General features: G+C 43.9%; 1 protein-coding gene across 2 annotated transcripts; it reads left to right on the forward strand.

Annotated features, from left to right (window-relative positions):
* Positions 1-13,520: 13,520 nt before the first annotated feature.
* On the forward strand, positions 13,521-73,047 carry PRKCQ (protein kinase C theta). Of its 2 annotated transcripts, XM_027639827.1 has the most exons (20): positions 13,521-13,765; positions 15,825-15,948; positions 30,542-30,934; positions 32,083-32,208; positions 38,025-38,224; positions 40,124-40,184; positions 42,376-42,538; positions 43,119-43,150; positions 43,246-43,331; positions 44,419-44,548; positions 45,197-45,306; positions 45,459-45,582; positions 47,156-47,331; positions 50,450-50,623; positions 60,087-60,178; positions 63,203-63,265; positions 66,803-66,941; positions 70,132-70,320; positions 70,871-70,999; positions 71,642-73,047. In XM_027639827.1, the coding sequence occupies exons 4-20, from the start codon at positions 32,091-32,093 to the stop codon at positions 71,795-71,797; spliced, it is 2,142 nt and encodes a 713-aa protein (XP_027495628.1). In that variant the 5' UTR covers positions 13,521-13,765; positions 15,825-15,948; positions 30,542-30,934; positions 32,083-32,090; the 3' UTR covers positions 71,798-73,047. The 2 variants fall into 2 exon arrangements, with proteins under 2 accessions (XP_027495628.1, XP_027495629.1); XM_027639828.1 differs by lacking the exon at positions 15,825-15,948.
* The last annotated feature ends 71,132 nt before the right edge of the window (positions 73,048-144,179 follow it).

Consider the following 144,179-nt stretch of genomic DNA (forward strand, 5'->3'; position numbering starts at 1 on the left):
GAAAATCAATAGCTTTTTTCAGTTATTTTTTTTTCCCATCTGAGTGAATAAAAATAAACTGCCCACAAACTCCAATAACAAATTGACATTGGAAATGTTGGCTTTTCCATGGGCAGAGAAGAGACAGCTCTCATTTGCTTGAAGTTTTCAGGGAGTGGGAGTCTGAAGAGTTTACAGCAAGGGTTTGATCAAGAATGTTCCAATGAATTTTCCATCAGTGATGAAATCTGAATACCTGAGCTTCACCTATGTACCTTTTGGGATGTCACTCCATACTGGATGAAGATGTGTCTTCATCTGTAGCAGGAATTTCCTGCTGCACTGTTCATATGCTACTATATCCAGCAGAAAGAGTTCGGGGGTGATTTCTTTTGAATATCAGGTTAACCTGCCCCTGGGGGTGACCAAGCCCAGGTTACTAGTGCTGTGACCTCAGGAATATTTCTAGATCCAATCTACTTCCAGGAAACTTGTGGGTTTGCAGATCTGGCTTCAGCACCTGCCAGTTTCTCAGTTAGTGATGCACACTGTGAAAAAACTCCTTTAGGATGTCCAAGATTCCTCTTTGGAGCTGTTCCTGGGACTGTTCACATGCCCCTGTGACCCTGATGACTATGTTGATACTCAAATCCATGACAGCAAAGACCAAACCCAAATCACTGTTCTTCTACCCTAGGAAGCAGTAAACCAACAACCTGTCAGTGAAAAAATATTAGAGAAAAACATGATTAGGTGGTAAGGTATTTTTGTGTACTGAGATGTGTCTGAGGATGTGCAGAGGGTTCAGATTTGTGTTAAGATAAAGTGATCACAGTGAAACTGAAACTCCCTGCATGATAACTAGTTCTTACTAATGTCAAGGATGTTGCCTGAATTATTATAAACTCTGAGGTACCTACCAGAAAGAAGCAAGAGTGTCTCAGATTATGGTTGGGTGGATGGGGCCCTGAGCAAACTGGTCTAGCAGAAGATGACCTTGACTTTTCACTTCATCTGCCTCCTGGGTTGAGCAGTGGCTTCTCTGTTCTCTCTGTGTCCCATTGAGGCAGAAGGATTCAAAGCGAAAGTCACACACATACACACACGCATATGAAAATGATCCCTTTGGTTTTCCTGTGGTCTGCAGTTTGATCACTGTACTGCTTTGGAAAGCTGATTGATGAATGCATCTCTGGCAGGTTGGATGGAGATCCCTTGGTTATCCATCCCTGTCTGCTGTGGCCCTCAGTGTGCTCACTAGGATGCCACTGCATGAACCCAGGCCAACACGGTCAGAGGTCACATGAATTAGAATCAAACCTACTCATCTCCAAATGAGCACTTCCTGCCTCCCTTTCAGCCTCACATGTACCATCATCTTCTGCTTATTATAGTGCCCAGTGTTCGGTCACAAGTGATCACTTCCCCTTTCTCCCTTTACCCTGCAGAGCATTGCACAAACACAAAACCAGGCCCTACCCAAAGAGTCACAGGGAGGTTGTAAGTTGTTTAAACGAGGGGTACAAACTCTTGTTAATGGGCTCAGTTTGTCTGCTCTGGTGACAAGCAGACAAACAGACCTGTGCAATAATAATAGTGATGCCTCGAAGTTTATGCTGCAGGAGGAAGGTCACAACCCAGCTTTGGCTGCTGAATGGCCTGGCAGCAAAAGTGTGATTCCTGAAACATATGGGTTGGTGACAGCCCTCTACTTGGACAGCTGGAGAGATAGTTCTGTCTCTATTACAAAAAATCTGTAGAATAAGGTGTGGAAAAGAGCTGGAGAGGGACTTTTTGCAAGGGCTTACAGTAATAGAAAAAAAAAAAGGACAATGGCTTTAAACTGAAAGAGGGTAGATACAGATTAGATATTATAAGAAATTCTTTACTATGAGTGTGGTGATACACTGGCACAGATTGCCCTGAGAAACTGTGTATGCTCCATCCCATTGGATGGGATTTGGAGCAATCTGGTCTAGTGGAAATTGTCCTTGCCCATGGCAGGGGGTTGGAACTAGATGGAGTTTAAGGTCCCTTCCCTCCCAAACCATTCTATGATTCTGTGTCTGGGGATACTTGGGCAGGTCAGACAGGAGCAGCCACCTCCTCCACTGCCCCTTAGTCCTCACCAGAAACAGCAAAAGCAAAATTACATCAACTGTTTAAGTGGCAAGAAAACAGCTGTGCCACTACGGATTGGGACAGGGTTCTTACTGTCACTTCTCTCAGCCTTCTGCTCCACATCTTCTAGATTATCTCCCCATGATGCTGATCTTCTGAAATGTCTCCTACACCATCTCTAGCAGCACATGTGTGTGCCCACCTCTGCAATTTTTCTCATTTTCCCTCGTATGCATCAGCTGAGGGACTGGTGGAGACTCAGACATGGCGCTGAGGCACTGGAGTAAGGATTAAAGGTCCAAGCATGGAGAGTCTGTCCGTCCACTTCCTCACTTCTTTCACATGGCTTCACAGGAATAACAGCCTGGAACAGCTTCCCTGGCTCAGTTATGTCCTTGGTGTTACACAGCATTGTTCCCTCGCTTCCAATAGCTGGACAAAAGCAATAAGAACATTTGCAGAACTGATAGTGAGACTGGTGGAGAATACAAATATTCACATGCATAAATACTCACATGGGCAGATGGAACACAAGACTGTTCTGTTACTGCAGCTCTCCTTTGTCATCTGGGCCTCTCTTTTTATATCTTTAAGCTGCTGTCACCTCCTGCTTGCCCTGCTGCTGCAGGTGACAAGGCCCATGCCTTGATTTTAGATGCAGAAAACTGTGGTGGTACCTTGGGGTGTCTGGAGGTGTACAGATAAAGGATCTTTTGATATCCTATGTAGATTATGCCTTTGCTACAGCCCTGCATCTAAACATTTCTGCAGAGTACACGTGGATAGGACTTGGCAGTGTTAGGTTAACAGTTGGACTTGATGATCTAAAAGTATTTTTCCAAACTAAATGATTCTGCACATGAATATGGATTTGTATGCATAAATATCTTGGGTTTGGTTATTTGTATGCCTCTAGATTAATGCACAATGGTTTCAATGCTTAGTTTTCCGGCTCTTAAAAACATGTTTTTTGCTCCCAAATTTAGCTCTTAGCCTGCATCTTATGTTACTCTCTCAGTAAATATCAAACACAGGCCAGTCCATGTAACTTTTGGTTCCAACGCATTCCTTCTGTCTCCAAACTAAAAAGAAATAACCCCTTTCACTGACACTGAAGCTAAGCTTGTGCAAGTATTCTTATTGATCCAAACTTCTGAAATGATTGGAGATGTGCCTGCTGTGGTTTAAATAATCACAGCAAGTCAATGAACTTTTCCTGACTTGACAAGTTGGATCTGAGTTAGACTGGCAGTTCATCATGGAAGTGAAATTCTACATGAATTTCAGAAGCCAAAGACATAACTCCTGAAGGGAATATATACTGCCTTAGCACCACAGTTGTTATTTAGCATTCATATCTCACTAGAACCTTGATACAGACCATGGTGAAAAGCTGTCATGCTACAACACGTCCACACCTGTAGAAGTGACAATTGCTGTCCCAAAGAGCTTAAAGATTCAAATAAAAAAGAACTAGGGGAAGAGAGGGACATTACTAGAATGGAATTATAAACCCAGAAGCACAGTCTCCATACTCAATGCTAAGTGTACTGACATTACAAAAAGTCAGGGCCCCGTGTACCTCATGACCTTCCAATTGCAATATGGAGCTGATTCCCTGTTACTGAACATGCAATGGCCTAAGAAATAACATGAATTAAGAGTTTGTGCAGTGACATTTTTAAACGTTCGCTGACTTTTAGGGAAAGCCCACAATGAATATTAAACAAGCCCCTGTGATTCCCAGGGCTGGTTGGTAGGACCTGACTTTCTTGGTTATGTGCGGTGACCTTTCAAATTCATTTTTGTCACTGCACGATTCCTCTGGTTCTTCAGCACTCTGGGACTTCAAGAGATTTAAGTCCCTTCTGCTCCTACTAAACGGAGCCCTGAATTCCCTCACCTGGAAAAGGACTTTTGACTAATGCCACTGTGCATGGAAGAGTGCTCAGAAATTGCAAGAGCATTTGAGTGCAAACCAGAGGCACCAATGAAAAGAATTGCTGGTTTCAATTGTTACTACTGAGCATTGAGTGTTACAGCAGCTTGATGACTTAAACAACACCCAGATTAAATCCAAATCTGCAAGGCTGTACAGAAAGATAAAACACAAAGCCTTCTTATCACTGAAGTCCCACTTAAGCCCTCAAGTACAACTCGCCTCCTATGTGTGGGACCCTCTATAATGAAGGTATTTAATTTCAGGGCATGTTTGAGGTTTTTCTTACATATTCTGAAGGAAATCATAGGATCAACCACTTGGGATCAGAAGGTAGAAAATAAATTTTAGTTTTGTTTTTCCTCTGCATCTTTTGTTTCTCCTCTCATTAGCAGCAGTGCTGAGCAGGCTTCCAGTCACCTAATCTTCTCTGAGAGCTCTCTCTAAGAATCAGACAAAGCTGGAGGTAAAAAATGATTCATATACAATTGTGTTTGTCATTGTCTGGAAAGCAAATCGTTCAAATCCACCAGAGACAAAATAGCCTGAGCTGACACCGTGATGACCTGCTTTTAATGATAAATGAATGCTTCAGGACTGGGCATTTGGGGTAAATGTGTGAGGTCCCCGCAGCACAGCTAGGAGATATCCTTTGGGAAAGGATACTCTGGAGTCTTTTCACCCTTCAGGGCCTGACCTTCTCCAAACAGATGTGACTAGATCATGAAATAGTACCATGGCTTTCATTTGTTACCAACACACAACAAGAGCACTGAAGAACAGAGAACCATTAAGACTAGAAAAGACCTCTAAGATCATCAAGTCCAACTTTCAATGAAGCAGCCCAGGATTTGTTTCATGCCAGGCATCCAGAAGACTTGAAACCAGTTGTTAGGTTATCCCAAGGTTGCATTTTTGTTGCTGTAGTGACAAGTACAATATACAAAGACTGTGATCTAATGCACAGTTACTGACTTCAGCCTTTCCTCCCCCACATCTCTGCTGTCACAGAGCAGCTCCCTGAAATAGCTACAAAGAGCTTGTTTCAGCTGAGCTCAGGTATTTCCGTACTGTATGGAAATACTGTGAGGGAACAGCACTGGCATCCCCAAAACCAAGCCCTGTGAGGCAACATCCTCTGTGTTCACACCTCCCCACGGCAAGTGTCCCCTCTGTGTGCTGCCCCAAATCATCACCGTGCTGTGCATGAGCTCTTCCTGTCCCTCCCTCAAAGCCCTCTCCTCTTCCCACACTTCATGGCTTAGACAGGTCACTGAAGGTCACCTACAGCACCAACCTGTCCTTAATTTCTTTCCCTTTTTTCTCCTCTGGTCTCCTAACATGAGTGTGGAGTTTTTGATTCTTCTGACAACCCTGCCATACCCCTTGACCACAGAGAACATGAGTGTCACACCAAGTTAGAGTTATGCTTCTAAGGGGTTGATGGAGTGGCCTTCAGCCATTCATAGGAAAATAGTAATGAACAGTGAGCACACAGCCAAGCCACAGCCATGAAATACTGGGGTTCTCCCTTTTATTTCTTGTTTTGCTGAAATCCCATTTCTAATCCTGCTACCGATGCTTCCCACACTTGGCTACCTAAGTGAGTTTTAACCAGTTGACTGTTGCCAGTGTCAGTAAGAGAGGGTTGTTGCTTATCTTACCTTCAGATATCTTCCTGAAGTTCTATTTGCTCAGGACATTGCTCCAAGTACCTCCTCCTGATCCTAGCTGAGACCTCTGGATCATCTAGCTCTGAGGACCGGCTCTCCTGGTTGCCAGAGGTGGCTTGAGGGCACTTGGTTTTCACAGGGAAGCTGACCATTTGACACCATTTTATTTTGTTCTTTTCCATGTTGCTGAAAATTGAGTCCATCATGTTTCCTGCTGGGTGTCCTAGAGCAGAAGTTATTGATGTGAAAAGTATCCTGGACACCCAGAGTCTTGCAGGGAATGGAGGTTACTGTGGAAAGTCATAATTTTGAGAATGTTATGGCCACAATAGAAGGGATCACAGAACGACAGAATCCCAGAATCAATTAGGTTGGAAAAGACCTCTGAGATCATTGAGTCCAACCTACGACTGAACACCACCTTGTCAACACAGAATCAATGAATGCAGAACCACAGAATCAATTAACATAGAATCACAAAATCAATTAAGGTAGAATCACAGAATCAATTAACACAGAATCAGAGAATCAGTTAAAATGTGTGGCATTGTGATGTGACAATGGTTCCCTTACCCAGACCCTGGTGTGTTTCCATCAGCCAGCCCTGATGGTAAATGCGCTCACATCAGACTTTCACAGCGCAGACAAGAAAGTACTTTGACCTTTCCCCTTAACCACTAAAAGAAAGCAAGGCAGCAAACCCACTCCTCACCCAAAATATTTACCACACGGAGGTCAGGTTTGAAATGTTACCATCACCAGCCTCTGCTCACCCTCATTTACGTTAATTCTGCAGCAGAGAACGATTTCTGGGAAATTTAGGAGCTCACACGTCTCAGCACCCAACTGAACAACTAATTACTAGCAAAATTTCACTGGGAAACAACACTGTCTGCTGGCGTCCTTGTTTCTTGTGAATTGGCCAGTTCACAAGAATTAGCAGGCGAGCTCAGCTGAGAAACAGAGAGAGAAATCAGAGAAAAAAATAATGACCTTCGCAGGACATCTTTGGCTCACACCTGCTCATGAGGAGGTTGCAGAGGAGAGGTAAAACATACAGAAGCAGCTGGGGTTTGGATGGGTGGTCCCAGATAGGGAGTGGCTCTGGCAAACAAAGCGCAGGAGTAGATCAGTGCTCATTTTGCAGCATCGAGGAGGTGCCTCAGCACACAGTGGAGTAGAAGGATGGAAGTGGAGCAAGGGGCTGCTCAGCATCCCCGTGTTGGGTTGGGAGGGAGGCAGAGTGGGCTGAGTCCCGGTCAGCAGGCTCAGCCCAGCACACTTTCCAAACTGTTTCAGTTTCACAGCCCCATTTCCTAAACCACTGAAGACTTCTTTCAAAGCCTTTCTTGGAAAAAGCAGTACTGTGGTCGTGAAGACCCCTAATGAGTATCTGATATCAATTTGGTGAAGGAGTCTGCGTGGTGCTTACCTCTTCACCAGTGTCTGTGTGTGCATCTACCAGCTACTACTGCAGTTCCTGCAGTTTTTCCCACGATAAATCAGATCTTCCTTTGCCTAAATCTTCACCACCTGGAGCAGCTTCCATCATTCTTTATGCAGAGGGTGATGAGGCACTGGAACAGGTTGTCCAGAGAAGCTGTGGCTGCCCCATCCCTGGAAGTGTTCAAGGTCAGGTTGGAAGGGGCTCTGAGCAACCTGGTCTAGTGGAAGGTGTCCCTGCCCATGGCAGGGGGTTGGAACTAGATGATATTTAAGGTCCCTCCCAGACCAAACTATTCCATGATTCTAGGATTCCATGATTCTGTGATTAACTCATGCCATACCTCAGGAAACATAACGGGACAAGTCTCCATCTTCTCCTCTGCCAGGTCTGACCTGTCAGTTTTCACTACATGCCTTCTAGACATATCCAAGTGCAAAAGACCCCTTGAAACAAGGTGTCTGGGGACTCATAATGTGGGATATGCAACTGGTTACCCAAGAGCCAGACATTGCCCTTCTGTGTCTCTAGGCTCCAGCCCCTTGCCTATAAAAGAGGGAAGGCTGTTCCTTTTTAGTGCATAGTAAGGATAAATACATTAAAAACTGGAAGATATTAATAGTAGATGTGAAAACCTTTGGTCTTGCCTCAAACAACCTGTTCTGTTGGGCTTTCCCCATCCAGGTTATCCATTTGCTCTTAGGAGCTGGCCCCTTTCAGGACCCAGCACAAGAAGTTTCTGTACTGGACACTCAGCACTTTTGCAGTGTGATAAACTGCTTTGACTTACTGCAGTGTATAACTCAGAACCAAAGTTATCAAGCAAAACCTCTCAGCTCCTCACCATTACAGAGATGGTAGTCATTTGAGATCCAAATTTTTGTTAGCATTATGGTGTCTTGTTGCTCTTTCTGGTAAACTATTTTAACTGCACGTCTGTTGAAATGGCACAGATAATAATAAAAATGAAAAACATTATTGGATTCCTGAGAGAAAGTTTTAAACCTGTTGTGAGCACACGATCACCAGATCAAATGTAAGAGCCCTTGCCACCTATCAGTTTGAAGGAGGTGACTGTGTCTCCAAGGAGAACATCTGTCCCACCTCAACAAGCTTCATCAGCATCTTCCAGCCATGGTGCTTATTTCAGGTTTCAGTTTAAATATTGGCACAGACCTCAGTCGTGGGAGGACACCATGGTGTGAATTCTCAGCAGCAAGGCTCAAAACTCAGACATCCAGATCCAAAACTGAAAAAAAAAAAAAAAATCAACCTTCCAGTCATCTTGCCTTTAGAGTACCCTCTAAAGGGGTACAAATTTCTGTGCTAAATACCAATGAGGGTTAAAAGAGAAATGTTAGCATACTTGAAATCTTACTGATCTCTTGATGTCTGTGACCTCAATGACTTCTGCTAATCCCAAATGAGTTTAAAATAAAATGTCTTTTAACTGGCAAAACAGTAAATACAGGGGATATATAAATACATAATGGAAAGAGCCCAATGTCATTTGCTTGCTCAAAGAGGTCGTGGGCTCTCCATCCTTGAAGGCATTCAAAAGGTTTTGGACATGGTCCTGGGCAACCAGGTCTGTGTGGGCCTGCTTGAGTAAAGAGGTTGGACAAGACTTCCAGAGGCCCCTTCCAACATCAACTATTGTGTGATTTTTAAGCTGACTTTTGACTGTTGACTTTGCTTCAGATTTCCCTGTGCAATTTTTAATGTTATCAGAGGGGCTTGGAATGGCAGATTGTGTGTGCCAGTGGTCCTGCAACCTCCAAACCAGGCAGTTTGTCTCCAAGGGTGGTCCACAACTGATATCCAGGAAGGGGAACACTACAAGCTTGGAGCTGGCTTTCCATGATCCCCATTTCAGGGAGAATTACTAAAGATGGTGTCTCTGTGCAGAAGCCAGTGAAGAGGTATTGCTTTCACACAAGCAATGGGGGACTGATGTCCAGGACAGGAGAAGAGCTTTTAATCACAAGCAACTTTGTATTTTCCTATCAGGTTCAAAGCAGCACACACCTTTCCTGCAGGGTCAGCTAGAGTGTGTGGTCACACATCATGAATCTTTTGCCTATAGGGAAGTTTTCACCCACTCCTATCCCCCCACCATCTACCTGACCTCTTCCCCACCACCACTCTGATTACTCAGCCCTTCATGGGTCCATTTACTGTGAAAATGATGCCTGTTACAGGCAAAGGGTAACCCCTTTTTTCGTTTGGGTTTTGTTGGTTGGTTTGTTGGGTTTTTTTCCTTTTTCAGTTTTGCTTTGCTGGTTTTTCTTAAATCCAACCTGTTTTGTTGCTCTGGCTGAGAGCACGATGAGGTGATCAGTTGAGTCAGCAAAGTGAGAAAGCATAACCTGGAATAGGGAGGCAGGAGACAAGCAGGAGACAGGCAGAGTGTGGGAACCAGCAGGTGAGGGCAGGCAGTGGCTTTGCCTCCCTCAAACTATGCACTAATATGTGCTTTATACATCTGCTTAAATTGATTATTTTGAATGCTGCCGACAAACCTTAGCATTGAGCCCAAAATGACTGAACACAGACTGAGGAAAAGCTTTGAAACGTTATAAAATCACAGCTGGGCAAACTCTGTGGACTGGGAACACATTTAGCAGTATCTGTTTGGTTGATCCTTAGTATGAGACTAACAACTTTTTAAATTACTGCAACACCACCAGCGACAGGACCAACATCACAGTTGATTTATTTCTCTTTATAGCTTGAAAGAGGCAACAAGAGTCTCCAGTCAAGTTGTTCCAAGGAAGTAAAATCAGGTGTGACCCTGCAGAAAGATTCTCCCACAATTACTCAAGGTTTCCTGGTGAAGCCTGGGGGATGTGCACCGTCACACAGCGTTTTGCAAGCGGTTTGATTTGCTCACTGCATTTCCTGTCCTCTTCTGGGGGAGCCCAGGGAACTCCCGGGCTGGAAATGTGTAACAACCAGCTGGACAGACATCTCATGGGAATGGGTGGTTCAGGGTGGGGGGAGGACTCACTGTATGGTAGACAGGATAAAGTGACCTCTCTGCTCCTTTCTAAACCCTTTTTTTCATGACTAGTATAGGAGATTGAAATGTAAACCTTGTGGTAACGTGCAGTGCACACTTTGGGCAGAAATGGAAACATGGGGGGGGGGGGGAACAAAAATACCGAAAAACTGAAAATAACGTCCCCTGCTATATTTTCTTCTTTATTTTTAAAATGCATTGACTCATTAACTGAGTTTCAGTGAATTCAAAGCAAAGACAAAGAAGAATATTATATTTTCCTTTGCAGCAGTTATTAAATATGTTCCCTTTTAGTTCCCCCCCACATCTCCTTTGATAATAAATTGCAAACAACTATCCTTAAAAAAACAAACAACAGAGATCAAATATTTTGAGAATTAAACTCTTCAGAAAGGCCCATTGCCCAGGCAAAACACTCAATCAGTTTGTCTTTTTTTTTTTTTTTTTTTTTTTTACTGAAAATGTGGGTGGTTTTCAAATACAGGAAAGAAAACACAATGGGCTTGTGGTGATATTTTCCACCAGAAAGATGCAGCTTTAAGGGCTTTTGGTTTCCAGATACCTACACCCACTGGAGTGGCCTCATCTGTTGTAGAAGGCGATGCCTGATTAGTTGTACAAGTCAAGTTAAATGACAATAACAATACAGAGCAGCCGGTGTGTGTTTCAGTGGAAGCTCTGTGTCAGCTGGGTAATTATCCTGTGTCTGGCTAATTAATATGGCAGCTGCCTCCCAGACCACAGTGCTGTTGCTTTCATATATGAAAAAAAAAAAGCAACTGTGGAAAAAAGAAGTGGAAAGAAGTGGAAAAACTGTTCTCCATATCCCTGGTGGACAGGATATGGTAGAAGACGTCCCTGCTCGTTGCAGGGGGTTTAGACTAGATGGTCTTTAAAGATCCTTTCTTATCTAAGCCATTCTGAAATTCTGTGATCACACAACAAGAAGTAAGCTTAAATTCCAGCAAGGAAGGTTTAGGTTACACGTGAAGGGCAGTGAAGGAAAATTTTGGGACAGGATGTGGCAAGCAGGTGTGGAGCTGTTACCAGAGTGACAAGATGGGTTAATGCTCCTTTAGAAAGGTCTTGTGTTGATTTTCCCTTGCAGCACAGGCTGGAATCCTTGCCTTGTCTTGTCAAGGATTTTTCCTGATCTGAGACCTTGTTGTTGCACAGTCAAATGTTTTTCTGGAGGGGGAAACAGACCAAAACCTTTTTCTGCCAAACTGGGGCTAAGTGGCTGGATGCACTGTTTGGTGCATGATACACAGAAACTGATCCTGAGCCTAAATATTTACACATCTGCAAAATTTCCCTGTAGGCAAAGTGATCCTCATGTAACAGGCTCTGTCCTCCAGATTGTAGAATGCTAGGATGGTTTGGGTTGGAAGGGACCTTAAGACCACCTAGTTCCATCCACCTTGCTGCCTTGGGCAGGGGCACCTTCCACTAGAACAGGTTACTCAGAGCCTCATCCAACTTGGCCTTGAACACCTCCAGGGATGGAATCTGATCTGTGGCGGGGAAAGCAATATCCAAAGGGGCAGGGAATGGGGGAGAGACCATGGGACTGCAACCCAGCTGTGGATATGCCACTACAATGCCCAAAGCTTGCACTCAGCCTAACTGCAGATGGATACGATGGTCCTCCAAGCATCACATTCCTGTGCAAACTTTAGCAACAGCATCAGCAACCAGTGGAGTTGAAAACTGAAGCCTGGGATGGGAATACATAGGGTTTTTATTATCTACAGCTCACCTTCTCTTGGGGTGGAAGAGTCTCTTCTGTATGCTTGCAGTATCAACCCAGTATAATGGACTCTGATGTAGACAGGAAGGGTGGATGTGTAAGCTAACAGTGTGTGAGCAATTAAATGCAAAATCATCTGCCTCATGAAATGTCTTTTTCTCTCCTGCTGGTAACAGGAGTAGGTATTATAGTCAGTTCCAATTGTTCCAGAAAATAGGAAAGAACCACTCTTTGAAACAGCATTTCCCCTGATTTCCAAAATCCCAGCAGCCTTTCCCTTTGCCTTGCCTTGCCTCCCTTTTCCTTATTTTAATGCATACTTTACATTTTAGAGATCAGCATCTAGGGTAAAATGATCACAATGGTATTCAAAGAACCATCCCAGCCTGTTCAAAGTTAACTCTTACAGGTCCTAAAATTTCTGAACACCTCATTTGGGTCATCTCAAAGAAAACATCTTTTACTGGTGTAAAAAGGTCTGGCTGGTGTCATGTTCTGCACCTGTAATTGCGCATTGACCTTAAGGGAAACACTATTTGAGGTTCTTCACCAGAGCTTTTGGGGACACAGAAAATACCTGAATGTGGCCTTGTGTCTTCTGCATGTCAGGGGAGTGAAGGACATCTTAGGTCTCCTTGCTATAGATGTGGTCATATTTATTTGCCTGCTGGCAGCAATGAAGTCCATACAGAGCTGGTGTGGTCCAGAAGGATGGGGGGATTTACCAGTGTCTTCTCCAAAACCCCTTGGCACCCACATTTCTGGGCTTCTCTTTCCTTATTCTGTCTCCTCTCTCAGGTTCCCAGGCCAGTTTCCTGCTCCATATCCACCTGTCCACAAGCCCCAGCATCACACTGCTGTGCTGTAATCCTACTGCACAGGACGAAGCCACAGGAGCTGAGAAGGTCTCCCAGGGAATGTCCTGGGCAAACCCCATCTCTGACACTCTTAAGCCCCGAGCAGGATGCACCAAACAGGCACCACTTCCACCTGGCCTTTCATACAACAACCTGGTCCAAGGCTGGACTTGCCTGGAACAGAGTCGTTTCAATCACCCAAGGCCAACAGCGTAACAGGATGAGACAGATGAATGTGGAAAAACTTCCCTGTTGACATACCCTGTGCACCCATCAGCAAACCTCCCCGTCTAGCCACGACGACAGGGCTCTGCAGCCTGCAAAAAAATTCAGGTGGTCCTACTTATTTCATTATTTTGGATGCGCATTTCTCTGCAGCCACGGTTTCCCGGAGCCACGGGAGCACCCCGTGCGTCCCATCCTAAGGCAGGGTCCTGTGCAGGACTGGACACGATGCTCAACTCCAACCCTCAGGATCGGTACGTTTCGGGAGCAAACAGGAGAGGAGACCGGGGGACACGGGGGCGGGGAGGGGGCTGCGGCCGGGCGCGGAGCGGGGTGGTGCCGAGGAGGAGGAGGAGGAAGGGGAGGAAGAGGCGGCGAGGGCAGCCCCGGCAGTGGCGACGGGCGGCCCGGGGTGCGCTGGTTCCCTGCGGGGGCGGCGGGCAGCGCCGAGCCGGGCTGAGCCGAGAGGAGCTGAGCTGAGCCGAGAGGAGCTGAGCCGAGTCGAGAGGAGCTTAGCCGAGTAATGCCGAGCTGAGCCGAGTCGGCTGTGCCGGGCGTAGCTCAGCAAAGCTGGGCTGAACCGAGCCGAGCTCTCAGAGCCGGACGGGACGAGGCTCAAGCCAAGCCGCGCTCAACTGAACGAGGCTGCGCCGAGCCGAGCTGAACTGAGCCGAACCGGACTGAGCTGAGCCGAGCTGAGCCGAAACGGGCTGATCCGAGCTGATCCGAGCCGCCCTGCGCTGCGTGGGCAGCAGGTACCGCCGGCGGAGCGGAGCGGGATGCGCGGGGGATGCGCGGGCGGGACCGGGCAGGGCGTCGTGCTGCGGGAAGATGTGCCGGGGGCGAGTGCGGAGCTGGTGGGACCCTCGGAGTGGGATGCAGCAGCACCGAGAAAGTTTGGGGCAATGCTTGCTGCTGTCGGCATTACATTGTACCCGGACACTGCTCCAGTCATCAGTTCTTCTTCTATTGTGGGATATTTTAAACCTGACAACTTGACATTTATCCAGAGAGTTCTTTTTCATTATTTTACTTTTTTTTTTTTCCTAAATAAGAGTCTAAATTACTTTCAGGTTCTACACCTGATGCATTTAGGGATTGTCTGTGGTTTCACCATCACATTTTCCTGCCTTTAAAAAAACATTGTTGATTTCTCCCGGGTACCTTCATGGAACAGAGGGGAAAGTGAGAAACACAATTAAAACCGACCGTAAACAAAGTGTTATTCAATGAACAAACTGGGGAAAATAGAGAGGGAAAATACTTTCCCCTTCTGGGTTCAGTGGTGCTTCGTAGGTGTTTCTTGGTTACAACAGTATGTGATGAGACAGCAGATAGAAGTCTAGCTTTAGAGGCGATGTTGTATCTCAGCAGCTGGATATATAATTTTTGGATCGAGTTTGTAAAGTTTTACAAACAAGAGCTGTGATAAGTTGGAAAGCAGATTTGAGCGGTAAAGAGAAAGGAGCTGCCCTCCGTCCCTCCTCCGCTCCGTAGTGTTTGAGCTGCATTTCCTTCTGAAGGAGGGGACTCGGAGACCCAGCCCGGCTGCTTGAAACCTGGGCTGTGTTCCCTGCATGCGCATTGAATGCTAATGAAGTTACACTCTTGGGTGTAATCGGACCCTTTTTAATAGCAACTCCAAGGCAAGTAACTGACTTCTCTGCTGTACTTCAGTCTCCAGTAGTGTGATACTTTTCGCAGCGGGAGGGGAAAGCTTTCTACGGGCTGAGTTTTTAATTTCCACCGATGAAAGAACAGTAGCAAAAAAAACCGACTTCAGCAGCTGAGAGCCACTCAATTGAGTCATGCTAACAGCAGATTATTTAGTAGGGTTACTAGGGCAGGAAGAGATAAAGTTTCACTGAACTTGCTATTAAAAAAAAAAAAAAGGCGGGGGGAGAAGCAGAACTATTTGCAGTGAATAGGGCAATGTTCAGACTTTTGTATCTTTAAACAGCCAAGTCCTTGAGGCCCTGGACATGTGGGTTTTTATGTTTCTTTTCTTTTTGATTGAAGAAAGGACTCCACATTTCCATTGAGGCCACCAGGCATTCCGAGTTTCTGGGGAATGTGCTTTGGGAGCTGAGTTGAGGGACCAGCAAAGAGCACCTCCAAGGAGGTTCTGTCCCACCTGGTTGTGGTGGAGTGGGGCTGCATTCAGCTGGAAGTATCAGATGGCCTCCTGGAGTTCACGGGTCTGCTGTTCCCTAAACACTTGGCATCAGAGTTGAATCGAAATCCCAGTGTGGGCTCCATGTTGTTGCCTCTGTCTCTTTTTTGGTGTGTAGGCTGGACATGAGACTTTGATGTCTACCAGCCTTCACTTGCCAAGGCTCCCTGAGCCATGCTGACCTCCTCATTTCCCTCACATGACTTTTTAGCCAGTCCCTGTGAGGACACATGATGAATGAAGCAAGTTATGCTCAGCCTGTGCAGAGGTTTTGGTCTGGAAAGACTCCCTGATTTAAGATGATGCCACAGTTGCAGTGGTATGGGCAACACAGAGTTTAGTTAGACTTTCTCTCCACTTCTACAAGTCTTTTTGGATTTTTCTCAAAACCCTATTAAAGATTCAGATGTCCCTCCTGAATCTCCATCCTGCAGCTCAGCAGCCACCTGTGCCCTGGCTGGTTTTGTAGTCATTGCTACGCTGGGGAAACCTTTTCATGTTTTTTCACATCTAGGAGAGCTGTGAGCAGAGGGTTATGACATTGCCAGAGTGGAGCTCTTTTTTTTTTTTTTTTTTTAACTGCCTCAGGTGTGTTGTCTTTCAAAGAAAATCAATTGATTGACTCTCAGAGCTTCTCACAGGTCCAGCCTCACTATCCCATCAGAGGTGGAGAGGCTCAAAGGAAAGGCTTAGAGGGAGAGATGAGGAAGGAGGGATGGAGAGAACAAGAGCAGCAGCTTAGATTCCCCTTGGGATCTTTTCCAGGTTAGTCTTTGTATATCCTCCCACTTTTGTTCTGCAGGAAGTGATATGGTGAATATAACTTCTGATGGCAACTTTTTGGTTTCTTCTCTTATTGTCTGGGTTTAATTGCAAAGAGCTCTGCAGCAGCCTGGGAGGGAGGTGAAATATAGACCACCTTCCAGGGCTTTGTTAGGAGAGCTGCTCTGCTCTTGGCTTTTTATGTTTATGGATCAAATTAAAACACTTGGCTGCAAATTCTGCTGTTGCTTCCCATTTTGCTGGAGCCAGGATTTGTGTAAGCAGAGTGTTGTTCTTTGCCTAAGCATTGAGAAAGTGATGTTTAAAATAGGAAGGGAAGAGAAAGTCAATACAGGAGTACAAACATCCAACACCTTTGTGTGTGAAATCAACTATAGCAGTAACTAGAGCCTGGGTTCTGCAGTCACAGGTACCTGCAGCTCAGCATGCACAGCTCCCTGACAGGGCTGCTCACGTGCTCTGTGCCTGTTCTCACACAGAGACGTTTGGATCGTGTTTGTGATTGACATCAGAAGGCAGCCTGTGGGCACCAGTGACAGTTTGTTTCCATTCCGCGGTGTCGTTCTCTGTTTGCCTCCACTTGTGCCTGGCTCCTGGTTGTTGGCCTGGCTGGAAGGAGAACACTGGCAAAGGCAGCATTAACTGCAAACCCTTCTCTGTAGCAGTGATGCCCTTTGCATCATTGCTTGTTTGTGTCAATTTTGTGATTTATCTGCATCTTTGTTTGTTTGTGTCAACATTATTATTTATCAGGCCTGTTGGAGTTTTTTGATCTCTCACCACCAACCAGACCACATCCAGCAGCAGAGATAACATTTAACTTTGATGATGTGAGTGGAAGGAACCCAGATTGCTTTTCAAATTATGCCCAGCTGTCTTAGCAGTGGATAATTCCTCTGATTTGTATTTTAGTAACATCATTGCTTCAGAGCAGCTTACTGGGGCAGAATGGTGCCATTCCATTTGGGGATATTCTTGTTTTCACCTGTGTGTAAGAATATATGCTGTATTTGCTCCTTCAGGGCAGAAATGCTGAGTGGAATAAGTGTATAGTTGTAAAGGAGGTACCAGGGGGAGATGAAAAGAAAATGGTGCAGCTTTCACACAACTGTAACTCTTCGCTCTCACCACTGGGTTGTGTGTGGTGAGGATACCAGTTATCTCTCAAGTGAATTTCGTTATATTTATCTGAGGTGTAAAGAGACCCGAGATGTACAAATGATAACCTGTATGTAACATTTTTCTGGGGTTTTTGTTAGTAGCCATTTCCACATCACATTCTACCTATCTGGGGCTGGATTGTTTCTCAGTAAACAAGTGCCCCAATTATTGTATCATTTAATTTGCTTGGCATTCATTCAAAAGAAGTGTGTCCCTTTTTCCTTATCGTTGTCAAGGACAAATGTCTCACTTATCTCCTGGGGATACAGTGTAGTCAGATCATGTACATAGGAAATACCAACCCTAAAAGACACAATAATTTCCAGTTGATAAATGAGTGAGAACAGGGACATCATGAATCTCATGGCCACCCATGTTTCATAATCAACCTGACTCTGTTGCTCCTGTGACTTCAATTACATCTACTGAACTTGCCATTTCATTGGGAAAGTGAAGGGAGTCCTAATATTGAGACCATTTTAGGGCATCCTAACCCTGCCAGGTCAGTGAAGAGGGAGGGACTGGTGGGTGGAATTCATTATATGAGCACTTGATGCTGTGTCCCCTGCAGTGCTTTTCCTGTGTGGCCAAGTGTTTTAACCTACAAGTGTTTGACACTCCACTGACTATTAACTAGAAAAACAGGAAAAGCAATTATAGGAAGTGTCTTTTTTGTTTTAATGAGAAATATGTATTTATTTGCCAGAGTATTGCTGCATTGAAATCATCTCCTGGCATAGACAAGGCATCTACAACAATGAAAATTTCAGTTTCCATTCACAGTTGACAGACCATGGACAGTTAAAGGAAAGTATTTGATATGACATCTGTAGGAGACTGTTGGAACATCTTCCATTGTATGTAAAGGACTCCAAAGATGACATTAAAAATCTTCTGTTCTTAGCACATCGTAATTATGAGCAAACATGACAGTAGGAGGACCATCTCCATAAATATGACTACCCTGACCAGGATCTGAGGATGAGAAAGCACATGAATATATAAAAACAAGTTGATCCTAAGGTGCTTAAAATGCATATAAAAATAAGTGAAAGCAAAAGTAGCAAAACCATGGTACCCATAGAAGTAGAAAAGGTGAAAGAAGGAGATGGAAAGAAGAAGGAAGTCTTGCAACCTTGTGTGCAGCAAGATCATAGCCCTTCATGGGCATAGTGACATGTTCCCAGGTAGGGTGTTAGAAGAGCAGGGTTTAAGCTGGAAGCATCAGGGTTACAGATTCAATTGGCTTTAGAGGACAAGAAAAATAAAGGTGTTTTGTCTTTCCAAAACACAGATGATGTTCAGAGCTTTTTAAGTTTTTTCGTGGAAATATTTTGGTCCACAACAAAGATGTTTCCATTCTGTGTGCTGTTATTGTGTGTCGTAGGAATTTAGTTAAAGATGATAAGTGCATTTGCACTCAGTTGTTTCCTGGTGCTTCCAAGATGCAACGTGACTCCTTCATGTGGTGCAAAAAGGTGTTGGATCTATCCTCAGTGTCTAAATGTGGATAAATCTGGTTGACAGAAAAAATGAGGGTATGAGGGAACCTTATCTATAGTTTCCATGAGCCGTTATGATAGGTCAGCTGTATCAAAACCTTTCGGACCCTCTAGCAAAACCCATCCCTTTTCTTCAGAAAATGTGCATATTTTTTAGTTGAAAAAGTGATTCTTTATCAGATATGTTGAACAGAGTTTTCTATGGCAACAAAAAGCACCAGCTCAACACCTGCTGCACATGCAAGGTTTTATCATTTAGATAGGAAGGAAAATGACGTTAGAAACTGGTTTGAAAAGGTTATTCCAGATGCTAGTAGTAACACGGGACAAGATGTGAGTGTGCTTGTAGAAGTGGTTCACTGAGCTGAGAAGGTGGGTTAGACCTCATCAGGATGGCAATCTGGGGCAGGAAAAAGACTGAGGACACAGAAAAGCCTGAGAAGGCACTGGTTGCAATGAGGTGGGTAGAAGATAGACAGGTATATGGTGACAGGGTGTGTGTGGGACTGGGGACAGCCAGTACAGGCCTCCCTACTGCAGAAAGGTGAATGGTTAAGGTATAGATTCAGCTGTGATTAGGTCTATCACTTTGTGCTGAAGGGCTCTGGTGGTGAAGTTACACTTGATGAAGCAACAAGGGGCTCAGTGCGGTGTCCATGAGCAACCTGGTCTAGTGGAAGGTGTCCCTGCCCATGGCAGGGAGTTGGAACTAGACTTTAAGGTCCCTTCCAACCCAGACAATTCTATGATTCTGTGAAGTGTGAGGCATTAGAAAGATCCAGGAACAGTACAGCAGACAATTTAAACCCCAAACAACAGCTCTAAGTCAAAGACAGATTCCTCTTCTCTTGTGACACTGAGATATTTCAATGCAGAGCAGCCACCCACCCAGGCCAGGAAATGCAGTTCCTGCCTCATATGTCATTGCACCACATGTTTTCTGGAAAAGCAAATAAACCCAGTCCATCCCACTAAGCAGAAGGGCTGTCACACCACTGTAAATGCACACATTTGCTGAGAGTGTGGATTTGGAGTAGCTCATCTCAGGGATGCAGGGATTGAGGGTGAAAGAGGGTGTGTTCTCACAGTAGAATGGCTGTAGGGCTTTGGCTGACTCGTTGTTTTGTGAAGTTATGCTGGTTTTTGTGGGAAAAGAACCCTTCTGACAGATGCACTCCTAACTTTGGACTGAGAGTGAGTTTTGCTTGGTTTAGTAGTGAATACTTTGTCCCTGTCTGTCCTCATTGATGCAGTAACTCAGTTCAGAGGCAGTTCTTTCTTTGGGCTCAAATACACATCAGCTTCACCTGGGCTAAACGACTGTCTGAGGAGCCAAATTTAACCTGTAACCTAAATAAACTGCCCAGGTAAGAGAAAAAGAGAGAGAGAATTGCTAGTGGCAGCAGAATTGTCATAGAATCATTGAATGCCAGAATGGTTTGGCTTGGAAGGGATCTTAAAATTATCTGGTTCCAGTCCTCTGCCATGGGCAGGGACACCCTCTAGACCAGGTTGCTCAGAGCCCCATCCAGCCTGGCCTTGAACACTTCCAGGGATGAGGAAAGAGGTCAAACACACTCACAGAAGGCTGGAGTAACTTCCCTGAACTGTGCAGGCTTGTTGCAGCTTTGCCTTGGTACAAGTGAAGTCCTAACTCAAGCTGGTCTTTTAATGACCCTGTGATTTTATAAAGAGCAAATAAAAATCCAAAGGGCTGCTCAGGGACATCCCAGCCACCACACTGACAAAGAGGCCGAGCTTTGGGATCACCTAGTGCCATAAATCCCCATAAGCCTGGCTCCTGGCTTCTGCAAGTGTAGAGGGAGCAGAAGTTTAACCTCTGTTTTGTTTGAAAACTAAGTTACATATGATTAATTTTTCACTTGGGTCCAAGTTTACTGTTCTGAGGAGGTTTTCGACGTGGTCATTTGATTTTGCTGCGGAGTTTCTAAGTGCTGGTGAGGCCGCTTCTCTTTCTCATGTAAATCAGCAGCACAAGTGATAGTTGTGGTGGGAGGAGAATCTGAGTGAAAAGGGAGGTATTTTGGGGTTGATATCTCGAGAACAGAAAGAGCAGCTGAGGCTTATAGAGATCTGTTCTGACTTGTGAATGGAAATTAGACAAGGTCGTACCCTATGTATCTACAGAAACCAGAGAGACAAATGCTGTTGTGGAAGTCACTGTTGTTTGTCTTGAAGGACTGTGCACGTGTTGAGAGCTGAATTTACTCAGGTTTTCCCCTTCCACTCTTACAGTAACACTTGCTATTTATGTTTTGATTTGTAACTTTGGTGTAATAGTAAAGAATGTGCATCCTCCACCTTCCGTTTTCATCTCCCCTGTCCCTCCTCCCCCTCATACAAGGGGAGGATGTCAGGGCAGCTACAGATATTGTTATTAAAATGTTTGAGCAAATAAAATAGACAAGGACTCCTCCAAACAGCTCAGTTTCTCCCTTTCCCTCCCATCAAAGTAAGGTGATTCTTTGCCAGGTATTTTCCAGTGACATTGGAAAGGATGGTGCTTTTACCAAATCTCATCATTAGAAAATTCAATTATGTCAGTTTTTCCAGTTCCTAGCTGTTAGCATTGTCCTTCTGCCTTATTTATAGACCAGTTTCAAGCCCCACAGAAAGTAAATAAAGGTTTCAGTGCATTTTGATTCAGAGTCTGTTGTCCTTTGCCAAACCTGCAGACAAGAGTCCTCAGCTTATGTGTCTCTATCTGCAATACATGTGTTAGTTCATGGGGGTCTCAATGCAGAAAAAAGACCCATAAGTAGATCTGAATTTACCCAGCTTCTGGCAGGTGAGACACCCCATCTGGTAGCCATCCCCTCTTGTCTCAGAAGCTGAAATGCCAGACAGACATCTCCACCTGAACCAGCAGTGGGGAGAAAGAGGCATTTGAGGTCACCAAGCATTTGACCCATTTTAGTCAGCTCCACAGAGATAATGGAAATTGAAAACCCAGCAGGTCTCTTTCTTTCTGCTGTTCATGAAGAGAGCCTGGGGTGAACAGTCCATATGCAAATGTATACAGAGTAGGTAGGAGAGTGAATTTCTAAAGTTAGATGTCAGGAATTGGTTTGTTTGGGTAAAGAGGGGAGGGAAGAAGCCTCCAGTGTGTCAGGATCAGTAGATGGGTCTATCTCTGTGGGAGAAGTTGCCATAGGGTGGTTCCTGGGGAATGTGGTCCTTTTTAGGCAGGGGACCCCATTAATAGAAGCATCACCAGCTACTGTCCCGTATGAGTGTGGACCTCTCTTGATAATCACTTGGAGGGAGGATGTGGAGGTGGATGAGGCAGAGGGGCAGTGGAATGTTAGATGAGGATGTGGTGTTAACTGAATGATCTCTGGATACAGGAGTGATGTAAGCCTCTGAGTTCAATCCTTCAGGGAATGCCATCTCTGCTTCCTGAAGTCCTGGTAGCCACCATTACTCCTCTTCATGGCACAGCTCCCACGTGCACAAACTCTCTAGTTCTGCAGTTCTAGGTTAGACACCAGCTATGCTGTCATATTAGAGGAAGGGTCTTTCTTCTTTTTGTGTGTGGTGAGGAAAGGATGGTAACTGATTATAACCTTTGTCATCTCTAGAGCCAAGCACTGCCTTTATTTCTTTAGTCAATCCTTGCTTTTCTGATCATAATAAAGAGACTTCATTTGTCTAAAATAGAATCATAGTATGGTTTGGGTTGGGAGGGACCTCAAAGACAACCCAGTTGCAGCCCCCTTGCCATGGGCAGGGACACCTTCCACTATCCCAGGTTGCTCCAAGCCCCATGCAACCTGGGCTTGGACCCTTCCAGGGCTGGGGCAGCCACAATTTCTCTGGGCAACTTGTGCCAGGGCCTCACCACCCTCACAGTAAAGATTTTCTTCCTAATATCCAATCTAAACCTACTCTTTCAGTTTAAAGGCATTCCTCCTTGTCCTATCACTACATAAAGTCATCTGTCTACAAAATAAACAGTCATCTGTTGTATCTTTGCAAATGCTGCTATGGCTGTAACTCAAACCATCATCCAGAGGTGACCAGCTTTTGAGATGGTCCCCGTTTGGGATTTTGTGAGTGTACCTGGACATCTGAGTGTGTAACTGAGCTTTTCTCTGGCAGGTGGTGTGTGCAGAGTGACAGCACATCTTCCTCGTGCTCTACACTGCTTAGCTGAGCTGCAAGAGTGATGCTGAAGTTGTTCCTGGGGACTGTGAGCTACACTAATGCTGAGATGGGCAGTGTAGGATGGACTGAACATTTGTTTGCTTCATGCAAGGCTCTGTGCTACCTCCTGAGCTCAGGGAACAGCATGAGCCAGGGCTAATTAGTAGAGAAACACTGTGAATTTTGGGAAGAAGAGAAGTAGATATTGTCTGCATGCTCGTGACATAACATTTCACACAGTGTGAAGATAAACTCATGAAGGTTTGCTTAAGCAGCCATATGGTTATATGAAAAAAAGAGAGAAACTAAATTTAAAACTAAAACAAAGAAACATTCCAAAAACCTGATTCTCAGCACTTTGAGCTAAAATGAATTTTATCTGTGTTTTGTATTTTGTTCTTCTGCCCACTGTGTGTCCTTTGTCCCTCCCAGTCAGGGAGATAACTAAGGGCAGAAGCACAGAAAGAAACTGGTGGATAAATGATAAAGTTCATGTGAGCTAAATGGTGAGTGGAGTGGAAAGTTTTATGAAGAGATGGAGACTGAAAGGCTCTCAGGAACCGATCCGAAGCTCCAACACCGAGAATAGGACACCAGGCTAAAAATGGGAAGAGGGCTTTCAGCCTAACTGGAGCCAGAGCTTCTTTACTTAAATAGAAGTGTAGTTTCAAACTGAGTATGACTGAAGAAGAGGAAATTATATATGAGAGTTTATTTAAGTAGATGGCATTAGGAGAAGGAAAGACATAGAAACTGGAATTGTGATGGTGTTGACAAGAGAGGGAACCTGGAGCAGGGAGCCCTGAGACTGATGGAAACAAACAAATATAATAACTGGGGGGGGATTTTGGTGAAGCCATGGCAGCAAAGATGGATGGAGCAGAGAATAAAGGCAGAAGCTGTAGGTCTGCCAGCTGCTGCTGTGCAAAACAAATATTTCTGCTTTTAAGGTATTTAGCAGAACAAACGTTAAGCTGCAAGGGTGTGGAGAAGGCTGAATTATCTGAGATATCTGTGGTACTGTTCACTGTAAAATGTGAGCTGGGCCAGGTGCTCAAGGGGATAGAGATTCTTGCAGACTTCCTGTGGGGATTTCAGGGCAAGGAGGAGGCAGCTGAGGGCTGCGGACAGAAGAAAATGTCCAGCGCTCCTTGAATAATAGTGCAAACTCTGGAAAAACACAGGACAATCCTATATCAAAATTAGTTTCCTAAAATACATAGAATTAGAGAGTCACAGAATGGATTGGGTTGGGATGGAACTTAAAGATCAAGTTGTTCCAACCCCCCACCATGGACAGGGCCACCTTCCACTAGACCAGGCCCTCTTCAGGGACCACATCTCCCAAGGTTTTTGTGTCACACAGAATTAAGGTGTGGATGTCCAGTGTGGACTCCAGTTAAGATATGAGGTTTCTCTGTGACAAATCTGCCCAGTTTTTTGAGGAGTATGTGGTTAACACCAGGCTCACAAGAAGCTTCTCTCCTGACAGATGGCCAGACAGGTAGGTCAAGGATGATGCAGACAGTCTGCTGGGTGGCAGAGGGGTGAGTGAAATGCTCTTTTCCAGCCCAACATTTCAGTAATTAAGGGTCCAAATACCTTTAGCAGATTTCTGGATTAAGCAAAGACATTAAATATCTCTACTGCTGAATGAGGTTAATCATAGCATAAAACTGTGCCTTAAGAAGGAAGGATGTTCATATCCCCCATTCTAGTCCTGTCCCCCTCCTTGGGACTTCTTTTTTTTTTTCTTTTTAAGGGAAAGAAAATAAAAAATGGATGCAAGTGCTGGCACTTGCAGGAAATTCAGTGCATTAACAACCATCCTGATACAACATGGTGAAGTATTTGAGGAACACACCACCTGTGCCATTAAAAAAAAAGCACCAAGAACCCCAAAAGACAAGAAATCTGTGAACTAGTGCCAAAATGTTACAGAAATACAAAAATTGCTGTGCTAATGAAGAAGAGGCCAAAGGAAAAGACATATTGTAGCTACATCTCAGTTCAAGATATTTTTATTTCCCTCATTACTTTGAAAAGCTCTTGAAAGATTCTTTTGTTCATTGTTTGATAAAAAAGGCACTGTCACTTCTAGTTTGGCCTGTGTTTGTTAGAAAACAAATAAAACCTGAAAAGATAATTTTAAATACTAACTTATAAAAAGTACAGTGGGGATAATTACTTTGACAGCATTTCTTTCCAGTTTGTGTGGCCCAAGTGTTGCAGAAATGAGGTGATACAGTAAAATAAATTCACCAGAAGCTTTCCAGGAAAATAAGGAAGCAAAATTGACAATTAATAATCTGGACTCCCAAAACATTAACAAAAAAAAAAAAAAAAAAAAAGGGAAAATTTTACAAATACGAGTAACTGGATAATTGGCCACTTTTCCAGTGGGACCAGTGAGCAAGTTTGCTTTGTTTCAGGACCACACATGACAAAAATTCACTAAATGTGAAGAAAAAAAAGAGGGTTGACCTAGATGCAGGGACAGGACCTAAAAGGGTTTATTCCAAATAGAGATTTGGTGAGTCTGCTCTGCTTCTCTTCCCAGTTTGCACAGATAACAAGGGTTTTGGCTTTAAAAGCCTTGCCTCTCCGGAGGGAGATAAATTCACATTGTCTACTGGAAAACAAAAGGCGTAGCTGGAAGAGACTATACATTTAATATAAGAATTTGTCTCCTTCTCTGTGAGCAAATTAAGAAGTGCTGAGGGGTGTTCCTGGGGTGTCTTTCCTGACTGTCTTTCCGTTTCTAGAGCAAATTTCACAGTGAATGTTTTTGGGGTGGGATCCTCCCCTAGCTGTATTTCCCTACCTTTCCAAGCTGTCATAACTGTTGGACACGAATGCATCTGCTCCTGGCTCAAACCCTAAAATCTGGGTCCTTTTCAGTGGATATCAGAACATCAGTGGTCAGACTGATGTTGGCCATCTTTGTGGTTGATGTAATTATAGTGAGGAGACAGCGGTCGCAGGATGAGTTTGGCTTTAACTATTTAAAACATCTTCTTTAGGATGGCATGATGCACCCCTACAAGTGCTTATATCTCTTTGCTTGGATATTCTGGGAGTTGGGGTGGTGGCCCATATGTGCACTGCAGTTGTTTGTGTATATTCATGTGAATCCACCCTTAATCTCTTCACCAGCAGCGAGGGTACAGTTTCCCAGTCTCATTATCCCAAGCCAAATGCAGTTCCTGCATACCATCCCCCACATCATTCCTGCTTTAGGACAGGGCCCTGCATCCATCGGGGTCAGTCAGATCAGGGAATGGACACAGCTGCAAACTCACTTGTCAAGCAGAGTTAAAAAAAGAAGGGTTGGTTTTAAGAGAAATCTGTACCCTGATCCCAAATCCTGCACAACCACTGGGCTGTGCTGGAAGACATTGGGAACCTGCAGTGTGACATGGGGTGAAAAGCTGAACCATATCCTTGGACATAGCCTGCATTTAGGTTTAAGGATTAAAGCAATTGTTATGAGGAGTCCTAAGGATAGCAAAACACAAATTCCTTGTTTTTAAGACCCAGCTATACATGTATCTGCTAGAATGGTTGTAGATTCCATGCTAGAGTCCATGGATGTATGCAATGACCACTTGCATTCCCAGCAGCTGCTTTCTGCAATTCCCCAAGTGGGATGAACACCATCCCTTTCACAGCTTTAAATCTTTTTAAGATCTGAAAATAGGCCTGAGGCTCTAATCTTGCCTTGTGCACAACAAATGCAACAGAAAGAAACCCATGACCTCAGCAGAGTCCAGCCAGACATGTCTGTAGGCCCGTATGTAGGAGATCAGGTCCTGTTACTAACGCACACAACTTGCTCTAAACAAGCATCACAAGATTCAGAGACTTTTAAAGAGAAATCCCCATTTCCCATGCCTATCGTTGGCCCCAGAAATGTCTGCAAGCCTCATTTCCACATGTTGAAGAAATGCTTTGCCTGGGTCCTCTATGACTGCAGTTGATGAGGAAGGGTTTTGGTGGAGAGCATCACCTCTGTTTTGAAATGAAGCTGTTCCAGGAAGTTTTGGGAGGTTCTTGGTTGCACTGAGTCTGGTATTGTACCAATCCAATCAAAGACTTGATCCTACCCTTCCTCACCCACTCTCTCCACTGCCTTTGTGAGATGTTGCAGATGGGGTGGCTGACTATGTAGACAGGGAAAATTATATGGCTGTGCAAATTCCCCTCCTTTTCCTCTCCCTCTTCTGATCCAAATCCTCATAAAAGGAGAGTGTGAGAAATGTTGGGTGGCACCCAGAGAGGTTCTGAACTTCCTCCTTCCTGAACAGGCTGGTTTGATCTTCTTGGAAATAACAGCTTATATGGGCACCCAAAATGAGTCACACAGGGGAGTTCTCTACTGTATGGTCTGTGGGATATGAGGAGTCAGGGGAAAGAGAGAGAGGGACTCCAACCATCACTGCTGGTGTTCAGGATTGCTCTTGAAATCTGCAGGAAGGCCTTGAGGTGTGTTATACTCATGTGCAGATCTCCACCAACTATACAAACAGATCTCTGCAGGGTCAAGACCTGCCTTTTTGGCTGGGAGATGCCTTGCAGGGGGTGAAGAAAAGTTCATACCCTTCAGCTATAACTCCTCGTTCCTTTCCCTCTTGGTGATGCTGATCCTGAGATTATGAATTCATTTTGCAAGCACAGTTTTGCCTCAGAAAGGAGAGAGAGCTGGAAATACTCCCCCTGACCTCGAGAAAATGAGTGATTGAGTTTTGAAAACAGCGTCTCAAATCCTGAAATATTTCCCCTCTCGGCCCTCATTCAGTCAATTGCCATCTTTACTGTGTCATACAAGCATCCATTTTCATTGAATTAAAGGCAAAAGCATAAATCCCACCAAAGGCAACTGTTCTCCACTTGGATCTCCTGCTGAGTGGGAGCAGGAGCTTGCTTCTTTCTTTGTCCTTAACCATAATTGATTCGGATATTAAGGGTCTTATTACTTCCTAATATAGTTTGGGAATTATTTCCATATGTTGCATTATTCTCCAGAGTGGGCAAAGCTCCCCTGTGCCAGCAGAGTTGGGTGCAGTATTGCTGAACCCCAATTACACTGTGTTTAAAGTTTTATTGGAGGAGAGGTTGCAGGTGGCCTCTTATAGAAAGCTGCATTTCATCTCAGTTTTCAGATACCTTATACTATCCTTTCCACTGGGAAATTAAGCAGAACTCTCCATATCCACTGCAGCTGTTTCTGGTGTTAAATTAAACTGCTGCTATTACAGTGAGCCGTGCTGGAGCTGAGCTGTGTTGTTCCTTAATTGTTTGTGGCTGTGGATACCAGCCAAGCAGCAGTCCTGTAGTGGCAAACGCTGGAGATAGGACCTGGAAAACAGATGTTTGGACCAAAGCCAAGGTGGTTTCAGGAAAGACAGTGAGAGAGAAGCAGGAAACCGGTTATCTGTCTGATTTATCAGACAGGGGGAAAAAATTCACCCTAGGGCAGAGTGCTCACAAGAGGCTGGTGCAGCAGTAAACTCTGATCTTAGCAAGCTTTAGCCTGCATTTTAAGGCTAATATGGGCAGCTGTTGGTTTGCCAGTGCTAACACTGGCTGTGTCAAACCTACATGCTTTGCAGCTGGGTGGAAAATTCTCACCTATTTGCTGGGGGCTGCAGAGCATCTCGTGCAATAAACTGGTTTATGTGAAGTCCCAGCATAAATCTTTTAGATCTGATACAATGAAGGGATTTTTTTGAAATTTAATTGAGGTTTGAGGAATCTGATCACAACTAGATCTTACAGTGGAGGTGCTTTATGTGAGCAGATCATTCCCAGGCATTCCACTTTGCTCTCAAAGGAAGGAAATCACATGTTAATGGATCTTAGGGTGCCAATTATTCTTTTTTCCTCTCTCAGGAGCCCAGGTAACTAACTGCCTGACATGGAAATAGAGATGCTGTAGGCATCTAGGTCTTGGTGAGATCTGTCCCACTCATGTTTTCACAGAACCACAGCCTGGTTGAGATTGGAAGTGACCTGTGGAAGTCACCTTGTCCAGCTCTTCTGTCCAAACAGGGACACCTGATGCTAGTTGCCTAGGACTATGTCCAGATGGCTTTTGAGTATCTTCAAGGATTAAAACATCTCTGGGAAAGCTATTAATTAAGTGCTTGATTGCACAGAGCCGGAATGAAATATTGCACTGGAGGGGAGGGAGGGGTAGTCCAGCATTTAAGATTAAGGGAAGTTTTAAATGTCACTGCTTAGAGGGCTGATCCACAGATCTGAACAGGTGCCTTGAAGCACATCCAGCCTTGATTTTTGGAGCAGGGATATGAGTATTTAGCAGGACAAGATGTTTTCACAGTTTTAACTATGCTGTAACTATGTTGATTTCGTTGAAACATGATGAATGTCAGCTCAAACCTTCAGCCCTAATTTTATTTCTTTAGTAGTTGAGCCAATAGTTTGACCACAGTTTAGGGCTGAGGAATCATCAAAAAACCTTTGGATTCCTTTAGCAACACTCATGCTTTTAGGTGCAAAAGATGTGGATCAGTAATTCTGAGTAGCACTGAGTTTTGAAAGGTGGATTTTGAAAGTCCTGGTAAGGGAATGCTTACAGCTCCCCCTGCACTTCCTCCTGCTCCTATCTGTGGAACAACGGGTTCCTAGAGCCAAAGATATAGAAATTAGGGATTTGGAAGACAATTATAATCTTCTCTTGCCCAGCAGTGACTAGAGGCACAATGCAGATGTTTTGACTGTTGGCCTTAGTCTTTGGCTATCTTTAGCTTTCCACACTGATGGAACATGCAACTCCTTGAATTTCTCTTCTGCTGCCAGAGACCCTTTGATTTGTTTGTCCTTTTGTCTTTAGACTAAGTAGGCTTCTTATTTTTTGCAACAAAGGAAATGTCTAAATAATTGCATCACACAGAGAGGAGAAATATATATACATATATGTCTTTCTGTTGAAGAGATTTTTCCCTACTTAAATTGATCAAATTTCTCTGTTTCTGACAGTTGAGGTACAAAATTTATCCTTTTTGTGCCATAGACCACTCATAAATCACTCAGTGCCACAAATGCTTCTCCTTATAGGCCTGCCTGTGCTTGAAAATCTAAATGCAAGTGGCCCTCATCCAGAGGAGAACAGGATCATCCTAATCTTCTGTATCCAGCTCCAGCTGGTGCTTTGCCTTCCCCTGAGCTTCTGGTAAACTGCAGAAGTGCTGGTGTTTTCCTGATTGAGGGTGATGCCACATGCAGAGGTCCATGACCCATCATTCCTGGGGATACACAGTAGACATAAATCACAAGATTATTTTCTCTTCTTCTGTTGCTCTCGGGAAAAGGAAGTGCTATTTAACTGCACAAACCCACTACACCCATCCTGTCTCCCCCAGAAACCTGATGGTTTTCCTCTTTTTTAAGAGCAGTATCCAAGAGGGTTTATGACTTATTTTCTGTTTTCCTGAAAACTCAGCCTGGTTGGTAGCTGACATACCCAGGAGCTCAAATGGGAAGGAGAGTCTTCTTCTGTGGTTTATTGTATAGATTGGCTTTATGTAGGGTAGAAAAGGTAGGGAAACCTCCTGGGAAGCCAGAATCTCTCTCAGAGAACACCTACAGTTGGCTGCATGGGCCACGTGTGTCAGAAAGTGTTGGAGTGTGAGTGCTCAGTGCTTGTGAATATTTGGGCCAGGAGAGTTGGTGTTTCAGACCCAGCACTAACTGTAGCTGTTTGTCTTCATTTTATAAAACAGGAAGAAGATCTCACCCTATCCAGGGCACAAGTGAAACAACAACCTGCTGCTACCTGACCGTGCACTGACACAAAGTTGTTCTGAGTTTTACAGTTGCCCCAGATTTTTGTGTAAGGGGCTGATGGAAACTCATCGCTCCACACTGCTGGCTAAGAGAGCAGACACTCAAGCAAAGGGCTGCATCTTGGTTTCTCCAGTTTTCCTCTCTCCTGGATGGTCTTGCCTTCTGTCTCCTTGAACAGAGAGTCAAATTTTAAAGTCAGTCCAGCCAGAGGAGCAGTTTTCCTCATTCCTTCAGCTGAGAAAATCCTTTTCATGTTGTCCACAACTGTGATGAAAAGAGAAGCCCCTCTCAGACACTGAACTTGTCTGTCAGGAAAATACCATTTACAGGTAAGAAACTACTATTCCCAGCAAAAAATATGGAACTTCTTCCATGTGAGACTAGAGAAGCTACCCTAGGGATAGAGCATTTTTTATGTGTAAAAAAGAGAAGAGACTTGGGCTGCATCCCACACCACAAGTTATTCAACTTTTTGCTGTTGAACAATATGTCATTGCAATATATTTGACAGATAACAGCTGGTGATAGGACTGATGTCTTTTAACTCTGGTGGTCCAAGACTCAGACATCTGCAGCTGAGTTTCTAGTGCCTCTTGCTCCCCATTGAGTAGAAGAGAAGCCAGGAATGACAAGCTCAGAAGTTGAGACAAAAGTTGGGTGGTAAATCACGGTTCTTGGGCCCAGATGGCACCACAGTGGGCATTAATTACAGCAGTAGTTAATAATTTCTGGTTTCACTGAACCTTCTCTCTGAAAGCTTTGAAAGAGCCTACAAAGAATACCAACCCAAAGGTTTTGTAGTGTTTCCTGGCATCTTGATTTTATATGTTTCTGTTCTCAGCTGCTTAAAATTATCCCAAAGTACTGTTTCATTGGTGGGGGGTTTTGTTTTACTCTCTATAGAGTGTGGTTCATATGAGCTGAATTCTCTCTTTGTAGCTTCACTTATGAATAGGGGTCAGCACCCAGGCAGTTGAACGCTCGAGATCCTTTCCATGCTGTATATAAATAGCACACAGCTATTTCACAGTTTCATATTCATCTTGCAGGCTTCCAGCACCCTTGTATTCCCAAAACTCTTTCTATCCCACAGCATTCGGGTTCTCAAACGTGTGACTCAACCTAAATTACAGCAGGGCTTATCCCGGCCAGGAAAGCTCTGATTTGGCTCCTGTGTGTTCTTGTTCTAATTCCTGACGGTTGGTGTCAAGCCATGAGTGCTCAGAGCTGCTCCTGTGGGTTTTCCAGCCCTGGGATGAGCTCAGCTCCGTGGTTAAGCCGACGGCTGAGTTACGTTACCTTGCGCACGTTAAGTCAGTCCCTCGCCTTGCTGGTCAGTGGAGGAAGCCAGAGAGTCTCCAGCTCATGGATAACTAACGGCCAACATCCCCCTGTCTGGCGGAGATAAGAGCCTGGTTGAAACCAAGGGAAATTTCAGACTGTCTCCCAAGTGTCGCCTGTCTTTTGTTTGACACAGGACTTGTCATGTCTCCCTTCCTGCGTATTGGTTTGTCCAACTATGACAGTGGCCCTTACCTGCCATCCCAGGGGGAGGTGATTAACCCTTACTGTGCTGTGATGGTGAAAGAAGCCGTGGAGTCAGGTAAGTGGGGAAGTGTTAAATATGCATGTAAGCTTTTATAAGTCATGTGGGTGCCTTTATGTGTCATTTCTGGTGCGTAGGAAGCATGTTGTTAAAACACAGAGTGAACTATAAAATAGTTTGGCTTGGAAGAGACTTTAAAGATTATCTAGTTCCCCCCCCTTTAATGGGTTTGTGAAGCCCACCCTCCTTTAAAAGGGTTGTGGGTGAAGGTGAAGTTCTTTTTGTGCTTCAGCACAGTACTGGTTTGGGTTTGTCATGATCTGCAAGACAATCCAGTTTTAAGCTAATGCCCAACAAATCTATGTCTGCAGTTTGGGATTGTTATCAACTACATTACAAGTCCCAGCATGTGACAGAGCAGATGAGCTGAGCTGTATTTGGTTTCACTTTTCTGTGAGCAGTTGGTGGTTTGTCAGTGGGACTCCAGACAGATTAAATCTGAGTGTCCTAAAATATCCTGGCAGGGCTGTCCATGCTTATCATATTTTTCTGGAAAACTCATGGGTCCAGACATTTCCATGATTTAAAAAAAAAAAAAAAAAAAAAAAGGCACTTGAACAGGCTGGTCTTTGCAGAGGGTTAATTTCTCTGTGTAATTACTGTGCTGTGTAAAAGGTTTGAAAGTGAAACCTCATGCAAAGCATTTTTCTCTGTCTGGATGCAGGGATTGTTGCACGCTTTTCCTGATGGACCAACACTGATGAGTCCTCATAGGGAAAACAATTCTTATATGTCTTATGCATGAAAATAGTCCCAGTGAGAGGATGAAAAGTTCTTCAGTTGTGCTTTTGAAGAATCATGAGGAGCAAGACTTTCAGTGTTAGGGAATTCCCTAACACTGGTTGTTATTTATCTTAAATCTTTTGATAAATTCATAATTTGACTGCTGTGATTCTTTATAAAAATGAAATCCACTCAGAAATCCCTTTTTATTGAGAATGCCCATGACTCTAATCCCCAGAGGACGTTAAAGTAGTTTAAAAAAAAAAATTAGAATTTTAAAGTAATTCAGTATTTCACTGGAATTGTTTGTTTGTTTTAAGAGTCAGCATTTATCACATTGAACTTTTTCTTGGCTTAAATGTTATTTTAAATTATTATGTAAGATACAATTACTGGTAAATTCCAAAGGAAAGAAAATACTACATGACAAAATATCGGTAAGATCTCAGTTTTAACTGAAAATACGTCCTATTTCAGCTCTATGCAGCTCTTGGCTGTTTGCTTTAGTGAGGCCTTTGAAATCCATAACTCAAACTGAAGTCTGTGTCAGTTTGAAAGTGGATAAAATCAATTTGGTCAGAACAGACCTATGTTTATTAGTCTAGCACAGAGCTGAAAGTGTTTTCTGTTGTGTAAAACACACAAAAATACTTACTAAGGGATATAATTTTTGTGCTACTCAGAGTCAATAATCATAATTATTATAATAATTATAGATATTATGATGATTATTATAATAATTCCTCTACCAGCAAGAAATAAAAAAAGTATGTTTGGAGGGAACTTTTCTCCATTAATGAGGACTGAATATAGGAAAAATGACATTCTAGTATTAGAAGATTCTGTTTGCTGGGGTGTTATTTCATCTAATGATTGCTCAGAGCATGGTGGGGCAGCCAGAGGGACTCTTATCACATCAGTGTCAGCAGGAACCTCCTGGGACTGACTCACCTCAGACTCCCCTCTTAGGGTGGGTTGAACCCCCCTTGGGAGGTCTTAATCTGCTGCTGAGGGAGGGTGTTTAAATGTGTAGATGGTGAACTTTGCCTTCAGGTGACTAAGAAAAGATGAGGCCACCATGGGATCCATCTGCCCTATAATTCCAATCTTCTGCAAGGATATTGATGTCTGAGCAATTCAACCACCAGAGAATTATAGCTCAGGGGAATAAACAGGGATTTCCATGATGGGATTCATCTCAGCTTGAGGAACACATCCATAGTGAGTGTGATGAATCACACCCTAGAAAAGCCCAGTGCTCTGTGCTGACTGGACAGTCCACTCAGAGGTACACATCTGACTTTCAGAGAGCTAAACCTGACTCTAAATCCCAGAAATGCTCTCAGCATGAGCATCCTGAGGAGCTGTCATGCTCAAACAGGCTTAGAAAAGACAAAAGGTCTCCAGACAAACACTAGCTGAATATATTTGTAGTAGAATTACAGAGGTCTTTCCCAACCTTAATAATTCTAAGATCATCAAGTCTAACACTGCCAGTTCCACCACTAAACCATGTCTTATCCTTGCTTCATGATTTTTTTTTTTAATTTTTTTTTTGGTCACAGTTTGCTCTCTGGTCCCTGGTTTCACAAAGCACTTGCTACTCAATAATAATGGGATTAAAAACAAAGTGGTTCCCTGATATGCAAATTTTGGCTAAAATTTTGCCATGACCAAGGAGTAGGAGTGGATCAACTGCACAACTGGTAAGAGATGCAAACCATCCTGACCACCAGCCTTGTACTCTGACACTTGGACTTCAAGATTTCTTCAGGGAAAATGATTGTTGAGCAGGGCAGGACATGCCTAAACCCAGAGCTGAATTCAGGATGGATCCAAGTCTCAAACCTTTCAAACTCTGTACTGGAACCAGTTTGGAAGATGACTCTGCTCTGACATTTCAATGTCCTGTTATGAATGAGATATATACATATATGCACATACATGTTATATATACCATGTATTAGGAGGAAATTCTTTGCTGTAAAAGGGGCTCTACAGAGGCTACCCAGAGAAGCTGTGGCTGCCCCATCCCTGGAAGTGTTCAAGGCCAGGTTGGATGGGACCCTGAATAACCTGGGATAGTGGAAGGTGTCCCTGCCCCTGGCAGGGAGGTGGAACAAGATGATCTTTAAGGTCCCTTCCAACCCAAACCACTCTGTGACTGGGGTTTTTTTGTTTACTTGTCTGTTTGCAGACAGAACTGTGGTAGATGATAAATGTGTTTGGTTTCCAAAAACAGGGAGTTTGACTTTGGGTTCACGCCAAAGGCTGTGCCTTGTCGTCCAGCCATGGTGAAAAAGACACTGGGACAGAGGTCCCCAGGGTTTTGAGAGTAATGCACATTGTCTGTGGGCACAGGAATGTCACAACAAGGCCACCCGAAAGAGTTTCAGAAGCTCAGGAAAAATCTTGGACATCCTTTTTATTTTGTTTTGGTTTTCCACTTGCTTATTTTATAAAAGGGTCCCTGTGTTTTTATGATATAATCTTTTAAAAAAACTGTAAACACCACAACCCCCTACACCTAGAAGTGTTATAGCAATTTATTACTGATGACAAAACTTTTCAGAGATCGTATGTGCCTCTGAGATATAAAAAAATCTGCCCTTTAAAAGTGGCTTCTGCCTTCACAAACCACCTGGCCTGGTGCCATTTCACCACCTGCCTTGGTGACATTTGCTTCATGAGAGATCCTGCTCCGTGTTTGAACTCAACAAGCCTCCAGGAAAAGGGCTCCCAGCTGTAGTGGAAGCTGCTCCCCGGGAAAGAACAGTTGCTATTTTATTTTTCAGGAACCCAGGGTTGGATTAATCCCTGGCAGAATTCCACAGCCGTCAGCGGGGATGCACCAGGGGTGACTGTCTGATCCCATATATCGGGCAGTTCATCCACATTCCAGGGTTTGTTTGTTTAAGCCTGGTGTTCTGGAGTGCAGCACAAACGAAAGCACTTGTTTTGCAAGTGCTGTGTTTCACATCTGTGGTTTTTCACTGATGTAGCAAAGAAATAATGGTCCTTACTGAGATTTCTGTTCTCTGGGGTGCTAGGAAGTTTATGTCTTGTTTTTATCTCTGATTTTTTTGTGCTTTTGTTGAAAGAGTGTGGCAAATATATATATTTGCAAGCTTGATGTGAGTGAATTAAGCCTGAAGACAATGAGCTCAGTAAATGATTGCCTCAATCTGCTTATGTGAAAGGTCAACCCCACTTAACTGACAGAGGTGGATTCACCTTAGATTGAGGTGCTCTAAGATTTGGGGAAATTGAATTCCTGCCTAAAATTTAGCTGCACAGCTGTTCATCACACCAGGCAGGACAAGGTTGAGAAGTGGTTTTATGCTGCAGGAATGATGTGGGGATCAGATCAATTCTCCCAGGGAAGTAGTGGAGTCACTATCCTTGAAAGTGTTCAAAAAATGAATAGACGTGACAGTTGGTGATATGTTTTAGTGGGCAAGGTGGTATTTGGTTGAAGTTTGGACTTGGTGATCTTGGAAGTCTTTTCCAGCCTCGGTGATTCTTTGATCTCAGCTCATTTGCGATGCAGTGCTGATGGTCAGAGCCTAAAGCAGCTTAGATCAAGCTTATGTGATGGAACTGAGTGTAAAACTACAGGTGTTGGGTCGTGGGGTGAAATTTCAGCAAGTCAGTGCTGATTGCAGGATCCTGCAGGCCTTTCCTCAGGAAGCTACATCTCAACCTAAATCTGTTTACTAAGTGTAGTTTATGTAGAAACTCTGGCAGCCCTTTCTCCAGTGTACAGGGTGCCCAAGGGAGATTTTGGTATAATCTCACAGGCCTGATATTTGTTCTTTCCCCGGTAAACGTTCTTTCATTTCCTGAGGTGAATATTACACAATTGTGAATTTATTCTCCTTCTCTCCTGCTTTCAGTAACTTTGGAGCTTGTTTACCAGTTTTAATCTCTCCTAAAGATGTGGTAAAAGCCTCAGAAATCCTGGAATTCCTGCCTGTGTAAATCAAAGCTGAACAGAGGGAAGAAAACTGAATTAGTCCTCTCATCTAGGGAAAAATTTTCTCCAGCACGTCACCTTCCAGGCTATCAGCTGCATGTTCTTTTCCAGCTGAGTGGGATGAGGGAAAGGCTGGGATTATTGGAAATAGGAACACAGTCTTTGGCAGACAGGAGTCGCAGGCCTGCTGCTCACACAACTGCTTTTTATTCTCTTGTTTCTCCAGCTTCAGCATTTGATGGGTTGACAATTTTCAGAGGGTAGCTGTGATATAGGATTTACCTTGAGTAAGTTTCCAAGACTTTTACAGGACTGTAAGAAATAAAACTGGTTCTATAAGACAAATAAATCTGGCTGAGACTTTTCAGAGAGGAATAACTAGAGAGAACTTTTTGCGAGCCTCAGAGACAACATTTTTATGTATCACCATTTTAAGATGCTGTGAAGGACGAGGAGTTAAAGCATGAGGAAATGTGTGCTTGGTTGAAAACTCTGCATCCCTTTGGAATGGATGCAGGTCAGCAAGACAGTTCATGTATTCATATCCCTTAGTTAGCTACTGACTGGACATGTGCTCCAGCTGAACCTTAATCCTGAAGTGCACCCAGCTTTCGGGGGATTGAAGCAAACCTGTCTCATTTTACACTGGGACAGATGATCCACATAGCTGGTTATCTGTGATGAGTTTCATGTGATTAGAAGTGGGTATTTATGGTGTTGGAGTCTGCATAATTGGTCTACTCAATAGATGGAGTCAAGGGTGGAAATTACCTTTTCTAAGGTAAGTGACTGTATGTGGTCAAATGAACCACCCTCAGTCCATTGATTTATATTGATTATATTCAGTGGCTCTGAATGAAGTCAGTATTCAGACAGCCCAGATATGGACATACACATGGTAGACATCTAAATTTAAGTGAGATTAATCTCATCCTAAGCTTCACTTCACATAGAAACCTCCTAGGACAGTCTAATGTGGTCCATTACACACCCTGTTGCGAGAGAGACTTTAAAATGGGTAAATAACACAGATCTGTTTCACAGGCTGCTGAGTGGTGGCCTTGTAGCAGAAGAGAAGCAGGTCCAGTCAATCCAAACCACTTCTTCTTGACAGAGAATGGCCAGGTGTACGTGCAGAAGAAGCCCACCATGTACCCACCCTGGAACAGCACCTTTGATGCCCACATCAACAACGGCAGGGTCATGCACATCGTCGTCAAGGACAAAAGCGCCGAAATGGTTTCGGAGACCACGGTGGAACTCAAGGTGCTGGCAGAGAGGTGCAAGAAGAGCAATGGGAAGACAGAGATATGGGTGAGCATCGTTATCTTCCCTTGCAGGATGCAGTGGGGAGCTGCTGCAGGGTAGGGGAATGCCTTGTGTCCGTGCCAGGCTGTGACTGCCACCAGCAGGGCAGCAGGAACTGGCTGCCGTCCAAGGAATGATGTTTTGAGTCTGCTTGGGTGTGACTTGAGGGAAAGACCTGTCAGAAAAGAAGAGCGTGGCACATTTATATCACCTGCTGCTGCTGTGTTGAAACATGCCCTGTGCTAGTGAGGATTCTGGTTCAGGTGAGCTGTGGCCACATATTAATCTTTGCTGAGGAGACCCACTGGGAACAAATGGTGATATGAGTGGCTAAACATGAGTTATTTTATGTTCTCTGGGGAAGCAGCTTTAAAAATTTAATCTGATGTCAGGAGACTGATTCACAGGTGCCTGACTTCAGAGTTATGTCAGAGGAACTCCTTTAAAATCACTACAGTCAGAGTGGAGTAAACTTGAAGTAACAGACTTTGTAAGGATGCTGAATGTAAGGGTGTGTTCCCTGCTAGTCCAAGCAATAAAGTTCTTGATAATAGTATTTAAAATGTAATACCCAGTATTTATGAGTAACAATGAACTGGAAAGACATTTGAGAGGAACTGATAGAATGGAATTTTTTCGTTTGCATTATTTCTCATGACAGTTCTTAGGCTAAGCTGATTGGGTTAAGGAGAGAGTGGAAAAGTCAAAAAGGCCTTGGTCACTTACAAGCCCTAAAAACAAGATTTGGTTGAGATTTTCACATTTGGATTTGGTTTGATGCCCCAACCCTGGCAGTGTTCAAGGCCAGGTTGGATAAGGCCTTGAGCAACCTGGTCTAGTGGGAGGTGTCCCTGCTCATGGCAGGGGGGGTTGGGACTAGATGGTCTTTGTGGTCCAGTCTGTTTTAAAACATAACTTTGAAGGAATTTTGATATTTAGGGATGGAATTGAAAACTAAAAGGCTCTGCTCAGCATGACTCCAACTCCTGTAGCCTCGTGGGGGAGAGAGGGGACACATAGTCTGGAGTGCTGAGCTGAAGTGGATTTGAGAGACCCTGGTTCTGTTGTGTCCCAGCCTGGTGACATCTCCTCAGATCTCTCCACTTACTCCCTGATACAAGTTACACCCTGGGGAGGGTGGTCCCAGGTATCTCATCCTCCAAGGGATGAGATATAATTTTTTTTCACTTTTCTGTGCAAGGGCACTCTTTGTTCTGGAGGTTAGAGAGGTGACCCTGCTTGGGCTGTGCTGGAGATTGAGTGAGGAAGGCACTGCTGTGGTTCTCAGGCTGAAGAAATCCACGAATTTAGGTCCTTTTATACCTAGGCAAGTGGATTCAGATTTCCAAAGGCACCTATGGATGTTGACTCAGGTAGGTGCGAATTTCCAGGTCCAGTGGAAAGGTCAAAAAATGTGTCTGAGGTAGCTGCTAGCATCCTTCACAACATCCCTCACAGTGAAGTTAGACTTGTAGAACTCAGTGTCTAAAAGACTTCAGTATCACCCCTCTGAAGGCTGGGTTTTTTGAACTTTCTCCCATTTTCCCCTTGCAGGATCCATAGGGAACAAGTTTTCTCTATAGATAGAGCTGGTCCTGATCTGGTGTCTAAAAATCTACCTTCATCTTCTGTGGTTAAGTCACATCTCTTCTATCATGATGTTTTGAGTGTTTGGTTAGAGGTGATCTACCCTACTCTCTCCTACCCTCGGTAGGAGCAACCCTAAAATTAGCATTCATTGATATTCATCAATTCCCACTGGGAAAAGGAGATAGCTTGAAGTCATCTGAAAGGATGAAGTCATCTTGAAATTATTGCTGTCTTGAAGTCATCTGAAACGATTTTTCCTTCTTTGAATGACTGTTTAATGGCCTTCTTTTCTTGTTTTTCACTTATCTCAACCAGCTAGAACTGAAACCTCAAGGGCGAATGCTGATGAATGCAAGATACTTCCTGGAAATAAGTGGCAAGTGATTTTGTTTGTTAATTGACAGCTCTGTTTCCTGGTCTGTGGGTGAGACGTGATGTCTTCACTAAAAGCAGTGTCTATGTTACTAGTGATTGATTCATAAGAACTACCATAACTATTTGAAATGAAAACTCCAGAAAAGCAATTTTTACTGTGTGATGGGGATGAACACTGACTGTTCTGTGTTTTGCAAGGCAGATTTTTGGCTGTTTTACCACTAAAATGGTAGATTTTCCCATAGCTTTTCCTATTATGCTAAACAAGACAGAATAGAAACATAATGAACCAGTTCCCTCTCAAATAATTCTACTTTATGTACTACAAGAAAGACATTGAGGGGCTGGAGTGTGTCCAAAGAAGGGAACGGAGTTGGGGAAGGGTTTGGAGCACAAATCTGGTGAGAAGAGGCTGAGGAAGCTGGGGGGGCTCAGCCTGGAGAAGAGGAAGCTCGGGGAGACCCTCTTGCTCTCTGAAACTCCCTGACAGGAGGCTGTAGCCAGGTGGGGATCAGTCTCTTCTCCCAGATAACAAGCAATAAGACGAGATGGACTCAAGTTGGCCCAGGGAAGGTTTAGATTGGATATCAGGGAAAATTTCTTCACTGAAAGGGTTGTCAAGCCCTGTCTGCCCAGAGCAGTGGCAGAGTCGCCATCCCTGGAGGCATTTAAAAGACATGTAGCTGTGACCTTTGGGGACAAGGTTTAGTGGTGGCCTTGGCAGTGCTGGGTTAATGGTATAACTTGATGATCTTAAAAGTCTTTTCCAACCTGAATAATCCTATGATTCTATACATGTGAGATGTGCCATGATGTGCATTATAGTGCAAATGTGAAGGCTGGCATAGAATTCCAGCTGACAACACCTGAGTGCACTTGTTAGTGGAGCTTTTAAGTTCAAGAGCAATCCAGGCAAAAGAGGAAAAGAACCTAGAGAGTGATTCATTTGATCAAATGCAGGTTTCTGCTGCAAGGTGAGCTGAACCTTTCACTGGGCTCTTTGCCTGCTCCAACTAGACCTCCAGGGATGTGTCAGCAGCTTGGTCACCCTGGATAGGGGACACACAGTCATGTACAGGTCTTCACCAGGAACCAAGTCCCACCCACAGAGTTTGATGTCCAAGTGAAATGCATTTTGCTTTCTTGAAGAAAATGGGTTGAATATAAATGCTTATTCTTCTGGTTTTTTGTTGCCGAAATTCTCATACCCTCAGGGTGAAGCTGTAAGATGTAGATATCTAGAAGGATTAAAAAAACACTGAAATCAGACAACAGAATATCCATGCTGATGTTTTCTTAACCATTCCTACCTTTAATAGAGACTAGGCTCTTGTTACCTCCTTGTGTGTTTTAAGACGTCAGAGAGGCCAAAGCATAGGAAATCTAAGTTGTGTTTGTGTTATAAATGGCAAGATCAGCATCAGATCACAGAGGGGACCGTTTTCCACATATATTACCTGGGTAACTTTCTGGGTAATGTGTGAATGAAACAAAACAGAGATTAAGAAAGAGATCCTGTGTGCATTTGTAGACACAAGCACACACATGAGCACATATGTGCATGTGAAGTCAGAACTGGTTTGTTTGCTGTTCTGAAAAGTTTGAAGGTGAACTGTGAATAATGGCATGGACACAGCAAACAGCAAAGCAAATGTTGGCATTGAAAAATAACAAAACAAAATATCCTAGGAACATACATATGTTCATATGCACACACACGTACATGATCATATAAGGGATTCAGTCAAATATCCACATATATGGATATATATTGGTATGTATATATATATACACACACACGTGAGTTTGTGTGCATATATAAATAATTAATTATTTTAATGTGATTTCATCTTTTTTATGGCATGGTTCTTTCATTCAAAGTTAGAATTTTATGTTTGAATTGTCTCTTAGGAAGTTTCTGGTCTACATTTCAAAACAACATTGTGAATATTCAAGGGAGCTCAGAATCCCAAGTTTAAAGTAATTTTAGTGCAGGAATGGTAGATAAAAAGCATCCAAAGAAACACCCAAACAAGCCTTGTGTGGGTTTCATAAAATTATATTTCTTTAAGTGTTCATTCCCATGAGTGAATCATCAACTTCAGTCACTTAGTATGTTGGCAGCTGCATGTTCTTAAGGCACCTGATCAGGACAAGGTACCCTAATAAATCTTCTGCTTCCTTTCCCCCAGATGCAAAGGACCTGGCTGACTGTGAGACTGAAGGTTTCTTCTCCTTGCACCAGCGCAGGGGAGCCATCAAACAGGCCAAAATCCATAATGTCAAGTGTCATGAATTCACGGCCACCTTCTTTCCACAACCCACCTTCTGCTCTGTCTGTCATGAGTTTGTGTGGTAAGTGAAGATAGAGCTATGCTTTTTCTCTTTTATCCCCGGAGAACTGTTCTTGTGTCGTTGTAGCACTTATGAACATGGCTTAGTGTTGGACTTGGCAGATCCAGGTTAGTGGTTGGACTCGATGATCTTAAAGGTCTTTTCCAACCTAAAAGATTCTGTGATTCTCTGATGAATACCTGCTCCTGCTGTCAGACCCTTGACAGCTTACATGTAGTTATTGCATCACTTCAAGGATGTGTTTCACAGCTGTAATCCCAACTGTGAAAATTCCCTTCTTTTTTTTATTATTTACAAATATTTTAGGGTTTGGCCAAATGTGCAGACATTTCTCATCAGTCCAGTTTGCTCTTTGAATATTGTGAAATTTGGGTTGTGAATATGTGCTGAAAAGGCTGTGAAAACCACAGAGAATCACTCCACCATTAGACTGAATGAAGGCAGTGAAATTAAATAAGCTCTACAAAGACTGATAAAAAGCAAAGTAATTTCATTGTCTTGCTTTCATTAATGTTACTCTCCTTTCTTCTGCTGAGGCTTTCAGACAACTCAGAATTAACTACTTCTCTGTTTATTTCAGGGGTCTGAATAAACAAGGCTATCAATGCAGACGTAAGAAACTTTTTTTATTTTCTTATTGTCATTGTTTCTTTAATCTTTTCTTAAGGAATTCCTTTATTAACACCATGACACACTTGCTGTTGCAGAGTGTAATGCTGCCATTCATAAGAAGTGCATTGATAAAGTAATAGCCAAGTGTACAGGATCAGCAATCAATAGCAGAGAAACAATGGTATGTATTATTATTAATATCATTAATATTATTGTTGTTGTCATTTATTATCTATTATTAGGCTGCTTTTAAAAACTTGAGTGTAATTCAGATGTCTCTATAAAACAACTTCTGATAAAGCGAAAGGTCCTACTGAAACTAAAAACTGTGTGATCTGATCTGAGTCCTTTGCTTTTTATATTCCCAGTGGTTTCATTACTTCCTACTTAGGATTTACTCAAATGCAGCTGCTGAAGAAGGCAGTTGCTGAATCAGAGCTGACATTTTTCTAATGCATAAAGTACAGCTCAGAGGGAAGTCATGGACATGAAGTGGGGATTCACTGGAGAAAAATCTTCACTATCAGATGTTAGGCAGGACATCACACTGAATTTTCAGATTTGTACTCAAATATCCCATTCTGTGTTATCTGAGATTTCCAAGCAGTCAGTGGAAGATCTGTTTCCACTATTAATTGCTTTATTTTTCTCATGTCAGTTTATTCTCAACTTTACTTTTTGGTAGGCAAAATCAGAACTTAAACTCTTGACAGGACAATGCCCTTTTCCTTGTGTCCTACAACTTCTCTTTGCTCTCAGTCCCACCCTGACTCCTCTTTTCTCCTGCAGTTCTTAGAGATGAGATTCATCTCACTTGTCTTCTGACATCTCCAGGGTAGATGTATCCAACTTTGTCATCACCTTTCACTCCCTATGTACTAAAAGAAGAAAAAGAGGCTCTTCCAAGGAGTGATTCATGACAACAAATGTAGAGATTCATTTCAGGATGAGATGAATCATTTTTAGAAGTATCAATGTTTTTCCACTAAGCATTAGGGGAGTCTGGGTGTGTAGGTGAGGGTCAAGCAGTTCTTTGGTCAGATAAAATCAAGCCCAGGGCTGAAACTACTCAATTCCCTAATTAATAACTGAATTGCCTATGTTATGATGTATCAAAATTTGGCTTTGTGTGCCTGAATCATAGTTATAGATAGTTTATTCTTAATAAAGGATTAAAAGGCTGTAGGCATCCTGTGGCACAAGTTTGGTTTTCCACGCGGAGCTGAGGTGGAGAGGAGTGAATTGCCAACGTGGTTTTTCTCTTGCAGTTCCACAAAGAGAGGTTCAAGATTGACATGCCTCACCGCTTCAAAGTCTACAACTACAAGAGCCCAACTTTCTGTGAGCACTGTGGGACGCTCCTCTGGGGCCTTGCACGGCAAGGACTGAAGTGTGATGGTGAGTGCCTGGTGTGTATGGCACGAGCTGAGCATGGCAAGGGGGTCATTGTCTTTAGAGGGTTGCAATCTGAAAAGCCAGATCTCATTTATGACCCTTCTCTGCAAAATCTCCATGAGGTGGCATCCAGGGTGGTGAAGGAGTGGCCTACAGGACTGTCCTTCAAGAAGGATCATTCTTCAAGGAGGATGAGAACTGTCCATATATATAAAGGTCTGTGGTCCTCAAGGCTGAGGGGTTGCTTCCTGAAGAGGCAAAGAAAATCAAAGAACACTGTTGATCTTTCAAAATCACCCCTAGTATGAACTATGCTCTATCTCCAATACTAGACAGACCTAAGATACTTCACTGTCTTCATAATCGTACGCCAGTGGGGAGATCCTGTTCTGTGATTACAGTTTATCTCTGAGCTGTAGAGTTTTGGTAGCTTGTACCTGCAAAGGCTGATGGATGTGGAAACACAACCTTTGGCCAGAAGAAGATATAAAAAAGTCTCTGTAGAGAACTAAAAAATGACCTGAGTGCTATTTCATGAGACATTTGAGCTGTTTAAGTGGCTGTTCTCTGCCCTCAGCCAACAGCAGCACATATTCCTGGCCAACCCTTTATAGCCTTTGTTTTCCTGACTCCTCTTGTTCTTTCTTTCAGCATGTGGCATGAATGTCCATCACAAGTGCCAGACAAAAGTAGCAAATCTTTGTGGAGTTAACCAGAAGCTAATGGCTGAAGCTCTGGCAATGATAGAGAGCACTCAGCAGGTAAAGTATTTGAGCCTTGAGATGCTCTTCTCGTAAGCAAAGACCTTTTATAGATCTTGGCTTTTGTGGGTCACACTCAAGAAGCTACCATGTTTTTAAGCTCAGAACATGACATTTGGCTCAGAAGCCGTTTGCTGTTTCCTGTACTCCAGGCTCGCTGTCAGCGTGACACTGAGCAGATCTCCAGGGATGGACCTTTGGAAATTGGCTTCCCAGTTCCAGCGAAGGATGTAACACCACTGCAGGCATTGCCAGCATCTACAACGGGTAAAAAAGGTAACTCCATCTAGTAATACGGGGCAGCAGCTCTGTTAATGTTTTGGGTGGTCCATGGTTAGTTGGAGGTGACAAGGATGGGGAATTTATTAGCCAGTGAATCTTTCATGCATCTCTCCAGCCTAGAGCAAGACCACAGAGTCACAGAATATGCTGAGTTGAACGGGATCCTCAAGGATCATTGAGTCTAACTCCTGGCCCTGCACAGAACCATCCCCATGAGGCATCCAAATGCTCCTTGAGGTCTGTCAGGCTTGATGCTGTGACCCCTGCCCTGGGGAGCCTGTTCAGTGCCCAACCACCCTCTGGAGAAAGAACCTTTTTCTAATATCTAACCTCTACCCTTTCTGATCTCAGGATATCGACAACTTCCCAGCCACATCACCTGGGCATGGCAGATACCCTGGATCCCAATCTGGTTCTTTCTCTGCAAACATGCACTTCCCCCATGTCATCCCAACCTCTGGTGACTCGAGACCCCAGTCACCACTCCTTCAGCCAGCACCTAAACACTCTTTCTGACCAGGTGCTTGAGCACATCTCATACCTCCACTGGCAATAATGTGCTTATTCCCTGCTTGGGACTCACAGACTTGTAAAACCAGAGAACTTTACAGAGAAACCGAGCTATAAGCAGGAGGTTTGGAGTTCTTCTGATCACTGCGGCCGATTTTCTTTCCAATTTCTTATTTTTGGGTGAAGGTTGACTTCCAGTAGCTTTGAGAACCAATGACAGATCCTCACTTCACTCACCCAGGAGCTGATGTAGGTGTCACAGCCCTCTATGTACAAGAACAGATGTTAAGGAGAATAAATGAGATAGTGTATCCTTTAGCCCCCAAGGGGAAATACATTATGTCCACATCTGTGCTTAGTTTCTTTCTTTTCTGCAAGTAGAATGGTTATGCTGATGTGAATCAGTAAAGCCCCAGATGGTTTCACATCTGTTTTACATGTGGACCTGTTTGTCTACTGAGTAGTGTTCTTGCTGATCAGCATTTTAGAACAGTGCAGCAATGGGATAAATCCAGTGAGGGACAGATTCTCTGTTACAAATTCATGTTGTTATTGTTTACATCCAAGTGAATGGATGATTGAATAAACTCTGAGCAATTCCACTCCAGGACAGCTGGAATGCTTGAGCTGGAATGTTTCATATCCAGAGCAGGGACCCAGCACCCAGTATGAAAATGCTGTCCCATCTTGTTGTCTGGACCACATTTCATGGGACCACATCAAAATGGCAACCAGCAAGAAGGACCAAAGAAGACAGGTGGCCAGAAATTAAGGGTTTGGTCATGTTTTGCTGCCATAAAACAAAAAAACATATGAAGGAGTTTGTAAAGTGGTTTGTAAAGTAATGTAGCTGAAGAAGATGAAATTCCACTGGACTAAAAATTCCTCTAGAGAGAAAGCAGTGTGGGAGCAGAGTCAATGTACTTAGATTTGGCCACCACATTTCTGTTTGTTTGAAATACCCTTTTAAACCTCTTAAGAACAATACCTATAAGTGTTCTGGGGATTTTCTGCTCATTTCCAGGAGTTTATTTGTATGCTTTGATGTGTGTTGCAGAGCCACAAGGCATCTCCTGGGAGACTCCAGTGGAGGGCACAATGAAGGGGGAGGCTCTGATAGAGACAGACTTGGGAGAACAGTCCCAGGAACAGCAAGAGCACCAAGTGCAGCTAAAACTGACCATTGAAGATTTTGTCCTGCACAAGATGCTGGGGAAGGGCAGTTTTGGCAAGGTAAGCCAAAGGGGACTGAGACACCACTGCATATGTTTGAATGTTGCTTTTTATGGCATGAAATAGCTCATGGTTTGAAGGCTACTTGGGAAAAAACATAGAGTCATAGATGTCATCATTTAGGTCAAAAAAGACCTTGAAGATCATCAAGTCCAACCAAGCCCACTGCTAAACTAAGTCCCCAAATGCCACATCTGCATGTCTTTTGAACACTTCCAGGGATAATGACTCCATCACTGCCCTGGGCAGTCTGTTCCAATACCTGGCCAACCTTTTAGTGAAGCAATTTTTCCTAATAATTAACATAAACCTCCCCTCGCACAACTTGAGGCCATTTCTTCTTGTCCTGTCCCTTGTTCCCTGGGAGCAGAACCCAACCTCTGCCTGGCTGTACACTCCTGTCAGGGAGTTGTAGAGAGCCAGAAGGTCCCCCCTGAGCCTCCTTTTCTCCAGGCTGAGCCACCCCAGCTTCCTCAGCCACTCCTGGTGCTCCAGCCCCTTCCCCAGCTCCGTTCCCTTCTCTCTCACTCCAGGACCTCAATGTCTTTCTTGTGAGGAGTCCAAAACTGCACCCAGGATTAGAGGTGGGACCTCACCAGTGGCCAGTACAGGTCACTGCCCTGGTCCTGCTGGCCACACTGTCGCTGATAAATCTTCAAGCCTTCAAAGAATCCTTGCCCTGGCATGGCTGAATCTTGGACTCTGTCTTCTCCTTGTTTAAAACAAAGATCTTCTCTCTGTCGCATTAGTTACTGTCCCATGATTGCCCATGACAGGAGAGGAAATCCCCAAGTAAATCTGAAACTTCCCCTTCTCTGTGGGTTAATGGGTCCTGTGCATCCACAGAAAGCTGGTGGGAAAGATCTCTGTGCTGTCCCCCTTCCTGCAGCTACTTCTGTCAGCTTAGTGAGCAAACTCAGAGGGAGATGGAAGCATTAGCTGACAAGTTGAGTGTGGATCCTCTCTTGTCTCCAGAGCAGCAGGTCTCCAGCTGGGAACAATAACTGCTCTTTCCCAGCTCCGATCTGTGCTGGAGCGTGAAGCAATTTTTACAACAGCCAAGAATTTGTGCTTTAGAAACAAGAACCACCTGTTTTCAGCAGATACATTAATCTTGATGAATTATGGACTGCTCCTCCTTCTTGCAGATATTCCCTGGAAGGGGACTCACGTTATTCAGCAGCAGCACAGAGCTGCAAAAAGCAATTTCAGGAGAACTCATTATTGTATTTTCACAGCCAGTAAGGAGAAGGAGTATCATTATGTATCACATTGCTCACATCCCACATCTTTCCAAGGTGGAAACTGTGCTTTAAACAAAGAGCTGCTTTTTGCCTGCTGAGTGATCTGGAGCAATTCCTGCAGCCAGTTCTTAAAAAATATCTCCTGTGTTGGCTTTTCACACTTGAAAATCATAGACACATAGAATGGTTTGGGTTGGAGGGGATATTAAAGACCATCTAGCTCCAACCCCCTGCCATGGGCAGGGACACTTTCCACTAGAAGGTGTCATGTCTACAGTTTGCATGGGAACCAGAGCTGAGGCATCTCAGAGCTAAGCCTGAATACTCCAAACCCCACAACCCAGACTAATTTGGACTCAAGAGAAGAGAAGTCATAGAAACATTTTTATTGGAAGGAAGGGACCTCTGGATGTCCTATAATCCAAACCACTGCTCCAGACAGGTCTAATGAGGTGAGTTGAGGTTGCTCAGGTGTTTGTCTAGTCCAGTTTGAATACCTCCACTGAAGTAGATTCTGTACCTTGTTTTAGCCCTCATGCTAACATGGATTCTCCAAGCCTGCAAGCATCTATGTCTCCCTGCAGTGCAGTATGTGGGTGTGCAGAGGATGGGCTATTTCATGCCTTTCTGCAACAAAACTCACCCACGAGTTTCCTGTGTAGGTGTCGCTCCTGGTGCCCTCATTTGCTTGGAGCGAGATTCACTTCCCCATAGAGGGGACAGGGCGTGCAGATCTCGGTGCCTGGGTGGTCTCTCCAGCTCTGCGTGGACCAGGGAGGTTGAGGACCAGATCCACAGCCTCTGCATGAGGTCTAGCATTGCCTACCTGCCCCTTGGAAGTTACAGCACATGTCACAACTGTGGCGTGTTCCCCAGTTTCCCCATGGGAGCAGTGCCCTGCACAAAAAGGAGGGTAAAAAGGGTGCCTGCAGCATCAGCACTGTTAGCATTTCTGGTCATTCACTGCACAGACAGAGGGGAGGCTCTAGGCTCTACTCTCTGTCTGGTGCTACAAAGTGAAATGCAGCAGTAGCCAAAAGAGTAAATAAAACTTTTGTCAGGGCTAAAACATGTCTGAGCTTACTCAGTAAATAGTGTCTGGTAGAGAACTTCAAAGACCTCTTTGATGAATCTTACGTATTTATTTAGTCTGTGGAAACAGTGTTGACAGGCTGTTAGTGTGAAGATCAGGACTGGCACTGCCTTCCAAGGTAGACTTCTTTGCTCTCTGGTCTCTAGAAAACACTTTGCTGCTGCTCCATGTCTCATTTTCACTGCCTACAAAAATAGATAGAGATTGTAACTCCTCTGGGATATATTTTCCCATTCTTAGAGAACTCCTGCAGCAGCATAGGGCACCCAACCTGTTTGCTCAGACCTGATAACTGAGAGGAAGGGGAGAAAGCCACACCTGATATAGATCAGTCTAACCACTAGTGGACATTAATTTCCACCTGCTGAGGATCTGGTGCAGGACATTTGCATTTCAAATGGTGACAAAGCAATACTCTGTTTTGTTATTTGAAGTCAGAAAACAGGAAATGTGTCTCTGGAGCATTTGCATGAGGATGGTTTCTGTTATCAGAAGTGGCTCTCTGGTGTGTCCTGTCCATACAGGCATGTAGGACCCTGCTTTTGTAATCACGAAGAACTTCTCATCCCTCCCCAGGGCTCAACTTCGCAAAACTATTCTGGTTGTGAGGAACAAACTCAAAGTCTACAAAATCTTAATGGCAGAACTGGGCCTTAAACATCAGATTTTTTAAGGTCTACCCTGGTGAATTCCCCAGAGCTCAGCTCCCACCCTCAGATGGTTGTGTTGCCTGCTCTGAGAGGAGACAATCACTCCTGCTGAGCAGCTGTTTTCACTCTAGGTATTCCTTGCTGAGCTGAAGAGCACAGACCAGTATTTTGCTGTGAAAGCCCTGAAGAAGGACGTGGTGCTGATGGATGATGACGTTGAATGTACGATGGTGGAGAAGAGAGTCCTCTCCTTAGCTTGGGAACACCCATTCCTGACTCACGTCTTCTGTACGTTCCAGACCAAGGTAAGACAAGGATCTGTCACCTTCCTCCATGAGCTGAGGGTGCTTTACTGTAGCACAGATACTTGGCGAAGGGCTTAAATCTGCCGGATGTTAGGGAATAGTTTGAACATGAAGTTGTACTCAGGGAAGGGATCTTCAGGTTAAGCACTTGGGAAGTGGCTCCAGAAATTTAATCTGCCTCTCCATATGAACCTGGGAATGGGATAGAGCATCCAAAGCTGATTGAGGTATGCAGAGACCTGCTATTAAAATCTGCATCCCGGTACCCTGGACTGAGGATGTTCAAAGGCCACATCCACAGCCAGAGTAAAGATGTGCTCACCCGGGTGTTACCTGGGCCTCTTGGACCATGAAACATTATGCTGCATCAACAAGCCTGGATCAAAGCAAACTCAAGAAACTCTGGTTGTGGAGAATAAACACTTTACCCCCAGTAACAGGTAAATTGCACCAGACACTGGTGATGGTGGTTGCAGTTCAGAGGGGCAGCACAAAGCATCGCCTAAAAACCTGCTTAGGACTCCAAAACTGAAGTGACATTTAAGTAATGTGTATATATCTTCATGGCTCTACTTGCCAACAAACCACCAACTGATTAGCTTTCCAGAGCTTTTCCTGCAGCCACAACCAATCACCTTAACACCAAAGCATACACAAGGCAAAGAAAGAAATGGTGGAATTTTGAGAGGTTGTCCTGTCTGTTCAACTTACTCAAACCACTCCTGAAAGATGACTGATGTCTCTTAGCTCAAATTCAGAGCAGTGTCACATGGCTGCCTGTCCAGGGTTTTGTTAGGATGTTCCCAGTCCCTGCTCAGCCCCAGGACTTAGTGGCACAAATCAGTGTTCAGAGTGAGGTTAGGGCCTGCTCAGCAAGAGGCTTGCTGCTTCTGCAGGGTGAGGAGAAACAAATATAACCTCTGTGGTACGTTCCAGTCATCTGTGGGATGTGGCACCTGTTTGAAGACAGATTAAATTTATAACAGGGAATGTCTGGGAACTGCTGTAGGGGATGCGACACTGAGCCCAGGCATTAATGTTTAACCCCTTTGGGGCTGACAGGATGGTATGCCCTGGGAATGGATCCTTGCCTGGAATTAATTCCCTATTTAGAGGAGCTAGATTTCAGAGGAAAATATAAATGACACAGTTCCAAAAGCAGAGAAAATCAAGATTTAATGAAAGAGATAAAATATTCACAGCAGTCACAGCTCTGTGAGGGAGCATTTATTCCAGGGAATGCTGCTTGTACTGCCTGTATCTCCAGAGGGATGCTGGCTGGTGCCAGCATCTGACTGGCACACAGTAGCTGAACCATGTTGTCTGTGCTCCAGCCTGGTCTATCCCTGGTCTGGAAGCTGGAGGTCAGGTTCAGGATGGATAAAGCAGTGATAATCTGCAGCTCTGATTTCAGGCAGTGCATGCATAGAAAGGTCCACTTCCCTCATTAGTCCACAACAGAAAGGTGAGAAACCCAGTGATGTTGTGCCAGGAGCCAAGTGGGATTTTCTGACCCTTTAAGAGGAGTGCTTCCAGCCGTGGCTGAGGAAAGGGAATCCTGCAGGATGGGAAAGCAATGAATGCCTGAAAAAACTGTGGGTTCCAGGCTCAAAAACCAAATGATCTCTTCCTACACTGTCTTGTGGGCAGCACCATGTTATTGCCCTCCTGTCCTATAGAAAGAATCTTCATCCATCTTATTCCAAGCCCTTATTCCATTCCAAGGTTATGTAATCTCTCCATCTTGCCCTCAAGTTCACAGACAGAGAAGCTGGAATGTGGCTGCCCAGGCCAAAGCTGCTCTGGGCTGTGATTGATTTTTAGCTCATGTTTTTTCTCCTCTGACCTTTGCAAGCCAAGCAGCAATTACACAATGTGGGAGAGTCACCCAGAGCAGGAGATTTGAGACAAGCCATGGACGGGCTTTCACGGCCCAAAGGACAGCATGGCTCAGTCTAAATACCTTTTATAGCAATCATTTTAGAATCATAGAATGCTTTGGGTTGGAAGGGACCTTAAAAATCATGCAGTTCCAACCCTCCTGCCATGGGCAGAAGCCAGGGCACTGCTGTGTAGAGTCCCTGTCTGGATTTTAATATTAAAAACGTGAATTTTTAATTTAAAAAATTATATTTTTTGGTTTTAAGGTTTCACTGGATAGAAGAGTAGTTTCAAACAGAAATACATGTGTTGATGCATTTATGAGTCCTTAATGCTTTGGCTTACCTGAGTTGCTTCAGGTATTGAGTGCCCTGGCAAAGGACAGTAAAAACAGAATATTCCTACACTGAAACAAGGACCTTGGGAGTCCACATGTCTCCAGAGGGGAAGAAAGAAGTTCTATAATCTGTGGACAGTTCTTGGAGCTCTGGGATAAGTTTCAGTGAGATAGTCAGTGAACACTCAAATATATAAAGCTTGACAGCCCTTCAGACAGGTTTTAGTAGGCATCTAATGCTCCTCTTTATTCCTGCTGAGGCTGAATGATCAGTGCTTCAAAACTCAGAATACTTGTCTTGTTTTGCTGCATGAGAACAAATGCAAGCCCAGGGTGGTTGGTTTTTTTTTTCCCTCCAATCTTTTTTGAATCTGACTGTTTTATTTTACTGCAGTCATCTTTGTATCCAGATATTCAACTGACATAATTATATGGTGTGAATTTCAACAATAAGCTAAGGGAGCTACTCTGTTGTATTAGATTTAAAGGGATGCTGTTATGTTAAAGAGGAGGAAAAACATGTTTATGATTCTATGAAATACCAATATTAGTAATGCCAAAACAGTGATTGGCATCCCAGTGCTTATGTTTTATTCTTCTTTTTTGCATCTCACTGATCTTCTGCAATAAAAATGGGCTTTCCCTTTTTGAAAGTCACTTTTATTTCTGTTTCTTTACTTCATTGACCAAGTTTTATTAACACTCTTTACCTAAATGCAAATTAAATCTTGAGGCATTTTGACTTGTAGCACAAAATAGCAACAAAGACTATTTCAACCCAAAAGAGAAGTAATCTTTATTGCAATTTAACAGCAAATATTACAGAAACATTTATTTTCTGCTTTACTGGTGTATTATATCTTTTCAAAGTCCTGGTGATGAGCCATTTTCACATGCTCTGTTGCTTCTACGTGCTTAGCACTGACTTTAAAATCTTTTACATTGGCAGGAAGGAGAAATGGATTATAAACAGGGAGTGTGGTCCTAATTAAAAATTCTTAGGCTCTAAAGTGTTTTCTATGAGTATCATCAGGAGATTTCTCATTCAAATGTCTCCTCAGGGGATACTGCAATTCCTGCAAAATTTTTCCAAGTGCAATTTGAGCTTTCTTCTCTCTCTGACCTGCTACTGAGGGACAGGGCTGAATTATCTGACCTGCATCAGAGTGTGTGGTTTGGCACATCTGTTTTTCACACCCGTTGGATGTTCAGCTCCACTGCCTGGTTGTGCCATAGACCACCTGAACAGCCCTGGGTCAGGCCCCCATGCCCTTCCCAGGGGATGCATGGTCCTCTCTGACCACAGCACAAACTAAATAAGATGTGCTGGTCACGAAACAAGGTGTCCTGGGAGGTCAGACCAGATGTCCTTCTGGCCAGCATCCTAATTTGTTACTGATGAGGGAGGAAGGCTGGAAAATAGAGTACAGGGCATCACAGTCATTTTTTTCCTTGTATAAACCATCCTTTTCCCATGTGCAAACCATCCCAAACCTTGGTGTGCAGTCATTTGGGAGACACAATCCTGAAGCTACAAGGTCCATAGATCTCTGAGTTTTTTTGGGGGGATACATCAGCTTGGAAACATCTGTCCATCCTCCTAGTATTTGGAGTATTTTGAGCTTGGAAAAATCTGATTCAAGGCTAGTTGGCCATATTTGAACCAGCTAATGGGAAAGTTGGGAATGAATTGGGGTGTTTAGGAGAGCTTTGAGGATTTTGCCTCTTGCAAGCAGCAGGCAGGAAAACTGGCAAGGTCTCCTTCAATCCTGGCCAAAATTTCAACATGGTTTTAGCGGAAATAGCAGCATGTCAGCAGAGCTTTGGGACTCCAACAAGGTTGTGCCAGAGAAGGTGTGAGCAGCTGTAATTATAACATCAAATATATGAAGTTTTAGCAAGACACTTCTGGGTGGTGTCAGCCCATGTGCTGTGAACAGGGGGAGTGTATTGGCCAGGAAAAGAGGATGACATCTCATAAGTGTGGGGTTTTTTAAGTGATACATAATTGACATATTCAATACACATATTCTCTTTGCCTTCCCATTGTACAGCCTGAGGAAAATCAGCCCAAAATGCATAAAGCTTTGCGTTAGATTTCTAAAAATCTGCAGTGTAGCTGCTCTTTATCCTGAAAAAAAATTACTTCTTAAAATAAAAACATTAAATTTTTCCACCTATTTTCAACTGATAAAATATTTACGTTTCACAAGTTTGACTATTTTTTGTTAAGTTTTTGTTCTGGTGGTTTTTTTATCTGTAAATCTTCACAGAATCTTTTCCTAGCCTTGAAAAAATTAGTCTTTTTCCAATATACCACCCAATACTGATAGGAAAGCCACTTTCTCTTGCAAGACAGGGCTGATAGTAACTCAGTTTACCAGTGAGGGACATCTGCTCTGAGCTGTGATGGTCCTGGGATCTCAGAACTCAGGTGAAAGGAGCTATTGCCAGCCACGTCTGCACCTTTATCTATACATATGTATTCTATATATATGTATAAAAATATGTTCATATGCTTTGTACCAGGCACATGGGCACAAAACATTAAGCATCCCAAATGAGCAGTTTAACAGGCAGTTAAAAATGCTGACAGTGCAAAGATTAGAACAAGAAATAAACAGTGAGATCAGGGACTGGACTGAATTATTTGATAGCTCTAAGAAATGCTGCCATCTCCAGAAGATGGACTGATATCACACAAGAGGGGGAAAAAAGTCTTTGAACTAGTGAACAAAAATAAACCTGGGGGTGTTTTGGTGCAAATAGCAAAATTAGAAATGTAGGTGAACTTCTATGGTCACCCACTAGCAAGGAGTAACCCTGTGTTTACTGTTCCTCATGGGGGTAGAAAACATTGCCTGCTTTTCCACCAGATGGGATGCTGTGATGGGATTGCAAAACACTCTGAGTGGTGTGGTGGAAAAGGATGAGAGGCCTTTGACTCCCATCTATGGATGAAGTAAAATAGATCCAAAGCTTGGGTAAGAACCCAGACTGGGCTGAGCTGAGCTGCCTGAAAAGCTGAGACAAGAGGCAGCTGCAGGAATTGAATCATAGAATCATAGAATGGTCTGGGTTGGAAGGGACCTTAAAGAACACTGTATCATGTCAAACCTTTCTCTTGGCCATGGCTGACCTAATTCAATGGGATGCAGCAGGATTAAGTCACTTAATTTGGAACCTTCTCCACATGAAACCATACCCTAAATTAGGGTAAAGCCACACTGTCATACAGCATTAATTATTCTGATATTCAACCTCCTGGAAGCCCTGGGAAGAAGAATTTTCTCTCCTCAGTAAATTGTGTTAAATTGTGTGTTTGTGTGGATGCAAGTGCTTTCAAATGCGAAGAAAACAAAATCTGAAAATCTCCGCAGAAAAGTGCTCTGGAGGGCTCCCAGCTGGTTTGAGGATTTTAAGAGCCTGTTAAAGGATGTACCTTCAAAAGATCAATTTAAATGCTACCTGCTTTCTACTCATTGTTTATAAAGCTGAAAGCATCTCTGATAGTGACTATTCATTCTCACAGCAGTTGAATGCAGAACAGAAGCAGGTTGGATTAACTCCATCCCTGCCATGTCCTGGAGAGTGAGGGAGCAGGTGGCTCTGTGGAGAGGAGCTCAGCTCAGCACAGGTGCTGAGGGGCTGATGGGGCAGGGAATTGAGTTCTTGCAGTAATCAAAGCTTTCAGCACCTGGCAGGATTGACTAGACGAGGGAACTGTGTTATTTTTTGCATGTCTGTGTCTGTGTGTTGTACAATGTCATGTTGTGTGGTTCTGCTGCTGTAGGAGCAACACTTCATCCTCTCACAAAAAGGTTTGTCATGTTCCCTGTGCTGTAATGGAGAAGGCCCCTGGAAGATGGTCTGGAAGTAGAGAATGGCTGATACATGGATGTTTTTAACCACATGGTTGTGCTAATTAGTTTAAGAAGCGTTGGGTCAACACACACAGGCACACGATGGGATTCCTGAGGTTATCCTATGCAGGGGCAGGAGCTGGACATCAGTGACCTTATGGGTCCCCTCCAACTCAGGATTTCTATGATTCTATGTTTCTATAACTACCCTGGGACAATATCAATCCCTGAATGCAGGAAGTGCCTTTATAGTCCTCCTCGAGCTCTGTGGTTGTAAAAGATGGTCCCAAGCTCTGCTGAGAGACCAGACTTTTTCCATTCTGCTGTGTGAGTCTGGAACCATGGCCAGAAGTTTGGCTTGAGGATTTGCTACCTGGGGATGCTCCCACAGGTGGTCAGGATGTCACCTATCACATGTCTGCAAGGGAGAGAGGCAAGGATGTCTTTCCAAGCCTCCTTCAGAGCTTTGTAGGTCTCACCACCGAGGAGCAACATTCCTGTTTGTTTGGCATTCCAGTCATGCCATCCCAGCTGCCATGTCTGAGAATCATGGAATCATAGAATGGTTTGGCTTAGAAGGGACCTTTAAAGGTCATCTAATCCAACCCCCCTAGAATGAGCAGGGGCATTTTCAACTACATAATACCCACTTAACCCCCTCTCACCTGCTCCAGGTGCTGACTTTAGAGCCTGGCAGTAGCAGGCAGGAGCCATCAGACAGCTTTCCAGGGCCAAGAGGAAGTTTAGCTTGGAGCCTGTCTGCAAACACGTCCCCTGTGCCACTCTAACCCTTTAACCTCTGTTGACTAAGACTGTTGAGTTTTCAGTGGTTTCAAGTATGGGTCTTGCCACTTCCCATTTTTAGTGTGTTCTGTGGCTCTGTAGATCTCTGGCTTAGGAAGCTGAGTCCAATAACTTGTTGCAGTTTGCCCTGCTTGATTACACCTTTCTACTCATAATGACGCACTTAGGGCTGATCTCAAGCAGTTTTTCTCCATGACCCATTCCAGACAACTGCCCTTTGCAAGAAGCAAGGGGAATATCCAAGCCCCAGAGCAAAAAAGTCAGAGTGATGCCATCTCTCTTTCCAACAGTGTTTATATACCACTCTATAGCACCTGGTAGGCCACAGACTTCAGTACTAATCATACCTGAGTTTGTGGTCTGCAGCTTTATAGCTTAAGGCAGTTGAGCAACAGAGTTCATATATTTGGATGTAAATTAATCTGAGAGGTGGGCAACCTCTTTCATTGGATGGCAGAAGGGTGCTGACAAAGTCCCCAGTTTCAAGTTAGAGTCCCTGGTTCAATTAAATAGGCACATCAGATGGTTGCTCAAATCCATGAGCAAACAGAGCACGATTGCTTGTTCTGCTAAATAAACTTGGGCTTCAACTTGTACTTAAAGATGTCTGCTGCGGTGTAGCCAAAATTAGTGGACTTTCCAGGGAAACCCAAGGTTTTTCTTCTTCCCAGTCCACTGAAGCTGAATCTGGCCCATCTGAGGACCCATCAGGTTTGTTCTGTCCCAGTGTGACACATGTGGCTGCTGGTGTGTTGGTGGCTGAACCTCATCACCTCCCTGAGTGCCTTCACAAAGAGCATCTGTTCCAGTATTTTCCTTAAGGGGCTCCTGAGCTCACATTGTTTCCAAGATTTATGCATTTCTCCACTAAATTACCCATCTCCATTTGGCCCTTTTACTTGCTTAAACTGATTTATGTGCATAGCCCTCTACAGACGCAAGACCTTCAAACTGAAAACCTGCACCCATTTGGTTTAGTGATAAAATTTGTATTCTTTCCCCGGGAGGCCAAATCTGGCCTTGTGCTTGTTGGATGACAGGTGGGGTTTCCAATGAGATATCCATTTAAATAAGAGTGGTGTAATTAAAAGGATCTGGCTAAAGAAATTTCACAAGTTAGAGCAGACAGCTGTTGTTTGAAAGGAACAAGCACTGTTGTGGTTTTTTAAAATAGCCAGCTCTTGGCTGGCTGCCAGAGATACTTATATTAGATCTTATGGATAAAAATCTTCAACTGTTAAAAGTGTAAGTGAAAAGAACTCTATTCCCCCCCCCCCCAGAAAAAATGTGATGGGCAATAGGCAACACAGGGAAGGTATTAATAAACTTTATAGCACAGCCTAGAGATGACTGACTTCAGGTGTGTAGGGAACAGAGGGAGGCTTTTGAGAAATAAAAATACTGCATCCATTTTATTTTATTTATGCACAGAAGGTGAGATTACAAAAACAGAAGTTTGGACTGAGGGCGTAACTCAGTGCACAGATACTCTGCTTCCAGGAGAAGGTGCCCTTCCTGCTTTGTAGGTACAATTCAGTGTGGAAGGGATCAGTCTCAACCAGCTTCCACCTTCTGCAGGGGTCTGGTGGTAAAGTTTTGGCTGGTGAAGCTGTGAGAGGATCAGTGTTGTGTACATGAGCAGCCTGGTCTAGTGAAAGGTGTCCCTGCTCATGGCAGGGGGGTTGGAACTGGGTGGTCTTTGAGGTCTCTTTTGACCCAAACCATTCTGTGGCTCTATGATTCTACATCAAGGATTGAAAAAGAAACCTGGGTGATCAGTTCTGCTCATTATCCAATATTCAATTCCATTAATTTTATGTAGCAGGAGGAGGGCTTTCCACTGCCCCCGTCAAACAGCTGATGATTGCATTCAATGGGGGACAAAGACTGGACGTTCTTCCAGGCTTCTCTGACATGCAGGCACTCAGTGGGTATCCAGAAATATGACTAATTCATGAATCTTCCCACCAGCAAGTTGCATCTTGCCCTGTTTAATAGAGCAGCTTTCAGGTTTAGAATCAGGCATGTGCTTAAAACAGATTGCTGCATCTGGCCAGTTTCTCTGAGAACTTGAAAGAGTCAGACCCATGTGCCTCCACAGAAGATGTGCAGGAATTCGGGTGGCAACAGCTTGAGATCACTCCACTGGATGGATAATGGTCTGGGATGGGGACCAGAGGAGACCTAGTATTGACTTTTGCCTCTTCTACTAGTCCCTCTAGGAAGCTTATCCATCTGTCCTTCTGTTATACAGGCACTGTAGAGTTACTCATCCCCTTCTAGTGAGCCTGGAGGTCTGCTGGTAAAAATTAACAGCATCAGCTGGTTGTTAAGTGGATTTGCAATGTTTGCTAATGGTGTTTATACAAATCAGAGCAGAGAGGGTGAGTATGGGCTTGGGAAACAAAGAGGAGAAATGAGGAATCTAAAAAAGAAACAGCTTTCTTTCCAAAACCCTCACAGTAATCTTTTCCTTCCTCTTTTTGAGTGCTTTCTAAGGGGTTTGTTGTTCAGGGGGTTTTTTATACTTTGCCCTTTCCCCCACCCTTATTTATTCTCATCTTGTCTCATTCTCTAGGAAAACCTCTTTTTTGTGATGGAATACCTCAATGGAGGAGACCTTATGTTCCATATCCAGAGTTGCCATAAGTTTGACCTTCCAAGAGCAACGTAAGATGTTGTTGTTGTTATTATTGTTATTGTTATTATTATTATTATTATTGCCTCTGGGCTTGCAGGTTGCCCACATGAGAGAAGCAAAGGCAGCAGACACCTGGGAACTTGATTTTATTCCCAGCTCTGCTTCTGTCCTGTAGAGGAAACCTTGGGCAAATCATTTGACCTCTCTTCACCTTACCCCGCTGCAAAATGAGGATAACACTTGTGCTGGAAACCAGATCACTCTCTATCCCAACTCTCTCCAAACTGAACAAAACAGACATGCAGGTTGTCACCCCTCCTCAGTGAAGGACTTGGAGCAAATCACTTGGTCTCCCTGTCCTCTTTCCCCCTCCCACAGGAGGCTTTTGGAGCCCATCCACACAGTCAATTTTAGTCAGATGTGAACTTACTTTACACTCTTGGTCAACCAGGAAGGTTTTTCTGTCTGGAAGTGTTACAGATGCTGCTACACCCTCATCAGCTTTGTGTCTGCCTGCAGAATTAATCTTTAGCCTGCAAACCAGGGATCTCCTTCCAGCCTGTTACCTGGCTCCTGTATTTTGCACTGTCCTCAGCACAGTCCCACACAGGTTTGTTCAGAGCCGAGAGCTGAGCTGGAGGGAAGCTGTCCCTTAGGCTGCCCTTCTTGATGGATTAGTCCCCTTCCCAAGCTTCAGTCCCTCACTCAGATCAGGGCTTCAGAGGCACCAGCCAGTCCAGCTGTGACTTCACCTCTGGAGGTGTCTCCACTGTATATGAACAGCCCCAAACCTGCCTCAGATCTTCAGAATCAGAATCACAGAATATCCTGAGTTGGAAGGACCCACAATGATCATCGAGTCCAGTTCTTAAGTGAATGGCCTGTATGGGAATCAAACCCACAATCTTGGTGTTATTAGCATCATACTCTAACCAACTGAGCTAATCTCAGGGTTTTACTTACATTTCCCATGGATGAGAGTCGTGTTAAAACAACCTACAACTGTCTGCTGTGAATTACAGCAGCCCTGTACAGCAGTCTCTTTGTTGCACTCCTTGAGTTCTTGCTCAGCCCGTAATCAGAGGTCCCAATAATGACATTGTGGACCCAACCTCTGCTCCAGATTTACCACCATCAAAGAAATCCAAGAAATGCATTTTCAGCTGTCTATGGAACCAAATATCTTGTTCTTTACAGCACTGGGTGGCCTGTAGCCAAGCTGCAGGACCTGCTTAAGCCGGGGTTCCCAGTCCAGTGATCAGAGGTGAAGCTGTTATTTGTTAGGAGTAATGGAATTTTCCCTTTTTCCCTTTAAAGTTAAAGGGGGTAGGGGGAAAGAGATAAAACCTATCAGAAGCACAAAAGGTAAATTTAAACAAAAAATTAGTATACCACCAGAGAATTAAAAATTTATTTAACTTTGATTAAAGCAAATAGAAGAATTAGAAAAAGTAAAATGTGCTTTTAATCCTTCTGCAAACAGTAGGTATTCTGAAAGTCAATATTGAAACCACTGTAGGGATAAATTTTTATGTAATAATTTAATTAAAAAAAAACCCAGAGTGTCATTTAAATAAATATTTGATGATTTTTTTTTTCAAAAGCATTTGAATATTCAGAATTAAGGACCAATGCATTGAAGACTGAGCAAGCAGAGCTGTGGCACACTGGAGGGAAATATGATTCTCTGGTTGCATTGCCTTCTGGGAGGGCACTTTCATTCTTCACACTGATGCTACCTCTTTGCAGCAGGATGTGGTGATGTCCTTTGGGTAAAATATGTGGAGAACAAAGACCTCAAATTAGAAAAAACTCCAGGGAAAGGTCATCAAGCTGCTAGTTCATATAATGGACAAGCTTTCAAAATTAGGAAAAAAAAATTCACTGAATGGGTGGTCAGTCACTGGAGCATGTTGCCCAGGGAAGTGGTGGAATCACCACCCCTGGAAGTGTTCAAAAAAGGCAAGGACGTGGCACTTGGGGCATGGTTTAGTGGTGGCCTTGGCAGTGCTGGGGGAATGGTTGGACTCAATGATCTTACAGGTCTTTTCCAACCTAAATCATTCTGTGAGTCAATGAAACGCAAGTCATAAATCTGAGCAGGGAAGAGGTTAAACTAACAAACAAAGGATTCTGTCAGTGCTCCCCATCCCAGATGCCCACCTGCCTGTCCCATTGCTGGGAACAATCCAATGCTTTTGCAGCAGCTGCTCACTGTGGCAAATCAAAGCCGCTCTTCTGAGGTCTGAGGCATTCACAGTAGTTTGCAGTTTGCAGTCCGGTACAGCATGTAGGGACAAAAAAAGGAGGAGTGCCTTTAAGCTGAAAGAGGGCAGGTTTAGGTCAGATATTAGGAAAAACATTCTTTACTGTGAGAGTGGTGAAGCCCTGGCACAGGTTGCCCAGAGAAGCTGTGGCTGCCCCATCCCTGGAAGTGTCCAAGGCCATGTTGGGTGGGGCTTGGAGCAACGTGGTCTCGTGGAAAGTGTCCCTGCCCATGGCAGGGGGTGGAACTAGATGGTCTTTAAGGTCTCTTCCAAACCATTTTATTATTCTGTGATCACTGTAACTCATTGATTAAATATGTAAATAAGGGAGAGGTACAGACATGTCTGCCTTTCTTATAGGGATCATATTTTGAGGCAAGGCAGAGTGGGCAGTAGGAGCTCGTGGTTTTTTTGCTCCACAGCTGATCTGGAGACATTCTTTGGCCCTCAAGAAACCATTCTCAGAATCAGTTTCTTAGAGAAAAATGCATCTAGCTATGCAGTGTGGCTTCCAAATCCCTGAAGAATAAGTAGGGTCCACATCCCTACCATTTCCCAAAGTGGTTTCAGTGGGAATTAGGCTGCTAGCTCTGTGGCACGCTTTGGGGAATATCACATCATCCATCAGTAAAACACAGTCACCCCAAACCTTCTAGAGACACTCTAAACCTTCTGGGAAGCTAATGAAATTTTGGCTCTTCTGGAGACAAAATTTCCCTCTTTTTGGGTCTAACTGAAAACACTTTTGGGAAGAATCCATTCTAACTTATACCTTCTCTCACTCAGGTTTTATGCTGCTGAAATAATTTGTGGGCTCCAGTTCCTCCATTCCAAGGGCATAATATACAGGTAATTTTACTCTGTAATGTAAATAATATGCTAATATGCTAAACCTTTTCTGCTTTCCTTGCAAGCACTAATGGCAACAGAGAGCCTGTTTCTTGGATGTACTTACTGGCATTGCTTTTCTATGCAGATTTCCCTTTTACAGAATCTGGACACTTTATTTTGAAGAGATAGAGTTAAAAAGCATTTTTGAGGCATTTTTTCAGAATCCAGTCCTGTTTCAGTTAACATTAAAACAAGGCCTTGGATGCATTTACAACACATCACCCAGTATAGGCACCCTGTTTAAGCTTTCAACATATCAAGGTATATAAGGTCAAGTCAGACATGAGAACTTTGAAATAGCTGTTGTGCTGGTTACCCTGGGACAGTGGTGACAAGCTCAGCTCAAGTAACAACAGCAGGAAAACAGTGACATATCTTAATTTTGGATTATTAGCAGGTGTACTGTGCAGAATTCCACGGGGACATGGGATTCCTCTCACCTACCTTCATGAGTCTGAGTTGGCTGTCAAGCTCTTTTTTTAGAAAGCAGAGAGGAGTGGGTATTTTTAGGTTTGTCAGACCTGTGTTACAGTGTGTACAAGAAGTGCCCATTTCTACCAGAAGTCAGGCCACAGTCTTATTTCCCATGGCCAAAAGGAGGAACTGAATTTCTGGGGAGCTGTAGTCAAGCTCATCTTCATGACAAAATTCAGTTACTGCATTGCAGCCTTCTGTAAAAGCAGGAAACAAATAGCTTGTCACAAACAAATAAGAAAGCTCACCACAACAATGATGTCTGCTGAACCCAAAATGAGCATATTGCAATGTTTGTCATGTAGTGTGAACATCAGAACAAACACTGAAAGTGAATGGCTTGTTTACAATCCATTCCCCCTTTAAAACACTCTCTTTGATTCTTGTTAGTACTCACGTGGGAGCCATTTATAGTCTTTATTGACCGGTGATGGTGGTTGCATAAACATGAGATCAATACCAGTGGCATTAATCTAAGATGATCTCTGGGGTCTCAGCAGGTTTCTGGCTTTAATTATTATTCTGGATGACTGAAGGGAAAAATTTTCTGAAGTGCCCAAACCACTTTGCTATTCCTGTCATTTTTGCTCAGTCTTCTCAGAAAAGCTGATTACAAAAATATCTGCAGGACATGATGAGTTTATGGCAGGATTGTTAATGCCCAAATTTTATTTATAATTCACATTTTTACTTAGAATCACTACACCGGTGCTGTGTCAGGGTTTAGGACCTGTTTCCTCCTGAAAGGAGAGGGGTGTTCAGAGTTTGGAACCTTGGGAAATGTGAGAAAATTGGGATATCTGGGCATTGGGGAGCATGGGGATAGGAAGAAATATCTCATTCCAAGGAGTTACTGTAATATTGCTTTGAGAATCAACCCTTGTGAGAAAAGGTTTAACGAGTCCTACTCCCTTTTCCTTCTTTCAACGAGGTCAGTTGAGAACTCACAGTCATCAGTATCTCTGTCAGAGAGAGCTAAGCACTTAGGAAAGTGAACAGAAATCATTTTTGAAACTACATCACTTGCAATGTCGTAAGAATAATGAATCCAGCTGTTCTGTCTCATGCACCCCCGTTTGGAAACGTTGGCTTAAATTTTAATGAATGAGCCGAAGCGTTTTTGGCAGAAACTCCAGTCCCTGGAGCCAATGAGTTTGCGACTCATCAAAATAATGAAAGCAAACTGTAGGTGATGGGTTTTTTGCTTTACTTCGATCTACCAGATAAATAAAAGCAGTGCTGGCAGCCCGAGATTGATCTCAGTGGTGTAACTAAAATAAGTCATTTCAGCTGGAAACTGTGACAACGTGAGTGTCTGCCACTTGGAAGGCAAATGTCTCACTTGTCTCTATATTTCTCTTTGATTGATGACTCCCATTTTGTCTTGGGCCATATTCTGGCAGCAAGAAACAATTGCCCCATGACAACAATTTAGTGTATAAACACTTTGACGTCCCCCACCCTGATTAGGACCTGGACAAAGCAAGACAAGGAGCTTTGCACAGAGGGAGGCTGAACACTCATCTTTCCTGCAGTTGCAGGCAATCATCTCAGGAGCATCATGCATTAGAAATCACCTTCTTTGAAGGATTCAAAGCCATTTCTGAAAAAAAATCCACGCTGTAAAACAGTTGTCATCAGGAGGGTGGCCATACAGCAGCCTCACTCTTAGGACTCTTGCCTGAGATGTGGAAAATCATAGAATCACAGAGTGATTTGGGTTGGAATGGACCTTAAATATCGTCTAGTTCCAACCCCCTCCCCATGGGCAAGGATGCCACCCACTAGATCAGGCCCCACCCAACTGGGCCTATTGGCCAAAATGTGTGTAGGCTGTGAATTAGCAGAGGTTGAAAAAGAACCATTATATCCTAAGTTATGAGTACAACCAAATGTGTCTGGGTGCTTTGGGAGCCCTGAGAAGGAGCAGTGATTATAGCACCAGACAGGACGTGCAGGAATGTGTGTGCTCATAGACCAGCTGACCCAAACTCTACCTACCTCTCATGTTAAGTGCAGCATCACTGATCCAAACATCTCCCCAAGTCGTTACCTCAATGAAAAGCAAAACTTTTAGGTAAGATATAAAAAAATTAACATAGAAACCATGCCAGCCATCCTTTCTTTCTGTCTTTTTCTTTCCTTCTTTGCAAGCTTTTCTCTCCTTTCAGAGTTTGTTCTCATGTGAGGACCTCATTGTTTTCCATCAGTGGTCATGATTCATCAGCTCACTGGCTTTCATTTCCTTCCTGTGCATTTCTGTTTTCTTCCCCTCTCTGGACTCTGCTTCCCAGAGGAGCTCAGAGCCTGGAACCTGCCAGACAACAGCCTGGCAGATGTGTGTGAAGGGCTTTGAAAAACCCTGGGGTTCAGATCATGCAGCCCAGCAGTGAAAAGGTGGTGGGTGTTCCACTGATGTCTGTGATTATTCTGACCCTCTGCGAGCCATGCAGGGCTTGTGTGTCCTTGTCTCTTCCAACATTTGTAGAGCCTGCACTGGGAGGGAGATCTGGCAGTAGCTTCAAAGAGAATATTGAGAATCCCAGGGAAGGAGAAAGTGGGAATTATCTGGTCACTTCTTGCTCCCCTTTTCCAGGCTGTGCTATGGCAGGAGCACCAGTCAGCACAAAGCCCTTCTTAGCTTTTCCGTTTTGCATCCTTGAAGGAGGCAGCTTTCAGAAGGGGTCTTGGGTGATGTGATCCCTGGAAGTGTTCAAGGCCAGTCTGGATGGAAGTTGGACTAACTTGATCTAGTGTAAGATGTCCCATGGCAGGGGGGTGGAACAAGATGATCTTTAAGGTCCCTTCGAACTCAAACCAGTCTGTGATTCCATGATCCTATGTCTTTTCCAGCAAGTAAATCAGTGCTGGGACAAGAGAAATTAAGAAAAGAGATCCTTAACTCCAAGAGAGCAACTTTTCATTCATCCCTCAGCCTTCCTTTGTAGGCTAAAATAACTAAAATGACTTGTGTGTCTTTGGAACACTTTAAAGGGGGGTCTTCCTTCTCTTTCCCTGCAGAGACTTGAAGCTGGACAACGTCCTCCTGGACAATGAGGGGCACATCAAAATTGCTGACTTTGGGATGTGCAAGGAGAACATGTTTGGAGATGCAAAAACAAGCACTTTCTGTGGGACTCCTGACTATATTGCTCCTGAGGTGGGTGTGGAGTTCAGGGGGATCATCAAGCTGCTGTGGGACAGAGTGACATGTCTTAGGACACGACTGTTGGTCGGTGGTGGAGGCTGCAAAGAGAAATAACCTGGGTTTGAGCAGTTCCAGGCTAGAAACCGGATTTCAGTTTGACCCGGACTCTACATTCCTGTCTGGAATTGAATATTTTTGCAGTTAATTCATTTTTTTGTGCAAATGGGGATGGAAAATAAGTAGTGCTTTTCTTAACCCAAGAAGCAGAATAGTTAATAGAAATTCAGCTTGGACCATGGCAGGAGAAGCTCCAAGATGTAGGTCCTGCAATTCAGGGACAGATACAGCATGAGAAATGCTGATTGTGCCCTTTCCTTTATTTCTTTCCATTTTTAACCAGAGGGAAACTTGGGTTGGGCTTTTTTGTTGTTGTTGTTTTGGTTTCGGTTTTTGTTTGGTTGGGGTTTTTTTTACTTTGTTTTGGTATGTGTTGGTTTTGGTTTGTTATTGTTGTTTTTTTATTTCAGTATTTTGAACTAGATCCTCCCAGAAATGAGAAAGTACCCTTAACCAGGTGACTTCACACAGTAATAGATCTTACTGCGGAGAGGCTTTGACTAATTAGGTGGCAAAATTGGGGCCAAAGAAACATTTTTCATCTCAGAGAAAAACCTACAAGTCATCCATGTCTGACATCGGTCTGAAACCCATTTATTTGCCTTTCAAGATCCCATTTCGTAATTTTACTGTTTTCATGATGGATATTGGTATTTTCCAAATAGCTTTCAAAGCCTTTGGTAGTTTTTTTTTCACTCTGCTATAATTCATTAATCCTCTACTGTGCACTCAGGGCTCAATCCTGGCCTAGGTTACACCACTGCTGAAAATCAAGGGTCTCTTCAAATCAATTGGATTTCAATTGCCTAAGATCATGTGTAAGTGTGCTCTGCAATCAAGCTGCAATTGGATTTTATTCCACTTCAATATGCTTTTATTTAAGAAAAAAAGAGCTATTTTTCTATCCAAAAGAATAAAAAGAGAGCCAAGTGTTGATCCATTATCTGTGGTTTTGCTTTATAGAAAAGAGAAAAACTAAAATAGCTCAGAGTTTTGTTTCTGCACCATCGTTTATTTTAGAGATTCAACGAGTGCATATAAAACATTGTACCTCTGAATTGAAAGCAATTCTAGAGTTTATGGATCATCTCTCCTGCCAGAGGCAGGAGTGCTGGATTCTTTGTCAGTATTTCACTGCAGCTGCTACCACTGTAATTTGTTACAGCCCCAGCACCTTGGCCACAGCCACGTGAATAAGGGGGCTTTGGGTTAGTAGACAAACAATTTTTTTTATTAAAAAAATATCTGACAAAAAAAAAAAAAGACTTCACCTGAAATGAGATTGCTGGGTTTATTTCTTTTTTTTTCCCAGATAATTTCCAAGCTAATAAATCTTTTCTTTGATTTCCACGAAACATTTAATTTCAATTTCCAGACACTTTATCCTTTAGAAGGTAAAACCTTGCAAAAATAATGTGTCTTTTCAGAAGGAAAGGTTGGAATAATTTTGTTGTAAATGATTCACAAGAAATATATTAGGGAGTCTTGCTGATTCCTTTTTTCTTTGTTTGTTTTGAGTGAAACACTTTGTATATGTTACATCATATATTCAGATCTCTTTTTTGTCCTTTTTGCATCCCCTCCTTTGGAGACAGAAGTGTTAGTCATGAGCACTGTACATCAGATTGGATTTAGACTTCTGAAAATAAAGTCCTGCTTTGTTAGATGCCACAGGTACATCAGAGGGGGATATTTCTCACCTAATGTGAGGAAATTCATCTAAAAATGAAGCACTAGATGGCACTTTATAATGTTGTAGAAGGACAAACATCTCAGGAAACAAGTCATCCCTTCCTACCTCAAGTGTATAAATCAACTAAATCACCATTTTCCCTCCATAACCATAGAAAGACTGCATGCATAAATCAATGACACATAATTTTTATGCAATAAGATGATAATTTTTAAACTCTCAGGAGTTTCACCTGTACTGACCTGGAGAGTTGTTTTCAATGGCATTGAGACATCACCAGGACTTGTCATTGATACCTATCCCATACCTACAGTATCAGGCATCCCATTGAAAAGACTAAAGATTGTGCTTTAAAATGAACTTTTCCCCTCTACAGCTCTAAAATCCTGATAATCCTCCACATCACAGTCATCACATGGCCCTTTAGATATCTGCATTGTAAACATCTATATATGAGCAAGTTTTCTAGGCTTCTTGATAACCAAAGGAGACAAATAGGGGGTTGTATTTTACAGCAGGTAAATATTTATCTGGATGTCTAAAATTGGACTAATTCCCTTCCTTGGCTATAAAAGGAGCTAATGGCTCAGCTCTAGGTATCTCTATAACAGATATATAAAGGCAGGTGAGAATAATTTTGCTCCTCCAGAGAGTTTGAGAATTTGGTGGTGGTCCTTGAGACCTGGGGGATGTTGTGACTCCAGCTGACCCTCCTGGCCCCCACACACTGGATGTGGCCTCCACTTTTTAACTGACACAGAAAGGCACAAACAAATGGACTGACTGAGGGCAAATTCCCATTCCTTTCCTTATAACTCAGTTTGTCTCAAGAGAGCAGATCAGCAACCAATTTCCTGTTTTTCCTGGGTAAGATTTTGCTGGGATAGATTCACACCATTTCAACTAACTGATGGTCCTAAAGCACCCTTGCACTGCAGCTTTTGTAATTTAAAATTCAGGTTTTTGTGAGTTGAATCAGTTCCAAAATTATAATGCCTAACCATTTGTCTTCTTGGACAGCACAAGCCTGATTTGAATCCCTGAGATAACCTGGAGAGCAGGCAAAAAAAATTAGTTGCCTCACTTTTTATGTTTTGAGATGTCTCTGGTAGCCAAAATTTGTTCAAGTAACTTAAGAGTTACATGCAACCTTATTTGTAGTGAGAAGGACTGTTTTGGCTCCCAGATGTGGCTGCGACTTGGAGCTCCTCAAACCACAGCCCCTTCACCTCTGGCAGATATTCTGGCTCCTGCAGGCAGAGGGAAGCACCTCTGCCATCCCACTCAGTGCAAAGCAGCTGTTGGATGGTCAAGGTCTGGCCGCCCTTCTGAAGCTGAAATACTCATGTCAGACATTTTCCTTCAGCCTTTGTCCCTCCTGTTTTTGGGCAGATCTTACTGGGGCAGAAGTACAACACCTCCGTTGACTGGTGGTCCTTTGGTGTCCTCCTGTATGAGATGCTTATTGGCCAGTCCCCTTTCCACGGCCAAGATGAAGAGGAGCTTTTCCAGTCTATCCGTATGGATAACCCCTTCTACCCTCGCTGGCTTGACAAGGATGCAAAGGACATTTTGGTGAAGGTAAGAATAACCACATAGGGAATGAAAGTCTTTTTTGCCAGAATTGTCATCTTTGGTTTGTGCATCTTCAACTGTTGCACAGAGAAACAAATTCAGTGTGATAGGACCAGAGAGACTCACTGTCTTTTCTGTGGACCTCAAACTGCACCTCACTTAAGTCATAAGGCCATCTGTGTGTCCTCTTCCTCCTGAGCTGTGATATGGCTCCTCACAGGGTTCCAGATACCAGCAGAGGTCAGTTTTATTGCAGAGCAATCCCTAAGGTACTAGGCAGATTAACTAAGGGTTACAGCAGACTGAGATGTTGAACATCTATTTCTGGGACACACACTGTCATCTTTCTGCACAGTCAACCTCTACTTCTGTTAGGATTAGAGATAGTGATCATCTTCATACCACTCAAGAAATTGCCTAGCTTTGGGAAAAAAACTCACATTTTCTTCATTATGAGCTGTTCTCATTGCGCTGACGCAATAGTTACATCATATTCCACTCTGCTTAATGCTTGCATTATCAGCACAGAATTTAACCTATGGAATCAACATTCTAGCTTTTTGTAAGAGAACCTGAGAGGAGACTGGGAGCAAGAGGGAACATCCGCCAGCATGCCTTTTTCCGGGAAATCAACTGGGAAGCTTTAGAAGAAAGAAGGATGGAGCCTCCTTTCAAACCAAGAGTGGTGAGGATGCATCTTCTTCCAGTTCCATCCATCCCATGTTGTTTTAGACTATGTACTACTAGTGGCTGGGCTGCCTAACCTGATCATCACAATACTGCTCTGTGATGGCTGTAAGCCCAGGTCTGGCATGTCCACACCTGAGAAACCATAAATTACCCATCACATTCTCAGTTACCAGAGCAGAGGTTTGGATGTCTCATAACGCCTTGCCTTAACCATATAACTTCACCCCATTCTGTAGGGATTATCTTCCATTGCACTGCAGAAGGGAAAGCAGTTCAGGTAACCAGGTGGTTGGCTAAGTTAGAATAATCCTGACTTTTAATAAGTGTCTTGTTAAACTATTAAGGTCCTATAAATAATGATAATATAATTTAATTTGAAAAGAGCATCATTCTTTCATTTTACAGTCTTTCACAAGTGTTATTTAATTGATGGGTCCAGTCTGATGTGTTGTAAAGCTCTAACATCCCTGCCTGGCAGAATTCATGGATCACAGGCTCATTTTATATTTATATTTACTAGCTCCTGACTAAATAAGCTGAGCCCATATGAATGAGCAGCCGGACAGGGCCAGTATCATTGTAATAAAAATCTCAACATTAGCGGTTTGACATCATTTTTTTTTTCCTTTTCTTGAAGAAATCTCCAAGTGACTGTAGCAACTTCGACAAGGAATTTCTAAATGAAAAACCTCGACTGTCCTGTGCCGACAGAGCCCTGATTAACAGCATGGACCAAAATATGTTCAGCAACTTCTCCTTCGTGAACCCTAAAATGGAGAAAATATTTTCCTGAGATCTGCCTTACTGAAGGAATTCTCTGTAATGGTTTGAGCAGCACTTTGTCGACTGAAGACTCTGCATCGTTATTTTTATCAAGAACCCTCCAGAAAAACACACCTCAGTGAAAGTTTGCACCATACCTGGAGGCTTCCAGCTTAGTCCAGTCTGTAGCAGATGCCAACCACTCTTCCTTAATGATAAAGTTTCTTTGTGGTATCTTTTGGTCTCTCTTCTCTCTCTTCCCAATGATATCAAAGTTGAGAGCATCTGAAAATGAGGAGCTGCCAAAACCTGTTCCCCACTACTTGTACATGCAGCCAACGGGCTTCTATGTAAAAAAACCTAGTATATTTGAGCTTCTGGTGATGTCAGTGCCCATTTCTGCAATTCTCACCTAGACCCACCTTCTTCTGAAGGAAAAGTGGTTTACTCAAGGCCTGGAGGTACCTCCAAGGAGGTACCTGGGAAGACTTCAGACTGGATGCTTTGGTAACCTCCACTTATACATGTGCAGAATTGTGCATGTGTGCACAGTTTTGAAGAAGTATTTTGTTCCCTACACACTTTAAGAATACTGTTCACAAGGTGTTAGGATTCAATTCTGCTCTCCTGGGACAAAGAGACTTTGCAGGTGCCCATTCCAATATCTGTACATCTTAATTGGAGACACTGGAACTAAGGAATCAACCCCAAAGGAGGATCATTGCCATGAGAAGTGCCAAAATCAATAGAGAAAACCAGTGGTTTACATTTAGCAGTAGAACAGGAAGGATGGGAAGTTGCAGAATGCCTCAAGAACCACATTTTAAACTTTAACTGTCCTTGCCAAACTCAGGGCAAAATCTGGACTGGGATTTCTGGGTATTTATCCTGAAACTGCATGAGAAAAGTGGAAGATATTTCCTCAAAATGTTGTTTAAGCATTGTAAAACTGGTGTTCCAGGCACAGATTTGGGGTATTTTACTTGAGAGATACTAACCAGTCCCTGCAAAGACTGATTTGCTTTCTGTTGCTCTAAATGATGCCCCAACTCTTTGGCAACGTGGGCACAGGTCAATGAACTGCACCCAACAGTCAGAGAGCAGGACAGCACATCAGGTGAGGGTGGTCCTTGCCTTCATCTCATGACAATTTGCTGTGTGCTCTATCCCTTTACAGTCTGTGGAAAAGTAGTTGGGTTAAAAAAAGTCTTTTCTGTGATCCTTTTGCCATGGGATCCTTTTAAATAAAGATGCACTTTTTTCTGAAGTTGGAGAGCTGTAGAATTGCCCAGTTACTGCTTGTCCCTGAGATACCACTTAAATACTGGGTCAAAATTAAGTCAAAACCTAAAAAGAGGATTCTGTAATAGCTTAGACTCAGGCAGTCACCCAGGTTGGTGTTAGGTTCTAGCTGAAGAGCAAACATTTGGAGCTTCATTGCATCAACCCCTCCAGTCCACGGAGAAGAGCAGCTCTAGAAGATGAGTTATCCCAAAATCAGGTTTGCTTCAGAAGTGCCTTTTTGGCTCTGCTGGACCAGGCTGTCAACTTGGACGCCCCTACAGGATAAATGCAGCCTTGCAGGCAGTGCTGTGATATCACTGACAGCGACTGCAGGCACCAAATCCTGCAGGAACAAGAGCTGAAGTGCCTGAAGTCAACAAGAAAACTAGAGTGCCCTGGGAAAGTTTCAGTCCAGTGACTCTGATGAAATCCTTATTTGTGTTGTATGAAACACAGGGGGTATCTGTGCTCACAGTTTGTGTAGCTGGTCATCATGTTTAATTAGAATGGTTAACATGACTTTTTTAAATGCCAGTGCTGTTTGTACAGTTTAATAGAATGTTGTGTACAATTGAAAAATGGACACTGATGTGATTAAATAGGGACAAAGAACAGAGGTGCTTAGAAAAACCATTAAAATGGTTCTGTGCTGTCTGGGGAATGTTCCCCAGGGGGATTTCAACCCATAAATACACAGGAGCAGCAAACATTTGAACAACTGCAACTACTGCATAGAGCAATCTAAAAGAAAAGATTGGGCACTGTGCAAAGGTATCCAAAAAGAGAATAAAATGTTCCTTTTCACTACCAGAAGGTGGCAGGTCTGTCAGTGGGGTCTGGTATCTCAAAGGGGTTGCAGAGGGGATGTGCAGATATCGTTACTATTAGAGGGTGACTCAGGATATCTTCCTTTGACACCTGAATGAGGCTGGATCAGCCAAGTCCTGGGAGGGCCTGACTCTGCCCACATGAGTGTGTCCATGACTCAAGTCCATTCTGATGGAGTCTGGATGGCTTGATCCAGACTAGAGACTGCATTTCTAGGCATTTGAAGGCTGGCAGTATCCCGTGCTAAATGACTGATAGGGTATGTTCCCTTTGCAACGGCGCAGCAATTCGTGCTTGACACCGATGCAGGGACACCCTAAAAGCACAGACTAAAGAAGGAGGGCACTGAATCACCTCTTCTGGTTAAGTAACTGAAGATCACCGGGTTTTAACACCTCTCTGACCAAATGCAAGGCTCTCTGCACTCCAGCTGTGGCCCTGTATAGCTAAAGCAGCCAAACCTAAGAGTGGCTTGTAAAGGAGCACATTGAGTAACTGCTAGAGTTGGGCTGATGGTAGGGTTTTTGATGCAAACCACAAGAAGAAGCACCTGCTTCTCTCTGCAGGGTGTCTTCAGCTTAAAAACCAAACAAACCCACTGAGGATGGGGGAGGGAGATGGGGAGAGGTGGGTACGAACCACCACGATAGTGCTCACCGTGGTGCCGCAGCCTGAGCACCCTCCCTGCTGTGCCTGCGGCGTTTGAGAGTGATGTGGGAGGCAGGAAACGCTTTCCTGTGGTGACAGCGATCGAGAGATAACAGTCAGTGAGGGCTGAAAGCCAAACACCCTCACGGAAATGAGCAGGAGCCCAGGTACTCACGAGAGATGCTCTTTTACCATGGCTGAACTTGGCACCTCCATACCCATCTTTTCTTTTCTTCTTTCTTTTTTTTTTTTTTCCTGTCTCCTCCTCCACAGAATGTTTATTTTATGACATGGTAAGTAGGCTTGCCAGGTTTGGTTATTCATTTGCTGAAGGCTCAGTCCTGTTCTGGAGCACCATGGGATCACAGCACAACTGTAGGACCATGGCACCAGCAAACATCAGGGTCTGATCTCCAGCACCACCTGCTTCAGCTCGAGTTTTGGGAGTCCCCGTCACCCAACTGCTCCTTCCCCAGTCTTGCTGCCTCACAGAAGACACAGAAGTTTTATCTTTGGTACATCACAGCACATGCAGAGCTGGTGAATAGAGGAAATAATTTATTTTTGGCTCTTCTGTGCCTGGCGCTGGTGACAAGGCAGGAGTCCTGTACAGCTCAGTGACTGTACCTGACACGATGGGGTCTGTTCTATGTTTGGTAACAGGAGCCATGGAGTCCTTTATTCTCTACATCACCTCAGTGTTTATATACACAAAGATATAATTGAACAATAAAAGTAAAGGGAAACAAAAAAACATCATTGAGTCATGGAAGATGAAACAAGCACAGAAAAGGAAAGTAAGGAAGAAGAGAGAGATACAGGTTGGTGTAATCTTAAGCAACACTTCCCTTCATTCGTTTCAATTAGAACTCCACTGTTTTCCTTCAAAGCCATCAGCACCATCCTAGAGTTTCCTCTGTAGCTGAAGCAGGGGATTTTTGGAGCCTGAGACTAGAACAGATGAATGGCTCTGATCCTACCTCCTGGGTAGCACAGAGCTGCCACATCTCCCCTAGAAATCCAAGTATTTCTGCTCTGAATTTGGACTCGGGTCCTGATTCAAATATTTTAATTGGGCTGTCTATGGCATAGGGATGCCTTTAGTCACCCAGCCTCATTGAGACAGCCTGGGTTATCCTTTCACTAAATGTGGGTCTGTCCTACAACCTGTGGCTCATCCCACAGCCCTGTTACCCAAAAACACCCCTAATAGCAGTGGATACCTCCCCACGCACAGCAGAATTAAGCATGGTGGTTGAGTTCACCCTCCAGCAGGTACCTGCACTCAACCAGCCGAGTCTTGTAAGAGGAAAACATCAAAAATTAGTTATCAACATGTTTTCTGTAGTTACTAAAGGAACTTCATGAAGAAAATCCTCCATCCTTCTGGTACATTCTCAGTGAGGTGGACCAGAGGACACTGCATTCCCCCTCCCATTGACAAGCATGTTCCCTTTCCCATACTAAAGCAGTGATAACCAGAGAGGCACCAAGATCAGTATTTACGGTCTTTTGAGAATTGTCTTTGCTTTCAAGGGGGAAAAGCTTTAATCTAAAAGAGGGAAGGTTTAAATCAGATGTTAGGAAGAATTTTTTTTACTCAGAGGGTGATGAAGCCCTGGCACAGGTTTGCCCAGAGAAACTGTGGCTGCCCCATCCCTGGAAGTGTTGGGGCCATGGATGGGGCTTAGAGCAACCTGGTGGGTGACATCCCTGCCCATGATAGGGGGTTGGAATGAGATGATCTTTAAGGTCCTTTCCATCACAAACCATTCTGTGATTATATGATTCAATCACAGGAGATGCATCATAGGAAATGTTCAGTTACGATGAAGCTTAAGGGCACCAGCTCTTTCTCATTTTACGTTTTCACTGTTAAATTAAAAACCCCTCTTAACCTCTGTTCCACGAGGCAACTGGATTCTGCCTGTCTGGGACCCAGCAATCACTCAACCCATGCTGCTCTGCTGCCTAAACAAAAACCTACCAGTCTACAGCAGCTGGGGAGGTGAATCATTATTTTAATAATCACCTAGAGGAAACATACTGTTTGAGTGGAGAGAAAATAAAAATTAAGTATCACATTTAATTTATAATGTGGCCTTTTATTTTAGAGGAACATAAGCAGAAAATATTCAGACATCAAAGGAAGAATCTCAGCTTTCACTTCTAAATTCTATTTTATTGTTGCTGTTAGCCTCTCAGTAGCAAAGGAAATGAGTTCTCTGGTAATAATTTCCATTTAATTTTCAGCTCCCTTCTGTTGATAGCATTGTGTATAAGCTTTTTTCTAACAGTTACTTTAAATGGTGTGTTTTGATATTCCATTCAGCTGGTGGAGAAAGAAAAATCAGTTCTAAAAAAAAAAAAGCCATTTTATCTCTGCTGTACATGAGCTCAGCAGGATAATGTGATATCTCGGAGAGTATATTTATATTAAGTTGTTGGTATTTTCCAGCAGGGTGAAATTGTTCAATATATACCCTCTCATTGCCTCCCTCCTTCCCACCCCAAAAATGTCATGGGGCCAAAGCGGTGGAGAAAAGGGACAAAATAGCAACCCTCATTCAAAAGGAACAATAATCCACCCAGCAAATCAACTCAGTTCTGGTCATACTAAGCAGAATGAAAAGAGTAAAAAAACCTGACAAAGTGGGGAAAGTGGAGCACACAGTTATCATGAGGATAATAAATCCCAGACCAAAGTAGCATTTTGAGATAGTGAGGTAGGAGTAAGCAGTGACACCAGATGACCTTTTTTTGGAAAGATGTTAAAACTTAATAATGTGTTTTACTTCTTCAGGAGATCCAGTGACACTGGCATTCAGATGGAAAGAGGAATACCAGTTGTTTCTTTGTGCTGGGCTGTCTGCACACCATTTCATAGACATGCTTCTTTTTCTTTGGGTGTACTAAAAAGAAAGGAATAAATAGAAAATCTCCACAAAAGAACCACAGCATCTTTTGCTGAAAAAACATCCAAAGCAGGGCTTGAACCTTCTGAAATGAGAGTTAAACTCCTTAATATTTCAATTAAATGCCTTGTCTGTAAAGCTGCAACGCTTTCATGGACTTATGTGGACTAACCACTGAAAGGAGACAGCTGCATTAGCTCAGCCCACTGTTTTTAGCAGCAACAACCATCTTGAAGCACTTCCCCTATTCCAAACGGAGGGTCTCCCCTGGAGCTCTGGGGAACTGTGATGTGGTTCTTTTTCAGAGCAGGAGTATAAGGAATAATAAGATCTCCTGCACCCAAAGTCTGTCAGAATTTTAAGTCTAGACACAGCTGAGAAGGTGACTAGGAAAATTCAAGATACAGGCTAGGGCAGCAAAGGGCCATTGCAAGAGAAAAGGTGCATTTGTTCTTGGTATAAGGAAATTAAAAAGTCTGAATGTTGCGGTGTCACTCCCTGAAATACACGCTTCTTCCTTGCCATTAGTGCTCACCAAACACTGGCACTGAATAGTGGTGAAACTGTGATCAAGCTCTTCATATTCAGAAGAAGTAACAAGCACTCAGATGGAGGCAGCTTTCCACCACATCTTGCCACACAGATTTATGCCCATTTACTCCAGGAAACGGGACCCAAAGGTCTGCCTGTTCATTTGATCCAAGACTTTGGATTAATCTTGTGTTTCTTCTGCTGCTACAGAGTGACCTTGATCAGAGGAGAACTCTGGACAGTGTTTTTATTTGGTGTGCCTCTACAGGCAACACAAACCTTGCTTAATGTGGTGAAGATCCTTTTTCTTCAGGGTCTGTAGACCTGAGTTTAATGTTAAGTCCTTGGAATCTTATTTTCCATGTTAGCACCGAGGCTTGTTTCTCTCATCTGACCTTAGCTATAGGGATCATAGAATCACAGGATCATTTAGATTGGAAAAGACCTCGAACATCGTGGAGTCCAACCATTAACCTGGTCCACCAAGGGTCCAGCTCAACAAGACATGAGGATTGCCCACATGATCAGCAGAGGGAGGTTGATCCCATCCCAAATAGGGATCAACAAACAAGTCAAATCAAACACTCTTCAGATGCCTGTAAAACTAATACAAAGACTGAGCCAATACTGTGGCTGGGACACACTTGCAGTGCAGGGAACATGAAAATAAGTGCTGTAGAAACCAGTTCTGTGATTTATGTATGTACTAGAGTATACAGAGTAGATGTTTGCACCTGAACAAGCACAACCTCAGCTCCCTCTACCGTCACTAAGGATTAATTATTACTGTCAGAGAAACTTATAACACTCTAGCCTGCCCCTGGAGTGCTAAGTGTTTCTTACCTCGATACAAGTGCCAAAAATGCTGTGAAGTAAACCCAGTTGTGATCTCTGTGCTATCTCTGTCTATGCTGCTGGTGGTAACACCAATAGGTTGAAGATATTACCCTGATCCCTCACTTCCTAGACTTGCCATCACCAAATAAGGAGAAATCAGCCCATCCTGAGGTGACTTCGTCCAAGAAATTCAGTGTTATTATTCCAGGTTTGCACCACTGAAAAAATATTTCAGATATTTCTTGAGTCCTTAGCAATGGCAGGGCAGCAATGAACTGGGACTTCTTCCCTTTGTGTCACCCACCTGTGCTTCTGCACCCCTTTGCACATGCAGATGTTCATCCTCCTCTCACCTTCCAGCATACAGAGGGGTGATTTCATCTATCCAGAGTTATTTCAGAAGTTATTTTGTGCCGGTTGTGCACCTGGAGATGCCCAAGTGAAGTCCCTTGGCCTGCTCAAGGGCAAAATCAAAAAAACTAGTCTCAACTAATTATTTTTAAATAACACTCATTCAAGTAGCTTTAATGAGTATCAAAATATTCTTCTTGTCAGTGAAAGAAATCACTTTAATCTGCTCTGAGTCATAGCATCTTCCTCCAATGTTCTCAGCAATATCCTCAATTCAAGTTTAGGACTTGAATCCACAATTCCTGCATGCCTGGCCACCTTTGGACATGGAGATTTAGTTTATATCAGTCTCTTTTGGGATCTTTTTCTCTCATTCACTCACTGTGTTTAAATTATTCCTTCCTTTTTACTCACTCAGCAGAGAATTGAAATGGCTGATGTCAGGATCTTGAAACAGATGGGAGAGCAGTATTGATTAGGCAATTGAGAGTAGGAGATAAATAGCTTGTTAAAAGTAAATAATAATAGTTTAAATGCTGTGTACAAACCTTTATGAAACCTAGTGAAGCAAATCGAATAATCCTTCCAGAAATCCATCTGAGTTTTTTAACAAGGTGATGAAATTCAAGAGCCTTTTTTGCTTCCTTATGTTAGTGCTGATGTAAGAGCTGATTGAATTAACAGTCTGGAACTGCTAGAGATGAGCCTGCCTTCAGCATCCCAGCCAAATGAGATGTTTGCAGCTGATGTGTGAAAGGGAAAAGAGAATTGATGAGGGAGAGAGAGCAGGAGGACAGGAGCTGCAAAGTGCCAGCCTGTTTTGTTCCGAGTGGGGAGGGAAATTTATTTTTCATCAAAAATTCAGAGTTTGGGCCCAAACTCACTGCTGTGCGTAACATTCCAGTTGGGGTCTAGGGCAGGGCATGGTATGAAGCTATGGATGAAATGTATCCTTATTGATTTTGTTTCATGTTTGATATGTATAAAGGCCTTCAGAACTGAGGGGGTTGTGAAGTCTATGCTCAAAATTCTTCTGTTCCTTCATCCATGAACCACACAGTACCCAGCTACTCCCAATGGTAGTGACTCCAAATGGTCATGTGAAGCATAAAAAATAGATTAAAATTCTAAGGGTAGGCATCAAAGAGGAGATTTGGAGAAATAAAAATGATTTTGAGCTTGGGCTGCTGTTCCTCCTGTAAATGCCATATTTTTTCTGATCCATGTCTGTGCTGATCAATCAGAATCAGGCCAAAATCTGCAGCAGAGATTGAGTCACCCCATGAGAAGTGTTCAAAATTATAATAATAGCTCAAAATGGGGAATGGGATATTTTTTCTGAAAAAAAAAAAAAAAAGGTCTTGCAAATAATTTGTTTGGGAGAAAACAGAATTTTCCTGTGGGTGGATTCCCTGTTATTTTCACAGGAACCTGTTTCAGCTCCAACTCAACCAACAACCAAGAGGTGTTTCAGCATCAGAGCCACATTCACAGACACTCAAGCAGGTGCACAGGGACATGATGGCCCCTCTGCACCCACACTGATGGCAGGGCTGTCCCTGTCCCCTGGAATGCTGGGGATGACTCCTCTGGAAGGACATTGCTTCCCTCAAGTGTTCATCACTGCTGCTTGCAGAAGGAAATATGCTGGGATCTTACTGCCTTCTTCTCCTGAGCCCTAATTTCCATCCACAATATAGGGTTGGGCACCGTGGAGTAGCTCCCTGATTTCTTCCCACCCTGGTGCAACGAGCCAGGAGGAAACTCTCTCCTTTGCTCCTATGACTGCTCCAAAGTTTTCAACGGCTGATTTCAGAAAAATTGAAATACCCTGAAAGGATTCTTTTGGGATGATTTCAGCTGAAATTTCTCTACAGATTCAAGGTGTTTTGGGAAAATCTCCATTTAAAGAAAAAGCAAGAGATACCAAAGACTTGACTTTTAAAGGAGATTCACCCTTTCAATGCAGAAGGTTAATTATCTGACTATTATTATTAATTAAATGTGTGACTCCAGGACTTTCAGCAGAAGCCACAGCCTAGGAGTATTGGCAGGCTGGAATACAGATGAGTGCAGGGAAGCAAAAATTCTTACAGTGCTTATAAGCAAAACAATTTAAAAAATGGATATAACTTTGTATGCAATGAATAACTCACTTGTGGAACTCACTGCTGAAGGATAATGTGGAGTTTAACAGCACACCAAATGTTTTAATCATTTTTAGCGAAACACTTGTGGAATAGGAAGAAAATATAATGAGAAATCTGATGGCTGGGTCAGATCAATGGCCCTCATGTGCACAAACATCTCTCTAATCATGGTGAGAAGTCCTTGTCCAGGGAAAAATTCTGAGAACAAAGGGATTCTCACAACTTTTCCTCCCTTTCAGCTTCAAACTTAAAAAAAAGAAAGAATGGAATAATCAACAGAGAATACGGTTTTGTGACAATGGCAATACAGAAGAGAATTGGATAAAATCCCACTTTCCAGAATTGCCACAGGGTGATTTTTGCAAAGGGCAAGTATTATCTCTGCACACTTCCTTTCCTATGGAAAAAGAGATCGCCAGTCTTCCTTAAAAAGCAGGTGTGGTAAGTACAGAGCACTTTGGAGATCATCTGCTAACATGAAAATGGAAAACACAGACGTTGGATGAAAAGACCAATAAAAGAAAAGTTGTTTGTGTTACTCCTGATTCACGTCAATAAAAAAGAAAATTCCCACGATTAAGAATTTTCCTTTTGAGCAGAAGGTTCCTGTGTAACAACACTAAGGCATCACACCAACATTAAAGAGAATTGCTGCTAAACAAGTTATTTGATATATTGAAAATATTTTGTTTGTTTGCCTTAATTATTCACAAACAGGTGGTAGTTATACTAATTTGTTCTCCATTCAAAATAGTCGGTTTAAACATATTTATATCTCTCTGATAGCTTGACAGTAGTGTTCTCATTACTCCTTCCTGGCTGTTTGTGTCCCATTCTGGATATTAAATCACACATCAGAGATGATGACTTTGCCACTACAGCATCAGCTGCCTCTTAAAAAAAGAAAAAAAAAAAAAGGGGGGGAAAAAAAAGCCCTTTCCTTTTTTTTTTTTTGTTGGCAAATTGTCTGCAAAAAGCTCAGCATTGTTTGAATAATAAAAAAGCTTTTACAGATGGCCACAAAAGCATTTGCAGCGATAGTATTCTCATGAATATTTATTCTCACCAATTCTCCTGACAACTTAGCTTTCTGCAGACATTCTTACAAGTAAACATTCAAACAGTCTCCAAAAAGCAAATAAAAAGATTCTGCACATAAACACAAGAAAACTCACAGATCCTTTCTTTTACAGCACTATCTTGAAATCTCACCCAGAAGAAAAGCCCTCTTGTGTTCAATTCTAGAAATGCACAGAGGAGAAATAACCTTGGAGAGTTTGGTCTAAGTGCACAAAAAAAAAAGACACAATACTGTCCTCATTTTCCAGACAAGGAACTGATGTTGACCACAGTGGAGAGACTTCCCCTAAATTAGACATCAAATAGAAGAATCATAAAATAAGCCTCTGCTCTCCCTGAATACCCATCCTTGCACAATGCTCAAGTCTAGACACTTTTTGCCAGGCAGTGATGTAGGGATGTTTTAATGTATGGATTTTTGGCCTTTCGCTCTTTCATAACTCCAAACAATGTCCTACCCTACAAAGGGTACCCAATACAGAATGTTAGTCATAGAATGATTTGTGTTGACAGGGAGCTTGAAGATCAGCTTGTTCCAACCCCCCTGCCATGGGCAGGGACACCTTCCACTATCCAAGGTTGCTCCAAGCCCCATCCAACCTGGCCTTGGACACTTCCAGGGATGGGGCATTCACAGCTTCTCTGGGGAACCTGTTCCAGTGCCTCACCACCCTCACAGGGAAGAATGTTTTCCTAATATCTAATTTAAAGCTACCCTCTTTCTGTTTAAAGCCATTCCCCTTGTCCTGTCACACCATTCCCCTTGTCCTGTCACTCCATCCCCTTGTCCCAATTCCCTCTCCAACTCTATCAGAGCCCCTTTAGACACTGGAAGGGGCTCTCATGTCTCCCTGGAGCCTTCTCTTCTCCAGGTGAACACCCCCAGCTTTCCCATCCTGGCTCCAGAGCAGAGGGTGTCCAGCCCTTGGAGCATCTCCGTGGCCTCTTCTGTACTTGGTCCAGCAGCTCCACATCCTTCCTGTGTTGTGGGCCCCAGAGCTGCATGCAGCACTGCAGGTGAGGTCTCGCCAAGGCAGAGTAGAGAGGGAGAATCCCCTCCCTTGACCTGCTGGTCCCTCTTCTGGTGCTGCAGCCCAGGACATGGTAGAGCTTTCTTGGGCTGTGAGTGTGCACTGCCCGATCATGTCAAGCTTCTCATCCACCAACACCTCCAAGCCCTTCTCCTCAGGGCTGCTCTCAATCCATTCTCCACCCAGGCTGTATTTGTGCTTGGGATTGCCTAGACCCAGGTTCAGGACCTTGCACTTGGCCCTTTTGAGCTTCACGAGGTTTGCATAGACCCACCTCTCCAGCCTGTCCAGGTCCCTGTGGATGACATCCCTTGTACAACCACTTTGTAGTCAGTGTCAGTACAACTCCACGTCCTGGTAGAGGCAAGGATTGGAATTATCCGCTTTAACGAGCGTGGACCCGTTTGCCTCAGCCAAATTCCACTCTCATTACATGATTTTTGAAACAAAGGCAAAACCTTTTCATGGATTGCCGTAGCAAAAGTAGCATTAGAATGGCAACAGCATGTTGGGTGCAAGGCACAGAGGCTGGAGGTATGGAGGGTGACCTGTTCCACTGGGATACTTCTACCCACATGGTTCTTTTACATGAGTTGAATCACTGCAGATTATGCCTGGTTGAAAGGAAACAGTATATTCTGTGGTGTTTAAAGATGTCACACTCATCGCAGAGCTTTTGGAAACCAGTGAGTCAGCAGGAGGAACACAATGCCAGTTCCAGCTATTAGGCAGTTATTTAAAACAAAACAAACAGAAACAAAACAAAAAAAAAGCCACTTGTGAATTCAACAGATGCAGTGAATTCCCTGCTTTGCAAGGGCTAAAGCGTTTGCACAGAGGAAAGGGGCACTTTTATTAACATAAAGGTCACTGCAGTTCAATTCTTCGTTCAAATGAATTATTCATTATTTTCTTTTAATCTCATTGAATGTGGATGTCTGTAAACATATTCTGAAGACGCAGAGAAAATCAAAGACTAGCAGGAAAGCATGTGCACTGACGGAAAAGCAACAGAACTGACAACTTAGGGGTGCACAGGGAACACAGACAGGTTTCAGCTCAGTGAAGGAGACATACATGAGAGCTCAAAATGCCATCTGACTTCCTGTGAGCCACAACCATTCTCATGTGTCTTGCCTTCCCCAGGCATGGCTGGCTTGTTGCAGATGTGTTTCCAGCCCTGCTTAGACAATGGAAGAGCCTGTGACCCACAAAACCCATCCCTGAACCCTCTAGATATCCAGGCCCCCAGATAAAAACAGTATCAAAGTCGCTCAAGACAGGGTTAGACAGCCTGAGTTCTCCTAAGCCCATGTGTCCAGTGTTTCCCAATAGTGTTTCAAAGCCTTCAGAGATACCATCTGCTTAGAAAGACTGGGTTTATGTATTTAGGTAGAATTTCAATATCAGACTGTAACTCATCACTTTATATTTTCAGAATATTGAGATGCTTAACTTCCTTTAAGTGGAAACTGGAAACCTGAAGTCACCTTACTGGCAGAATGTAATTACCCTAAGCTCTCTGGCACAGATCTAGTCTCTCATGTCTGTAAAAACTAAGAAGAGACTTGGTTGGACTCTAGACATAACTGGACCGTAAGAAATAATGGTTTTCACTTTTCCATACACAGTAACTAACAAATGCAAGGACAGAAGCTCTAGAGCTGTACATCCAGCATCTGGATGCTGGAGCTCTGGAGCCAGCTGAAAAATCAAAAGGAAGAAAATAATCACAGCATCTTCTACTCAAGAATTGTCTGTGCACAGACTTTGAGCAGCCATCATCATTGATCTGTGCAGCTTATTCTTTTGCAACATCTGTCTTAATTTGTACTTTATTAGCCTGGTTGGGTGATGGTCTCGGTGTAAATCTTCCCTCACTGGTTCTGGGTCCATAACGTTCTTCACTTCCAGGCAGCCCCACTTAGACAAAAACTGGAACTAATACCTTTTCTGGTTAAAGGGAACACTCTATTTCCAGGAATAACTGTGTGTTTTGTTTAGATATAATGAATTCCCTGTGTTTAATTACTCAAACCCCTCGGTTTTATTTGCAGTCCTGTCTGAGCACAGAGGCAAACCTAAACCCAAGACTCATATCCACAGTAAACTTCTCTTGTTGGATAGTGATTTGAAACTTGGTACAGCTGTACTTTCATCTGTGGATTTTGTCTCTCCTGTAAGTTGTTCTCCTCAGATTGAGAAGAGAATGAAATAAATTTTAAAAAAAAAGTATAAGGCAAGCTAAAATTGCAGAGATTTGCTCGTTGTGAGTCTGAGCTCGTTAACAGGGGAAGGTCCCTGCGGCTCTGGGGTCTGGACTTGAAGAAAAGTTCTTACAAACTTTTTAGTTTTGGTGTGCCAGAGAAATGTCCTATTTTCTCAGAACTTCTCTTCCTTGTAACTACAACCACTTATTCCCATGGCAATGGCACCAGCCTTTTTTTTCATAGTTCACAGAGGGGTTTTTTTCCGAAAGAGAAAAACACATTGCAAGTAGATCACCCTTTTGTATAGTTGAGTCAGATGCAAAAATAAAGAACAGACAAGTTCAAACCTAAACAATGGCATGAAAGAAGGCTCTCCAAGACAGAGTTGGCTTATAATCAACCAACTTCCAGTAAAATTTCAGAGAAAGACTTCAAAGGGACTACTCTTAACCATATTTGGTGCTACTGTACTGGCTCTAAATAGTTCCCTCCTTAAACCCTTTGTATAGGAAAGGACAGATCCAATAATACCCATCTGCAGTGCCTTCTTCTCCTCAAAAAGCTGTTGTATCTGTACCCTAGTGACAAAGGAAAGAAAGGACTGACAGGTGGCAGCCAGGACAGGGGTGGTGGGTGATTTTTGCCCATGATGTGAAATTAGGCTAATTCCAGTTTAACACCATTGTGATCACACCTCTCCATTTCCAGAGTATTTGACAAAAGCATCTATTTGGGAAAGAAGGAGCTCCTTGGTCACTGGTGTGGTTACAACCAGCACATAAGGATAGGATGGTCCAGCTGGTGTCCTTTGATGGGAAGGTAATATTTGTGATTAAAATGATGTGAGGAGACAGACCAAGTCCAGCAGGTCCTGGGGGTTCAAGGGATGAGTCCACAGAAAAAGAGCATTTTTTACCTCAGTTTTTTACCTTTTACTTTGTACTTCTGTCACACATTCCCAGGGAAACAAATCTTGTCCTTTCCCTCAGTGCTGTTAGTCTCTGGCTCACAAAGGAAAGGGAATATTTCTATTTCTTTTTCCATTTTCCATTTAAATCAAGAACCTGGGTAGGTTTAGATGAGATATTAGGAATAAATTCTTTATTACAAGGGTGGTGAGGAACTGGCACAGGTTGCCCAGAAAAGCTGTTGATGTCCCATCCCTGGAAGTGTTCAAGGCCAGGCATGGCTTTGAGTAACCTGGGATAGTGGAAGGTGTCCCTGCCCATGGCAGGGGTGTTGGAACCAGATATCTTTAAGATCCCTTCCAAGCCTAACCAATCCATGATTATAACTACTTTTCTTCTTTACTAGAATAAACCTGCAAGACAAAGCTTTGATAAATTATTGTTTTCACTCTTCCTACTACCACCCATAGCTGCTCCCATGCAAGGCAGAGAAAAAAAGGAGAATCCCAGCTATGCATGTGACTTAAACCCATGAGGAGATGCCAGGACTATGACTCCAGTTTCAGACAGTACCCTGATCCTTAGCCTAGCTTCAATCACTTGGATAATTACCTTTCTCCGATAAGTCAAACACTAATTTAATCTATGGCTGTTATACTTCCAGAGTGAAATCACTGGTAAGTGATTACAACCACCTAAACCACAAGTCCAACAGACTCTGCCATCCTGTACAGTCAAGAGGAAAAAGTCATTAAAGTTCAGGCACCTGAGCTGAATTTAGGACATAGCTCAGACTTAAGAAACCAGCAGACTTCATGTTGTGCAGTGTACCCATAAAATTAGTGCCCCAGACACTGCATTGAAACAAATTTGGTTAAAGGAATGATTTCAGTCTTCATTTTCCTCCTCCTTTTCTATATAAGTAAGACTTAAGAGGCCTGTTCTCTGATTTCTTCTCTCCTTATCTTTTGCTTTGTGCTCCATTCAACTTCTGGACCCATTGAAAACAAAATTAATAAACAGAAAAGAGAGAGTACCTACAAGGAAAATCACCATGCTCAGGGCTCTTCCTGTGGTCCTGAGGTCCCATGTGACAACCTGTTCTTGTCCATCAAGTGCAACTCTTTCACCTCCAGGAAAGCTCCCATCAAAACTGACTTTTGAATTGCCCTCTGACCCATACTAATTTTGGATGGTGGGAATTTTCTGGAAGATTTCCAACTAGAAAGAATTTAATTAAAAAAAAAATAACCATTCTAGTAATGAAACCATTCCAATTCAGGTCCTTTGCTGTATAATTTCTTGGTATGGAGACAACCATACAAACATGATGAATGTTCCTGTTCATAGCAAGTCAACAAATATATTTGTGTTGTCAGATTACTCTGTATCTCTGCTTTTGACCCATAAGAACCTCAAGGGTTCACAGAATACTGAAGTGGGAAGAGAAGAGCTTCTCTGAAAGAATCTGGTCCTTACCAAATTGTCCTAATGTGGAGGACAGGACAAGCTACACAGATAACACATGACCAATAATGTTCCCAAATAGCTTCTCTCCCTCTTTTTCTGTGTTCTTGGAATCAGCAGATGGGGATTTTTCTTCAAATTTGAATCCCAGCTGTTGGTCAATCATTGCCTAGTTCCCTTGAATTATTTGTAATTCTTCCACAAGCAACTTTTTTTTGTGTCACAAACTCAGTCTGATTTTAAGTGTAGATCACACAAATTGTTCTCTGATGCCCTTGAGTTGGAAATAGTTCTAACTTCATGAGCTAGAGTTTTTTAGCAAAGTTTTTTTCCTGAGAAAACAAGGAATAAAGAAGCTGTTTTGTTGCCCTGGATGATCCAAGCCTGCTGATTTGTGCTTGCTGGCTGCCCATCCTTGTGAGCGACTGTGAGCCCAATCGAGGTAGCTCACAGCATTTTTATTGTGCCCACCTGGGGGAGTGTTACACTTAGAGCATATTTCCAGCCTGCCCATTTGATTCTTGCAAATTTGAAATCTACTCTCCTAATGAGTTGCTTTAATCAGCTATTTGGGTGGAGTTTTCTGCCAGCAAACTCGTTTATAACTCATTAAAATATGCATGGAAGGTAAATATCAGTTGTGAGTGTGTCTGGAAATCAGAGTGAACATCCACCGCATTTATTTGACAGTAATTTATGTGATGTAAATCTGTGTGTTTAGAGAGGTACACTCATACACACATGTAATATTTTCACAAGCAGGCTAAAATTCTGATCAGCTCAAGAATAAAAACTGGATTGGGCCATCTGTGCTGTTCATGTTGTCTGAGTGTTGCTTTGTGCTGTTGTTAACTGTGTCTTGGGAGTTTAGTGGCAGCTCTTCAGCAAGTCTGATTGGAAAAAATCTCAGCTGAAGCAAAACCATCAGAGAAGTTTTAAATATGTGTAATCACAACTTGCCCTGCCCCTAAGTAAGAAATCCACAATTCAGTGCCCAAACCATGTTGATGGGAGGTTTTCCCAAATGCTCTCCAGCTGTGTTATCTTCTCCCACACTGTCATGGCTTGGTGGGCAACAGGGCAGGTAATGTTGGTGCAAAACCTCCTCCCCACTCATGATGTTTTTTTCATTTTCCCTCTTCCTGTATCAACCTCTAGCATCCTATTTTCCATCTGGACTGTAAAACTTCCCATCTTTCCAGGGCAGTGGGGTTAAAACCATTCACATTAATAAAATAAGTACTCCAGGAGGTGCTCCCATGTACTGGGACCATCCTGTATGTCCCGGCTTGACCACATGGCACTGACCTGGCAGCTGCCAAAGCAAGACTGTGAGCAAACTGCCAGCTGGGAATGCTCCCTGGATTGGACTAATTGCCAAATGTGGGAATGGTTTGGGGGTAACTTGCTGAAAATAAACCAAAATTGTGCCAGAGAATGTTCTAACATTTCACAAACATTGGCAGTGGTCGATAATGTTTCCATCACACTTGACCAATTTTATCTACATAGTTACACATGGAGTGTGTACCTATACTGGTGTAGTTATGTCCAGGGACAGCTGGTCCACAGTGTGAATTTCTAGTTATACCTCAAAGCAGGTCACAGAAATGAATGAATAAATGATGGCCAATCTCATGCCCATTTCAAAACTGCGGTCTCTAATCTCGCAGTTTTCACAAACAACAGTTATGACACACGTATTTTGCAACCAGTAGCAAATCTGCCCTTGCTTCAAATCTGGCCAAATGTCACCTGGTTTCTCTCACAGAGGTCTAGAGAAGGTCTAAGTCAAAAATTTGGCGCTGAGGTGACAGCATGGTAGAAATTACATAGGAGCACAAGTACAAATACTTCTAGGAGCACCGTTTTTGTACATGTAGGTTAACTGGACGAGATTTATTCTGGCAGTGCTCCAGTTTCCCACCCAGCTGGTACATACTTGACTTCTCCAGTGCAGAAGACACTGGTCTTGTGAGGCCAGGGGTGGGGAAACAGAATCCCAGTACTAAGCTTGAGCAGGGGCCCCTAAAGGCTCAGGACCCACCAACTGGTGTAGAGTTGTGCCATGGTCTCACTGCTTCACATCAGCACATGGTGTGTTACATGGACATACCCAAAAGAGCTTTGCACACCTGCTCTCCTGCAGACATTTTCCAAGTGCACAGAAAATTCTTCACCCTGTGATTAAGGTGGATTTCTTGTCTACCATCACCTTCCCTTCCCTAATCCTTTGCTGTGACAGCCTTCTGACCAAAGCACTTTGGTGACGCTGAGGACCTCTTGGATCAGAGAGGCGAAATCTCACACCCTGAGGAGATACAATCCTATTTTCCTGCATAAATCTCAGATCCTCCCTTTCTTTGTCACCCCTCCATCATCAAACAGAGATGCCTCCAATGTGATTTGGTAGAGCAGTGCTGATGTCTCTTGTTGCTGCTCTGAAAATGAATGAGACTTGATCCTACCTATGGGAAACCTGGAGGCAGGAAATATGGAGAAGTTACAAACTTGCAGAAAGAGACTTGAGAGATTTATTTACATATGCAAATGTGAAATAATAGGAATCAGTAACCTCATTGCACTATATCAATGTCTTGGGGTAATTTTTTTGTACAAATGCTCTTTGAAAACAGTCTGAAACTGTCTTTAATAGTTTCAAGAGCTGTTTCTGGGAGGGAATTGCTAGCTGGATTTAATAATATGATAAAAAAGTCCAGATATAGCCCATCAAACTAGATAACGCAAAGTTTCTGTGCATTGAAACTTTACAGGGTGGGAAAAATAATAAGATGTCTGATTTTAAAGGGTGGTTTTAGTGACTTGCCAGAGCATATATAATAGGACTGAGCACCTCTTAGGATACAAGTGGCACACACCTTTAATCAATTGTGATGTGCAAACAAAATAAAAGTGCTACCTGGAGACCCTGGGTGGGATGGAGGCTTGGAGCCTGGCCTAGACTTGGAGCCTCTGTCTTGTGTTGATCCCTAGTTTGCCAATGTTATTCTTTTTCTCAGGAGAGCTGCCAAAGAGATTGAGAATCTGTAGCCTGTTCAGTGAAGAAAAAAACCATTGTCCCTTCTCCGGAAGTGAACACAAGATGGTGCTGCCATCCACCAACTGCCAGCCTTGAATGTTTCTAATTCTCATGGTATTTAAAACAAGAGTTATTGATGTGTTAGAGACCATGGAAGCACCTGAAAATGGTCATGTAGGAATTAGGGCTTCTCCCCCTAAAAAGGTGATGGGATTAATAACCCAACTGAAGTACATCTACACTGATGCACACAGCAAGGGTAACAAACAGCAGGAGCTGGAAGCCTTGGTGAGATGATCCCTGGAGGGATTTAAAAGACATGTAGATGTGGCACTTGAGGACATGGTTTAGTGTCAGACTTGGCAGTGCTGTGTTAATGGTTGGATTCGATGACTTTAGAGATCTTTTCCAACCTAAATGTTTCTATGATTCTATGAAAATCCTCATTAGTCCAGGCAGAAAGTGCCAGATGGCAAATGCAATACAAGCTGAGCAAAAACTAGCAACAAAAAATGCACTATCCGGGATTAAACTGTAACCAAATTCAGATCTGCTGTGTCTGCAGTGTTCCCAACCCCAGTCAGCATTTGGAAAAGGCTTCTCAGTCCACTGTGGATGCAATGCAAATTCTTTGCCCTTCTCTAAGGAAAAGCTAATCCCTGATGTATGAGACCTGAGCCACTGAACAACACTGAGCCAACAGCAAAAAGAACGTGGGGAAAAGAGGCATCATCTACCAGGGAGATGGAGCAGATGGTAATTCACTGCTCCCAGAGTCATGTGGTTAAGTGGGACTCACTCAGAAAAAGATGTGCCAGACTAAAAAATTTTAATGAAAATGAGGAAACCAGTTCCTCATGGAGTCAAAAACCTTACTTACCTGCCTTCTGTGGCTAAACCCTGTCAGCACATGACTGAGACATTATGAACCACATATTTATGTCCATTGCTCTGACATGGGGCTTCTTGGTGCCCAGCGACTTTGTCTGCCCCTCATTAGAGGCTCATATGAGCCCTTAGAGATTCTTCTTTCCACCCAGACACTTGCTTACAAAATCCATGGGCAGGGAGACATCTCCCTCTCTGCTGACTGGGATTAGAACCAGCCAACTGGTTCAATGGTTCTTGGTGAAACACTCTGCACTGCATAAATCTCTTTCCAAAGAAAACAAGGTTAAAGGGAGATTTCTTTCCTTGTTGTGGAGATGTTCCCATACACTAAAAGCCAAAATGCAGCAGATGCTCTTTTCATGAGGAGAGGGAGAGCTGCTCTGTGTTCTTGGACTCTCAGTGACTAGCAATGCATTAGCTCTTTCCCACCCCTAATTTCTTGGCTTCCCAGTCCAGAGCAGCTCTTTAGATGTGTGTCTTTCCCATCTTCATGGGGACTCTGCTGTGGCAGGACAGGGGGGTGTGGTTTGTACAGATGTAGCTCTAACATCTTCTCAGGTGTTTGGGTTTTTTTCATCAAAACCCAAATGGTTTCCTGCTCACACAACCATGCCCCTGGATCATAGAATATTCTGAATATCCTGAGTTGGAAGGGACCCAGAAGGATCACCAAAGTCCAACTCCAGTGGAGGTGTCCTGAGTTGCCATCCTGGTAACACCTGAATTGCAGTCCCTGGAGATGTCAGTGACACAGGGAAAGCCAATAAGCTGTTATTGGTATTTGCACACCTGAACCAACCCAATGTTCTCCTTTCAGCCCCCACAAACTAGTCTGATGTCATTCCTAGAAGTTTCCACTCCGGGTTCCCTCCTGCAAGGCATAAACGCACATAACTAAAAGTGAATCCTCCCCTGGAAATGCCTGTAAGTTTTCAGCCTGTAATTTTTCATTTGAGGCTTTTAGATTCACCTATAATTTGACAGCGTGTCAAGTTAATAGCTGAGTGTTTGGAGGTGAATAAACCAAGCAGCAGAAAATTGCAGAATGGAGCAGTTGTGCATCAATTCAGTGGGTGGGCCTTGAATCCTGTGGTCAAATCCTCATCTTTCTTTAGATCTCCACTTAGCTACCCCTTCCCTGCAACTACCTTGACTCTTTGTAATAACCAATCTACTCTTTGTGACAGTTTGTCTTCAGAATCACTTGTTTGGAGAGACCTGCCCCTGCTTTTTCAGTCACACAACCATCCTCCTTTCTGTCCCTATTTCTGTGAGATCCTATACTTTTAAAATAAATACAGTATGAGTGGGGACATGATGAGGAAAGTCCTTCACAGGCAGTGTTCACAGGCACACACAGTTCGCTATTCCTAAAGTCTGGATTGTTTTTAAAAATTGTTAAGCAGCTTTTGGAAAGGAAAAAGTAAATGAAACAAAACAAAACAAAAGTTGCTGGGGTAAAAAGCACACCAAGTCTGAGAAGTTCATGTAGTTGAGAGAGCATCTGCTTTTCTGGGTTACCTAATGGTACCACTTCAGCTTGCCAGAGACAGATGGTGGGGATCATAATACACTTGGAAGTCTCCTATATCATGGCATTTTGGGTCAGGTCCTGGTACTGCAGTGTTGCAGCCAAGGCATTGTGTGTTTGAGTCTTAAGCTGTGATAGCTCTGCCTCTTTCTATGCACACTGTTGACCTATTAGTGCCACAGATTGATGATATCAGCAAGGGTAAATACTGGATGGGATTGAAACCAGTGGAAAATACGTTGGAAAAGTACACATTTGAACTTTCAGTTACCCAAAAGCAATTCCCTAACAGCCAAAGAACCTGGTTGGGATTCCTCTTCATGCCACAATTGTATATCATGACCTACCACTATGTCCAACCCTTCCCAGTGAAGAGGATGAGCAGGCTACAAGCCCAAAGAAATTATCTGATGATCCTATGAAATAGAGCTAAATCATGGAAGTTCATAACACGTTTGAACAGGGAAAAATTAATATCAACTCAAAGAGCATCAGCTCAGGGATCCAGGACTCACCTGGACCTGGAAGGACACACACACAGCTCAGGTTCAACAAGACCTGTTAAGATAGAGACAGAGAGCAGTGGGGATTGTCCAGGAGGACACACAGCTGTCAAAATGGGTTGGTCAGAAATTCAGCTCCTTACAGCTGCTCATTTAATCTGTTTTATCACCAGTTGAAACATTTGGGCCAGATGCTAAGCAGGAATACCTTGTCCCAACCACAGCTATGGCCAGTCAAATGAGTGAAGGCATCTTTCCTCAAAGGCCAAGCACTCCTCTGCTCCCTGTCAGACATCTGGGAATACTGTCAGTAGCAAAATGGTCTGTCTCACAAGTCCCCTTGATTCTTAAAGATAAAAACAGAAGAGTGGCTTTGCAATGATATGGACATTTTCTATCCAGGACCACGCCAAGAACTGCTAAACTCATTCATCAGCTGCCTCTGTACAAATGGCAACAGCATTCACTGGCCAGAAGCTTGGCAGGGGTTCAGAGCACTGACCTAGAAGTTAAAGGCTCTTTGTTTATTGCTAATCCCTGGAGCTATGCAGTCCCAAAGCCATTCCCTTTCTGTGCAACACAAGACCAGCTTTCACAGCCGTAGCCTGAGCCCAGTGAAGTCAATAGAAAGGCTGTCATTGTCTCTGGTGACCAATGCACTGTCCCTGGATTCTGCAAAATGAGTCTGGCTCCTGCTTTTGTTGAAATCAATACAAGTATTACCAGTGACTGCTGCTGAATCCGAACAGGACCACAGCTCGTGTCCCTCAGGAGCCCCAGTGATCCCAAAATCCACAGTCACCTTTTTCTGAATATTTCAGAGAATGCAGGATAAAGATTTTCAGCAGGTTTTTAATGTTTTTAAGTGCCTTTTACTCTCAGAAGGACTTCTGACAACTGCACTTGGATCATACAATCCTTTGTTCTACTCCCACATAACCATTTTTGAAAGCCTTACTTCTCCCAAGAATTGCTCCTGATGTGATGTGAAACCACTATCCAGGTGTAGCAACACCTTTTCTAGTGAAAAAAAGAGCTGGGAAATGAGGAGTCAGGCAAATAAACATTAGCTAGGTGTTTTAAACCAGCCAAGAACCTGTTTTAACATCAGAAGTAAAATCACCTTGGTTAAATCCTTGAGCAAGATTTTTCTGCTGGACTGTTGGAGACTCCTCTGCTCTCACTGTCACTGTGTCATTAATAACATCACTGATATTAATTAATCCTTGATAAAGATTACAACGACTCTCAGATCTGGGGAAAAATAATAATAATAATAATTAAACAAACAAACAAACAAACATAAAAAACAAAGCCAAGAACTTCACCCTGCAAGTCCATGTCTGCTGGTCCTTTCCTGGAGGACTTCCAGTGGTGGAGAACTTGCACCAAGATGTAGGGTTACATCACGCTATCAAGGACATGTCAGTGGGAATTTGGGGCCTTTAGAATTCCATCTGGCTTTCTTGGCAAGTTTAATGCTGTGACAATCTATTTCCAGCACACTCTGCCCACCAGCAGTGCTCACGACCTGTGGCTTTTGCCCTTCTCCAGGCACCCACAGCTCTGCTTGGCTCAGCCAAGAGCTCTTTCCTCGTGCTCAGATCCAATGGACTGTGTGTTTCAGGAGGAGAGACCCAATCCATATTTCCTTGCCAATGGCATTGTCCTGTGCAAGTTGTTTCTGCTTTCACAGTTAAAATGAAAAGGTCTCGTTTGCATCTCTGGATCTCTTGCTGCAGCTTCCGCTCCCTGTGTCCCTTCGGAGAGAGAGTCATCCATGAAATCCCGAGCCAGGCAAGAGGAGGATGAATTGCCTTCTGGAATTGTTGTCTTCTCCATATTGGCCACAAAGAGAACCAAAACAGTATTTTACACTAAGTCCTTATCCTGTCAGTGACAGACCCAGAGGAAAACTAACCCACTGAATGCAAAGTCACCCCCCTGACCATGGCCAACTTAATTTTCTACTGTCAGATTAAGCCATAGTGTTTTGGGCCAGATTTTCCAGAACTTTCCTCAGTTTTGAATAATTATGGCTGGTAAAATGGCTTTTGTAGGGTAATTTGGAGATCTAGGGACAAAAAAAAAAATCATATATTATTATTTTCTACTTTAATAGAATTGTTTTATTGGAATTTTGAATGTCCAGAAATTATAATTTGCTTGTAACTGATTAGTAGTAGTAGTAGTAGTAGTAGTAGTAGTAGTAGTAGTAGTAGTAGTAGTAGTAGTTGGGGGGAAAACAAAAGGATCAGTGAGTCATTTCTGTACTGAGTTCACTTTGTTTTATGCACCAGCAGAAGGGCCCAACACAGATGCCGGTGGAGGACTGACATTCTCCCAGTAGATGGAGCTACATCCTTAGTAATGTCCTTTTCCAGACAGGACAGTGCAGAAAAGAGGTTTGATGGTTGTGCTGGTCCTGCAGCTTCATCCAGAAGGGAACTGGGTGGACAGAGGAGATGAATAAGCAGAGGTGGAAAGAACGAACAAACTTCCAGAACGAGGATCATTACCCACTTGAACTTCAAGGGCTTTATTTACCAGACATTTACAATGGGAGCTCCAACCCCCTTTGACAGTATCCACTATAACATGAGGACTTGCAGATGTACATATATATATTTTCATTTCTCCATAGTGTGGCTGCATCCACTTTTTTACTCTCTCCTGTTCAGTGGGAGAGCTGAGGCTCTTCATTAATTTCCAGAGATTTCTTGTATAACTGCTTGTTAAATGAGTTTACTGGCCTTTATCTTCAGTGTCCAGATTTGGAAGACCCTCCCTCTCCTGCTATGGACACTTTGGAGCTCTTCCCTTCTTTTCCTTTCCCATGCAGCTGGTGAAGTCCTGCAGATCTTTTCAGTTCATATGAGCTACAGCCTGCTATGGAATATGATCATGCTTCATCTTCAGGACTCCATAAATTCCTTCATTATACTCTTCCAGACCCGGTAGTCCCAGGTTTTCATGTATTCTCTCTCAAAGAACAGAGAGACTTCTTCATCCCCACACTCTGACAGAAGCCATAATTTTGAATTCTTTTTCCATGAAGTGGTCTGAAAGTGAATCATTGTGTAAGCAAAACACCTTATTATTTATGGTAGGCAAATCACAGAAAGCCATTTTAATAATACCGTGTTTATCATCACAAAAGTCTCGGCAGCATTTCCACAAGACTGAGCAGCTGCAGCCCAGAGCCTCCAGGTTATTGTGAAAGGCATCTACGAAAATGTAAAACCATCTCAGCCTCTAGCAGATCCTAAGCTGGGTGGGGTAGGAGGGAAAGTTTATTTATTATTTCTAAATCCATTTTATTCTAATCAGGGCCAAACAAGCTGTTCCTGGATGACAGAAACTGCCTGGAATTGTTGTTTGGAAGCTTGTGGTTGAACTTTCAATGTCTGTGAGCTTCTCATAGTGTTTTTGCTCTAACTCAGGTTTTAATTTAAATTCTTTGGTGCCTTGTAAGGAATGAGTTCACTGCACAGACCTTCCCTCAGTTGGGGAATTATTATGTTCTCTGTCTTCATTGGGGCTATCTACTTTCATTAAACTGCTTGAAATTAATACTTTTGCAGCCTTTTCCTCTCTCCAAAATTCAGTTTAACCAGTCTGTAGCATCCCAAAGCTATTGGGGTAGAAGGACTCACCTCAGCTGTCCATCGTCCTGACAGGTGGAAACTCACGATGGAGTTGGAAATGTCTGGGATTTTGACATGCTTCAAAAATGAGGCAGTTCCCATGAATGTGTCTGTGTCACTGGCCCCACAAATTCTGGGAAAAAAGTTAGATTTCCTGGGACAATAACTGCAACTGTGTCTGCTTCACCTTACATTCCTCAGATGCCTCTGGTTTGTGAACAAAGAGACTCTCTGGAAGAGTGAATTGCTCCTTTCCAGTGTATTCCTCCCTCTCTTTCCTCAACTCTGCCAAGAAAGCAGAACAGAATTGACCACTCCCTGGTAATCAACCCACACCTATGCATTAAAAAGGCAGCATCAGGCTTCTGTAGCTTTTAATCTGACCTGAAACATGTTTGGACCAGACAGAGGGAAGCGAGCTTCACTGCGTGCGTGGGAAAAGCTCTCAGATGTGCTTTGCCCCGTTGACAGATGAGTAGGGTCAGAGCCCAAGCATGGAGACAATTTTGAAGGAGCCACGAGTCTGCAAAACACTCAGGCATTTCCAGCTGGGAGACTTTTCAGTGCCCTCCAGCGAGGTTTAAGATCGTGGTGAGGAGAGGAGCCAGGTAAGAGAGGGAGAGCGCTTGTGTTTTTAAATCATTCCACCCACCGCAGAGTGAGGCAAGAGCCAGGAACACATTTCATAACATCTCTGATGTTTTCCCCTCTGCAAGAAAAAACTTTCAGCTGTGGTTCTCGCACTCAGATAAGATCATGTGGTGCAGCGTAGAGGGAAGGTACTGAGTAAGACTATTGTAACTCACTAAAGCTCTTCGGTCCCAGGTAGGAGCCGCGTGAGAGCAACACGTGCCATGGGGATTCAGGCAGGAGGGGCACTGGGGCTTGATCTTGTTTATTGTTCTTGCCTGAGCCTGGAAGGTGAGGGGTAGAACAGGAGCACATGATGTACTCTGCTCCCTTCCTGTGTCCACCCAAAGGCAATTTATTCTCAAGCCGAGCCATGGCCCCAGAACAAAATAAATTCCCGTGTTCGGCTCGGAACACAGAGTACACGGCAGTTAAGGAAACCTTCAGTGTAAAATGCTTCCCGTACTGGAAATGGTGATGGAAAATTATTGACAAGGGCTTGTCCCACATTATTGGCACTCCTGGCTGTAGCAGAGGCTTTCTTCTGCCCTTAGGAGGTCCCTGTCGGGAGGGATTTCTATAGGGTTCACACTGTTGTCTTACTTTCAGTTTTAAGACAGCTTGTAAACACAAGAGCCGAAAATGTGGCTGGTGGGCCAGCAAAGAGGTCCCTTCCAAGGAGTCATTCTTCCTTTATGGTTTCCCCAAACATTCAGCTTGTGCCCACAAAGCTCCCCCTGACTGGCAAGGATTGTGAATAGTTTTAGATGTTGATGAGAAGCACTGGGAAGGATCCTTGACTGTGTTGATGCTGTGAGGATGGGCTGTGTGCCCCACAGTCCTGGTTCTCCAGTTGCCCAGGCCATGGTTTCACGCTCTTGGTGTCACACTGAACACAGGACACATGGGAGCCCCATATCCCAGCAGGAAGCATGGTGGTGACATGTGTCTGCAGGACCCGAGTCTTACTCATTTTGGATCAGGTCAGTGTCTCAACATCTTCTGCAAATAAATCACAGGAATGCATAAAGCTAATTGAAAATAGAACTCTGGCAGTGAAGAGTTTCCCGCTCAAACTTGCTTTATCTCTTGAAAATAATCCCTGAGGATCATAGAATCCTAGAATTATAGAATATCCTGATCTGGAAGGGGCTCACAAGGGTCATGGAGTCCAACTCCTGGCCCTGCACAGGACAGCCCCAAGAATCCAACCATGTCTCTGAGAGCATTGTCCAAACACTTGAACTCTGTCAGGCTTGGTGCTGTGCCCACTGCCCTGGGGAGCCTGTTCCAGCACCCAACCACCCTCTGGGTGAAGAACCTGTTCCTAACATCCAACCGAATCCTTCCCTGACACAACTTCAGGCCATTCCCTCGGGTCCTGTCACTAGTCACCACAGAGCAGAGATCAATGCTGCCCCTCCTCTCCCTTTCATGAGGAAGTTGTAACTGCAATGAGGTCTCCCCTCAGACACCTCTTCTCCAGTCTGAACCAACCAAGTGCCCTTAGCCATTCAAAAACCATTTTTGGTGGGTTTGGGATGTTCAAAACCCATTTTTCCCCTTCTATTTAGAGGAAGAAGGAACAAGCAAGAAAAGTGAAGATGTTCATCCTTAATTATCTAAGCAGCAGAATGAAGATGAGCCTCTTGCTGCCACAATCTGAAGAGTGGGACAAGCACCTGTCTGTCCTTCTGTACATTTGTCAAAGTAATGCAGCAGAGCTTGTTTGCCCCACAGAGACTGAGCTGTCGCTTTTCTCACTGTGATGGAGCTCATCAAACAGCCACTCACAGATGTCTTCTGCATTAAAAAGTTTAGATTCCCTCTGAGGCAGTGAAGCCAAGACTTTTAGCACGCAATTTATCTGCTACACATCTGTATTTGGAAAACTAAACCCAACATCAACGTGATCAATAATCTGGGCAGTGACATAACTCACTCTGTATCAGGCACCTACATATGACCAGCTGGATCCCTGCTCAGATTCTGTTGGATATTTTAATTAAATCTCCTTTGGGCTCCTAAATCACATGGAGACACCTCTGTCCAGATGCCTATGCTGGGTGTCTGTATCAGTAGGATGAATCTGATCCCTATGCTTGCTTTCTGAGGTGGAAAGAATAGCATGGAACACCCCTGTGGTCTCTGACCTCCACGGGAAGGAAGCAAAAAAGGTAAACGGAAATTTCTCCTGCCTTGCAATTGGCCCTGGGATTTGCAAATCCCTCAGTTCTTGTTCTGTGGACACAACAGGTGGGTCCATCACCACTGCAAAAATAGAAGGTGTTTCTAAACCAGATTAGATTATCTTCTTGGTAGATTGTTTTACATGATTCCAACACGACTATGCAAGTAAAACGTGTGTGCTAAGCAGGGATAGGTTAACTTGTGTTGCCCCTGAAGGCCAGAGCAAAATCTAAGAATATAATGTAAAACTGCATTCAGAGTGTCCCTGGTTGGATGGGACACCCCGTGTGCAGCAATAAAGAACGGCTTTGCCTCAGAAGGGACCTCCTGTGACAATGACCCACGTGGTTTTTCCTTTCTGAGCAGTTTTGACGCAGAGTGTGGTCAACTTCCCCTGAGAGACACCTCCATGCGAGGTGACCCACTGTCCTCATTCTCATTGGGTTCCCCTTGCTGACCCTCCCAGTGTTTCCCCTTCCTTGAAATGGCAGCACCTAGGAAAATACCTTGATATTCCCTTACTTAGAAATAAGGAGAGGTAAAGTCTGGAGGGGTGAAACTACATAAAATCCTAGAATATCCTGAGTTGGAAGGAACCCACAAGGATAATCAAGTCCACCTCCTGGCCCCGCACAGGACAGCCACAGGAAGGACACCCTGTGCCTGAGAGCACATCTATGGTTTTCCCAAGGGACAGTCTGTTAGTTGGAAATGGTCATTTGTTTTCTAAGTAGGAATGAGGACAAGACAGGTCCTGCTGGTATCCCAGATTGTGGATAACCACAGAAGCTGCTGTCAGATCTGCTGTCATGCCACATCACATTCTGTGTCTGAAGAAAAAGGACCTGCAATGCATTTCATCCCTAACTGCAGGCACTGCCCTGGGGTCCTGGCCTGCAAAACTTCAGGCAAGGACCTCTGTGATCTCCTTCACTAGAAAAACACTTGCAGGCAGCTGAGTTTCAATGGGTGCAAATGGTAGAGTAACTGTGCACCAGCCCACGGGCACCAGCTCTTGAAAAGCAGGCCTTCTGTTTATCTGATCCAACTCCTACCAAGGTTTCCTCCCCTCCTTCTCAACAGGATGGAATTTGCTGGCACTACTGCAAACCTATTCCATCTTTTCAATAGTTGCCATGTCCATGCAGCATCCCAGGGTGTCAGCAGAGACACTTCAGAGTAGGAGGGCATTGCTCCACAGGCCTTTGCTTTCAGAAAGAAAATTCCCCAGAATTATCATATTAGAGCCTATTCCCAAGACATGTCTAGGCAGTTATTTAGGACAGGCTTTATTACAGTGTTCTGCCCCAAAGAACTAACCACTACTGAACTGTTTATTATTTGTTCATTGGGAGTATTGCAGTCAGAGATCCCTGTCTCCCTAGTCAGAGAGAAAAAAGCTTGAAGCACAGACATCCATGCCACAAAGCATGTACACCCTAAAAAAAAAAAAATAAAGTAAATAAATAAAGAGAAGAAAGAAATGAGTGCATAGAATTCCAAAATTATTTACTTATTAAAGACCTTGGAGCAAGCACAGGTAAATTCTAGGGCAAAACTGATATTTTTACCTGTATTTTCTCAACCTAAAAACTTTAGGAATTCACTTTCAGGGCAGGTCTTTAACAAGGGGGAGTGGGGGAAAATATGAGGATTGTTTAGGTTTTTTTAAATCTTTTGAACTTCAAAACTTAGAACAAAGTGTAGCTGGATATTTTTGAGATTGGGGGTATCATGAAACATTCCTTTATGCAATTGAAGATATTGTTTATACAAATGAGATGCCCTGACTGATTTCTTTGACTTTGTAACTGAATGCAAGACTGTTATGCAAGCTGTAATTATTCTTATTTGGAAAAAATTTTCTCTTTTACTTTCAGGGTTCTTTGGGGAATAGGAGGCAGCTCAAAACAGAAGGGTTTGCCAAAGCTAAAGCCAAGAAAATCTTCCAAGTTTCATTCTGTTCTAAATCTGTATAGTAGCAATTCTGATAAGCTTTAAATTTGGCAGAAGAATATCTCTTCTCCTAATCTTCTGTTGGGTACCAAATATTATTCCAGCACCATTGCTTCAAAGTACAACTAACTGATTTAGTATAAATGAACACTTCATGATGAATGAATCTGACTATTTCAAGAGTATAACACTGAGTTCACTGAGATTGGAGAAGCAAACATTAACTTCAGAGTTTAAACATTTGACAAGACAAATAAGTAAAAAAATCTCAGGCTGGCTGGAAATTCATCCAGGGTTGAATCCCAGTTTAAGCCTCCACACCAAGGACTTGTTTACACTAAACTTCTGGTCAAAACATCATTCTCCTGCTGCCACACTTGCTCTCTGGTTTTGGTAGAATAAGCACTTCTGTATATAGTCAGCAACATTTATTGTAAATACCATGAAGACATGTCCCTGAGAAGGTAGAATCATGAATATTTGGTGTTTCCACTTTGAATTGTGATATTCAGGAGAACATGAGCATCCTACAGCTATGATACAGGCTACCCTTCAAGATCAAGGGACTGAGGGATGATATTTTTAATTTGAAGGTCTCACCCCAGATCCTACTTTAGACCCAAATGAGAATGGTGATAGGCAATGGGTTTATTTTTTGTTCAGTATGAAAGTAAACTCAGCTGAGTTTTCAGTTTGTTTCCACGTTGAGGTTTTTTTTTTGGTTTTGTTGGGGTTTTTTTTTATTCCTATAGTGAAATTCATAGAATCACAGAATGGTTTGGGTTTGAAAGGACTTTAAAGATCACCTAGTCCCAAGCCCCCTTCCATAGTCTGAAGTATGTACACAGCCTTGCAATTGGTCTCATCCCTCCATCACTCTGCTCCTAAAGGCATGAGGGCGGTTTTCTGGAGAAAACTGTGGTAAATGGGAGCACTGGGAATGTCTTAAAGGTTAATCAGGTTGTCTTATCTCAACATCCATCTTTTCCACCAAGTCACTATTGCACATCTGGGCACTTCACCTGGAGGATCTGTCCACACCAGAGAAGAGTGATGCTGGATTATGATCCAGTACAGACTGAGACAGACACAACCTGGTGTAGAGAGGGGTGTGATGAGTGATGGAGTCTGGATGTCCTGCCAAGCTGTTGCAGTTAAGTTCTTCCTCTCTTTCCCAAACAGCAGGGATATGAACCTCTCCCTATCCAAATCTTGGGCATTTCCTAGCACTACACACTGCATGTGACTGCACACATCCAGCCAAGAGAAGACAGGGAGCAACCTGGTCTAGTGGAAGGTGTTCCTGCCCATGGCAGGGGGTTGGAACTGAATGGTCTTTAAGTTTCTCTCCAACCCAAACCATTCTACAGTTCTGCAGTTCTGTGATTCTAAGGTCAGGGTCAGCTGCCCTGAAGGACATTTCATCCAGGCTGCTTCTTGCAGCCCCATCCTACACATCCATTCTCTGCTTTGGAAAGGACAGTACATTCATTCCCTTGGTGCCCCTCATCCCCATCATGCCCCTATCCACCCACAGCTGCAGCACTAGGAAATTTTGAACCAGACCAAGGAGGGACAGTGACACCCATGTTGTCCTATCCACAGGCAGCCTTTCCCAACCTTTCCTAATCTCTTTTTGAGATCATGAGTTTTTCCAGTCCAGGCAATGGTGTCTCAAGCCTTGAGAAGTGACTGAGAGAATTGAGGTTGTTTAGTCTGGAGAAAAGGAGGTTCAGGATGGACCTTATCACTCCATACAAGTACCTGAAAGGAGGCTGGAGATAGGTGGGGGTCAATCTTTTCTCCCAAAGAACAAGAGATAGGTCAAGAGGAAACAACTTCAAGATGTGGCAGAGGGGTTTATATTGGACATTAGGGAAAATCTCTTCACCAAAAGGGTTGTCAGGCAGTGGAACAATTTTCCCAGGGAAGTGGTGGAGTCACCATCCCTGGAAGGATTTAAAAGATGTGTAGATGTGGCACCTGGGGACACAGCTTAGGGTGGACCTGGCAGTGTTGGGTTAATGGTCAAAGTCAATGATCTTAGAGGTCTTTTCCAATCTTAATTATTCTGTGATTCCATGATTCTGTGAGTACAGCCCCCCACAGAGCTGGCAGCTTAGGTGCAACCCCAACCCTCCACCCTTACCCCTCTACCACCCCTGGAAAATGACATCACTCCAGACAATTTACTGTTAATCAATAGGATTTAACAGAGCCAGATACAGCCCCGAAAGAAACCGCTGATGGAGCCATATCTCATCAGCAGTGAGGGCCTCCATGTGAACGGAAGCATGATCTGCCTGTGTTGGCATTTTCTCCTTTGTCTCTCACTAGCATTTGCATCTCCTAATTAAATAAGTGTGGGTAACTGTATAAATATATATATAGCACTGCATTAAAGCCCTGGGATCCATCTGACAGCCCAGCATGATGCAGCAGCATTAGCAATGTTTGTTGTACCGTTTCAAATGACCTCATTTGGAGGGGGTATTGCAGTCAGCCTGTGCCTGTTCTAACCCAGACAGTTGCAGGCACATGGGTTTTAGCACAAATACATCCACTGAATTGCATTTGGCTGCCCTTTCCTTTGTAAAAGCCATGAGTGCTCTCAGTAAAGTTAATCTGTGCCTGCGCGACTGTGGATTAAGTTCTGATGTTTTCCATCAGATAAGTGAACTTTCAAGCTGTGGTGGTAAAGTGTTGGAAGTTGACAGATGACTGATGCTTGGGGAACTGCAATTTGGCCTCCTCACACACAAGGGCTAGGCCTTCAGCTTCTTCTCCCCCAGAACATCTTTCTTCTCCATGGACAGGATGAGCACCAGTTCAAGGACTGGTCAATGCTTTGATGGGGAAGGAAGGACAGAGATGAATGTAGCAAACGTACAGGAGCAACTACTTGTTTCAGAGGGGGACTTTCTCCTGCTAACCTTACCTCTGAAGAGGATGATTTCAATCAATTCCACAAGGTTTTCCATATTATTTCCCTATCATCTTTTTCTAAGCAACCAATTCAATTTTAGGCCCATTCACACATGGATCACTTCAGTGCAGGGCATTGTCATGTGCAGACCAGGCTAGAAATGCTTTTCCACTGTCATCAAGGGTTGAATTTGGTCCAGAGGTGACTTTACAATCTCAGGAGTCATCCATTTTCTCCACTGAATGTGGCCTCCTCTGTTCACAGAAGAGAGTGACCCATGAGAGCTATTGCTCAGCAGAAAACAAACAGGGAAGGAAGGATTTGGATTTCTTGGGTTGCCTACAAGCTGCATTTGGATTTCATGGGTTACCTACAAGCTGGTTCTTAAAGCATCAGTGAAGGTGACAACTACCCCTACCCTTCCAGCTGTCAGAGTTTAAATATGTTTCTTAGTCTTACAAGAAGGAAGCAAGATGACAAGTTAGATTAACTCATCATTATCTGCGGTAAGGAGGGCAGCTTGGTCAGCACAACGCTGCTTACCATTGACAGCCGGTATATAAATAGGGTCAGGACTTACAGATCAGGAGGTTGCTGCTGACCAAGGTTAAAAGAGTAACTAATGTATAAATACACTGTGATCATGCTCAGAGTCTGCCTGTGTTTCTTGTGCAGGGGCTGAGCACGATGAGAGTTCATAAATGACCTTGTTATGAGCACCAGGGGACCTCTGAAGGCACCACGGACAGAGAGGGGAGGGCTGGACTCCTGCTGGCTGGGCAGGGTGGATCTGTGCTCCCCATCATCTCCCCAGGCAATGATGGAAATCAGCTCTCCCCTCCCCCTGACCTGGAACAGATGTGTCACAGGACTGTCATGAGGACCAATTAGTTGATAAGTACCAATGTCCCCCAGGCAGGTAGAAACACGGAGGGATGCAGGGATGTGCTTGGGCTGTGCTGTGAATACAGGGATGCTGGTAAGGATCTAGAGGTCTTTTCCCGAGTTTGTGCTCCAATGAAAGCCAAGCCAATGTGTCTCCTGGAGTTCACAGCACCATTCACACAGCACAGGAACCTGATTTAATCACTGGGACTGTTGTGGAGACCAAGAGGGATGGAAAACGGAGGCTCAGGCTGCTCCTTGGCAAGAGGCAGACCTTGCTCCTCTACACTCAGTTGGCAAAGGCAGGAAATAAGGGTCAAAATGATCCCCAGTGACTTCAAGAGGCTTTTAGGCAGATGGACAAGGAACCAAAGCAAGAACTCAGCTTGGCTCACAGTCTGCACGAGTCACTGTGCCTTGGGAAGCCGAGGATCATGTTTACTCTTCCAAAAGATGTTGGCACTAAGTGCATGTTGCCACAGAGGGCTCCAGTTTATGTATTTCCTGAGAAACCTCCCTGCCTTAGTGGTGACCTGCAGCTGATGAGCACAGCCTTAGCTTTTGATTTTCCATCCTTTACTTCCCTCCCCCTCAAAAAAGTTATATAATCCCATCCATTTTTAGAAACACAGCAGATCAGGCTGATATTGATCATTTCAGCCTCCATGATTTCAGAAAGCCAAACTCTCCACAGGGTAGGGCAGGGCATAAGTCAGAGTGGGAGGGAGGGTGAGCACAGATCACCTAAGGGGCACAGGCATCATTTTTTGTGTGGCAGTATGTGCCTGGGTGGAACAGAGAACATGTTATCCTGCTTGCACAGCCTTTTCTGACCTGCTTGTGACCCCAGAAGCATTTGCATTCATAAATACTGGAGCTGTACTCTTGGGAGGAGAGGGAAGAAGAGGAAAGGAAAAGAGTGGGTTTACCAAATCTGGGATCGCTACAGAACTTGAAAAGAAAACTTTCTTCTTCTCTCTTCCAGCCCAACTGTAAATCATACTGCATCCAAGAGGGCTTGTTTATTAGTCCTTGAAATGGGCAGTTTTTGCCAAGACAGCTCCACAGTCGTGGCCTCTGGCTGAGAGAACAATAAAACCAATTCATGGGATCATCCTGCTCCCCACCATGCCTCCAGGAAGGTGTTGACTGGATGACTTAATTCTGGAAGACTTTAGCCAGTGCTGCTGTTCTTTCAGGGATAAAAAGGCCTGAGAAACTACCCATCTCTCCATTTTGCCACAATAGATGAAGGAACAGTCTGGGGACACCTCAGGTGGGTAGTGAAAAAGGACAATGGAAGAATGGGAGTAAAAGTCAGAATGTAAAGTCAGAAAGGTCAGAATACCACAGACATCCAGGCCCTTCTCCATAAATGGAATATGAAGCACAATTTTTGTTCTCCAAAAAAACCAAGCAAAATTAGAAGAGACACAGGGAAGCAAAATGTCAAGAAATTAAGTATTTCAGCTAGAAATGGGGTGTTGCAAGTGGAATAGAATGCCTAGATGATCATGAGTGGCCTGAAAGAGGTGAATCCGGTGGTGAAGTGATCACTGGATCTCCAGCCCTGTTATTAATGGGGAAAGGATGGGCTACTAAGCCCTTTGGCCCTCCGTACCTTGACTACTGCTGTACAATGCTGTGATGTGTGCCAGGCATGGACCAATCTCAACACAGAAAATCGTAGAATCATAGAATGGTTAGGGCTGGAAGCCACTTTAAGGATCAACTAGTTCCATCCCCCTGCCATGGGCAAAAATATCACCAAGTACATCACGTTGTTCAGGGCCCCATCAGGGCCCCATCCAGCTTGGCCTTGATCTTTGTAATTCCACCACAGAGAAAGAAGAGGAGTTATTGGAGAAACTCTTGGAGAGCTCAGCAGACTTCTTCAAACTAGCCAAAGGAATACATCAGGGAGCTAAAAGTAACAGTTTGGGAAAATAGAAATTATCACAAATCAAATCTTGCTTTACCGCAGCTGTTAGACCAAAATCCAGGGGGAACATCAACCCCACCTCCAGCTCCTGAGCCTTGGCTGTGCCACCACTGTTGACTGACAGAGCTGTCAGTCCCATATCCATGTGTCCTGACAAGTGGCCTTTGTTCCCAAGGGATTACACTTCCTGACCCAAGCAGGCATAGCTAAAACATGATGTTTTTTTCTGTCAAAAATCATTGTATGCCTGCAAGAACAGCCAAAGTATGCTACACAAAATCGACCGGAAAGCCCTAAGGATGCACCTAAAGGACACCTATGCACAATTTTAAGATCTTTAGGAACTTGCTCTTGCTATAGGAGTACTATGGCTTTTGTTTAGGATTTGTTTCAGATAAGGCAGCTCAGTGGCAAGTAGAGATCTAAGTTCAATTCCCTACTTTCTTTGTTGGTTATTTCCTCTGGGATCTTCAGTACATCTCTCAGTGCACTTCAATTTTCCCGGTAGCTGAACGGAAATAACTCTGACTATCTACCTGAAGAGTTGGGGGAGATACAGTAAAGGTTGTAAAGAGTTGAGATAATGTTGTAACAGGAACTGTAAAGATACCTACAGAAAACAGAGAACCCTTGATGTCACCACTGGAGCTGATATGTGACGCGGCTTGTGTAAAAGGCAGGTGACTGCTGGAGTCTCTCGGGCTCACTGGGAGATTCCAGTTACATTCAGCACTAAAATCACATCATCTTGTTTCCCAGCCTTTGACAGAGCAGCCAAATGTTCACACAAAGCTTCCACTTTCACTTCAGACACTGTCTGAAAGCTCATCCTGTGCCTGGGGAAGCAGCTCACATCTGAACCCACTGCCTGTTGTTTTGTTGCTGGTTGTGGCTTTAGGGGATTTTAAAAGGGTTTGGAAAAAACAGGGAAAGCATCCTTTTACATAGAAAGAGATATGACAGAGGGAAGCAATTTTAAATTAAAAGAGGAGAGATTTAGATTGGATATTTGGAAGAAATTATTTACTGTGACTGTGGTAATGCCCTGGAATATGTTACCCAGAGAAACTGTGGTTGCCCCATCCCTGGAAGTGTTCAAGGCCAGGCTGGATGAGGCTTGGAGCAACCTGGCCATAGCAAGAGGGTTGGAACTATATGGTCTATAAGGTTCCTTCCAACCCAAACTATTGTATGATTCTATGACCTTTTTTTTTTAGGTGATCACATTGCAAAATGAATTTTGTTTGCACAAAAGCAAATCCTAAGCATGAGGGTGAGGGAAAACCTGATTTATCATCACCAGAATATACTTTCCCCCTCTTTGCAGCTTTAGCTGAGATGATGGACTCCATGTAAGGACATATTCCTCAGTGCCAGATCATGTGTTGGTAACCTGGAAAGGAGTAAGAGACCCAGTCCTGTTGCACTTCCATGACTTTTTTCAGAATTTGATTCTTTGCCTCCCAGAAATTTTGTGCACGAGTAACTTCCCACATGGAAATTTTTGAATGTTCCATAAAGCCTAGTTGCAAAAGGACACAGTCCCAAGCCAGGTAGGACTCAAAAACATCAACAGCAGAGTCAAAGTGCTCCTCAGAGAGCTGAATGCCACCTGAGGAAGAGGAGGGGACATGCTGCAGACTTGGGGAAAGCCACTAGATGGGGGCAGGAGCACACACCTCCATAGGGCTTCAGCTGGACCCCAAGAGCAGGAACACCAGGAGGTGACACATCACTGACCTTCTCTGCCCCTTGGCATGGACCAGGACTCTACAGGAAAGTGGATCTACCAGCCATCCACCAATTCATCAGTGAGCCATTCAGGCATCCATGAGATATCAAGGTACTCACAGTCTCTCCACTGGAGTAATGAGACTTGACTGCATTATGATTTTGGGCAGCTTAGGCTGGGCCATGAACACCAGTTAGAGACCTCAGGTGCCTCCCATTTGAGATAATTATGGAGCCATAGAGCTTTGCTCTTGGGATCTGCTCCAAAAGATTTCTTTACCCAATACTTCCAGCCAGCTGGTTCTCTCTCAGACTATAAAAAGTCTGCCCACTTCTCTCAAGATCTCAGCTCTTCCAAACCCTCACTGGAAACAGCCTGCGGGCGCTCTCTGCTGTCTGCCTTTTGACAAGGTGTCCCACAAATTCATTCAACTCTGACTGAATGTAGCCCTGCTTTCACGGAGCCTGGAGGGATCGGAGCATGTGAAAGCTCCTCCCAACCCCGACACATCCAATGTGCCCTCTTGGTGAAGGAGCAAGTTCAAGAGGCTGCCAAACACATCAGCCCTGGAGCCTGAGCAAATGTGTCATGAACTGCAGTTTATACATTCACAGATATATTTGCTCCTCCAAAAGGAGCCAAGGAGGGAGTGGGAATTTTCCTCCTACTGGGAATGCTAAGCCCTGTCTGTCTGACCAGCTTCGCAGAAACGTAAGGAGGCCTAAACAGATTCCACTAATGATGTGTCATCAATTAAGCAGTTTTACGAGGGAAGAAGGTTTGGCTAGTGCATAGTCCTGATGAAATATCCATGGAAAGGGTCCCTGAGCAGGGACCACTTCATAATCACCCTTCGAGTGATGAATAACCCAATGAAACTATGTTGGGGGCCACTTGGCTTCTTGACCCCATGGAGGGCCAAGACAGTGCAGAGCAGCTTCCCTCCTTTTGTGCTCAAGGATGCTCATATCAGTTTTTCCAGGAGCTTACACAGCCAGCCTGTCTCCTGAAATAACTTTTCTGACCCACAAAATAGAAAAGTCCCCATCATTTCTTCTGTCCCTGCTGACCAACACGGGTCCAGCAGGTTTTCCCTCTGCTCCAAGGCATGAGAATCCATACCAGTCACTTTGAAAACCTCTGGGAATTTAGTGGTGTATGGCAAGACCATATATCACACAGAGGTTATAATAAATCCACATCCCTTTTCATTCTCCAGCATCTTGTGGTCACCATGGTCTAACAACACTTGATCTGAGATTTTGGAGCTGCAAATTCTATCCAGACATTTCCCAACCAGCCTGACCCTTGATAGCCTCTGCCAGCCAAGGAAACAGAGAGTTTTTCAGATGATATTGTTTTCTCTCTGTGACTGAAGCTCTCTGCTCAATGCAAGAAGAAAACAGCTCATTGTAAAGCCTGTCTTTGCCACTGACATGTGAACAAAATATAAGTTTCTCCTTTTTGCCAAGGCTGCCCCTTTGCTGGTAGAAGGGAAATCCCTGCAAACAGAGAGAAAAGTCAACGACATGGAGTGTGTACCCCGTGAGTCAGCATGACAAAGTTCTCCTCATTTCCCCTCTGTCAGCCCAAAGCTGCTGAGAAGACGTTGTTGTTGTTGTTGTTGTTTTGGGGTGTGTTTTGGTTTTTTCAGCTCAGCATTTTCTGGAGTTGAACGCCTGACCTTGACTTCTTCAGTTATGCTCATAGTGTCTTCATGTGCAAGTATTGAAGAGCAAGTCTGGGTCTACTTAGCATTTGAATTCAGAGAAAACAAGCTGTTTTCAGCCCTCAATGGCAAAGGTCCAAGGAGTCTCAGTTCTGCAAGTTGGTATCTTTCACTTCAGGGTGAAGTTAGAAGCAACTTCTCCTTTAAGACCTTCCCTTGCCTTGAAACACCCTTTTCTCTTTCTCTTGTTTTTTCCTCTTTTGTGCTGAGATACAATCTTTACTGTGGCTATGGCAGCTGAGGATGGCAGCCTCTGTTGAAATTTTGGCTTGACTCCCCTTCTTGAGGAACTCAGAGGTCTTAGGTCTGCATGCTTGGAAAGCCTTTTGCCGATAGCTGGGCACTCCGGGAGGGCTGTCTGGGCTTTGTGCCCTAAGATTGACAAAGATTTTCTGCTTCACTCAAGGAGTTCCAGGAGAGTGGAATGGGCTTATTTGGCCAAGGTCATCAGCCTCTCTGTTCTCTTGTTTATATGCTGACAGAAGAAAAATGCTGTTTCAGCAGGCACAGGAGAAAATATCAACAGGGGAAAATGCACAAGGCATATGTTGGCTGCACTCCTGCTGCTTATTTCTACCTTTTTTTTGGTCTTGTTTCCTTATCATCCTGCTCAAACAGAGCTAGTATTGCTCAGGAAAATTGGGCCATGTTGTAATACAAACAAATAGAGAAAAAAATAGGTGGCAATGGCTTCTGTGAAGGATTTTGTGATCTGGGGCTCTTTTGGGAGGGCTCTGTCTTGGTCCTCCCTTGCAGAACATGAAGAGTAGGGGCTAAAAAGAGAGGCTGTATCCATGCATCCCCCTGCAAGTCCTGAGATGTTATTCATCAATCCACTTTGTGTTCTAGCTCTAGCACCGGGTGCCCCAGTGACCCACTCCTGGCCCTCCCTCTTGCAGACTGTCAGTCTTGGCTCGTTGCTTGTATTCATTTCCAAAAACAACTCTGTGTGAGTTGTCACATGCTCAGGGTAATTGTCCATCTGAAAGACTTCATTAAACATTTCTGGTAAAATGTGTTTGTCACTAAATGGCTTTAGGATGAGACTTTCAGATGAGTCTATGTCTTTCATTGAGTCTGTGCTCCTAGACTAAGCATAAAATTTCTTCTCACATAAGTAAACTCAGATATTCAGGTTACAAGTGAGATTCAAGTAGTTCAGTCAGGTCAGGGGGATTTGGATAACTCTCTCTTTTCAGGTGCTCTGAAAAAATAGGTCTTGTTAAAAGCAACACAGCCAGAGCAAGACTGAGGTTTCACCAGCTGCAGGGGACCTTCAGAGTGAACTTCAGCAGACATTTTACTTCTATATGCCTCTGTTTCCCCATCTGCAAAATGAGGATCTTGTTCTTCACCACGGTCTCCCCTTGCTTTGTAAAGGTTTCTGAGATCAAGGGCTGGAAACACTGGATAAAACCCTGACAACATTATTATTTACCTACACAAACAAGGGAACTTGTTCTTGCAAAGACAGCATTTGGCTTTAAGTCATTCCAGAGCTCTACAGGAAAACAGTCTCTTAACAGGCACAGCATTAGTTACAAGAGGAAAACAAGCCATTGGGCAAGTTTTGCTTTCCTTTTATCTCCACCTGCTACCGAAGTTTTAGGTGTTTCTCTCAGAGAAACATTTTCAGCCACTACTACTGCTGTTAGAGAATCACCAAATCACTAAGGTTGTACACCACCTCTACACAGGAATATATGAAAGCGTGAGAGATTGAGAGTGCTGCCTTGTTCCACATTATTTCAAAACATAATGAAATAATGTTTCCAATACTCATGGTCCCAGGCAAAAAAAAAAAAAAAAAAAAAGATAGCAGTCCAGAAAAAACTTGGAAATAATTGACATCCTTTTGGATATTACTTGAGGCAGCAAAGATGACTTACATGTGCATGAAATGTTTTGCCTTTGCATTATTTTCTTTTTATTGCTGTATAAGCACACATTTCCTTTGCCTTCTCCTCTTCTCATGTCCTCAGATGCTTGTGCTGGACATCCACCTTCTGCATGGTTTCTGCTTGCACACTGGGCAATGAAACTGAGACTGTCTTCTGTCACCCTTGGCATTTGGAGCCACAGAACTGTGCTGTAGGTTTTAAATGAAGCAAAGGGCAAAGATCTCGAATTGCAGCAGGGCAGAACTTTATGGGCTCGTTAGAAAATTGCCTGTTATTAATCCTACTGGGAGTAAAACTGTCCTGGTGTAAAACAGCTCAGCAACAATCCTTCCAATCCATCCTGTTGATTTATTCCAGTGTGTAGCTCGGGCCAAACTCAATCACAGTCAGACTTGCTGGACCCTTAGATAACAGGTGCCAATCTGCCATGTGTGAAACATCATCAGCTTGAAACCTGAGATTTAACTGAAGCAAGAAAAATCAGCCTGAAGCTGAAACCACTTGAATTACCAAATCTAATTTGCGAGGGAGCAGGCAGCAAGGAAGATGACAGGGGATGCAATGCTCCATGGCGCTTCTTCAGAAGCATTCTCACACCCATACGAATATTTGTCAAACCAGAGCATAAATCAGACCCTGCTAAAAAAAATTTTTCTGCTTTTGTCTTCAGGCATCTGCTAGAAAGAACCCCTTGACTCTGACTATGTTATGCACATCTTGTGAAACTCGCAGCGGTTTTATTCAGAATTAGGCAACAATACAAAATTCATCCCTTTTTTGTGTGTGTGTTATCAGCCTGCAAGAAGGGGAATAAATTAACAAAACACTGTGAGATCATTCACAGCACCCTCATTCATTAAAAAATGTATCACTGCAGGCTGACCCGGTCAGGGGACTTTAGCACGGCTGTGTGACAGCCACTCCAGGTTCCTTGCCAGAGTCCAGAGCTGGAGTGTAAAGCCAGGAGAGGGATTCATCCCATGTAGCCCAGGGCAGGTATTGCAGAGTCCGTCCCTCCTCCCTCTGGAGCACACTTGGGATTGTTGACTTTGCTGCAGACAGTCGGGCTGGGGCAGACCCAGACAGCAACAAACCCTTTATGAAAGCAGCCGGGAAAGAGAATCAAAGACATCCAGTAACCGCCAGCTCCTGCGGGGCAAATTTAATCTGTTAAGCGTTCCCAAACGTCCAGTTTTCCTGATTTACACCCACTCAGCCCTTGCCTTGGCTCAGTTAAACCCTTAAATTCAATGTCTCGAGAAACACAGGCTACAAAGCACATCCAGAGTCCACTCCATAGTCACTTCATAATCCCATTCCCAATTTAAGTTTCTACAGCATCCTTTTAAAAGCTGGTGCATGCCAGGGGCAATTTCCTCGCTCCCTGAGCTTGCTGAGAAGCTGTCACAGAACTCCCTGATGCTGTCACAGAACTCCCTGACCTGGTGAATAGGACATGTCCTTGGCCCTAAGGTCTTGTGGCTTACCCAGGACACAGAGCACCTGGGAGAACATGGGGAATAACGTCCCATATTGGTTCTTTTCTCCAAGAAACTGTAAGCCAGGGTGGCCCCCAGCTGTAGATGGTGACACCAATGAGTCAGAAAGGTTGGAGAAGACCCTAGGAAATTGAATCAGAGCAGAGCTGGGGGAAAAGGCTACCTTCAGCCTTGAAGAGCATCTTCTTGGACTTTTAACTTCTTCCACAGTGCTATCGGTACAAATATCATCTCTCTGGAGGACAAAACACCTCTCAGTTTATTCTGAGCTGGAGTAATTCAGTCAATGCTGAAGCAGCAGATGGGTGGACAGAAGGTGACATCCCAGACAAAGCTTGACACTCCCATAGAGCTCCCCTGGAAGGGAGATGGGCCTGCATTAGGGGTGATAACTTGTCTGTGCCCATTTGTTGCAGGTGGCACTGCGCCATTTCACAGCTTCATTTCACTAAGAGATGCTGGACTGGGGCAAAAACTTGCTCAACCCTGCCAGGGTTTCTGTCCCAGGGGCAGGTGGTGACTTCTGAGCAGGCAGTAAACCAAGCAAAACTGAGGGAGAAGTGTGGTGGGCTTGGCCACTGGAATCACAATTTGAGGTGAGGTGTTGGATGAGCCAGCCTCCAAATACCCTTAGTGAAAACAGTGCCTGTTTTCCTCAGCCACTGTGATAACCACAGTCCTTGTGAAGGATCCCAAACCCAAGCTGCACATGGATTTTTTGCCAGAGCAATGCCAAAGACCTGCGAGTGTTCTCCCACCTTATCTGGTTTGGGTATATCTTATCTCTCCCATTTTATTATGTCTGGAATAGGTCTTTGCTTTTAGGGCCTCTAAGATAACTATACTTTGCTGCCTATGCTCTGCTGAGGAAGTTGTCAATATTGCAGCATCTGCTGAAAGATGCAGAACTGATAAATATCAGTTCTCTGCGGCAGGTCCTCATTTTAAGTCTCAGTTCAGTGCCTCTTCTTCCTTAAAAAGGCCCTCAATGAGATATGCTGGATGGTGCTTTCTTGGGTCACACCAGACATCAGTCTGCAGGAGGCACTTTAAGAAAACGCAAGTTTCCTTAGTAATCCAGTGCATCGAAGCAAAATCTGCTGCATCAGGGCTTAAAATTTTATTCTCATCTTACAGATTGATCAAAAAATTACATATATATATTTAACCACTATCATATATATTTATATACATATGCATAAACAGAGTGTGTGTGTATAAATATCTATCTATCTATCCCTCATCTATCTATCTACCTATCTATCTATCTATCTATCTATCTCCATGTGTCTACATGTACCTCTCTGTGTTTTTCAGGAGATTTCTTATTTATACCAAGCAGATTCTAACTGGGATTTGCCCTAACACTTGCCTATAAGCCTTTAGGGGATTCCTAAAGGAATCCATCTTCCCACTCCTTGCATAACATGTAGGTACAAAAAAAAATTATGTTTTAGCACTTGTATGTACCAAAAAGATGCCAAGTGCTGAAAAGCAATTTTCTGAAGAGCTGAAATTGTGACCTCACATGTAATAACATTGATACTTGCAATGATAAGACTTAGCTTAGGTTATGCACCGACCTGTTCCTCAGCAGGTTGCACAGTGCTTTCAAGGAAAGTCATCCTCTTATCCCTTTTTTAGGATGAACCTGATTATTCTGCCTGATGCTGCGGTCCCAATGTGAGGATAAGATGCCAAGCTGTCTACCTTTCACACCAAACCACCAGACACTAGGTCCTCACTGTAGGAGAGACCCTTGCCCCATCAACTGGCATGAACCACCAGGTATATTTGCTTTTATAAGGTCCTGTGCCCCAAGAGATATTTAGGATTTCTGTTAAAATGCCCTGGAAAAGCCTGGCCTGCTCTTCTCCAAAAGGAGCCAACTTTACATCAGGTGTAAATATGTTGCTCCTTCTGCTGTGCTAATTCAGCAGCACTTGGCTAAAACACTGAGGTAGTGCTTGGAAGTGTTCAAAAGACATGTAGATGTGGCACTTGGGGACACAGTTTAATGGTGAACAAGGTGGTGCTGGGTTAATGGTTTGACTCAATGATCTTAGAGGTCTTTTTCAACTTCAGTGATTCTGATTCTGGGACAGAACCCCTGGGCAATATCACAGAAATCCAGGTGTGTCTTAGGTCCTTTCAGCACAGGCAAGGTCAGCACGATGGGAACATATTGCTGGGGTGTGTTCCTCGAGGGCAACAAGGTCCCTCCTGCTTGTGGGACTTCCACCTCTTTACTGCAGAGGACTACCAGGACAGCTCACACGCTTGGAGAGGCCTTCTGATGTGAATTATTTACCTTTCCCATTTTTCTTTCCACTGAGCTGGCTCTGTGACAGCCGCAGGAGAGCTTCATTTAAATTCACTGGAATTAATTTGTCTGATCGGTGTGAGTGATGTTAATGGCCAGGGCAGGAGCAGCCAGCTATTTGGATACTTTTTGGCTCTGGGAGAGGTTAAGTGAGGACAGTGCTGGGAGCTGCATTGAGATTTGGCAGCCCCAAAGGGGAAGTCTGTCTCAGAGAGCAACCGCCTGTTTTTCAACTGAAAATATATTTCCTCAGCTGTCTCTGAAAGCAAAGGTTAAATTTAATTTAAAGTGGAGCTTTAGCAGCCTGGAAAATAAAAGCAGCAGAAAAAAAAATTTTGTTTCTCTTTCCTGCAACTTTTAATATCTTTTTTCCTATCATTGTCCTCTCTCCTGTCATTGTAACCACTACCCATCTTGTTCTAACAGAGATTCTTTTCTTTCGAGTCTCAGCAAATCAGTCATCCAGCACTTCCAGCCACTGCAAAGAGCTTCCAGGTTTCCTCACTAAAATCCAGGAAAGCCATTCACCTGAATACCCCTTGAGCTTCCAGGTTTTGTTACTCCTGACACTGGCTTCTCACGCAGAGCAATAAGAATCCCCACTTCATAAGCTTGTTGTGGAAAAAACAATGGAAATACAACAATATATGTGGGAATCGTAGCTTGTGGTAAGTGGAAACATGCCTGCAGTGGTGATAAACAAATTTTGACCTGGGATAATTCAAAATGTTGTCATTTTACTGGGGGAATAAAAGGCAAGGCAGGTCATCTGCTTGCACAGTCACACTTGTGCCAAAGCACGGACCTGAACCCATCTGGAGTGTCCAGGGTAAGGGGAAAGAAAGGGATAAGTGAGGAAGGGAGATGACAGGGTTTTTTTGAGCTTACACTAAAATATATAACATCAGGCACTGTCAGATCCAGGATATGATGCAAAAAGAAGATAAATCCAACAGCCTTTGCTGGGGCCTGCATTGATGATGATTATGGACACAGTGAGTACCATCAAACATCCCACAGCACAAAAAAGGCAACAGGCTTTTTGAAGGAATTTCCTAACATAGAAAACCTGATAACAGGAGTAAGGTAACCACATATAAACACACACACACAAAAAAAAAAAATGTAAAAATCTTAGAATGTGAGGTTTCCCCCTTCCCTGTATAAATATGTACAGTAAAACTCTGACAGAACAGGGGACAAACGAGGAGAGATCTTGCCACCATTGCTCTATGTCACTCAGCTCTGCAACCACTGAGTGTGACTTCAACTCAGGGTGGATGTGATGCAGGACGACAGCTGGCCTTTGAGATCTGGGAGAGCAAACTGCTCTGAGTCTCATTAAAACTGTGGCTTTGCCACTCAGCACTGATTATTCACACACACAAAGGTTGGAGCCCAAGGGGGGTCATTGGGACCATGTCATCAGCCTGGCGGTGACTCAGCTCTGCTGTCCTGATCGAGTAGGAAAATATCCAGTTTGATTTTAGGTGTAGGGATGGCACTCAGTGGCTCACAGATGGCTCTATCAACATCTGAGCTAGTTGTTTCCACTGTCAATGCAGAGAAACAACCGTGTCCAAACTGTGGGTTATTTAACCTAAATAGGGCAAATGAATCACACTTTCAAGTGCCTGATGTCTTCCAGGGATTAAGAAGGAAACTGTCAGTGGTTGGCTTAGAGGTGACTCTGAACAATAAACACTGAGAGTGTGATTTAGTTGCCTAAACGCTGTTGTCTGAGGGAAACAAGCCAACTAAATGTTGTCCCCCCCTGTTTCTCACATTGTTTCCTGGAAGTGTGTGGTTTTCTGGGATTACAGAAGGATCAACTGTTCACTGGGAGCACTGGGCAGTTGGAAGGAAACACAGGCCAGGAGCTGGACAGCTGGGTTTCAAGCACTACCCTGTTGGATTCCCACAGCTCCACAGATTTTGGAAGGCAGGTCCAACGTGCCCTTGCCTCCAGCTAGATCCCCATCGTTCCTTGGCCTCCCTCACCAAGGACAGTATGTAAGGAAACAGCCTTCCCAGTGTGAGTAAAACCAACATGTGTGGTCAGCATTGGCTTTTCAATGGAGATACCTTGTCTTGGGATGAGACATGAACCACATGGATGCAGTGGGATTGTGAGAAAAGGAAAAGAAAACCTCTGGCTCTTTACTTCCTTTTTCAAAGCTGTTTTTATTGTCCAGAATGCCTCCTCAGCTCTAGAAAGGGGAACACACCAGGTTAGGGGCCAGAAAATACCTTCAAATCCCTTCTCTGGTCCCTCCATGCCAGGAAACAGAGAACTTTCCTCTCCTAGGGCATAGTTTCAAGTGCAAGGTCAAGGAATGCTGATCTGAAGGCTTTGCTACAGGACTGAAAACACAGAGTGAAATCACTTGGCTTCTGATAGGTGTGAAGGCCAGATTAGATTATCATGATGCTGCTTTCTGGCTTACAAAACTGTGCCTATTTAAAAACCAGCACTCCAAAAGGGTCAGAGAGCTCACACTGACAGGTTTGTTTTTTATGCTGATGTGTAGAGACATGTCCAAGCCTGACCTATTCCACGTGTCATCCAGGATATCAGTTACAACAATAAAAAATAAACAATTGATTTCATTGGTCTGAGTGAAGTAACTGTGGTCACAGCATCATGCCCAGGACTTGTCCGATGATTTTAGGCACTAAAAATGCTCAGGTTGATAAGGGAGACAATAAATCCTGGCAGTCACAAGTGTATCGATTCAGCTGATGAACTGACAGAGGGCGGGTTTAGATCAGGTGTTAGGAAGAAATTTTTGTCTGTGAGGGTGGTGAGGCCCTGGCACGAGTTGCCTGGAGAAACTGTGGGTGTCCCATCCCTGGAAGTATTCAAGGTCAGGTTGGATGGGATTTGGAACAACCTGGTCTAGTGGAAGGTGTCCCTGCCCACGGCAGGGCAGTTGAAATGAGATGATCTTTAAGGTACCTTCCAATCAAACCATTCCAGGATTCCTTTTGCCTCACAGTAAGGTCAAGGCACTCCAGTGTAATAACACCAAATGGCATTCATGTCTGAGAGGAGACCAGTCATCTCCATCCAGCCCAGAGCAGGTTTGTGTGATCCTGCTGTGCTGTCAGTGTGAGCTACACCAGTCATGGCACAGTGGGGCAGAAGAGATGAAAGTATCTCTAGCATTGTCCACCCCTCTTCATCTGTCTGGTAAATCCTACCAAAACTAGTTTAGGGAGAGAAGTTGGTTTGCCTTTGGGTCCATCCCCTCCCATTTCTTCCTTCAACCTCTTAGACTCTTCTCTTTCTTATCACTGCTGTCCTCAGCCCTCCATGTTCCCGTCCATCTGCATTGTTGTTCATGATGTTGTTTTATTTCTCCTCATTGTCTTCCAGGTCAAGAGTGAAGCTGAGAATCTGCTCTTCTTGTTGGATGAGGATGATTTTTAACTTTTATTTTTTTTCATTTTCATTAATTTCTCTTGAATGCTCACGAAATCAAGCATGTCTGAGTAACCCCATCACTCCACTGGCTTGAAGATTGTCAACCCATTTCTGTTCATTAGGTTAATGGAAAATACTGTTTCTCTATCACTGAAGGTTTATATAATTTGCCTGTGAATTTGAATTCCCACATGTACATACACAGTTTTACTTTTTTCCCTTGGGGAAAATGAAAACAAACAACTTCATTTCTGCTTAAAATCACTTGAATCCATTTGTTTTGTTTTGTTAAGCAGAAATGAAGCATTTTGCTTGGGTCATGCTGACCTCTTGCTCTGCCTATTTTCATTGCACAGAGACTTCATAAAAGTGCTTTCCAGTGTCTTAGACCTTTTTCTTCAGCTGTGAGGCAACATTCCAGCATGGACAACATTTTCCATGGTACACCCTAGACCTTGATTCACACAGTGTCCATGCTCATCCAGTGAGAGAGGGGAGGGCAGTGCCTGGCTGGGGGTAGGTGGGAGCCTGATACCATTAAACCTAAACACAGATGGTCTCTGACAGCTCAGAAAGGTTCAGGTTAATTGTTTTGGAAAAATATTCCACCAGAAAATAAACACAACCAAAAATAATAATTTAAAAAAAAAAAACCAAACCAAACCCAAACAAACAGAAACATTATTAAATTCAGGAATTTGAAAATATTTCCTTTGGACTGGAAATACCAAAATAAGATCTTTCCAGAGACATGTTTTAGGGGAGGGGCAGCTATTCTGGAAGTGCTAATATTTCAGACTGGTTTTGACTTATTTGGGAAGAAAATAATGGCTTTCCTCTGGGCCCACACTTCTTGTTTTGACTCTCTGTAATACAGCCCCACATCCAGCATCTCCATACCTTCTGGGAACTGAGCAATCCAAGCCTTTCATGAGAAACACAGTTCACCCAGTCTTTTTGGAGGCTGGCTCCTGTGCAAGAGATGGAGCAAGTTTGAGGAAAGCGCTGGAAGAAAACTGGGGAAAGAAGATCTTTGGACGGTTTCTAAAGCCAAAAGAGGAAATCATGAGTGTGGACTTCTTTTTGTCTAAGAGGGGAAGGTATAAGTTGAAAGTAGAGTGCACAGCTGAAGCCTGGACCAGTGACACGTTCTCTTTTCAGGATCATATGAGAGGCATGAGTCACACGCTGTCCCCATCCCTACCTTGGAGGGATGAAGTGCAGCATCGCAGTTTGCAGTGCAATCTACTGGAAATAATCTCTTCGGGACAAAAGGCGTTGTTGGAAGTGGCTGCCGTTTCCAAATGCCAGCATTTGGAAGCCTGCAAAGAATGACAGTCACAGGAACTGGTATTTGAACAGGAAAAACAGTGCCAAGTGCTATATTTGGGCATGATTATTGCCCTGTTTATTATTATTATCACCGCTGGAATTAAAGTTCTGGTTGGAGACCATGCCTGAGATCAGATCTCCTTTTAGCAAGGGCTGCAAATATTGCAAGAGACAGTCCCTTCTCACAGGGAAAAAATAAACTAAGCTGTTAAAAAATATCCTTTTTCAGTAACAGCAAGGTTGCCCTGCATGTAGGAGGAGAGTGGACTTTGCAAGAAAGTTCTGCAAAGTGTGGCCCAAATTCTGTATCTGAGAGGTAGCTCCTCTTATCAAGGAGTTTCATCTCCTAGTAGACAAGATGTGGAAAGAGTGAAGTATTTCCATCTCCTTCTGAGGCAAAGTGAGATGAAGCAACTTGCCCCAAAACCTACTAGAAGATCTCCCTGAGGTCAGCTTTCCTAGTTAAGAGGAGCAGAGACCTAGTTTCTTCTAAACTGGAGCTTGGTGGAAGGAGGATTTGACTACAGAAAGCAGTTCTGGGGCTACCTGACCCAGGAGAACCCATCTCTTAAAGTCCAACTTTTAAGGAGAGTCACTAAGGGAATCTGGTTGGGCTGGTCTCCCATAGCAGAGAAGAGACTTGATTCCATGCCAATCACAGCCCAGTTTGTGCTTTTAGAGACTGTTTCAAAATAGGCATCTGTTTTCTAGGGCACCAGGGTAATGGAGTATATGGGAGACCCTGACAGCCCAAAATGACACAAGGACAGGACTCAACTGACTAAACATAAGCATCATGTGTTATTTTTTCCACCCAACACTTTCCCAGGTTTCCATCTGCTGCTCCCCAGTATCCCCCCAGACAGACCTCTGTCATATCTACCTGCCCCACCTGGGAGCACATCAAATGGCAACAGACACCTCTGTTTAAGCAACAAATCCTTCTCTATGTGCAGGTGTCTCCCGGTGAGGTGAACATCCCACCTCCTGTTACAGTCAAAGGAGACCTGGGATTCAACCAAACCCTTGGAGATGCCAAGAGCCAGCTGAGATGTTATGGCAAGGCATGAGACCTTCAGAAAACTTATTCCCTTTTGTAGTGGCAGCTGGATGTTCGGAGGTACTGCAGGGCCTCACCTATGGCACCAGCCACTTCTGTTGGGAAGCTGAATCACGTCCCTACCCTCTGAGATAAATCCCATCCATCCAGTGTGTGCTTCCCTGTTGGGTCTTAAAAATCTCCCATGATCTTTCTTATGAGCTCATCTGTTCTTGTGGTTAGTTTTCAGCAGCATCCCAATTGACTTTTCAAAGGAGAACAAGCTGTTTCATGGATGAGGAAAGTGTGGCACAGAGAGGTGAGCTGAGGTGCCTGTGGTCATCCAGAAGACATAGCTGGGAACAAAGCCCAGTTCTCTTGACCATCAATCCAGGCTTCTAACCATGAGGTGAAACTGTGCATCCCAGCCTCTGATCCTCAGATCCAGCATAGGAGTTAGTGGGTTCAACCTGCAGACTGAAAGCTGCCTTTTTTCCCATAACCATAAATTGAAAAGTAGGGAAGTTTCCAATATTCAGTTTATCTAAGCCCCTAAGCCCAGCCTCACTCTTGAAGCAACTGGAGGACAGATGTCCATCTCATAAATATTTTGGGAGCCTCAGAGGAAGGTTTGGAGCACATGGCCATATCACACTGCTTTGATGCACAAGGAATTCCTACTTCTCTCTGCTGCTAGGCTCTGAAAATTTGAAAATTCCCTCTGCCTATTCCTCCCCCTCCCCCGGCTGTGTGCATTGATATTCTCCACCATCCCAGTGCACTGATGTGACTCTGTGCACTGAATTTCAATTAGTGGGTAGGGGGTACAGTCCTCATACAGAAATCCATTAGAAGCTGCCTGCTATTGAAGGGCAGTTAGCAGATAAATGTGATTGTCTATGAGTCTGAAAACAAAGGGAATGTGCTGTGATTTTACTGGAAGCAAGGTACTGTCGGTGGAAATGGTTCAATATAAAAACTCCTCTCAGCTGCTGCATTGAAAAGCTTGGGAAAACTTAGATGAATAAGGAAAGCAATTTAGCTAGGAGGGGAAAAAAAAGGAGGGGAAAAGGAGCTTTATTTTATTAAATTACAGCTGTAGCTTTCCTTCTTTTTTGTAAATTCATGGGGTGGTTGAAAGAAAGGTCAGGAGCCTCATTCCTCAAAGCTGATGTTCAAGCCCCACGCAGAGGTTGCCTTTTCACACTGTGTTTCTAATGTGCCAGACATCCCTGTGGCTTTCGGGCAGCTTCCTGAGAATTTTCTGCCGGAGTTTCTCAGCTTTAGCTGGAGCAGCTGCTTACCCTGGCTGCAGGTAAGTCAGATAAAGCCCCCAAAAAGACCTGTGGGTGGCTGAGAGCTGATGGAGGTCCCACACCTGATTATGTCTGTGGATCCAGCCCTTAGAATTCCATCCTTATGGTATGGAAGTACCTTGAAGGGAGTACCCAGTGTCAACCAGCATGACCTGTCTGGCCTCCAGCTGCCAATCCCAAAGGCAGCCTTGTGATCCTGTAGGTCATGGGTAATAATTGCCAGCCCCATGTGGATGTCTCATACCTGGGGCAGGTTTGAGCACATGAATCAAGGTCCTAAAGTGGGGTGAGATTATTGCCACCTCCATCCCAAAACATCTTTGGGCAATTCAACCAAAATTGCCAAAAAATGCAAAAGCAAGGCAGAAGTTTGCTTGCCAGCAGCAAGCCCCACAAGCTGTGCTGACATCTTCACCTGTAGGTTCCCAAAGAGGAACTATATATTTAATTTTGACTTTGCATGATGCCCCTGAGCGATGGAAAAACACAATTCCCAGTCAGGGCAGGATGTGTTGCAAGCTATAAATTTACCCAGACTCATCTCTGCTTCACATTCCTGTGCCCTCCAAGCCCAAAATTTCTACTGTTCTGCCCAGCAGTCCCTATTTCCCAGCCTTCAAACAACAGCCATGGCACAACACATCTGTCTCTAAGTATCACAGCTATAACTTACACTTCAGTACACCCCTCCAGAGTTTTACAAAACCATCAAATAGCCAGGATGACTCTCTGAAAAGCAGGGAAGGTGTCCATGCATTGATGGTGTTTTCTGCACTTTGTCTTCCTTTGACTTTTTTGTGGACTAGCAAGAAGAAAACTTGTAATGATGACACAAACTGCATGCCCAAACCACACAGCTTTGTGCACAGTCCACAGAGCCACCAGCACCAGTGCCTGAAACAGGAAACAAGGCAAATGAGGAGGGAACCACAGAACAAGTGCAGAGACCTTGTTTTACTGCCAAGGCACTTCCCTCCTGCCCTTCAATTCTGCTGTCAGTAATAGTTACATGCTCTCACTGCCTTGAGGCTCCCTGCCTTGACACATTCAGATCCTGCTAATCAGTTCTTCCAAGCAGACACAGAAATCCCAGTTATGGTCCCTTCTACCTCGTGGAGTTGGCTGGGACCAAGTTCAGGAGCTTGATCCAGCTGGTTGTTTCTATAGCACAGAGGCACCCAGTGCAATTTGAGACACCCTTGGGCACCTGAAACATCTTCAAAGGACTTGACACATCATCTGTTGGAGGCCAGGAGCAGATGAAGAAAGTCAAAAGTCTCTTTCAGGACACAATTCATCCCACTTTGATGCAAAGACCTATAAAATATATAAATAGCTCTATAATAGACACATAATTCCTAGACATCAGAATAAAAATAATGTGAATCCTTATTGCTCTTCCTGCCTGTTCCTCCATACAAAACACATCAGATGATATCCATTTTTTACTGACTCTTAGTCTTCCATTTGCCTTCTGCATCACGTTCACATATCTCAGCTTTGCCTTCCAGTCATGACAGAATCACACATCTGCTCTCATTTCTAACCCCTTTCCATCCATGCAGTCTTTGTTTCAAGAATAAAGCTACTTCAAATCTCCATCCTCCTCCTGATTCCTCCTTCAGGGCACCCTGTTCCCTGCCAGGTAGGGTTTCACTCAAACACTTCCTTGAAGCAGACACTGGCGTGTCTGTTTTAAGATGACACATCCCATAATTGAAACAAACAAGGGGGAAAAGTTCAGCAGAAACTAAATTTGGATCAGTGCATGATGTATCACCACTTAAAGACCCAAAGACCTGGTGGGACTGGAGGAGAGCACAGCCCCAGCATTGGGGTTTTTTTCTCTATTTTTGCAGAGAGCACAATTTTATGGGTGCTGATTTCACTTTAAAAATCACATGGTGAGAAATATGCGTGTCCTGCAGGCTAAATAAAAGCACTGAGAAACCCCTTGTGTGTGACTGATTCTTTTAGAAGGGCAGATGACCAGTTGTGATCAGTCAAGTCCTGGTTTCACCTTTCTACCACATGGTGTGCCACATCTTTGGGCTCTCTTCTAGAGAAAGAACAACCAGAAATGCTGCTGCTATCACCCTTTTTTTTTTTTTTCAGCTGGGCTACAGGAATGAAAGATAAGACTGGGATTGCAGGGTGGTCAAAATAATGGAGAGGCATGAAGTCATGTGGCATTAATGCACCAGAGAGCTTAATGCTAAACTTGTCCTTTAATCATTAATCATCTTCTAAATAACATTAATCTGAGTCTCAAAGAAATTGAGGCTTTGATCCCAGCCTTTTGGGGAATAAAGCCCTTTGGGAGTGATTTTAAAACCACTTTCATTCTATCACATATGATGAATTAAAAGGAATTAGCACCTCCCCCTGTTTTCACCGAGCTTTAAAATAAGACAGAGATTTTTCCAGAGTTAGCCAAAAAAAGAAAATTGCAAACACTTGAATTGTCCTTGTTTTATTCAAAGTTTTTATTTCCAGATGTACCTACGAGAGATTATGCCAACCATGTCTGCCTTATCCAGAGTCAGCTGTTCCAGCTTCCCAGAGCGTTTCACAAGTTGGCATGAGGCAGAGATAAGCCTTGGAGGAGGTCAGAAAGAGTTCAAGAGAGCAGAACGAGGACAAGAACCAAGAAGGATCTAAGATACAGAAATGCAAATGCATGAGACTGAACAGAAAGGCACATGAGGTGCAGCTGTATCTGCTCTCTTTGAACCTCGGGGAAGGGCAGGTTGTCTAGACCATGCAGCTGTGGGAGTCAGAGGGATGGAGCCACGTGTGACAGGAGGAAGAACAGCTGGAGAACAGAGGGCAACATTTACATCCAGGCTTCTGGGTCACTCTACATCTTTGGGCACATCTGTGCCTCTAACCCCTCGGGCTGAGAATGCTCCAGGATGAGGGTTTGTTTTCAGTCTGCCTGGTGGGGTGTCAAACAGTGGAGTCATCCCTGTGCCTGTGACTAGCAGTGGGCACAGAACATAGGATAGAATCATAGAATCATGGAATTGTTTAGATTGGAAAAGCCCTCTGAGATCATCAGGTCCAACCATTCCTCCAGCACTGCCAGGACACCGCTAGTCCCTGCCTCCAAGTGCCACATCTACACAGCTTTTAAACACTCCCTGGGCTGGTGACTCCGCTACTGCCCTGGACAGCCTATTCCAGTGCCTGGCCACTCTTCAGTGAAGAAATTTCCCCTAATATTCCATCTAAACTTCCCCTGGCACAACTTGAGGCTATTTCCTCTTGTCCTCTCCCTTGTTCCCTGGGAGCAGAGCCCGATCCCCACCTGGCTGCACCCTTCTGTCAGGGAGCTGTAGAGAGTAAGAAGGTCCCCCCTGAGCCTCCTTTTCTCCAGGCTGAGCCCCCCCAGCTCCCTCAGCCACTCCTGATACTCCAAACCCTTCCCCAGCTTCATTGCCTCCTCCAGCACCTCAATGTTTTTCTTGTCATGAGGGCCCCAAAACTGAACCCAGGATTTCAGGTGTGGCCTTACCAGTGCCAAGTACAGGGGAAAATCACTGCCCTGGTCCTATGCCACACTGCTGTTTTTACAAGGCAGGTGCCATTGGCCTTCTTGCCCACCTGGCTCATGCTATGGATGCACCAAAATCAAAATGCACCATTCTTGGCATGACCTCTTTGCAGTCCTTCTTCCCCTTGCAAGGAGGAACATGTGCCCACAGTATCACCAGGGCCCAGATGTCCCCATGGATGTGGTCTCAAGGTCTTTGGCATGGGCACCAGAACTGTCTTAAGGCTGCTCCTCTTTTTAGAAGTAGTTGCTTACCTTTGGGTTCTGTAAAATAACACAAAAATAATTACAATAAAAAAGATACCATCGCTGAGCATCTCAATAAAAGTTCTTCTCTACCCACCGGAAAGTTCAGTTGAAAAGAAATGCAACCAAGATCTTCACTGAACCACTTTGGGATCAGCATCAACTTTGGGATTTCTGAGAGGCTGAAGATTATGAAGAGCTTCTCTCAATGACTTTGAGAAACTGAAGAAAAAGTTCGTGATTTCTGTTGCAGGCCCATCTCATTGGGACATTCCTCTTAAATTTGTTCTCACACCACTCCACCATCTCTATATTGCACACACACATCCCACAGAGGCAAGAGATGTTTTTTATTTTAGATAAAAAAGTTGTTAAAAAAAAAAAATCACGTGGCAAAGATGGACACAAAATAAGTCATGCTGTAAAAGGATACACCTGAAAGGAAACCTAAATCAGCAGCTTCCTCCTTGTTGCAGCAGCAATATGCTGCCACGTACAAGGAGTTGAGAGGAAAGTGAGAACGTGTCCTTTCTGCTCCATGACCAGGCACATCCAGTGTTGAAACCAAAGTCCTGGACTCTCTTTGTGCTCACACCCTCCATTTCCCCACTCAGGGCTGCAGTTGCAGAAGTAAAATCCAATTAAACTCTGCTGTGCTTCAGTGTAGGCAAACAAAAGCTTTGTATAGAAAAATACGAGATGTTGCAAGTGACGGCAAACTCAGACCACAGGCAAAGTTCCCACAGTGAAGTGAAACTTGATTGTCTTCAACAGATCAGGCAGAAACACGCCAGCTCCACTTGAAGGCACCAGGCAGATGTTTTCACTAACGCAGGAGAGAAAAAAATCTTCTTCTCTCCTTACCTGGTCCTCTGCTTGTCTATACAAGGCCCTGCACCACTCTAACTAAGATGATCTCATTGGGCAAAAGTGGAATTTAAAATAAAAGTGAAAAAAAATAGCCTTGGGGTTTTGTTCATACATTGGTTTTGTGGGGTTTTTCCTACTTTTTCGGAAGCCATGGTCTGCCTTAGCCCTGTGTGGTTGCAGACACCCCACCAAGCCACCTGGAAAAGAAGAAGCTCAGTCTGAGCTTATATTCAGTGCAGAGCATCAGGGTCTCGTGGGTCCTTGGTTTATCTTCTCCCCACAAGATTTTCCCCTTTCTTCTCCTTCTCCAGTGATAGAAAACCTCCCACCAATAAAGTGGGTAAAAATGGAGGAGCAAAATTAAAAACTACTTAAATTTTAGCAGTCAGTGGCTACTAAAGGATGTCTGAACCCTACCTTTTAAAAGAAATGATGTTTCCAATTTTTTTTCATCTGCAATCATTTGCTGAATTCAGGCAGGATCCACAGCAAGCTTCTGCCCATCCAAAGCTGTGCTTCGTGCCAAGACCACCCTCTCAGCCCAAGCCCTGAGCCTTTAAAGTCACCAAAGCCCTCAGCATCATCCAGACCTAATCCACATATTGCAAGGCTGGGTCTGGGAGGAAAATGAACAGAGATGGAAATGGGTTGCACTTTCCCCATCCCCCCACAGAGGCACTGATTGTTTTTCAGTCATCTGAAGTTGTGAAGAAAAAGGACAGTTTACAATCCAGTACCTTGGGTCACATTAGAGCATGTTGTCTCCCTTCTCCTCTACACCCTTAGGCAACATGACAGGGAGACATTACACCTTAATTTGTCAACCAAGTGGAAAATTGACATTTAATCCACTGCTCTCCAGCTTCCCACAGATTCTTACAGGAAGCTGCCACCAGCTTCTAACGTGTTTCACCTCAGTATTTACTTCTTTTTCTTCTGCTGACATTTCCTGGCTCTGCATCTTCCACATGACTCAGAGATTTCCCGGACCCCGACTCACCAGTGACATCAGCTCCAAGAGCTGAAGTTAATAAACACCACTCATTATGTCAAACTGCAATTACAGGGGAGGCAGGGGGGAAGTTGTTCGATGGTGTGTTATTCTCTTTTTTTCAGAGAGGGGATATTGAGTTTCCTCTAAAACCGTACTTGGACCTGAGCTGCAGCATGCCTGCTGTAAGGAATTGGTGTGATTTTAATGACCAAACAAGAGAGAGCGGATCACAGTGCTTTGTTTTGGTTCCTGATATCTCAAGAGGCAGAAGTATGTATAAAGCAAACTGTGCTGCAGAACACCTGGTATAGACATAAGGCAGCTTCGAGGTGATTTCCATGTCCTGAAGTCACCTCTGAGAGTGACTTCATCTCCCTGAGACTCTGTGACTTGTGGAAAAAAAAAAAAAAAAAAAGAAGCAGTAAAGGTATTTGAGACATGCCCAGCATCTGCTGCCTCAAACAAACACTAGTAACTCTTTAAACACATCTACTTTCCCTGCTTGATGCTGTACCCTCACTTTTTCTTTCAAAAAGAAGCATTTATCCCATCCTACAAAGGCAAAGTGAAGCCAACATTGATGTAGTGTGTGTTAATATCCAAGAGTCATTGAAAGATTTGGAGGGAATCTTAAAGATCATGTGGTTCCAATCCCCTCTCCCTGCCGTGGGCAGGGATGCCACCCACTAGATCAGCTTTCTCAGGGCACCATCCAACCTGGCCTTGAACACTTTCAGGGAAAGCCCCTGTACATCCAATATTGGTGCTGTTTATAGTGTGTTTCAGCACAGCAAATTTTGCACCAGCCTAAACACAAGTCACCTAAAATCCTTCATCATTTTACAGATTCTCAGTTTCCACAGAAATTTACTTGAAACCACAACATTTCTGTGGGTTTTTTTTTAAATTATTTTTGTACATATATATATATATATGTGTATATATATATATATATATATATTCTTTCCATGATTTTCAGGTTCACTTCCCTGAAATCTCAATTCTTTGTCCAGGTAGAGTCACCTGTAACCGCATCCCCTTTTCTTTTCAGGACAAGGTGATCACCTGCCCATTGCAAACACTACGTGGGGCTGTGACTCAGCACCACAGGGAGTCACAAGCCCCAGGGAGCTGCCATGCCACAGGTGACACATGCTCACACGAAGGGTGAATTATGAGCTGTCACGAGAACAAGGCATGAGCCTGTTGGAAATGCAAGCAAGGCATCTCCTGTCAGTACAGGAACCAACAAGATTACAGGGCTGGGGAGATTCTTGCAGCACTATACAAGGAGACTTTTAATCTGGTTTATCAGCAGGCTGTATGAATTTCAGCAAAATAATTGAATCTACCTCATCCCTTAAAAAAAAAAACAAACAGACAAATTAAAAAAAAAATCAGACGTCATAACATAAGCAAGATGTTATGAGAAACGTCCCAGAGTTCTGGTAGGGATATTTGTTTTTTCACCCTGGATTTCTTTTTTTTTTTTTTTTTCTTTTGGGTGTGTTTTTTAATCTTTTAATAACTCTGTCTGGAATTATTTCTCCTTGAAAACTGGCACCCTATTCATAAAAGGTAGAAATAATATTCCAAGTAAGTGCAAAGGGTCACTTTTTCAGTATCTTTAAAATATTTGGGGAAATTTTGTGCTGAGGGATCAGAGAAGACATGCCCAGGTCTGATTTGGCTGGTGTCAAACTTTTGATTTCAGCTGATATTAAGCTTTCAGGGCAGGGATTTTGGGGTGGCTTTTCTTCCAGGGCTGGTGGTCTATTGCCCAGGGATGACTATGGATCAGCAGCACCTGCTGCCCCTCTGTCACTGATGCAGGTTGAAGCACCTCTCCTCCAGCTTCCCACATTTCCAGGCTTGGGATTGAAGATGGTAAAACAACTCTTCAGTGCATGCAGAGGTGAAGCTGTCCTCTTCCCTGAGCCCTCTCAGCTCTCCCAATTTATCCTCTCCAGTGTCTAAATATAGATACAACCACTTTGACACCCACTGATCGTCATCCTGCAGATCCCCATGAATTTCTACACAGTTCCCTTGCTGATATTTAAGTTCAGTGCTTTAATCTGAACAGCTGAGACCCAGGGTAGAAGAAACAGGATTGAAAACAGCCAACAGCTATGTCCAGAGCTTATCAACCTCACCTTCCAAGCAGTTCAGGCCAAGACTTTCCCTACAACCTCAGCCCTTCCCATGAGTATTTCTGTATATGCCTTGGTCTCACCAACTCTATCTCCACTACGAAGAAAGCAGAACTGAGTTGTTTGAGCCTCTGGATACATCAGTTTGGGTGACAATACAACAAGGATGATGAGTTCAGCATGAGCTAGCAAACACCAGGATCCAGGATGGTCTCCCACTCTGCTTGTCATCGGCAACGCTTGTCCATGACTGCCAAACTCACAGCCACAGGCCACTGGAAGGCTTTCCTAGGAGAAGGCTTCCATATTCTGCTCAGTCACTGTTGGCAGTAGTCCATGTGGACCATCAATCTGATCCTGTACATCTGCTTTTGTGCTCTTCGTGTTCTTGCATGTTTGTTTCCCCTAATTTCAGGGGTGATGTTGGACTGATCCTCTCTCATCCCACTCCTGTGCTCATCCTGTGCACTGTGGACTGGAATCAGAGAGTACAAACAACAAAAGTGTTGTATTTATGTGTAGAAAACACATAAAAATGACTACACTAGGACCATCTAGCCCAGTATTTTGGTTGACAGCAGTGACCTAAGGGAAAATATGACAAGATAAACACACAGCCACATTTTTCCTGAATGCTATCCCAGTAAATTCATACAAATAACTTTCAAAACCCTGAAAGCAGCAAAACTCTGTCCGTGGCATGTTTGGTGATGGAAAATATGTCCCTGGCAATGGAGAACATCTGTGAATACACACAGATTTGCTTTTCATCCACTGTGATTTAAAAAGACGGAGCCAAAGACACTGCAGCTCTGAGAGGAGCACCAGGGTGGGAGTGAAGGTCCCAGGGAAGAAGGACAGCAGAGCACAGCACAGGAAAGCCTTGGATGCTAACACTGTCCCTTTTCTATGGTCAGATTTGGGTGATTTGGGTTATTTGGGACCATTACTACTAAATAAAAAAGGTTTTGCCTGAGCTGGGTTATCTGGAGTAACTCTGTGAAAGACAGTCCTGCTGCGTGAGCAACAAAGAGTGAATCCAGTTGTTAGATATGCTGGATAAGAAACTCTTTGTGTCCCCAGAAGTAGCCACATCTGTGCTGAATGTCCTCATGGGCAGAAGTTAGATTTTGCTGCTGGGTGTGTTGGTTATTCCAGTGTTTGGCTGCAAATATCCCAGAAGAGAGGCTACAACGTGGCTGTGCCTCTTGGAAAACAAAACAAAACAAAAAAGTCTGAGACTTTAAAGACAACTGAATCATTTTGGAATTTCAATGGTGAGGAAAAAAATCTTGAGGAATTGTGAAAAGAAAACTGGAACAGGGTCCCCAAGGAAGTGGTGGAGGCACCATCCCTGTAAGTTTTCAAAAAACTTGTACATGTGGCACTTCACAATATGGTTTAGTGGGCAAGGTGGTATTCAGTCAGAGGTGGGACTTGGTCATCGTGGAGCCCTTTTACATCCTTAATAATCCTATAATTCTATAATACAGCAGGATCAAATAACTCTTCTTTAAACCTTAAAAACTACAGGAAAAATTACTTAAAATGACTGAAACTGTCAGGGCATTGCCTGAAAAGCAAAGTCAAAGTTTGGTTCAGATCCTGTTGCGAGGGAAATATGAAAACTGCAAACCTGAGTGATGAATATCTGGTTCTCAGCCAACCTGCTACTTGAACAGGGCCTGTCGTAGCAAAATAGGTCCCCTCACACCACCTCACTGGAATAATGCTGCAGGAACCGTTTTTGCCTGACATATGGCAGAGAAGCAAAGGATTCAATGGACATAAGAAAACCACCATTTGGAAGACCTTAGTATGTCTAAAGTTTGGGTCAAGGCACAGTCATGGGAGCAAAACTCTCTTGGCAGTGACTTGGCCCCTGGAGACTCATTAGTGGGAGCTTCCCATTCTCTGGAGATAGCAAAATGAGCCTATAAACACCAAAATTAATCTGCTTTTTCTCATCTTATTGTCAGAGTTGGGAGGTGCTTATCTCCAAGGAATCATGGATCAGCATCAACAATTAGGTGGTGTTTCTGCCTTGAACTAAAAGCTTGTTTGAAACCCTCATGGCTCATTTGGTTGGACACAGCAGATGCTTAAGTTGTCCACATGTTATAGATAGTTGAGATGTCTCCGGGACTCTTGTCTCTCCTCTCTCCAGGGGGAATGATTCTCCCTGCGCAATATCAGCCAGGTCTGTGTGGATGTCCAGGGCAACCATTGCATTTGGCAGCTGTGTTTAGGCAAATGAATCCCACCCAGCTGTGCCCTTTGGGGCAGGATCAATGTCTCTGTAGACACCACTGGATCCAGTGGTTAGTTGTCTGCTGATGAGAACCTAGACCCCCATCTCACAACTAAAAATCTCGGTCCAGGGATCTCCCTGTGCAAAAAAGAGGGAAATTCCACCAATTTCTGCCCCTTGTTCCTTTGTAGCTACTAACCTGGAAAGGTAAAACTAATGACAGCAGGACTCAGCTAATCTGACATGCGATAGGAAGCTTTCAATGAGTCTGACCCATTAACCCTAATCTCATAATTACCCCTCTATTGATCAGGAAGTGTCGGATAATTAGCAGAGCATTAGACCTGAAATTCGCACCCAACTCATGAGTCAGAGCTAATTATCAACATCTCCTCCCAGGTCTCACAAATGGTGGAACTGCAGCAGGTAATGTTATTGTGTCTGTCTACTTTTTGGATGGAAATAGCACACAATTACATGAGAAAATGAGTCTTGTCCCTTCTATTGCATAATTGTCCTTGTCAGCTGTTTTAGTGGCAACATGGTCCCAAAGGAATTTACATGACAGGAATGTCATCACAGAATCATAGAATGGTTTGGGTTGGAAGGGACCTTAAAGATTATCTCGTTCCACCCCACTGCCATGGGCAGAGACACCTTCCACTAGACCAGGTTGCTCCAAGCCCCATCCAGGCTGGCCTTGAACAGCTCCAGGGATGGGGCAGCCACAGCTTCTCTGGGCAACCAGTGCCAGTGCCTCACCACCCTCACAATAAAGAATTTATACCTAATATTTAAATTTAATCTACCCTCTTTCAGTTTAAAGCCATTCCTCCTTGCCCTGTCTCTGCACACCTTTGCAAAAAGTTCCTCTCCAGCCTTCAGAGTCAGCCAAGGAGAGTTCAGCCTTGCTCTTTGGATGACACTAACCCAAAAGGGAAGGCTGGGGGACTGATTCTCATTTATGCTGTCTCATTTTCTTATGCAAAATAACCTAATGGCCCAGCATGGTTGATCCTTGAAGAGGTCTCCCACTGGAACTGAGTTTCTCTGGAGGACAGATTTGTTCCTCCTCAGGAGGAGCATGGGCTTCATCCAGCAAGGTGCCCATCAGGTGGGGCTGCTGTGGAAGTTTCAGGGAAGGGGAGATGAAAGTTTTTATCAAGGCAGGACCAGCTCTGTTCCTAAGGCTCTGTTCTCACCAAGATGAAGGGAGCTTTTGGGAAGGAAAATCCTCCCTCCTGAGCTCTGCTAGGCCCAAGGGAACAACAGGTCCATGGGAGGAGCATCCTGCTGTTGCTGTAGAGTCTGACCTGGGATTTACCTCAGGGGTTCTCAGAAGATTTCTAGTAGCAGGCACAAGGTGCACAAGGTGCACAAGGTGCACAAGGTCCAGGCAGAGGCATCACCCTTCCCGTCCACGTGTTGGTTATCTCCAGGGGAGGAGCTGACTCTTCCTGCCATCTTGAACTTTAGCCCCAGGAGATTTCACAGAGCATTGGGAGCTGGGCCAACTCCAGAGCTCAGTGGGGAACAATACAGAGGAGAAAAGAGCTTTGGACTCTGCAACTCATCACTTTTTGGCTCAAGTGGTCAGTGCATGCACCACAGAGGTGAATGGAACCAAACAACCCGATTTTCACCTGTAGGGTCTTGTGCAATGCTCAAGGGGAAGAGCCAGAGGCAAGCAGCCTTTTGACACCACCATTCCTACTGAAAATGAAGCATTTCTGGTCAATGAGTCTGATGGGTCCTGGGATCAAGGGTTCAAGAAAATGCTCTGTAAGGCAGAGCTGTCTTTCCCTTTCTGTTTCTCCCAGGGGTGTCACAGTGACCATTTTACCACCATACACAGCATTTTACAGTAACTGCTCACACCAGTCCTCCCAGAGCTTTTCACAGTGCTCAGCATGCAGAACTGGTTTGGGGCAGTGACCAGCACCTGGGTGCCCTGGGCCTCACTTCTAAGGTGAAAACACGTGTGGAAATTGCAGCACCTCTGCCCCTGCCGGGAAGGACCCTGTGGTGCTTCTTGCCAAAATAAGGCATGCTTTTTGTCTTTTGTTGGTTAATTTTGCAGCCAGAGGCAACTGCAGTGCAGGATTGGAGCACTTCACAGCTAAGGGCATCCCTAAATCAGTGCTCCAGTATTCCTCAAATCCAGGCAATAAGCTTCCAGGAATGAGTACATATAGCTCCTCGTTTGCTGAAGTTTTACTTCTGGTTTCATTTCTTCAAATTTCTGATGTGGAAGGAAAGTAAAACAAACAAACAAACAAAAACAAACAAACAAAAAAATCACGCACACAAAATACATTATTTTGCTGGTAATGCCTGAAAGGTGAGAATAAAATCTTCCGATATTCCAGGAGCTAAATCCAGGTCAGCACCCAGACCAAGAGGTTAATTTGCCAAGAACGGTGCTATTCCACCTTGTGTCTTTGAGAACTTCTCAAAATTAAATCTGAGGGTTTTCATCCCAGGCTGACAAATTATCTGCTTGCTTTAAAACTCCATTTTCCACTCTTGCAGGCAATTTGTGACTTTGAAATGTTGTCTGAGGCGGTACAAAGTCCAATTAGCGGCTCACCCTGCAGCAAGGATCAAGTTCCACTGCTGCTCGAGGCCTGCAGCTCTCTTTTGCCCTGACCTTGGGATACTTCACGCGCCTGGAAGGCAGAATTTAAACTGCTAATAATGATGTTCTTGTCCTTACAGTCTGTCTTCCATCTAAGGATCTTCAAGTGCTTTAGAACTCCTGGGAGGCTCTGGCCAAGTTCAACATCACACCTCTCCCTGAATTGTTTTTGCTCACTATTGTTTCAAGCATCACCATGTTAGCAGGCTCTAAACATCAGGGAGTGGTGAGAAAAATGAGAACTCTCCGTGTTGGATGACTTTGTACCACACGTGTGACTCACATTTATTCCCCATTATTTTGGTGTGATTCCTCTCAGCAGTGCAAGTGACCACAATTTTGTACAATACATGCGTAAAGTGAGACTGAAAAGGTAATTCTACCACAAGCTATCACTGAAGATGGGTGAAAGACACATGGCAAGCTGTGTCCTTCACAGGATCATTTGTTACTCTTACAGGTCTTCCACAGATAATTCAGAACAAACAAGAACCTGGAAAAAAATGGAAAGTAAATAAAGGAAAAAAATTGCTAAGGCACTACTGACAGCAAAGGATGAAGGGCAGGTGTAAGAGATGACCCTGTGGTGGGCAAGAACAGATTGAAGATGTCCCTTTTTTTTCACAGGGGAAATTGTACCTATTTTTAACTCTTTGCTTGTCCTCCAGGTTAGAGCCTATTAATATACAGAACTTTCACAATGTCTGTTACTGTGTGTTTAGGATAGAATCACAGCATGGTTTGGGTTGGAAGGGACCTTTGAAAGGTCAGCTAGTCCAACTCCCACACCGTGGGCAGGGACACCCTCCACTAGACCAGGTTGCTTCGAGCCCTATCCAGCCTGGCCTCCTGAATAGGGTAGAGTAGTCCAAGTTTTTTTCTTTCTTCCCCTGATTTTGGAGCATTTTGTACCAGCAGTGTGGACCCCTTTGTTCCCGTTGTTTGTCATAAGCCAGAACCAAACTTGCTATCCCAGGTCCCTCCCAAGCACAGCATGGATGCTGAGGTCGAAAGTTGAAGCCACAAATTGGAAAGTGATAAGGATCTTTACATTCCCTGGCACTCAAGGCCTCTCTACTCACCTTGCAGACAGTGAGGAATTCACCCTCCTGCAGAGTGCTCAGTGTTCCCTCCGTTTTACGTAGGGGTAATGTGACCCACAGAGGCATTTGAATGTCCTAGACAAGGTCTTGGAGGAATCTCAGTCACAGATTCAGAAACAGAGCTCAGATGTCTCCTTTCCAAATCCTGCTGATCGAGCAGCGTAAAAATCTCCTTGTCCCATCACCTCAGGTAGATTCCTTTGTGCTGAATCACTGGTAGTAAAAAGGATTTAATAATTAGAATAATTAACTCCTACATAAGCAAGACATGATGCAGTTTGCAGAGATCTCCAAGAACTTCTTATCAGTAATTTGCATCTCTGTAAGTTGAAGCACTGGAAAGTCAAATAATTCAATCCCAGGCCTGTCCTTTTCAGTCACAGAGATGTCTGGGATCAGAGAGGACACTGTGAACTCCTGAAATCCAGCTTTCCTCATACCAAGGTGCTGGACTGCCAAAGAGGGATGTACATTGGAACACCAAAGGTGAGTGAGAACATGTGTTAATCTTATCACATGCCTACAAGGCGTCCCAGAAAGGCTGATTACAACACCTCATCCCTGGAGCATTCAGCAGTGTGATCAGGGTCACATTTTGCATGTCAAATTTCCCAGCTGGAGACCTGGGCGATGCCCACAAGGAATTTGGGCGTGTTTGCACAAGTGTACCTTCATCCACACATTCAGCCCACCAGGAGCAGCAGCACAAGCATGTCAGAAGAGGTGCTGCTAAGAATTTGGTGAAAACCATAGTTTTTCAGGAGGTTTTCTGTGGTCTAGAGGAGGTTGCATTCCTCGTGCCCTTTCAGACATGGTCAACAGGACTGCATTTCAGAAGAGGGACAAAGCCAGTGTTTCAGCTGGAGTTTCATTCCTGCAGAAACCACACTGAGGTTTTTTGTTTGTTTTCCTTGGAAAAAGCCTACACGTTGCTATACACAGCACTCCTAATTTACCCAACCATCTGCAGCAGAAGGCTGGTGATGAATCAACACCAGCTGGAGCTCAGCAGAAGCATTTAGGTTGCAGTTATACGGGGATATATTCTGAACCTCCATTAGTGGAAACCTCCTAGTTGTTTCTAATATCTACTGCTGTCCTGACAAATCAGGTTCAGATTGATCAAATCCTCACTAGAAGGATATGCATGTATTTATGCACTGTATTTGACTCCCAGTCCACAAGCACTCCTAGATGCTGGTGTTGGTGTCACTAAGCAAACTGTTTTTAACAAGCTCAATCTCCAATTTTCAGTTTCTGCTCCAAAATCTACACTCCTTTTGGGCTACAAGTTCTTCAAAAGCTGCTTCCTTCTGTTTTCCAGGACCCAGAGAATCTGACAGCATATCAGACCTTGGGGAAAACAAAGTGTTTGGTGTGGGAGCATGATGAGATCAGTTCCCAAATCTTTCAACCAAGACGTTAGATCAAGTCCAGGCCACTTATAGGATTACCTGTCCTGTTCATGGATCACAGGAGAGATATTTAAAGTTGAATGTGCACATTTTGTCAAAATTGTGACTTGGAGCCATCCCACAGCCCCTCTCATTAGCTCAAACTGATTTCAGTTCCTAGTAATGGTTTCACTAACCAGAAGAATTAAATGCAAACAAATGTACGGAGCTTTGAGCAACCTGGTCTAGTGGAAGATGTCCCTGCCCGTGGCAGAGGGTTGGAATTATATAATATTTAAAGGTCCCTTTGAACTCAAACCATTCTTTGATTCTATGATCCTTGGCTACTGGCAAGCACAGGAGCAAAAAATTTTGCTGAGCTGGGATCAGCAATTTATGCACCTGGAAGACTTTGTACTCCCTAAATAAGGGCAAGTTCCACTAAAAATGATTGGCATTTTTTTCTGGAGCCCCAGACCACACCTTTGCTCACACCAGAAGATATCCAAGTGCTGCTCATTTCCATTATGCTGAAACCCTTTTAATTCTCTCTGATGGCTTTACAAATGATGTGAAACACTTAAATTTTGTGGTTTGTCTTCCCCCTTGCCTCGAGTGTAGAATGCTGAGGACTGGGAGATGCTGAAGCTTCTGCCTGGCCTTTGGCTTCATTCTACAGAAGAAGGAGACTTGAGCAGACTCAATAGATCAGATTGTTCCAAGCCCTATCCAGTCTGGCCTAGAACACTTCCAGGGATGGGACAGCCACAGCTTCTCTGGGCAACATATCTCTGTTTCCCTCTGACCTTCACTGAATGATCTACTCAATCTTCCCTTCATAACTTTATGCAGACAGTGGAGAAGATTCTATAGGCAGCCACAGATCAGAAAAAAACAACACTGCAGCTCCCAGTTGTTACCATTTGCCTGGCTTTTATCATTGAGAGTTACCAATCCTCAAGCATTTGCTTTTTCTTTCCCTTTCTACGAATTTTTAAGGGAAATGGCACCAGGTTTTTGCCTCCAGACACCGGCATGTTTTTTTTGAATTTGCACTCAACCTACAGAAATTCGAGGTAGCTACCAATTATTCACATCTTACGATGCCGAAAATATCCTCTAAACCCATTCCTGGAGGGAACACAAGGAAGCGGAGATTTAGCGTGGCAGTAGATGGCGCTGAAGACCTTGGAGCCTGTCAAGGAGCCCCGGTCAACCCACTCCCACCCTCCCAAAAACCCTTCTCCCACTCTGTTGCCTTCTTACAACAGAACACAGCGAGACCTTGTCATTGAAACCTGGGACACTTCGGGTTCAGTGCAGAGCAGGATTTGAAAGTTCTGAGAAGTGGGACCATATGCTGTGGATGATGGCTAGAGGGTCTAATTTATACTGGGAGTATGAAAATGGCAACAGGCCATGGATCACAGAAGATCCCTGTTCCTGAACAGCAGCCCTGTATAATGCCTTCCCCACTCCCAATCTATCTGGAAGGTTCCACATGGCCACAAAGCAGCTCATGGCCTTCTTTCTCTGATCTCAGCAATCTCTGGAGATGCAATTTACATTTATAGCCTCAGAAGTGTGTCTCCAGTTACAGAAGTGCTGCAAAGTCAGCTCCAAGCCACTGTCTGCCACTGTTACCATGAGACCGCCGTGAACTTGTGACAGCCTGTGTCATGGGGTTTCAGGTCAGGAGCCAACATAGTTCCTCTTATCTGATAGAACATGCTGTATCTTAAATGGAACTTGACACATCTGATTGAAAAAGAGTACCTTGACCTCCCAGTCTTCCCTGGTCTATTCTTCTGATGGTTTCATTAAAAAAAAAAAAAATAGGAGAAGGTGCTCCTTTGGCCAGCAAGTTAGGTGATATACATGTGGTGGTATGACTGGAGAAGGCCATACCTATGGTGGCTGGGATCTGGGACCACAAAGGTTTCTCAGCTGAAAAATGCAAATTTGTGTCTGTTCCATACATGGGTAGATACCTACCTGTGGAAGAAATGCACATTTACAGGCACTCACAGCAACAAGAAGTGGAAGGATGACTTCAGGTGCAGCGCATATCATATTGAAGCACTTTCTGGTGTGACTGAGTTGTGCCTTCTATCCCTCTTCAAAGCAGGCTCCTGATCTGCCTGACCCTGGCTCCCTATGAAATCAATTGAGTCAGTGGCACATGGACATTTTGTCACCTAAGTCTGAACTGGGTATCACACCCCCTACTTTTACTGGGAGCTGGGTATCACTTTCCTTTCTCTTGAAGTTAAACTGCAGTGTGGGCACTGCAGGTGCTGGGACACCTCAGTAAAGTCTTGTGTCTTCCTAACTAATTGGTGTCATAAAGACTACAAAAGTAGATTGTCACTGCTAAGGGTAAAACATGCCCTAAATTACCTGTGAGTATAGAGGCAACCAGACTTGGGCCAGAACAAGAATCTCCATGTTGCCCTCAATGCTTCTTTGAGTCATCAGTTCAGATTCACGAGTCTCACCAGGGCAATGGAGAAATGCCCCATTTGAATACAATCCCAGGTCCATAAACTACTCAGAGTAGCTGAGAAATCCCCTCCCTTTCACTTCCTAGAAGACAGTGAAAAAAACCTTCCCCTGGGGCCAGTTCCCTAACCTCTAGCAGCCCATCCTTACTCATCACATCATAAGTCATCATGACCATTTTAGGCAGGAAATTAAACTTCTTACTGAACACCCTTATCTAATCAACATGGTCAACATTTCCACCTTGCTTACCCTAAAGACATTTTCCCTAACATCCATAAAGCTGGGACAGATCAAAGGGTTGTTATCACTGGCTGTGTGTGCTCACAGTTAAAGCTTTTCTCCCAGGTGCCACACCTCCAGGTTTTACCTGCAGCCTAATTAAGTCAGTCTGTGGATGAAGTGCTTTAGTGGTCGTGGGGTCAACCAGGAATTTATCCTCTTTAGTCCCACAAGGACAATACATTCTCCTCTTAGCAGTTACATCCAGATGATCAGGACACTGATGCCTGCTTTGTGTTCATATTGATTCTGCTGAACACGGCAGGCCTATGATTTTTATTTTTTTAGACGAAAAGAAACAGTTTGCAAAGGCATGTAGTGATGGGACAAGGGGGAATGGCTTCAAAGTGACAAAGAGTAGGTTTAGATTAGATTAGATAGTAGGATGAAATTCTTCCCTCTGGGGGTGGTGAGGCACTGGAACAGGTTGCTCAGAGAAGCTGCTGCTGCCTCATCCCTGGAAGCGTTCAAGGCCAAACTGTGTGGGGCTTGGAGCCACCTGGTCTAGTGGAAGGTGTCCCTGCCCATGGCAGGGGTGTGGAACAAGGTGGTCTTTAAGGTCCCTTCCAACCCAAACTATTCTGTGATTTTTAATTATTGTTTCTGCTGAGGTTTACTCTGGCATGGATAACCAGTGCTGTGTGCTAGCTTAATTCATCCCATAAACATTCCCATAAAAGTACATACTGGTGTTAAGCACACCTATATGTTCATAACTAGACAGATGGAGAAAAGATGTATATGTGTGTATGCCAAGACTGAAATGGCATCATCTGCTACGTATTCACTTCTGCAAACATCAGATTTATGCATCATTAATGCCAAGGCATCCAGATTATCATTTTCAGCACTGTGTGTTCATACGTAGGTGAATGTGGGTGGATATATACACATGTATGCTAAATAGATATGCATGCATATATATGTATGCAAACATTTGTGACTGCAAGATTATAAATGGATAGACAAATGTGTGGTGCAGAAGTTCAGATAGCTAAAGAGAAATATCCTTGTGCATCTAGATGTCAAATTGCTTCTTTATAACAAATCTTGCAGGCTCTCTTCCTCCCCTGCCTTAGCAGACAGAAGTATGCCCAGGGTGCTGGGAACGAAGGCATCCATCCCCATGGATGTGAGTGTGTGCCCCCGTGACACACAGAAACAAATATTTGGATGCTGAGTGGCGATGAATAAACACCTACCAGTGTTTATTCCACACCCCAGGGTGGGGCTGGCACTTAGGCTGATCAAGTGAGCCCTTTTTGTGTTTGTTTTGTTGGTCTCCCGGGGTTCTTCCTGTCCTTTCCCAGCCCTTCGTGGGGGGTTGGGAGGCAGGTCCTGTCGGACAGCGCTGCTTGGTGTAACAAGAAAAGCTGCAGAGGTGGGCTGGGGACCGGCTGATCAGGGAGGTTTAATGAGAGGTGTGGGGAAAGAAGAAGCATCTCTCTAAATATAGAGTGAGTCAAAGTCACCTCTGGCAAAGGGAGAAGAAGACCTGAAGCAGAGGAGGCGATGAGGCACCATGTGTGCTCTCAGTCACATCCTCTGCTGCTTACTCAGGCTGGAGGGATGTGAGCAGAAGTAAAACCTGATTTAGGTCACATATGCCTTTCTCTTTGCTCAGTGATGGAGCTAAAACATCCCGTGGGCAAGAGAAGGAGGAGACAAGGAGCCAGTGCATTGTCTGGGAGATGAGATAGGACTTGATGCACAGTTTTTGCATCTCTCTAAAAGCTATTTTTGTT

The sequence above is a fragment of the Corapipo altera genome, unplaced genomic scaffold (genome assembly GCF_003945725.1).
Source record: "Corapipo altera isolate COAL_440 unplaced genomic scaffold, ASM394572v1 1b, whole genome shotgun sequence".
Lineage (NCBI taxonomy): Eukaryota > Metazoa > Chordata > Aves > Passeriformes > Pipridae > Corapipo > Corapipo altera.

Excerpts from the sequence above, each read along its gene's own strand:
- PRKCQ (XM_027639827.1), top strand. The coding sequence starts at position 32,091 with ATGTCTCCCTTCCTGCGTATTGGTTTGTCCAACTATGACAGTGGCCCT. Across the intron at positions 42,539-43,118 it reads GTCTGTCATGAGTTTGTGTG|GGGTCTGAATAAACAAGGCT; the intron begins GTAAGTGAAGAT and ends TGTTTATTTCAG. Across the intron at positions 43,151-43,245 it reads ACAAGGCTATCAATGCAGAC|AGTGTAATGCTGCCATTCAT; the intron begins GTAAGAAACTTT and ends TTGCTGTTGCAG.